This window comes from Sander lucioperca, chromosome 3 (genome assembly GCF_008315115.2).
Source record: "Sander lucioperca isolate FBNREF2018 chromosome 3, SLUC_FBN_1.2, whole genome shotgun sequence".
Lineage (NCBI taxonomy): Eukaryota > Metazoa > Chordata > Actinopteri > Perciformes > Percidae > Sander > Sander lucioperca.
This window is the reverse complement of record NC_050175.1, coordinates 19,297,222-19,419,117: the sequence shown is the minus strand read 5'-3', so window position 1 is coordinate 19,419,117 and position 121,896 is coordinate 19,297,222. Positions and strand designations below refer to the sequence as shown.

General features: G+C 40.6%; 4 protein-coding genes and 1 long non-coding RNA gene across 9 annotated transcripts; 3 read left to right on the top strand and 2 right to left on the bottom strand.

Moving 5' to 3' along the window:
* The first annotated feature begins 406 nt into the window (after positions 1 to 406).
* LOC116060450 (AFG3-like protein 1) lies at positions 407 to 13,183 on the top strand. The gene is made up of 19 exons (XM_031314003.2): positions 407 to 672; positions 1,981 to 2,071; positions 2,186 to 2,245; positions 2,335 to 2,453; positions 3,009 to 3,158; positions 3,258 to 3,332; positions 3,746 to 3,867; positions 3,977 to 4,238; positions 4,437 to 4,574; positions 4,790 to 4,943; positions 5,045 to 5,152; positions 8,451 to 8,576; positions 8,725 to 8,835; positions 9,268 to 9,383; positions 9,547 to 9,747; positions 10,261 to 10,455; positions 10,706 to 11,439; positions 11,473 to 11,997; positions 12,549 to 13,183. The coding sequence occupies exons 1-17, from the start codon at positions 553 to 555 to the stop codon at positions 10,919 to 10,921; spliced, it is 2,364 nt and encodes a 787-aa protein (XP_031169863.1). The 5' UTR covers positions 407 to 552; the 3' UTR covers positions 10,922 to 11,439; positions 11,473 to 11,997; positions 12,549 to 13,183.
* A 541-nt stretch (positions 13,184 to 13,724) lies between these two features.
* dbndd1 (dysbindin domain containing 1) lies at positions 13,725 to 29,498 on the bottom strand. Of its 2 annotated transcripts, none has more exons than XM_031314013.2 (4): positions 29,038 to 29,498; positions 25,323 to 25,466; positions 20,910 to 21,040; positions 13,725 to 14,621 (listed from the first exon to the last, which is right to left on the bottom strand). In XM_031314013.2, exons 1-4 carry the CDS (start codon positions 29,066 to 29,068, stop codon positions 14,496 to 14,498), a joined length of 432 nt encoding a protein of 143 aa, XP_031169873.1. In that variant the 5' UTR covers positions 29,069 to 29,498; the 3' UTR covers positions 13,725 to 14,495. The 2 variants fall into 2 exon arrangements, with proteins under 2 accessions (XP_031169873.1, XP_031169872.1); XM_031314012.2 differs by having other exon boundaries at positions 20,906 to 21,040; positions 29,038 to 29,492.
* A 7,795-nt stretch (positions 29,499 to 37,293) lies between these two features.
* mthfsd (methenyltetrahydrofolate synthetase domain containing) lies at positions 37,294 to 50,046 on the top strand. 3 transcript variants are annotated; one of them, XR_004896863.1, is made up of 9 exons: positions 37,294 to 37,556; positions 37,907 to 38,010; positions 40,957 to 41,070; positions 41,412 to 41,525; positions 41,645 to 41,735; positions 45,068 to 45,180; positions 46,610 to 46,735; positions 48,317 to 49,130; positions 49,175 to 50,046. XR_004896863.1 is itself a non-coding variant. In XM_031314197.2 (8 exons), exons 1-8 carry the CDS (start codon positions 37,529 to 37,531, stop codon positions 49,040 to 49,042), a joined length of 1,416 nt encoding a protein of 471 aa, XP_031170057.1. In that variant the 5' UTR covers positions 37,294 to 37,528; the 3' UTR covers positions 49,043 to 50,046. The 3 variants fall into 3 exon arrangements, 1 of the variants encoding a protein (XP_031170057.1); XR_004896864.1 differs by having other exon boundaries at positions 48,317 to 49,137; XM_031314197.2 differs by having other exon boundaries at positions 48,317 to 50,046.
* Positions 50,047 to 52,464: 2,418 nt separating this feature from the next.
* foxf1 (forkhead box F1) lies at positions 52,465 to 56,380 on the bottom strand. The gene is made up of 2 exons (XM_031314198.2): positions 55,053 to 56,380; positions 52,465 to 53,846 (listed from the first exon to the last, which is right to left on the bottom strand). The coding sequence occupies exons 1-2, from the start codon at positions 56,029 to 56,031 to the stop codon at positions 53,683 to 53,685; spliced, it is 1,143 nt and encodes a 380-aa protein (XP_031170058.1). The 5' UTR covers positions 56,032 to 56,380; the 3' UTR covers positions 52,465 to 53,682.
* Positions 56,381 to 56,885: 505 nt separating this feature from the next.
* On the top strand, positions 56,886 to 67,566 carry LOC116060702. Of its 2 annotated transcripts, none has more exons than XR_004107559.2 (3): positions 56,886 to 57,234; positions 63,091 to 63,286; positions 66,029 to 67,566. It is a non-coding gene; the product is annotated as an uncharacterized LOC116060702 (long non-coding RNA). The 2 variants fall into 2 exon arrangements; XR_004107558.2 differs by lacking the exon at positions 66,029 to 67,566 and adding an exon at positions 63,436 to 63,616.
* Positions 67,567 to 121,896: the final 54,330 nt, after the last annotated feature.

The window sequence follows — 121,896 nt, the reverse complement described above, 5'->3', positions numbered from 1 at the left end:
TTACTGCTGAACCGAAATTAAAATCCAATCATTGTGTAATGTTACAATTCAAGATAAAAAAAACTATAGGCTAGGTAATATATAGACCTAGGTAAATTTACTATAGCACTATCATAAACAGGAACTCTGGTCTCAAACAGATTGATGCATTGCACGAGTAGGCATTGAGTTTGCTGTATGAGTAGAACCCATGAACCCACCCATTGGTTGCCTCTTAAAAAGTTGGCTCTTAAAAAAATATGAGCTTTAAACATACTTAACTTACAGGCTTTGTACTACACCGACATAGTTTTTTTTTAATTTTTTTTTTTTTAATGTACGTTACGTGATTTAAGCCCAAAATTGATCAAGAAAAATCGGGCCTTCGGACTATGATCAGTAATCGAAACCTCGCGAGATGACGAGTGTGTACGGTACTACTTGTTGACTCGGAGAACACACGTCCAGTATAACCCATATGTAGCCATCTACATCCATGGTAACCACAGCCGAAATTACAACGCTGTGGAGATAGATCTGGGAATGCGACCGAATGAAAGTAGCTGACACACGATGGGGCTGCTCTCTGTGAGTGTCGGACCCTTTCGGAACCGAGTGTGGGCCGTTCGGACGTGGATTCGAGACTTATCCACTATTTCAGCTACTTTTCACAACGGGAGCGCACTCCCGTCGGTACGGTGACATTGTTTTTGTACTTCTTATAATGTAAAGTCGCTACGGTCCTCTCAAAATAGAATTAGAAAAAAATAGATATACAAACTTGTTTTGCAACAGCTAACGTTACTTGCATATGCGGTGTCGCAGGAGTTGGAGCCCTGTGTGACCGTATGAGGTTTGTCATGGGAAAGAACACAGTGTTCCTCGGTGCAGGAGGCTACAGAGCCCCCCAAACCTGTAAACAAACAAACTGCACCACTGTTTATGTATCATTCCTCAGTTGTTTGTAATCTCACGATGTGTCCATTTGATAATGTTTAGTTTAGAAGTCAGTTTCCTCAGTTTCATAATGTTTTGTTTGAAGGGGGCGTTTCTCTGTTGGCCCATGCATTTTCATTCTTTTTCATTCATTCAGTTGCTTTTGAATGTTATCAGACATGCAAGTTATTTAATATAAATAAAACTTGGTTAAATAGAGGTTCACTGGCTGGGATGAGTTATCTTACACTTTCTGCTTTTCTATTGAAGTAGAACAATCAATCAATCAATCAATCATTGATTATTTGACTTAAAGATTTCCCAATTCAAGTTTCATTTAGGTTTGTTATGTTTTTAGTCATAGTTAATATTTAAAGATATCTCCAAAATCTTTATTTGGCTGTTTCTGGTATCTTTCATTAAAAAGAGATTATTGTTCAACAATAACATATTGTTACTCAGATATATCTTGATATGTAAACAAAATGTCAGATACATTCACATAATATTGTCATTTTTTATGATTCTCAAGTATCAATATTATATTTGCCGCAAAAACGATAAACCACAATCAAAGATTTTGCAGTTGTGTGGAAGAAACTGATATTTTAGCTACTTTCAAAGGTGTTCATAACCTAAAATAACCCCTTAAATATAATTTAATGTGTTTGATATGCACACATAGTGACAGATATGTGAATAAATACCATGTGATCTTAAAAGCAACTGTTCACTGTATAAGTGGGTTATCTGCAACAGTCTTGTAATGAAATTAGACTTACACAGTCCAGTATGCTCATGTCAAAATGAGATTTCAGTAATCCTGTGAATAATATAGCAGGACAGATTTCTCATATTAACACGGAAGCTAGTCTGCAAGACTGATTCAGAACAGCTGTAGATTACTGTGGATTACATGTTTAGTTTTGTATCGCCTATCAACAACATCTACTACATATAGCATGTTTAATTGATGCCTTTCTGCTGTATATTTCTTTTCCACCTGTCTTTTTATGGCCATGCCCTCACTGCTAACATATTCATGATATAGTATCTTAATTTCAGAAGGCGTCACTGATCCAAAGGAGACGTGGAGGATTATATCAACACAGTCTCCCCCTTGCTCGGTTACTTAGCTCAAACAAACCACCAAAAGGTAATGTACCTCCTTGCACTATGTAATGTAGCTAAATGAGTGCACACAGTGGCCTAAATCGATGTGAGCCAGTTGCACTTAATTATTTTGTTGTTTGCTGTTGAATTGGTTCAGGTTTTGAAAAGTTTTTCCCAAAGAGTGAAGAAAGCACTGGCGTCAACAAATCAGCTGAAGGTGAGGGACAAGCAGCATTTAGACATCCTCTGTTCTCATTTCCTCTGCACTGTATGACTGATTTTGTTGTTGATTCTGTTACTATTTAGATGAAAATAGCAAAGAGCAAGAATCTCTTGTAAGGGAAGAGCGGGACACAAATGATGATGGGGACCAAAGACGAAGAGGAGGGAAAAAGGAAGAATCACAGTGGTGGACACGCTTCCAGGTGTGAATCATAGCCAGTCTTTACTGCTCATTAAAATGCACTACACACAAACACATGGAATATATTTACTAAAATGCTGGCATATGAAAGCTTTAAAAGTCAAATTTAAACCTAATTGTACTTATTAGTGCAAGTTTAAGTTGCATTCTCCATAATTTGGCATCCTTTTGTCATGTAATGACTATTCAGGTGTATAATACTCTTATAGTTAGTTCTCTCTCTCTCTTTCTCTGTAAAATGTTCCACTCACAACATATCTTGGTCACCTTTTATTTAGTAGTGAACTTTAATTGATTCTTATCCAAAATGTCTGTTTATGTTGTGTATTTATGTTAAATTAGCATAAGCTGATATATTGTCAGACTTTCCAAACGGTCAAATGTTGAAATTGATATTTTCCTTAAAACATATACTGGTCATGCTCTACTTTTAAAAGGGTGCTAAGTTGAGAGGCCTGCCTGGATTTTTTTTCAGTGGCCTGCTGACAGCCTCTCCTTTAATCAATTCATCTCTCTCTTACACCTTTTTATTTATTTATCTTTTTACATCTAACAGGATGATTTCCCCCTGGATGAAAAAGCAGTGCGGTACTTTGCAATCGGTGCTGCCGGCATGACCTCAGCTTTTTTGTACTTTTACTTCCGAGAGACGGGGATGCAGATCTCCTGGAAGGACTTTGTACAGCACTACTTAAATAAAGACTTGGTAAGAGGCAGAGAGTGTTTTAGTTTTGGTATCTTCCATCTTTTATCTGTTTGTTTTTGAAACCATGTAAAGAAATTGGTTTTTGTGCTCTCTACACAGGTTGATCACCTAGAGGTTGTCAATAAACAATACGTCAAAGTAATTCCTGCCCATGGAGTGAACACATCAGAAGTGGTTAGTGCATAAATATGCTTTTATGTCCTTTTGCTTTTCATATAGGTCACTCAGTCGGTTAGGGGTATTTCAAAGTGTAGCTTAATATTAACACGAGCAGAGAAGAGTCATACATTTGACAAATAATCTTAATTTAAGGCCCTCTTACTGTTTTTCTCCTGAACTGTCAATCACGACTGACAACTGAGCAAAATCCATCCAAATCCATTTCACTAGTTAGGTTCATGGGATGCGAATCCTACCAGACCAAGTCTGACTGTAGCAGCAAAACCCCCGACAGCATTGAAATGAGCAATGGTGCAATTTATTGCTCATTTCTATTTGTAAAAGGAAGAATGTATGTCCTCCTTGTTATTTCTTCTTTAAAAAGTTACACAGTCTTGCTTATGTTTTATGTTGTGTGTATGTTTCAGAGCTATTTGTGGTTCAACATTGGCAGTGTGGACTCATTTGAGCATAACCTGGAGATGGCCCAGCAAGAAATGGGTTTGGACTCACAGAAAGTTCCTGTATTCTACAGCAGTGAAAGCGATGGGTGAGAGTTGAATCTGATGAGTTCCTGAAACTTACAAAGCAAAGTAACTCTTATGCAAATTGGATTGGTTGATGATGCCTTAATTGAGCTTCTTTCTCTCTCCCCAAAGGGCACTCCTTTTCAGCTTACTCCCAACCTTACTGCTGGTCGGCTTTTTACTTTTTGCCATGAGGCAGGGACCAATGGCAGGAGGTCAGCGAGGAAACCCCTTCATTATGAGTGAATCCAAAGCCAAGGTAATAAAAGGCAACGTCGGCATTCAGTTCAAGGATGTCGCAGGCTGTGAGGAGGCCAAACTGGAGATTTTGGAGCTTGTCAACTTCTTGAAGAACCCGCGGCAGTACCAGGACCTAGGCGCCAAGATCCCAAAGGTGTGACACACTGTATATCAATCAAGTATTGTGGCATAGGGTCGGGGGGTGAAGGTGACAGGAACATTTCAATTAATGGATTTTTTTCTCCCTCCGAAGCATAGTATGGGCTAAGAATTAAGTTTTGAAGTTTCTCCACCTAGTGAAGTATTCATTGAGATACTGGTATTGATCATTAAGCAACACCTTTCTTTTCAGGGTGCTATGTTATCAGGCCCACCTGGTACTGGCAAGACCTTGCTAGCTAAGGCCACTGCAGGAGAGGCCAACGTGCCCTTCATCACCGTCAACGGCTCGGAGTTCCAGGAGATGTTTGTTGGCGTGGGTGCAGCGAGGGTCAGTACCGGGCTAAATGCAAGACTCTGCCAACAAGTTGTGAAGCTATATGATGGGTCTCATGCAGTTCATGCTGCTGTTTGGCAACATCATCTGTAACACAATGATTCTTGATTCTCAGACTACATGGGGCACACTCTCTACTGGGTGAGCTAGAGGTTGACTCAATTTATAAGATTATGTAAGTGATTTCTCTTGACTCTGTCCTGTATTAGATAAGGGATACGTTTGCCACGGCTCGAAAAAATGCCCCCTGCATCCTTTTCATTGACGAGATTGACGCAGTTGGCAGGAAGAGAGGCAGGGGGAACTTTGGAAACCAAAGTGAGCAGGAAAACACCCTCAACCAGTTGCTTGTGGAAATGGATGGTAGGTAGTTATGTCACCTCTTTTAGTGTTCAAGCCTTTCTCCCATTCTGGGTGCAATATTTCACAAGATCTTTGTATGCTATTTGTTTTTGTCATTACAGGGTTCAACAGTAGCACTAACGTGGTCGTTTTAGCCGGCACCAATCGAGCTGATATCCTGGATCCAGCTTTGATGAGGCCAGGGCGCTTTGATCGACATATATACATAGGTAAAGAGTAGCACTTGTCTGAGGTCGGCTTCCTTTCTAGCTCTCCCCTGAATAACTCTTTCTCTCTACATTATCATGTATCACTGGGTCAATTTGTTAGGAACATTTCAGTTTATCATTTGCAAGTGAAGAGTTATCTGCAGGTTTTGATGTACATCTTGCCCCTAAAATCATACCAAATAACCAAGCTGACTTTTGTTTCTTTGGACGTCTCCATTTCCTCTACACTTAGAAGCAACCCTGGAGTTTTAGGCTACATTTACATTGCTACGTTTTGGTTTAAAAATGAATATCTTTTGCTAGGTTTACACCTCGCATTCACACTGCTCTGGGGCTTGTAAACGTGGCGTTTGCACAAAAGAAGACGTACGCCGCTCTCTACGCAAGAATTGGGATTTATAAAAAGCAAACTTGACGGGAAAATGTGCGGTCCGCCACAGACACTCTGACCCAGGCATATGAACAGAAATGGGTGAAATGAGAAAAGACGACACCAACGGCAGATGGATTAAACACGTGAAACTGAGACCATTGTGTAAAACAAATCAAAATATTGCCTCATTGATTTCACTCATGAGAATTCACAAAGCCATTCTTACAATTAATATCCTACACAAACACCTGTTTGATCCATCTGCGGTGAAAAACAGACAAAATAAAACAAGATACTATCATAAATTCAAATGAAGATATATTTGTGAAAAAAACTCAAATGTTCTGTAATTATATTGGCATGTTATGGAATTTATTCTCATGAATAATACGACAAACCGGACAAATAATGTTTACACTGATGCTGTTTTCGATGCGGAGCACATCCTTTTAATATGGTCATCATATACAGTATCAGTGTTTTATAAAGTGTTTAGTTTTATGGCTTTAGATCATTTTATTTTTGATTTAAATGTTTGTTTTATTGTAGGTCTAAAGCATGTTTTAACCATTGTGAAAGGTGCAATAGAACGTTTTACTAATTACATGCTCCTTGCGCAGAACTATTTGTCATTTACAATTAGATTAATTCCGACACCTTTAGCTTTTTAGATGTAATCAAATTGATGGGTATTAAAAGGCATGCCATGCGTAATGACCCACAATGGCTGGTTTTGCAGTGTTGGAAAATGTGGCAAATGGAGACAGACAGCAAGAAGACTTGCTGGCAAACGAGGACGAGTGGCCTCAGAGCCAGTTCTGACTTCCTCGGATCTCTGTGCTGTTTTGGGCCCAGCGTTACAGAGGAGCACTCGGAGAAACCATGCTGTGCCTGTCCCACTTCAAGAGGGGTCAGCTCCGGCGTCCCGTGGCATAAACACTTTCTCTGTGTAGCGCCAGGCGTTTTTTTTGTATCAACTTTAATATCAAACCATTTCTTTTTAATTTGGGTCACAGTCCGACCTCTGAGGCTGTGGCATTAACTGCGTCTGCAACATGTTGCCACGCTATAGCTTTTTGGCATTAGTACTGCCCACACTGTGCCCTCTAAACATATTATCCTCTTTTGCACCTCTCTAACAAGAACTACAACTTCACATTGAGTGAAAGTCCTTTGCTTTGTTTTCCTCTCTGATCATGATGTCTGTATGAATGAATATTATTTGGGGCGTTTCACTGACTATTTAAGGGAAACTATGGGCATGGCATGAAGCCGCCAAAGCTGCGCCACATTTAGAGTTGAATGTGATTTATAAAGGGAATCCGGCGTAGGACGTGCATGCGCATGGTTTTATAAATCTGAATATTTCTGTGCGTACTCATCATATGTTTCATCCGTACGTCACTTCTGATGCAAATTCGCCGCACAGTTTTATAAATGAGGCCCCTGGTGTTTCAGAGCCCCTAAAACGAAGAAATTTGAAAACACGTGTGACCCTGTTTTGGTTTGGAGTCTCGGGGGTTGTGTTTCTGTCTCAACGGCCGCAAACGGAGAACTTTGGCAACACAAACACTGACGCCAACGTTTTGCTGCCTGATTGGGTCATGATGTCTCGTTCTCTGAGACTAAGCTACTAACGTTACCATGGCAACTACCAGCAACGGGCGGAGTATACATGCTGCCTCCTGTTTATCCCGGCACGCGAATGCCCGGTATACGTGAATGTTCATGAGCTATGCGGTTTGGGCGTGTTAGTTTAAACGCAGATTAGTTCTTCTACTGTAGCTGAAAACACGTGCGCATAGAGATCGCTTTAGGCTCAAAACATGTTTCATGCATGTGATCTAATACTGCATAGCAGACACTATGGAACAAATTCAATTCAGTGGCACTAATTCATGCAGTTTTAACTTTGTTAGTGTTGTTGCCTGCTTCAAATTAGGTGCTAAGCTTGACCTTACTGACACTTACTGTATAGTTTCCTTAGAAATTAGCTTCAAACCTATAAGATTTTCTTCTGTTCTTTTTTTGCACCTGTTCACTTGTGATTTCATTAAAAGCGTGTGTTGCATACTGTGCGCTTTTATCTTTGTGGTTAAAATGGTTGATCTTTTTCTGCCTGCTAAAATCTAATTTGCTTTACGCCAGACAACGCCGGACAATGGTGGGCAGGGAGCGGTTTTCTATCTGACAAAGAAAACTGGGTCAAAATGAGAGAGCTGGCTTTCTATAAAAGAAGGATTAGATGACTGGAGGCCAACATAAGGGATGGGATACACTGCTCCTGTCTGTGTTGTTGAGTCTATGTTCCCTTTCCTTCAGTCTTTTGTTGTTACATGTAAACAGTAAGCGTTTATATAATACAGCCACACTACTAAATATTTTTTGTTAAGTAATAAGTTAATCATTATGTCAATCATTTTGAAACAAAAATAAGTTTTGGGTTTAGCCTGAATAATAATGCATTTTGTTTAGGTCTTCAAGGCCGCAAGTTCAACCGCTGCTTAAGGACTCAGATCTAATGGGTTCTTTAAATGTTCCTCAAAGTGCATAGACAACCTTGGTGTCTATAGCTATGTATTGCCAGTTAAACATTTGTCAGTGCCATTTTGAAAATGAGCTGTATAACATGAACGCAGAAAAAGTGCAAAGTAGTTGTCAGGACCAGTTGAATGAGCTTCTGTAATATTTGTAAATGTGACGTCATAAGGTACAGAATCTGAGACACACACGTGTTTCCTTAGCTTAGCAGTTTATAAGAGTAGTGTTGTCTCTATTTCAGTAACATTATCATGTGATGGTGTTACTTTAGCAGTATCTGTTTTAATTTAATGTTGCTCACTGTTTATCATTATTTTGGATTATAAAAGAAAATGTCCTGAAAATTTATGATAGGTTTCTTTTTCTTCCTTTTTCTTTCTACAGGCCCACCAGATATTAAAGGCAGGGCATCCATCTTTAAGGTGCATTTAAGACCTCTGAAGTTGGACACTAGTATAGAAGTAGAGGCTTTGGCCAGGAAGCTAGCTGCACTAACCCCAGGTTTTACTGGTAAGAACAAGAGCTGTGTGTTGATGTTCACATGTGAACACACTCTTTGGATTATCTACAGGGATCATACAGTTTGTCTTCTGCATCTCTCTCTGTATTTATCATACCACAGTCTAACTTGGTTGTTGTGGCTCCTTTTGTGTCTCAGGGGCTGATATTGCTAATGTGTGTAATGAGGCTGCGCTAATAGCTGCCCGACGCCTCAACCAACATGTCAATACTAAGCACTTTGAGCAGGCAGTCGAGAGAGTCATTGGAGGTAAGTTGGCATGCACTTGATGTTATGACAACATTCATAGAATGACTACTGGATATGGGTTTTACACCTTAATTAAGTTAGTAGTTAAAGCAATTGCTATACATTTATGTATTTCTTGTATACTGTTTATATTGATTTATATTTTAAATACATCCATAAACGTGAACTTAGTGCTTTAATGTGAGATATACATACTTTTAATGCAGTAACCATAACTTACAGCCTGTCCTTATATTTATCATTGAGACTTCCCTTAAGGATTTGATTATACTGTACTTACTGTGTGATTTCATGCTGTACTCAAAGCTCATGCACCAACCCACCCCTCAACTGTATCTACTGTATGCTTAAAGGGCACATCAACCCAGATAACTTATTGCTTGTTAAAAAACACACACACATGCATATTAATGACATCCTCCGTGCTCTCAGGTCTGGAGAAAAAGACTCAGGTACTGCAGCTTCCAGAGAAGACTACTGTGGCGTATCATGAGGCCGGACATGCTGTTGCAGGCTGGTTCCTAGAACATGCAGACCCCCTACTTAAGGTAGTCACACCTTTTCCTTCCTCTCTTTCCTCACACTGCTGCTTGACTATGTGAAATCTGTAGCCCTTGCATAATCTTGTTTTTACCCTCTACAATCAAACTAGAATTTGACCAAGTATTTTACCATATTGATAATTTGATTAATTATAATGTACTCCCTCAGGTGTCCATTGTTCCCAGAGGGAAAGGTTTGGGTTATGCGCAGTATCTGCCTAAGGAACAGTACCTGTTCACCCAGGAGCAGCTGTTTGACAGAATGTGCATGATGCTGGGGGGTCGAGTGGCTGAGCAGGTTTTCTTTCGGCAAATCACCACCGGGGCACAGGATGACCTCAGGAAGGTCACGCAGTCTGCATATGCACAGGTAATCCCCACAGTTTACAACAGGCATGTTAACAGATACACAAGGCAGGAAACTTCTGTATGTGATACAAAAATATATTGTAATGTACATTTTATATGAGGGAGCCAGTGTTGAGTCATAAACTCTCACATTCTGAAATAGAAGTTGTTTACTTTGTGGTGATGTGGTGAAATTATCACTTATCCTTTAGTATACTAAATGGGTTTCCAGATTGATTTTCTCAAAAGTGTAGAGACAAGATAAACACGTGAAATAGCAGCTCCTTTGTCACTGTACACTAAGTAACTACTAGCTATTATTTTAGTTGAATTCCACTAACAAGTAGCTTCCTGCAGGCAAACTGCTAGAGTACCAACTTGAAGATTAGACTATATTCTTTTTTTACTGCCCAGACTATTTCAATTAGAAGTCACTTTGCACTTTTTGTTAGTCAGAGAATGATGTTGTAACCAAAGGCACATAAGAAGCAGTTTGTCTTTAGACTAACAGGACTCATTTCTCTTCATATTTTAGGTTGTACAGTTTGGAATGAATGAGGCGGTGGGTCAGATGTCCTTTGACCTCCCTCAGCAGGGTGACATAGTAACTGAGAAGCCCTTCAGTGAACCTAAAGCCCAGCTTATAGACCAGGAGGTCCGCTTGCTTATAGATGCTGCCTTCCAGCGAACACTTCAGCTCGTCACCGACAAGAAAGAAATGGTGGAGAAGGTGAGAAGTATTATCACTGATGAACAAAACGATGGAGAGAAGTTAACATGAAGAGTACTCTTTTATGGTCTGTTTAAATTTGTATTTTTAAAAACTGGTTGGAAAAATTGTTACTTTTACTATTAGTTGTAACTACTGCTAATCTGTTCTTGAACTCAGCGATCAGTAATGCCACTTGCATTTTCATTGATGGAGTTAGCCATCGTCATTAGAATGCTTCTTGTTTATTATTATTGGTCATGTGTTGCAGGTGGCAAAACGTCTGCTAGAAAAGGAGATTCTAGACAAAGCCGACATGGTGGAGCTGCTAGGAACTCGTCCCTTTCAAGAGAAGTCATTGTATGAGGAGTTTGTTGAAGGGCTGGGGGAATTTGCAGAAGACACCTCTCTACCTGAAGGGCTAAAGAACTGGAACAAGAACAAAGGAAAGGAAAAACACCCGCAGAATCAACAAAACTATTACTAGGTGGGAGTTGACAGTACCCTGGGAAGAACATATGGGGGAAGCTCGCCAAATACCAAGAGCTGGTGGAGCAGTGTAGGAGCCGAGGCTAGTGGGCCCTCTGCGAACCAATCAAACCGGGGGTTTGTTGGGCGCTTGATTTGCAAAGCTCTGACTGGGCTCAGAGTAACTGGAGCTGCGAAGAGGTGGGCCATCCGCACCATAACTGAAGCTGCAGAGAAAGCCACAAGGTGGCTTTGGATAAAGAGGGCAAACCTGTGGATTGGTGCTACTGGGATGCAAGCAGGGACCTAATCAACCCCGGCTGTGTCACCTGGGGGAGGGGGTATGATGTTGAAAGACCCGAAACCCCCAATGACCCCAAGAGCATCACTGATGATACATCCCAGCGCATCCTAGAGATGTTTCTTGTAACCTGAAGAGTGCAGTTTGTGGCTCATTTCACTGGAGGTGCCTTAATTCAATGCTCTGATGCAGTCCTACAGGACAATGACACTGACAATCATACCACAGAATAATCTGTACTGATGGTCAGGAAAGTTACTGAGCTCAAGTTACAAAACTGATATCACATGAGATATGCTTTTTAATATTCAGCATTAGTTGACATCATGTGGAAATCATTTGTTGTGGTGGTATCATATGAGTTGCATTTTATTCTGAGGCTCATTGCCCTTATCCAACCTTAAAACTATAAATCTATTAAGAATGATTTCTTCCCTAAGTGGGGGATACCAGATTTCTTCTCGTTTCTCAGATGTTTAAGATTTCAAAGGCACGTTGACTGTTTTAAATCTTTCTTCACACTGTCGTACAATGTGACATTGTGTCTCAACTTAAATATATTTTAATCACCATTATAGTCTTTCAGCAAACATCAACCTTCCCCAACTTGGTTCTTCTTTATTTAGCAGTAAAGACAGCTGTTAGAACTCAGTGTTTGTAAATTTGCTTGCACATATTACAAATGTCATTGGATCACATATATGTAGGTTGTTGTCTCTTCCTCATTGTCCCATACTAATAGGAGTCAATATTGATGTAGACATTCATTACTTTAGTTTGATGGTTACTTAAAGGTCCTATGACATGCTGCTTTTTGGATGCTTTTATATAGGCCTTAGTGGTCCCCTAACTCTGTATCTGAAGTCTCTTTCCCGAAATTCAGCCTTGGTGCAGAATTACAGCCACTAGAGCCAGTCCCACAATGAGCTTTCCTTAGGATGTGCCATTTCTGTGTCTGTAGCTTTAAATGTTATTGAGGAGGAGAGAGGGGGGGGGCAAGGTGGAGGGTGGGGGTGTGGCCTTGACCAACTGCCATGCTTCGCTTGTTTTCAAGCCATGATGTCTCTCTCTTTCTCATGGGTGGGCCAAATTCTCTGGGTGGCCAAAGCAAAGAAAGGGGAGGTAACCTTCCTCCTTATGACCTCATAAGGAGGATATTCCAGATCCGCCCATCTGAGCTTTCATTTTCTCAAAGGCAGAGCAGGATACCCAGAGCTTGGTTTACATCTATCGCCATTTTTAGCCACTGGGGGACCATAGGCAGGCTAGGGGAACTCATCTTAATGTTAAAAAACCTCATGAAGTGAAATGTTCATGTCATGGGACCTTTAAGAACTGGGAACAGACTGGGAACAGACTAACAAAATGGCATACCATACACTTCATTCTCACACTACCTCACAGTCTGTGTTCTTAACTGCCTCTTAAAATGGCATCATCATTTGTCACAATACTCACACTATAGTCTGGTTATGCATTGGTTTTCATCCTGTTTATTTTGTTAATCATATGAAATGACATCCAGGATGATGCTTTCTGTGCTTCACTGTAGTTCATGTGGATATCAAAAATGAGTAAGGACTCAAAGTAAGGAGAGGATTAATTTGCTTTTCCATGGATGGATTGGGTGACCATCTTCATCTCAATACCTTGAGCCCTCCAACATTTATTAACATGACAACAAATTGCTGTTATTCAGGAAATCATTTGTTTTGGTGAATTGTGGCTTATGTTTAAATGTTTTCTCTTATTGTGAGCCAAGCGATCTGAACTTGATAACTACTCATGTTGCATTCTCATCTCATGTATTTGCCAATTACAGCCAAGTTAAACTGCACCAATGAATTTTATATAAGACCACAGATTTGTATACAGTAGTGTAAATGAACTGTATATCACAATTAAAAACTGTGCTCGGCATAGAATGGGGCTGCATTTCCAAAGTGTAGCTATTAAATGACACAATAAAATGCACTTTTTCAAGACTTCTATTTATTCTTCTATCATCCCAGAGTCACTTTTGATCCGTTGCGTTATAGCATTCAGAATTATTGGCACTCCTGGTAAAGACAAGCTAAATGTGAGATAAATAAATCAAGTAAGCAGCTATAACCTTTGCTTACAAAGATGTGACTTATTGCATCATGAGTTTGATTCTTCTTTTAAAAGATGATTACAAAATCGTTGGCACTTTGTTGTGTTTTTGGCATTCATGCAAAGCTCATGGAAGTCCACCTGACCATGATACAATTCTCCCTTAATTATCACCCATCAAGTCAATGCATCTACCAACTCTAATTACCTAAGCAGCAGCAATTCTGTCAGCAATCTTTTTTTAATGATAAAAAAATTTGAAAACATTTCTCTAAACAAATTTTGAAAAAAAAAGTACTTGAACTATGGAAGAGTATATTGCATATAGTTTGCTACTTGGTCTGTTTATCTTTTGTGTCATCTGCACCAAATGCCAATAATTCTGGAGGGCACTGTCACTACAATTTAGTGAGAGAAGTACAAAACATTTCAGTTAGGCAATTTTAATAACAACACACATATTTCATTAAGATGGAGAAAGTGTGGTGGATATAAAGAGCGTGGCCTCACTGACATCCACTTCCACTGATCAAGTTACCTTTATTGCAGGCAACAAAAAAAACCCTGTCACATTTTCAAGTCAACACATTAAGTAATAGCCTCACAAGATATTTTATTTTGAACAGCTCTATTGATTTATGTTTCCAATCAAATCCTGGCAATTCAATGTGAATCCCAGTGTCTAGACTTTACATGGAAGGTCTGGCCGACACAATTTCGGAACCAATCTCACCGTTCAGGCCATTACCCATCCTGAGAGGCTGTAAGGATGGAGGTGCTGTTATTCTGCTGACCTCATACCCTGTCTGTCATTCAAAAACAAAGCTTAAAATCATCTGGCAGCCCAGAGTGCATTAAGAACCCCTTTCATGTACACGTGTGTGTGTGTGTGTGTGTGTGTGTGTGTGTGTGTGTGTGTGTGAGAGAAAGAGAGGAGAGGGAGAGAGGAGGAGAGAGTGTGTGTATTGCACATCTCAACATCTTTAGTAAGAGTATATAGCACGTTGTCCAGAGCTCAACCTGAACTCGTCTACTCAGCACCATGAAACATTATGTGAGTGCGCAATGGCAGATGGGGGGCCTTTTGGTCCGCTTTGTGTTCCCACTCTGGCTGTGTCTGTCTGGCTCTGGGTTTTCTCTCTCTGCGTTCTGGCTCTTTCACATCAGAATCACGGCTGCTTCGGCCTCTCCAGCTTCATTAAGGGCTCTGCGGTGTCCGAGTCGCTGTGGTGCTTTCTTTCACGTGGGGGCTCAACTTTTCTGCAGCGTGTCCACGAGGGGGAGCGTGTGTACCCACCTCTGGGCAGCACAGGCTGATGGGAACCTGGGATCCAAACACACAATCCAAACTTGTTATCAACAGGAATCCAGAGTCTTGGCAGATAGAAACATGTAAACAGACACAAGGAAATCACTCTGCACACCCGTTATGTTTCACACAACTTTAAAATAGCTTTAAAATACAGTTCCTTATTTGTTAGTATACACAGCTCAACACCTGCTAAAAGAATATTTATAACTAGGGGTCTTGTAAGATACAGCTCCTGCTTGCTTTTCTTCTAGCCATTAAAAGCCTTTAGTCTATATAGCATGCCTGCACACAAACACACACACACACACACACACACACACACACACACACACACACACACACATATGCATAACAACCATTTCTAGACAGGCCACAGAATGTTGTTTATTCAAGACTACTGGGATCACCCTTGTTACATTTTTGAAATGATCCACAAAAGTATTCATCCACCAAAAAGCTGCTTTCTCTTTGTGTAAGCCATCTTATACCAACTGTTTGTATATTAGACATATTTTATATTAGCCTTGTGGTCATGCAGCTTTACACCACTTTGTGCCGATGTCCAACCTACCAGGAGGACAAAAAGGCAACAGAGGGAAAGACTGATAGAGAGCTAGAAAAATCACTTCCCAGTCTAATGTTGGGTCTGTTAAGTGAAGGTCATACTCAGTACCTGGCATATATTTCTTACCAACGCCACATCCATATCCTCACACACATCAGAGACGAAGAGAAAGGGGGAGGTAGAAAAGACATTGATCTCAGAAGATTGATGGCGTCTCGACTGGATTTTAATGAGGGACAACAACCTCCTCAGCAGCGTGAAGGAGTCTGCTGCAGCAAGCACCAAGAACACCTGCTCATTGACTGCTTGTTGTGTTTATGTGGTTTTATAAATGTGTGTCTGCAATGTGTGTGTTAGGCATGACTTTTTTTTCCCATTCATTGTGTGCATTCAGATTTCTGTTGGCCCCTTATTGCCCTGTCATCTAATTAAACGACTGATAAACATGAATTCAGAACACACAGCACACGTACAGAGGTGTGTTTGCACACATTAGAGGAAAAGTACACATAGCTTTTCCCTTTTTCTCTGTCTCGCTCTCTTACAGTCACATACACAGAGTACCCTGAGCAATGAGGTACTGCACTGTATTCCTTATGTGCTGCTGGCTAGAAGCCATTTGATTCTTCAGTCAGCATGTTGCTGCATGACTTAATGCTTCTGTTCTGAGACACTAGACTCTCCTACGGAAAACCTGTCAAGGCACAGGAAAAACATCATGCACATATATAAATGTCACAATGCCCTTCTCATTAAACCCATTTAAAGGGAAACACTTGTTTTATTTCATTCTATCTCTAGCACATCCCAATCAGTGTTTGTGAACTGAGGCAGTATAGAAGTATTTTTCAAAGATAATAATCTGTAATGTCTTTAAAAAACCTAAAGCGGCCCCAAAGGCAGTGAGTTGAGCTGGAATCTGACCTTTTACATTGAAAGGAGCTTATATAGAGGGTCTAAAGGATAAAGGTCCTAAAGGATAAATGGATAAAAAAACACTAAATGACCCAAGACAGAAAGCTGCTGCTGGACTGCTCCTCGACATCACTGCAGAGTTTTGACAGCAACCTGGAAACACCTGCTTCAGCATCACTGATTAGGGGGTGCCCCGTTGCGTTTTTGCTTGTGTCTGTTCTAGAGTTGTGTTTCCAGTGAGATGTTTCTGTCCTTCCACCGCAAACCCCAAACATAAACTGTCAGAGATGGGACCCTCTTGTGAGACACTGTCTACTATGAATGGACAATGAATTTCTGTTTCTTTTCCTATTTTCTGCATCATTTCATCTCTCTGCATGTCTACTTGTCTACAAATCTTTGGCCAAATTCTTAAAACAAATACCCGTTCTAAAACACAACTCCCATTATTTGGACATGAAAAAAATCAACCAGACAGAACGTAACACAATAGGTTATAGTCTGCAATGTCATCAGTTAAAACCCTGTTACTGCTCCAACGACAAAGCATAGGAGGCCAAAGCTATGCCTGTGGTAGTTTTTCAGGGACGTGGGTGAACGCTATTGTTCGTCAGGCTCATTTGAGTATAAAACAAAGAGCAAACCTACTGGACAAAGTCAACCTTTTGTATGTGCCTTTGGAGCTGCTTGAGAGACGCTTGATGAAGCACTAAGTGCTGTATGTTTTCAGCTACTTGGATATTAAGTACAACTGATCAAGTTCACTAATTGTGGTTGAATTGCCCATGAAACATGCAATCTGAATCAGGCTTTAAGCTGCCAAATAGCTAAAAGTAAAAGAAATTAACATGGGAATGGATAATGGGAAAATGGAAGACAGACAGCAGAGTAAACAAAACAAACAAGATACAAGCATCTATAAATAATGTGGTTGTGTGGTGACTCAGATTATGATTACGGTTTAAATGGCTTTAAACATCGACGAGGCCTTGTTTCCAGCAGGGAAAATTGAATTATTCAAGAAGAACCTACATTTAGCATTAACTCCCTTTAACCTCTCCCTCAACTACATGCCCTCAACGCAATGGCACACACTCAGCAGTTTCCCATACAGAATAATGCTCACACAGCACAGCTCAATACTACCACATTTGCAATGCAACCTTTGACACAAACTAATTAAATCAAACACCTTCTCTTTCTCTCCCACCCTGAACTCACTGATGACTTTGTGGGCAAATAAACTGACGTACTAAAACTCAAAAATTGCCTTGCATGAAGGGCTGAATAATGAGGGAGGTTTAAGGGAATCCAGATAAAACAGAACAGCTGTTTGCATAAATCCTTTCTCTCAAACACGCACACCGTCATTGTCTGCACAGCACAACATCTGAATATGACAATAGAATATCTTTGTTCATGTGTGAAATATATGGTTTAGCAGTTTTTTAATAATCAATAATTTTTTATGACAATGCATTAAGTTTCAAATGACAAAATGTGACAGTGTAATGACTCTGTATGACAAGCATTAGCATCTTATTGTATCTCCTGCACAATATATCAGATGTTGTTTGATGGACACTTTCATCCAAAATTACTCACAACACCAAAACTGTCATGCAATTGCAAGTGCTTAATACCAGAGACCATTATAGAACAGCTGTGTGTTTCATGTCTTTCGTGATCATATGATTCTTTGTACATATTGTGTAGCCCTATATGCAAAACACCTGTTACTCTACAGTATTTGTCCGCAGACTCTCTACAGCACGTGTCAAACTCAAGGCCCAGGCTCACAGCAAATTTTGGCCCGACTTATTGTGCACCACACCAAAAAAATCAGGAAACTGTTTTTCATACTGTAATTATGCGACACTGCCGTGCAGAATTTGACGGATTTGCCGACTTTGAGACTCAGAATTCCCCACAGAAGCAGAGCGTTTTTTAATATTCAGGCTGTGAAACAGGTTGTTGTGAGTCGGCTGGGTGGCAGCTGCTTTTAAAAATGTAATGTTTGTTTTTCATGACTTGCTAAATTCTACGATGGCTAAGAAACTTTTTTGCTGACTTTTTTAGGGTTTTATGTCGACCAAACTGTATGTGAGAAAGCTATATAAGACATGCAATAATACAAAGTTAATTGATTTTTTTTTGCTAAATAAAAGCATGTCAATAAACTCAACATGTCTGGGCCTTATTGTGATCGTCATGTCCAGTGTGGCCCTTAGTGAAATTGAGTTTGACACCCCTGCTCTACAGCAATGTTGGTGGCTGCATCTACATCTGGGACGGTATCCTTCCTCTGTACAAGCTGTATCTGAGGCAGACATAGAGACAGAGATTAGGAATGAAGAATAAAGACAATCTAAGGGACAGAGGATGAAGGAGAGGAGGATTGTGTCTGTGGTGAGTGTGAGACAAAACAGCTCACAGGTAGAAATGAGAGATTTCTGGAAGCAAGTCAAAGAAAGGCGCTGCACAAAATGATCCATCTCAGGTCGAAAGGACTTTTTTTACGAGGAAGAAATGTTTGCCACATTCTCAGTTGGCTGATCTATTTTTATTCACGGTTTATGCAAGTAAAAATACAAGAGTGAATGACACACACTGCATTTATTAACAATACAAACAGACCACCTCAATCCGTCATCTGAATATGTCATTTTGAGAGTGCAAATATTTAATCATTGTTAGGATTTTGTTTTTCTCACAGGTCTGATGCTGTGTAAATAAAACCATTTAACATCATAACAGTGAAATACAACTGTATGTGTCAGCTGACAGCAGGACTTCATCTTGATGAACAGAAAGCAGAGCAGCGGATGTGAGGCCTCGGATTGAAAGCCTCTTGGCTGTTGCATTGCCTGCAGCTGGCTACTGAAAAGCAGCTGTGGCCTGTGACTAACAATAGGCTGAGGGAACTTGGTGTGGTGGTGTTGGAGAGGACAGCTGAGAAGAGTGGACAAGCTAAAATTTGTTTAGTCTGCTTGGCTGTGGGAACATGGGTTCAAAGTGCAAGGAGGTAAATATGTATGTCACATACTGGAATAATTTACAGACTTGTTGTTTGAGGCATAAATTGTGCCAGTCAAATTCAAGATTTGGCAGTGGTGTACATGAATTTGCATTTAAGAAGCTGTAAAACATTTTGGAGCCATCATCATTAATCAAACTGAACTGAAGTGAATCAAATCATGACATAATGTGATATCTAATGATACATCAAATCTAAAAGAATCTAATTACTGTTGGAATAATTGGTTCCCCCCATTTTATATAAAGTCATCAATTCATAAGTAAAACATTAATATAAATCCCCTGATTTCACTTTTTAAAGTAGCATAGTTATTTTGTGTTTAACAACAAGATGATAAAACTGATAAGAAGTGATTATATGTTATTATTCTTTGACCGTGCAACCCAGACTGGCAACTTGCCTGCAAGTGTTTAAGACATTCAAATCTTAAAGTTAACAGACTACAGTGCTACCAAGCCACACTATACACTATGTGCTCAGCAACAAACAGCAGACACAGTTAGCGACTAGCTGGTGAACATAGTGGAGCATTTAGCAGCTAAAGAGCCAGATATTTCAATCAGACATTCATCAGGTGGCCAGAAACACAACTCCAAATGAATTATAATGTTGCTCTGCTGGATGTGTTACTAGGAAACTGTTTGCTAACAAGTTCATATCAACTTAAGGTGTTAATATGTCAATGTTGTGTCCACAACTTGCTTCTGCTGCCCCTGAGTGTGCAAACAAATATTTTATTGCAAGTTTAAGTAAACCTGTTGCTATGATCTAGTGTAGCTCGTTTGGTATAGTAACTCCATGATGGTGATGATCTGGACAGCACTAAAGCTGTCTTACACTACATCTTAGCACTAGCAGCAGTGAGAAATAAACTGTGTGTGCCTTGATTAAGAATCCTCTCAGAGTATATAATAAACTGGAATACTGTTTTAAGTTTTGGTAAAAACTTAAAACAGTTTTTATTTTACTTGAACACAATGTTCTCTACACTCGACAATCCACAAGGTTTGACTAAAAAACAAAGAACATGGGTCTTTCTTGCACATGAGACGAGCCTCTGCACTTTAATTTAAATAACTGGCTGTGGAGCTGCAGACAGCAGCATATAGCCAGATGGCTCACTGGGACCATAACTCACACTTAACAAGCTGTGCCATGATATGGAACATTAGTAATAAACAGAAAAAAGTCGGAAGGGAGATAATGCTGTTTTTGTTAAAGGAGGAGATGCTATAATAAGAACTACAAGAGAAAAATAAAAGCAATAGAAGCATGTAGAAAGAGTATGAGGAAGTTTTAGATAATGGTTTGTCTGACAATCCAAAATATGTTCACTGTGTTTCACTGGATCAAACAGTGAAGTCCACCATAAGGTTCTTTTAAGTCACTGTCACCAGAATGATAAATATCTGTTTTGAACCTATTACGTATTCTCAGTCAAAGAACGAGAATTGGTTACACCCCTAGTCTATGACAGTATTACAATTGGAAGTCTGACATTTTTATCAAGAAAAATGTGATGTTTTAAAGTGGGACAGTCCATGCACAGAATACATAATATTTGTAAGACATTGTCTAAACTTTGTCGATGGACCTTTAAATCTTGAGGTGGCATGAAATCCTGTGTGAATGCCGAGAGGCAGGAGAGTCGGAGGAGGAGAGAGTTCACCGTCCGCGTGCAGGATGAGGCTCACAGGTCATAAATAAAACATTGGAAAGATTTTGTGCTTCCTTGTGCGGATCGGGAGAAAGATGTTTATTTTTAGCAGGCCTTACCTGATGGTGACTCGTGGTTCTCCTCATCAGAATCAGCAAAGACTTCAGCCAGTTCCTGGTCAGACATGTCAGTCAGCTCAGTCAGATCCAGGAGGTCAAAGTGCACCTCCAAAGACGACACACTACTCAGTGGTTCTGAGGCAGACAGAGAAAACAGCATACTTTTAGTCTGAAAGGAGATTGAGAGATTAAAATGATCCACTTGTTTCTTGCTGACAGTGCAGAAGAAAAGCAGCTCTTTAAAAAGAAGTTGGTGATAAACTGCATTTATTCTCAACACAGAGCTCCTCAGCTCATCATGTAGTGCTCTTGACTCTTCATTGTACGCATAATCAGATCAATAGCTGGCTCTTGCAGCACTATTGTAAAATCAATTTCAACAAAGACTTTTTTACGATTTAACTTTTATTTGTAGCCTACATCTCTTGCTCTCTATTTCAGAAAAATATTTCACACAGTAAATTTGAATCTTTAATCTGCCTCAGAGTTCATCACTGTAGTCTCTGTTTCAGCAGCATGACACCTGCGTGTTAATACAGGCAGTCACTGAAGAATTGAAACAAGAGATAAAGTAAGACGAGATGAAAATAGCCAGTTCTTTAACGCATTGTGGTCTCCTCCATCTTTCCCCTGGGTGTGTTGCACCTGTTCATTTCTGCACAGGATTCCTCGGCAGGAAGGAGTCACTCCACAGCGCTGTGGAGATAGGTCTGGCAATGCGAGACCTTAATGCTGCACACAACAGGGTCAAATTCACACATGGTGTGCGTCAATGTGGCATGCTCAGCATTCCAATCAGTCTGCCTCCAAAGCTAAAATTTTAATGTAATATATGTAAAGTGAAATTTATTCGAAGACTGTAATACATGCATAATTCCTAGCAAAGGTCCAAGAACATCTGCTCAAGCCAAGGAACAGATTCTATGTAATAGAGCTGAACTAATCCACCATGATAGTAAGAAAGATGCTTAGGGACTGCACTGAGGCAAACGGAGGTGTGTTTGTATTTCCTTATGAATCAGTGGATGCTTGTCTGCCATGCAACGTCAAGTCTGAATGAAACAGTTCACTGGTTGTTTGTGGGCATGACTTTGTGGAGAAAAACGATGGGTTACATGACAGGTTGAAAGCTGTTATTATCCCATGTCGTTGGGCTGCTGTTTTGCAGGCTGTTTAGGTCAGTGCTTCAGCTTGAAGAGGCAAAGCCCACTCTCCTGCTGCTCTTTGTCTGCTGTTATATCTAATTTCCTGTATCGTCCTCCTGATAGAGCACATATTGATTTAAAGAAGACTGATCATCATGCTGAAGCAGTGGCTGGTGATTGTGTCCATGTTTCAACAGATTTTTAACTCCAAATAAAACACATTCCCTTAAAACAAGTGATTTCTCATCCTTCTTTGCAGTAATCACCTGTGGGATCCCCCAGGGCTCCATTCTAGTCCCCATTTATTTGTTTCTCTATATGTTATAAATTGGATAAATCATTGCAAACATATTCACATATATTCACACACATTAACTCTCACATTAAAACCCAACCCCAGGGCACCGGGTAGCTCACCTGGTAGAGCGCGCGCCCATATACAGAGGTTTACTCCTCAACGCAGCGGCCACGGGTTCGACTCAACTTGTGGCCCTTTGCTGCATGTCATTCCCCCTCTCTCTGTCCCCCCTCTCATGTCTTCAGCTGTCCTATAAATAAAGGCCTAAAATGCCCAAAAAATAATCTTAAAAAAAAAAAAGAAAAAACACACTCTAATGTTGGATATCTGAGGACAAATTAAAAGCAAATTAGTAAGAATGCTATTTGGTTTAATGTGATCATTCATGCTATATAACCCATTCCTGTTTAAATCATAGAAGGTTTTAACCACTGACTAAATACCACATACATGTGTCGTTTTTAGCACCATGGTTTCTTGTACGCTTACAGGTTACCACTTAAATATAAAATGATTTGAAGCTTCTTAGCCTGTTGTGCCATCCTGACAATGCAAATTTCTAACTTCTATATCAGCAGCATATCTATTTTCACCCCCTTTTCAGGAAGAGTGAAGAAACTAGAAAGCAGTGAATCAGGCAGGTTGGAATTTTTGGAGGAGATAAAGAGAAACGAGGGAGAGACAGGATGATGGGAGAAGAGGGAGAGATGAAGCTAGGTAAGAAGGAAATAAAACAACAAATAAGAGGGGAAGGGAAAAAAGATAAAGTAGATGGAGAGGAAGGAAGGCATTATGTAAAACAAAACACTAACTGCATTATTTTCAATTGGCTACAAGGTTATTCCCTTTCTGCTGCACTTGTTTTTAACCACCTCTTCCCAACGTCTTTTTTCCTCTCCCACACCCTTTCTCCTTGAATAATTGATCAGTATGATTTCTCTCCCAGGCAGACACACTGAAAACAACTGCCTCCATCTCAAAAGCCATTCAGAGGAGCTTTGAGACGCCAGTGTGGAGGACTGACAATAGAGAATTCACACTGAGACAAAAAAAATATATGTTGTGCCTGAAGTAGATGGGAAATGTAAAAGACCACTGCCTCTTCTTCTTACAGCAAGCATACAGCCTGGTGGCCTATAAAGTCAAATGTGTCTCTTCTGATCTGTTTCAACTTCTCCTTGGCATATTTCTTTATTTTTTCCACATGCCCTTAATCTCACAGTTAATATCCATGTCTTTGTAGTTAATGTGTGTGTGAAAAGTAAAATGATGTTTCCTTTAATTCAGAATCTCAGTGAGACAAATAATTGTTTGCATGCTGTCAATTTGATGTTCTATAAAATATTTTACTTTCATTTTGATTTTCCTGCATGTAGAAAGGCACAGACAGATTCAACTGATGGAACAAAGAATAGGAAGGATGGGTTAGAGGGAGGAGTTTACATTTGAGAACAGGATAAGGGAGCAGAGGGGATGTGCCTTGCTTGCTGGATCTGTGTAATCCCCTTCCCCTCTCTAATGGCTCATCAGGGTGCTGAGGTCATCAGTCAAGCCTGAGCAGCTTGTAATGATGACCGGGAGAGAAGATGATTGATTAAAGGCTAAGGTACTGAGATAGTATATTAAACAAGCAATGCCAAAGAATGTGTTCTCTAAACAACATATTCTGTTGCAAGTATTGTTTTATTCTCACAGTGACTGAGCATTCAGACACTTGTCCATACTTTTCCAACAACTGACAGCTTACTATTCATGCTGTGATTTCTAAGTCCATCAAAATTAAAACATGTTGCAAAACTCCAGTATGTAATTCTTTATTCATCACCCTGATGGAAAAAAAGTAAAAATGTTTGATGAATAAAGCATGGTTTACTCTTATTTAAGCTGTAAAATAAGCGTTTCGAATCCCACATTTCTCTGTTCTTCCCTTTAACTTCTGGTTTCTGCTATTAAAGATCAATTCAAACAGATGAACACTTTTTTGCTCTAAAGCTACTGAACAGCAGTCCCCATGAATTTTTAATAATCAATTCCATCCACCCAATCACAATAACAAAAGGAAAATGTATGTACTGTACCTGCATGTTTTTTTTTTGTGATTTAGTTGTCAGTTGGTTTGTGGCATATATAAATATATGTAAAACTGTGGTCTCCCTTTTTGGAGATACAAGTGCAACACTAGGAAGTGATGAATGAAACTGCAATGTGGCTCTGTGGACAAAAGCCTTAATGAATAATCTCTATAAAATTTAAACAGCAGGTAATTTTTTTTATTTGATTCCTGATTTCTCATTTTCCTTTCATTCTCTTTGCTTAATAGCCAAATACTATTAACTGTCCTGCCAGGTGGCACGGCTAGTTAGTGTGTCACGTTAAATCATTGAGACACAGACATTGGCCTCTGAATGAGTTGTCTCTCTGAAAAACTGTTTGGTTAGTGAAGCTGATAAAGGTTGCCTTGTCACTCGTGTAGCTCCAGTATCTGTGTCTGTGCCTTGGGCTCTGAGTCTGGCACGTACAGGGCAGCCTCTGTATGGGACTGATGCACAATGAGTCCTTTCAACCAAGCTGCAGTGGTTTTTGAGAATGTGGGACCAGAAAACCTAAAATAGGCAGCGATCAATCAGTGTGTTTAAAGCTCAGAGAAGATCAACCTGGACTCTACTGTATGAGCATGTAGATAGTCCAGAATTATATGCAGGAAATGGTATATGTGAGATTCATTATGTGTTACTACATTTTACTGTAGATCGATCCACGGATAAGAAGCAGAAGCAGGATATCCTCTACCCTCCTTATTCAACATTCCTCTTCTCTTTCTGTGTTGGAGGCATTTGCTATTGATCAGGTATCTTGCTCAAAGCCTTTTCCACCCATAATTAGCCTGTAATGCCTCTTTACCACCAATGAATATTCATCAATGTTTCACATTCTTATTATCGCCTTCTCTTTACCCTCTTCGCCTGGTACTTACGTCTCTTCTCTGTGATGTGCAGCAGGCTAGCAGTGTGCCCTGACAGGCCGCCCTCCTCCTCCCCTGCTGGGTGGTGGAAAAACTCCCTGGATAGGTCACCTGAGCTGGAGGACTTCAGCAGCTTCTGGATGTCTTTATTGGGCTCTATCAGCACACATAGACACAGTAACAGATAGTGAGAGGGAGCAAAGAGAACTAAAAGGTGGAGATATTGATCATAGGTTTTTAGATTGTTAATAAAGGATTACAGAGATGCTGGATTATTTGCTCTCCATACTTGAACTGTAGTTCTCAGGTCTAGATCTAAACCAGAACAATTTAAATCAGCAAGAAATTGCAATACAATCTACAAAGACACATCTCGGGGTAATGAAGGGGAAGAAATCACTTAAGGGATCCTGAAGTACTGAAAGAGGTCAATGTTGGTTCCAGTGTCTGTCAGTCGCGTTTGGTGATTATCCTCCGTATGTAACCAATGTTATGTTTTCCCACTCAATTACCAAATCCAAACCTAACACTAATCACCTGCTTGAGTATCCAAATGTTTGTTTTCCTCTAATATATTCTTTACAACATTCAAACAGTAAGTCTACACACTGCCTTTTGTCAGTCCTGTATCAATTTCTGTTTGCATCTATGTGCATATGTGTATACACAGTGTTAAATGTTTCATAGATGTGTGATTACTTAGAAGGAGATTGGTTTACTTGGCTGTGGGCAGACATCTAATTCAACAGTTGTTACATTATGTCATTTTATGTCTATAAAGAAAATGCATTCTGAGAGCCTGGCCACGCTCTACAATACATTCAAAATAGAAGAAAACAGTTCACACAGGCTATTACCAAAGTCTGAAAATAGAGGCTTCTTAAAATAGCATCCCTTCAAGTATGCACAGACTCTGTTTGACACAGCTGAAACATAGTGAGGTATGTGATGAGGCTGAGTGAGGTAAACTATGTCAATTTCCAAATTACAGGAGGCTGAAGTGATGTGATGACAAATAGAGCATGTTGGATAAAATCATACGTTTATTAACAAAGTGAATGAGTACTACATGTTTGAAAAAATATATTTAAAATCATAACAGAAAAAAGACCCATCGGTGTGTATGTAGCGACATTTAGCAAAAATGACGGCAGAGCTGATGGAAAGAGGTGTGGGAGTATAGCAGATTCCTGATGGACATCACCAGATGGCTGTGAGGTTATTTCTACTTGCAGTATGCTCCAAGACAGTTGAATTTCTCATATCAGATTAAAAGCGTTGTTACAGTTAAGGCCAAGCCAGAACATGAGGGATTCTGCTTTCACCCTGAGAAGCACAGTGTTCATTGCTGGCTATTGATTGATTTCCCCAGCGAGGAGCCACAGAAACGGAACTAACTATAAAGTTACCTCTGCGGTTATAATGAAATGTTTGTTCAATATTTAGACTATCAACCAGCAGCTTTGGTTTCCATTTTCATCACCTTCTTCAGCAAACACTCATTGCAGAAATAATGCAGGACTTTTTTACCATTGTTTTGAGGCAGTTTATTATCCATCCCTCCATCCAAGCTCTAATCTTATCCATTAATCCTAAAATCCGTTTTTTTCCCTGGGGAAATGTCATCACAAGAGTAGTGGGCTGTTGGAGTGAATTTAGTGAATTCACAAATGAAAACACATTTCCCATGTTTTAATGAGCTATCTGTGTTGTAGAATAGACATGACCTTTCTGTAAGTTACATAAAGAAATGACTCCTGTTTTAGACTACAGATACACTTACCATCCAAGACATAAACCTGTGTAGCTATACTGCTTCCTGCTGTTCTATTCTCACGTTTGTGTGCTCATATATTCTCAAGTGTTTTGTATTTTGATAGAAGACCAGTCTGGCTTTCAGTCAAGATTTTTATCGGTGACAGAAGAAAAGAGCTTTCAAGAAAGTCAGAGGATTATCTGTGTGTGAAGGTTTACACAGATTGCCTGATCTAGCCACCACCTGCCGAACCGGCTGTGAAGAAGCTAGAGCAAATAACAAGAATATAAGTTGCTGCTGGTAAAAGACAGTCAGTTATCAGAAATGTGGTCTTTTCAGGCAAATCAGGCACCTATCTTGAGGTTCAGCAGTGACTGGCTGTGAATCATCTAACCCTAGACACAGATGCATGGAGATTAAAGGAGAGAGAGAGAGAGAGAGAGAGAGAGAGAGACAGAGAGAGAGAGAGACAGAGAGACAGAGAGAGAGAGAGAGAGAGAGAGAGAGAGAGAGAGAGAGAGAAAGAGAGAGAGAGAGAGAGAGAGGATAAGAATGATGTAGTGTACGTTTGCCAAAAGTTGAATCAAATTTAGTTGCTCAGTTCAATAAATCAATCATTTGTAGGAGGAGGAATTATCATCCTCTCTCAACACCCTTTTCGCTAGGTCATTGTGCTTGCTGATGGCTGTCCATCGTGATAGTAATTTGTTTTTTAATTGTACAATATACTCAGCAATGAGCATTTCTATACACAATTCTCTAAAAATAGATGTGCACAGGGAATGAGTTAAGAACATGTTGACTCCAGAATTTATTTTCCAAACAGTTTAGGCATTTTCCATCAATATTTCATTCTAATCCTCCCAAGTAGGGCTGCAAATGTTAATTTGGTACAAATATTGCTCTCCAGAAGTCACACTTTGTGACCCTAACCTGTGATACATCATTATAATGGCGTTAACTCTAATTCAATCTCATCCTAATGAACAAATAATATCCCAATTTGTCATGGGTGGGCCGTCAGCATGAACATATAGTGCTCTGTAAACAATGATAAGTGGAACAAAGCCATGCCAGGAAAAAAGCATCTCCCATTATATCTGCTGAAATGGCAACTTATAGTTGCAGTGCAGAGACATTGTTTGACCCCAAGGTACAATAGAGTAATAAAGCAACATTGTAATAGTGGTTGAATGCACATTGTAGGTTCAGAGGCAGCTAATGTAATATACTGACAAATAAACTACCCTTCTACTGCTCTGCCTCACATTATGAGATAGCTTTTAATGTAGCAAAGCAAATGTTAATAATCTGTGATATCTTAAGACATTTGATACCATAGAATACTTAGCATAAACTTTATATAAACAAAGATTACATACATTATCAGCACTTTGAATGATTAGATGTTACAGAGCAATAATGGCACAGAGGCATTGTGCAGTGCTACCACACAGCACAGGCTTCTCTGGATGGCCTTTACACAAAGGCCATATGCGTCCACTATTGTACTGCAATTTGTATTTCATCAGTCCAGCTTTTGCATGGTTGACCTACAATGTGTGGATATAAAATGACCTGTACTGATAGGCAATAGGTTAAAAATGAAGATGAATGTAGAAATTAACCCTCCATAATTGGATCCTAGGAGATGAAATGATCAAAGACAGAGTACTGGTGGACTGCTATATTTAAACCTAACATATATCAGTGACTAAATCTTGCCTAGACAATCAGAAAAATTTAGTTACATGATTTAAAACCAGCTCCTCTGACAAATAGTATTAAGTCCCACCATCGAGAAAGTGTCTATATATTAAAACATGCTGTTTTAAGAAAGACATTAACTTAACAGCAGGCAGGGTATCAAAAGCACAAGTTATTCTAAAGACAAAGACACTCTGCAACAACCATGCTAATGTGACAAAAGCAGTAGCACAGAGAAAAGAAAGAATAGAAAATGTCTCTTACCTGGGCTCCCGGCCCCTCCCTGTGCCTCCATGCAGCTCAGCCGAGAGTGTCCTGCTGTTCACTACACCAGCATCGGAGAGTGGAGGAGACAAACAGGGAGGGAAGAAGGGAGAGGCAAGGGGAGAGTGTGTCTGTGCATATGAGAGAGACTAGGGTGGGGTGGGTGAGTGGGTGGGTAGACACAGCGAGACCTCAGCTCTCCAAAGACTCTGCTCCTCCTTCTTTTTTCGTCCTCCGTTGTTCTAGATTTCCCAAACAGGTGATGTTTGTTTCTCCTCTCACTGAGTCCACCTGCCCCGCTCTGCCATCAGAGCCGTCTGAGTGCTGCACTGCCTCACTGAGCGACTCCACCACCGAGAGGGAGGTCTGGGAACAGCGACATCACTGCAAATGGCTAAGCCACTTGTTTTAGTAAATGCAGCATTGTGAGGCTTGGCTTGGTATGTACAGAATACACAGAGAGAGAGAGAGAGAGAGAGAGAGAGAGAGAGAGAGAGAGAGAGAGAGAGAGATTCAGGGCAAAAGAGAGAGAGAGAGAGAGAGAGAGAGAGAGAGAGAGAGAGAGAGAGAGGGCTGAGCTGGCAGCCTGCCCAGACTGAGTGAAAGAGGGGAGGTCTATGGACCACTGGAAGGAGGACATTGTGTGTGTGCCTGTGTGTGAATGAGTACCCCTGTGTGTATGTGCTGGACTGTAGCATTACAATTTGAACACTTGAAGGTAAGTTATTAAACCTTATGGGTCATTCAAATAGGCACAGCTCAGGCAGGCATGGTGCCTGGATGACAGCAAGGCAGATGATTAAAAGAGATATGTGGCAATCAAACACAGTTTAAGAACATGACAAATAATAGATATAACCATCAAGGGATTACTTGTCTGTGATACAGGATGGAAATCTGAATTCCATGCCTTCAGGAAAGCAGGAAATGGTGCTTCTTTCTGCTGAAGGGAATCTGTTGGTAGAGGTCACCCTCTAGTGGCAGGAGCTGACTCCTTCAGATATATGTGATTTGTCTTGTTCATATGTGATACTGGTGTCATGCCTGAAAACCACCAGAAACCATCATCATGGTCACACCTGTCGTCTACTTCTGTGACTAGAGTCTGCCACAAGAAGCAACTAAAGAACAATCAAAACTTCTTTCTGCTTTGGTTTAAATCCGGAGTGTGGAGAGGTGCCAGTTTTCCTCTTGGGCCTCTTGCCCTTAAGCTAGGCACTGAACCCCCATTTGCTCAGGGCACCTGTCCATGGGCAGCCCCCTCGCTCTGACACATCTCCATTAATGCTTGTGGATAGGCAGGCTGTTTATGACAATGTGTTGGTATAGGTGTTTGTGCATGTGTGTGTATTTAGGGCCTGTGTGTGTAATGTGTAAAATAACAAAAGGGTGAAAAAGTTAATTTTCCTTCGATAGAATATTGGTATGCTTTCTTTCGTTAGCATTGTCGTTGTGAGCATGTTAGCATGCTGGCGTTAGCATTTTAGCTCAAAGCACAAAGCCTCACACTCACAGAGCTGCTAGCATGGCTATAGACTCTTGTTGCTGTGCTGTGTGTTCAGTGTTTTCTTCATAAATGTTCCAGAACATTTACTGTCATAAACATTACACTGTAACTTGCAGGCTGTAACCTAAAGTGTTACAAAAAATACAAACAAATGTTGATCCATATGTCACAGAATGATATCATGCAGGATGGAGGAATACTGTATTTTCATTTAATAAAATCACAGAACAAAATCAGTCTCCTTCAAACGCTGTCCTTTACATTTGAGGATTTAATTGTGGACCTCTACTATAGGCCCTTTTCCACAGATGACTTTTCTTGTTATGTACCTACTGTTTATATTATTAAGTTACTGGAATTTTTAAAATATTTCGCCTTTTTAATACTGCAAACCACAGTTTGTTTTTTTTTCAAATACAAGTACTATTCTCATATGTTTACTAAGTGCTGGATTGTATGGTGTAACTTTGTTTAATTCACTTTACTTTAATTCAATGTGTATCCAGTTAAATAAAGTTGTGACAGTTATGTATTTAAGTGACAAAGATCCTTATAAGTTCACAAGTATAATGTTTTTCCCCCCTCATGTCTGATAGCTCCTTGTATAGAAGAGTGCTCACCAGCAGAGGAGGACTCTTCTCATTTTCTGAATACCAGTAGAAGAATGTCAAACAGTTCTTGTTCTCCAAGACCTCTGGCTTTACTGGGATACTTCAGACCATCTGCAACTACTTCAAAACCACCACAACTATATCCACTGGAATTTCACTGCAAAGTCCTTACCAGTATGACTGCGGGAAACATGACTCAAGCACCACAAGGGCTCACATTCAGACTGCAGAGCTTTAATGTTGTCATTTCAGGGAGTTAAAGTACACCGTGAAGAGATGGGGTTCTTTTATGGGAATGCAGTATCCAGATTATACACACATACTGATGTAAATATTGATAACTACCTGCAGAAGATGAAGGTCAAAGTGGGTGGACATTATATTTTTTATAATAATTCTCTGCAGTTCAATTACTGCTGAACAGCAGCACACAACACATAAAGGCCTGAAGGTGGTGCTCCAGTTTAACTCACAGTAAGATTTACTGTAGGAAGAGAAAGACGACAGAAGCTACAGAAATAGGAACAGAAAATATATTAAATCTAGTAAAAACTCAGCAAACAAAACCAGTACTGGGATATCAGTGTTTCAACAGAGGCACCATGCTGCTGTTCAACCACTGTGTTCCTCCTTTCTCCTTCAGTTTTTTTGTCTAACTGACACCTAAACAATGGAAGTGTACTGAACACATCTGGTAAATTAATTTTGTTTTTGTTTTTGTTTTTAAATGCAATAAATTAAAATGCATATACTGGTAGCGGAGGTCCACCTGAAGATGGACATCACATCTTCATCTGAAACCCAAATCCAAATGTTCAGATCTTTCAGAATTTTTAAGGTTGCTTATGAAAAGCCTGTAGAACCGGGACATGCACAGGTACAGGCTAATGTTACCCGGGCAACAGCCCGATTTCCCTTATTGGCTCAGTTAACCATCTGGAAAATAAATGTTGTCTTTATTTTTGAATTAGCTTTTTTTCCTGTTGTGGCAGTCCATCATTAGTAAAGTTGAGTACATTTTCTGACAGAAACAATATGTGGTGCAGGCATGAAATATAGGCTTCTTGTAATTAAAATACATTAGTTTGAAATTTGTGCTGAGCGTCACGAAAAAAAAAGATTAAAATAATGTTGATTTTATAATAAATAATGTCAAATAAAACGTGGACAGAGGTACATATATCCCATGAGACCAGGTTGAAAACATCACTGTGGCCTCCATCAGCAAGTTCAAAATCCTCTGAGACATTTTAGTTGAGTTATGAGTCACTTCCTGTTTGGTGAGTTGATAAAATGTTTTTACTTCTCGTCCTAAAAGAAGACAGAAACATGTTGGGACTGATTTCCTCTGATGCATTTAAATGAGTTCAGGCAAAGGCTTTTCACAATTAGAGAATCCTTTGTGAAACAGAAAAACAAATGGCTAAGATGGGATTTGACCTCAAAACCTAAAGACTGTGGAACAGTTTCTCTTCCAACTGAGCTATCAAGCACTAACAATTTATCACAATATTTTAATTAAGGTTAACTTCACAGAGTTGGTTGACATCTGTGACGCAGGTTTCAGGTTATTCAATGGCTAGATACATGTATTACACTATATTAAAGGGTTTTGATTGGTTATCAGTTAAGTCTTGGAAAGTGTTAACTTTTTTTTAAGGATTAGCAGCACATTTAAAATGTTTTTAATGGATTATTGTTTTTAATGGATTATCTGCATGTTTAAGAGGTTTAAGGGGCAACAGAAGGAAAAGACAAACTTTGTTTCTTTGCAAGTTGATGAAGATGATGTTTCTTCTTTCTTAGCCCCAGAGATGGTCCAGCAGGGAATGACATTGACTGACACTCAGTAGATGTGAGTTCAAAACGCGCCTAAGGTAAGCCCCACAGGAGTGTTTGTGATGGATGTGGTTTCATTGTGGTTTCGTACATGATTTCAACTTGCAAACTTTCAACATCGATTTCAACTTTCGAAATTTTCCATCAATTTCAACTTGCGAATTTCCAACATCAATTTCAACTTGTGAATTTTCAACATCGATTTGAACTTGCGAATTTTCAACATCGATTTCAACGAGTTTCAGAATTTCTATTTTTAAAAAGTAATTAACTGTTATCAACACACTTTGTGTCATGTAACCTTTAACACAGAAAGAGAGATAATAAATATTAAAGAGACTGTCATTCCCCAATAAAATTTCCAAAATCGTTTGTGCAATTACGACCTATATTTACATTTATAGTGGCGCTGGCCTCTAGTGGCCATAGTAGTTATGATGGGAGAAAACCAGGAAGTAAGGTCACAAACTGGTTGCACTAGTGTTCTGTTGTGTTTTTAGTAGCGTAAAATACAGCATACTGTTTAAGTTACAAAATTCTGATTCTAATCATTCTATTTAAAGGACAATTCCGGCGCAAAATGAACCTAGGGGTTAATAACAGATGTGTACCCACTCAATCGTTCTCTGGGACATTTTTTCATGCTAATCGAATGTGTTTGTAGCTTGAAAGAAGCTAGCGCGGATCGCTGATTAGCTTACAATGCTAGTATTCGGGGCACAGGGAAAGTAAAAACAAATCACTATTTTGTACAACTAAAAAGGCTCAAAATATCACCAAACTTCAACGGTAGCCTAATGAGGGTCACTAAATGTTAACCGAAGCATTGAGAACTTTGTAAGTGTACAGACAGTTTATTGAAAAGATAGATTATAAAGACACTCACGTTCATGTTTACATGTGGCCGCTGTCATGAAAACCAGTCATGACTTACAGCTGGCGATGCAAACTAAAATCAAAAGCAATTTGCTCAATATATCTGAAATAATAGTACAGATGTAAAACATAACTTGTCTAGTGTACTTACTCGGTGGATAACTGTCCATCTGGTCCCTCTGGTCTGGGTCGCCGTCTCCATTTTATTTTCGGGACATGGAAAAAAGTTTCAAGTACGGCCCTGTTTATCAGAGAGGGGAAATCTTCAGACTGTACAAAACACTGCGTCTCTTGGGTGTCGCGACGCAACAGGTCCCACTCCATGCAACACAGACACTCTTGTTCGGTGGCCAGAGCTTCACAATGTCCACAGGTACACCACCAGTTTCCCGAAGTAGGGGAGACCGGGTACAGTTGTAACACGGGGTGAGTTGTAACACTACCAATTCCATGAATCAGGGATAAGATAGGAGTCATGTGACAGTTTCAGTTTCCTCAGGCTTCCTTTATGATCCCACATGGAGGTTTTCTAGTCTGTGTTGCTATCTCTCCTGAAGCTACAGCAGAAAATCTAATTCTGAGGTAAGAAAGTAAAAAAAAAATAACAAGATAATATTTTGTTTAGTACTTCTTCCGTTGAAGATAATGTTGTATGAGTTATATCAGGTGAAACTGTAGTTTCTCTAGTAAAGAATGGTGTATCAACCTTCTGCTAATTTCAAAGCACCATGCTAATACAGCTAGCTAAACAATGGGTAACAGTGGCGGGGTAGGATGTAACACGTGTTATGAAAGTGTTACAACCATCAAGTGTGGGTCAAGTATGTTTTATGTAGCTTTTGGGTGCACCAGGCATGCACTCCAGGCCTGACCAATTTCATTTGTCACCATTTTGACTCTGATTAACAATGCATTTAATTTGTTTTTTCTTGTCACCATTGTGACTTAAGAATGCATTTCATTTGTTTGTTCTTGTCACCATTGTAACTGATAAAGAATGCATTTCATTTGTTCGTTCTGTGGAATGGGGTAAATATTTTTATGTTAATTTGCTCTCACTCACACACGCACACATACACACACTTACATACACAAACACCACACATATGAATGTGCACGTACAGACATGCACACACAAACGCACACGTGTGCATGCACATACACTCCCCATATTCACACATATTTTATTGTTGCAGCCATTCATTTAAAATAAAACTGTTGTTGTGGCATATCACTTGAGTACCCTTGGTAGAGGTAGGTTGTAACAAAGGACCACCTTGTATTTGTCATCATCTCACAAAGTTTGTGATATAGTTGAAGAAATTTAAATTGTTGCCATTTGTAGTAGACAAATGTGGGTACTTTGCCTAAAAGTTCAGATGTGTAGCTAAAAAAAAAGGTAGTTTTAGGTGCTGAAGAAAAAAGTGTTACAACCCTACCCGGTCTCCCCTACGAGGCTGTGTTGCGGCATTGACTACCGGTAGCTCACTCTCTCTCGTAGCCCTTTCACGGAGCTCCCGCAGCTCTTCGTTCAATAAACTGTCTGTACACTTAAAATGTTCTCAATGCTTCAGTTAACATTTAGGGACCCTCATTATGCTACCGTTGAAGTTTGGTGATATTTTGAGCCTTTTTAGTGGTACAAAATAGCGATTTGTTTTTACTTTCCCTGTGCCCCAAATACTAGCGTTGTAAGCTAATCAGCGGTCCGCGCTAGCTTCTTTCAAGCTACGAACACATTCGATTAGCATGAAAAAATGTCCCAGAGAGCGATCAAGTGGGTACACATCTGTTATTAACCCCTAGGTTTGTTTTGTGCCGGAATTGTCCTTTAACATGAAGCCCTACCACAAGGCTCCAGGTTAGAGCAATAGCCCCTCCAAATATCTGTACCCATCCCTGCTGTAGAACAATAATTTTATACAATGAGTAAATGACAAAACACTTGCAATAGCTGGGGATCCAGATCTAAAAAGCCTTTGACCAGAACACCTATGGCAACCACTACTTTATTACATTTTCAGACCACACAGGAATAGCAACATGTATGGATACTGTATTCTTTCCACTGGTGCTCCTCAGAGCCCAGTCCTGTTTGCCCTCATCTGTCATTACAATCCATAAATTCTCTGTTCATCAGCAGTCTAAGCATCCATCTTCACTTTACTACATGATGTCAGCTTCTGGCCAGTTACCTCACCTTCTAGGATGAGCTGGTTTTTCTGCACATTTATAAATAAAACCTTTTTTTCTTTTAATTCCTCCTACAAGGCCACACTGTCCTCACTGACAACAGGCTACCAACAATTAGAGTGTCAATCAAAACTACCAGCTGCCACGCAAGACCCACATTGAACCACAACCCCATCCTGCTGGTTTATACTCTATGAACTGGTCCCTTCCTCACCAGGGACACTGCCCATCCTCTTCTTTCAGCTATATCATCTCTGTTCTAGACTCCTAAATCCATTTGACACACACACACACACACACACACACACACACACACACACACACACACACCTGCGAGATCTAGAAGAATAGAGTAGGAAAGTAGAGTAACACATGCTACAAGTAAAGATCACAATGCAACTACTCATTCTGACAGCTGCATGTATTTCATTTGAGAAATATGCTAGTGTTGGGTAGGTTTAGCAATAGGCCTACATCATATTTTTATGAGCAAATGTTTGAATATTGTTAGCCTACAATCACTGAGAAGCCCTCAATTTTATGTTTTTCTTCTTTTTAGCTTCTATATTATTTTACTCCTTAAAATCCCATTTTGTGTGACTTTTTTTCATACGCACGAAACAAATTGCAGCTCGTACAGCTCATTCGCACAAGAGTCATGCAGAAGGCCAAATACACCACAAAATAATGCAGTCATATCTTTGACTTTCAACAAAACTAATAGGCCTATCTAACTTGTTTTGAACGCAGTTCTCTCTGGGCTAAAAATAAATCAATGTCCAGTGTCCAATGTCCATTTATTCACAGTAGTCCATACGCGTACACAATGTTCCACTTAGTCGGAGACGAGTAAAGTTCTCACATTACAGATTTATTAAAGCACTAAGAAAAGTGCCTAGAAAACTTACACGTGTCGTAATGTCTTACAGAAAACAGGGCTCTTACTCTTACTCGACAGCCCTGGTAACAACAACAGAAATTACGTTAGTGGGCCAGACCTCCCCCTCCTCTGCTCCACCAAACTCACGCACACACTGACCATGCATGTACCATGCATTCCCGTGATTGGCAGAGAGCTGGGAGATTCTCGATGAGTCCTGTCTCGTATTACCAGACCTATCCCCACAGGATATGAAAGACTGGCTACGCTAACTACTGTACAAAATCATTAAAAATGTGGAGTGCATTTACAGGATAACGGCTGCTGGTGTGAGAACAGGTATTTCAAAACTGTGCTGTAATATAGTGCTTTGTTAAACGTATTGCTTTTACTACAGTTAAGCCTTGACGCGTTCGGCTTCGCGATTAGTTAAAACTGACTTTTCTGAGCCGCCGTAGCACCAATAAGCACTGACAAGCAGCTGTTCCATCAGTGTTATGTTACCGAGCTCACGTGTAAGACTTTGCTCCGTGTAGTGTAACTGAGTGTCGTAGCAGAGACTAAGTTGTATCACCAAAACCCACAATGGCGCCTGTTATAGAAATAAATCCGGGTAGGTTGAATGTTTGTGGCGTTTCTTATGTCGTTAAAAATGAATGTCGATTCATGCTAATGTATAGCATTTGTAAATGTTTGGCTAATGCTGCGTCGTCTTGTTTAGCTAGCTATGTGGTGAGGTTGTTATAAAGCCTGATCCGTTGTAGGAGATACTAATTTATATCCCGAGATAACACAATAGAACATGTTATAGAAGTTAATTCGGTTAAATCTTAGTGGCTTTTGTTTTATGGCTATAAATAAACGCCAACTCATGCTAATGTAGCCATTGTAAATGTTTGGCTAATGCTAGCGTTTACTTCAATTTGAGTCGGTCATAAAAGCCTGTCTCATTTTCTCTTCTAGAAGCGACGAAATGGGACATTCGTGAGAAAGTTTGGGACTACATCGAAGAAAATAATCTGGCCAATTTCCCCAGGCCTGTTCACAACAGAATCCCAAATTTCAAGGTAGGTTAACGCAATTTAACTGACAAACACAGTGTTGCTACGAAACTAGCTAGTTATGACAAACATTAATACACTGACAACTAAACAGTTAACTCAAATATACAGTGGCATTACTGTCGACATTGTTGCGAAGGCTGGTATCTGCTTATTTCATACTTAACTGTATTTTGCATGGGGGGCACGTGTACACAGGACAGTACATTCCGTGGTAGTATGTATTACAAATATGAGTACACACACACACACACACACACACACATACAGAGCTAATATATAATAGGACAAAAACAATAAGTTATGCAATTACATAGTAAACGCTATTGTGATCAGTCACTCCTAGACCATTAAGCTAAATATGAATGTATAAATATAAAGCTCAGTTTCATAATTAAAGCAAATATATTTATTGAACAAAGTAATCTTTTACTGAACAGGTATGTAAATGAACACAAGGCTCTGTTATGTTCCATATGTTGCGAAAGTAAATGTGTAGATAACGTCTTTTTATTATTATAAAGCAGGTCAGGGTGATATATAAATACTGTGAAAGTATAAAAATGCTCAATCCACAGAGAAATGTACACAGCCCGTATTCAGAAACGGTGGCTTTAAAAGAACCGTCACGTCTTTTGTACGATTGTGATGTCACAACTATACAGTGCCTGACAAAAGTCTTGTTTCTTATCTAAGTTGTAGGAACAACAAATAATAACTTGACTTGTAGTTGATCAATTGGAATCAGAAATGGCTTACATGAAAGGCAAAGGCTTCTGGATTATGCTTATTATACCAAAATAAAGTTTTGTATCATTCATTGAGTTTTATCATTGAATTAGGACAGAAAGGTCAAATTTGGCTTGGACAAAAGTCTTGTCGCATACAAAAATACAGTAATGTACGGTAGAAATTATACTTTATTGTGAATACACAAACATGCTACAATAACATCAGAGCATACGTAAAGTCATGGTGCCTTGGGAAAAAGAAAATGAGCTTGGAGGACTACATCCATACGTCTCGGCAATGACTCAAATAACGTATTGATGAAGTCATCTGGAATAGCAAAGAAAGCAGTCTTGCAGGACTCCCAGAGTTCATCAAGATTCGTTGGTTTCATCTTCCAAGCCTCCTCCTTTATCTTACCCCAGACATGCTCAATAATGTTCATGTCTGGTGACTGGGCTGGCCAATCCTGGAGCACCTTGACCTTCTTCGCTTTCAGGAACTTTGATGTGGAGGCTGAAGTATGACAAGGAGCGCCATCCTGCTGAAGAATTTGCCCTCTCTTGTGGTTTGGAATGTAATGGGCAGCAATAATTTGTTGATACTTCAGGCTGTTGATGTTGCCATCCACTCTGCAGATCTCTCGCACACCCCCATACTGCATGTAACCCCAAACCATGATTTTTCCTCCACCAAACTTGACTGTTTTCTGGGTGAATCTTGGGTCCATGCAGGTTCCAACAGGTCTTCTGCAGTATTTGCAGCAATTGGGATGCAGTTCAATGGATGATTCAAAAGAAAAATCAACCTTCTGCCACTTTTCCACTGTCCATCCTTTCACCAAGCTGTGGGCCTTTGCAAATGCAACACACTTTTTTTAGTTGTCTTCTGTTTAATGCTGGTTTGTGAGCACTAATTCAGCCATGGAGACCACTGCGTGAGAGAATTCGACAAACTGTTGTTATAGATACAGGGGTTTCTGGTGGCCAGCCCAGAAAAAGGGCTGGCCCTGGACTGTCGAAGCAACAAACGGTCCTCTCGAACAGTTGTCTTATGGGGTCTGCCTGACCTGGACTTGTCATGAACTTCACCAGTTTCTTCAAATCTTTTTCTTATCCTTTCCACTTGACGTTTGGATACATTGAAGATGTCTGCCACCTCAGCAGCAGACTTGGTCTTCAGGCTGTTGATGATCAGCACTTTGGTCTGTGGTTGAATCTTTGGCATGTTGTGAGAGGTCAGGTTGCACTTCACATGAAGGTCTGGTGTGCTGGAGTTCTTTTTATACACACCCAGGAATGTGTTAATTACAGTATTTGTCACAGGTGAAACTCTAATCTGTGATTGGTTGAATCATATAAAGACACGACAAGACTTTTGTCCAAGCCAAATCTGACCTTTCTGTCCTAATTCAATGATAAAACTCAATGAATGATACAAAACTTTATTTTGGTATAATAAGCATAATCCAGAAGCCTTTGCCTTTCATATAAACCATTTCTGATTCCAATTGATCAACTACAAGTCAAGTTATTATTTGTTGTTCCTACAACTTGGATAAGTGACAAGACTTTTGTCAGGCACTGTACATATCCACATCTGCACTCTGTGAGTCTCTGTGCTCTCATTGCAGTGAGAGGCCGATGGAAGACATGGAAACACTGACCAATTGGAGCAGACTGAGCTTTCTTTTTTTGGGGGGGGGGGGGGCTTAAAGAGACTGGTGTTTCACACAGAGTGGGAATACAGGTATATTCAGACTGACAGAGTGAGGAAAATGTTTGTTTTTTTTATACACTAAAGTATCTAAACATGTTATAGTAGAAACCCAAAATAGAAGTATGAATCTGAAAATGAGATCATACAGACTTTTGTTTTTTTTTAGGAAGTAAATGCCTGTATGGGTAAAATCAATGCTACAGTAATGACACCAGGGTATGCGGTTTTCACAGCAGCTCTTGACTGACATTCTTGAATTTTGAATGATTATTGGTGTCCTGCATGCTTCAATGGTCTTTTGTGTACTTACTAGTACTGTGTACTTACTGACCAGGGTGCAATTCAAGCATGCGACAGGATTTCAGACCTGCGGGAGTTTAAGTCCAGCCAGACAGTCAAAGTAAACCCAGACAGGCCCCAGTTGCAGACGCGTTTTGTCACTCTGGAAGTAAGTTGACTCTGAAAAAAACAACTGCTGTCAGCTTGTACTCTCCTCTCCACCAGGGTGCTTTCACAGCCTGTGCCAAGGTGTCTGAACTGCAGGTGTTCACCCAGGCCACAGAGGTGAAGGTGGATCCTGATAAACCTCTGGAAGGTGCCCGGCTGGCAGTGCTAGAGGTAGCACTTCATTATGGAAACACACACATGGAACCAGAGTTCCTCATTTTGTATAACAGACATTTGTTTACAAATTGTGTTAGAAGCTCAGAAGAATTATTTAAGAGGAATGATTACAAATCCTTTTTTAGACTCCATAACTTGCTAAAGAAGTATGTAAGTTTCTGTATTACATCCTCTGGTTCACTTCTTGAAGTGACATTTCATACACATCATTGCTTTGCATCTACTGTACATATTTATTTTCACCATCACCCCCCCCCCCCCCTCCAGTATCAATGTACTTATCATTAAATAACTGTAAATGTCTGTTTGCTAATTTTTGGGATAATCTTTCACAGGCGCAGAAAAAATTATTGGTCCCAACTCCTCGTCTTCGTACCGGCCTTTTCAATAATATCACTCCTCCCCAGGGGGCCAGCAAAGAGCAGCTACGCATATGCTCTTCCTCTCAGGTTTCAACTTTCTGATTTTACATATTTGTCATGAACATTTTAACACGGAATCTTATTATGATTCATTAACCTATTCCTATTTTATCTTCTCTGCCTGTCTTCTGAACCTCTTCCTTCAGGGTGTGAAAGACTTCAGTGTGCCCGTTGACCTGGATACGAAGGTGAAGGTAGACCTGGTGGTGGTTGGCTCTGTGGCGGTGTCAGAGAAAGGTGACCCAACAATTTACCTCCTCGCCATACCAGTTCAATTAAATATCGGGAGCCTAAAGAAATTGCAAATGTGCCTCACTAACAGATGCCCAATTAGTATAAACTCATGCCTAATAATGTATCTATCTATTTATGGATATAGTATGGTAGATCAAAAGTGTTGTGAGCCAAAGACCAATTTCCCCATACGGACAGTAAAGTCAAATTTATCAGGCCCCTGTACTACGAAGCAAGATTTGGCGTTAATGAGGTAACTTCAGGTTCAACCCAGGGTTTTGTGTATCACAACGGTGGATCACTTGTTACCGTGTTAAATCGCCGTGGTAACTTAATGCTGAACACCTAACCTGAGGCCTGTACTACGAAGCAAGATTTGGCGTTAACGAGCTAACTTCAGGTTCAACCCAGGGTTTTCTGTATCACGAAGGTGGATCACTTGTTACCGGGTTCAATCATCGTGGTAACTTATGCTGAACGCCTAACCTGCTCGGGAGCAGGTTATGTTGGAGATTAGAGATCAACCGGTGTAAAAGCACCGCCTACTGACCAATCAATACTCGATTGATAACGGCGTCACCGTTCTTAGACGATCAGGCGGAGCTCGGTGCGCAGAGAGCGAGAGAGAGGGAGAGGGGGAGAAAGGGGTGTGCACATAAAAGTTAAAACATTTAGAGACCAACAACCCTGTTAGCAATCCCTGATGTGTAGGGCTGTGCTCGATTGAAGAAATTCTTAGTCGACTAACACTCATTCAATTGTATCGACTAATCGATTAGTTGATTTAATCGACAGATCTGTAAATCTGAGTTTCTCCGCAAAGAGTCATGCAAAAGCACCACTTTAATTCTTGTGTTTACCAGAGATGTGCTTGTACGTTTCTTGGAAATAAGTCATTCAGCATGAAAAAAGCATAAAACATGACTAATCGACTAAAGAAATCTTAGTTGACTAAGACCAAAACGACCGATTAGTCGACTAATCGACTAAGAGGGAGCAGCCCTACTGATGTGTATATTTATGAAATACATAGATTGTAATGGGAGGGAATTACATATCGGCTCAGCTTCTTGAGCCGTGTGTTGCCAGTGCTCACATCAGTTTGAATTATGTTTTTATATATTTTATTTGCTCTCACGATGGCTTCCCACTGCCAGGGTTGCAACTGAAATAATAGGCTAAAGCAATGGCAGTTTATGGAAAGTGCACAAGTGTAATTATGGTCAGATCTTGGTCCTGACTGATGGGGAAGTGATGTTGATAAGCGTTGTGATTTACGCATTTACAGCGTTGGCTATTTTATTGCCAGCTTTCCTTCCTGTTTTAGGAAGCAGCGACTGTATTGCGCTTTGCCTGCAAACCGTGTCTGTGTTATTCATATTTATGTAGAATTATAATTTCCTCTTATGTAAAATTGTGATTGGTCATGCAAACACCGCCTCTTTTATGTGAACGCGCGCGCCGCTGGATTGGGAAACCCTGGGTTGATTGAACTAGTTGTTAACCATCGTCGTGACACAGGTTACTCGGGATTGCGGTTGTTGGGGTTAGTGAAGCCGGGTAACTGGAATAAATCCAGGAAATGTTGATCTTGATTCGTAGTACAGGCCTCTGCTCGGGAGCAGGTTATGTTGGAGATTAGAGATCAACCGGTGTAAAAGCACCGCCTACTGACGAGAGAGAGAGAGAGAGAGAGAGAGAGAACCCGTTAACATTCCCTGATGGGTATTTTTATGAAAGATATATTTTCAGCGGAGCGAATTACGTATAGGCTATTTGTCGGCTTCTTGAGCCGTGTATTGCCAGTGCGCGCATCGGTTTGAATTATGTTTTTATATTTTATTTTCTCTCACGATCGCTTCCCACTGCCAGGGTTGCAACTGAAATAATAGGCTAAAGCAACGACAGTTTATTGAAAGCAAAAGTGTAATTGTGGTCAGATCTTGTGCCGGACTGATTGGGAAGTGACATTGATAAGTGTTGTGATTTACGCATTTACAGTGTTGGCTATTTTTTGCCAGCTTTCCTTCCTGTATTGGAAGCAGCGACTGTATTGCGTTTTGCCTGTAAAACCGTGTCTTCTGGGCAGAATTATAGTTTGCTCTTCTTATGTAAAATATGCGGCTCTGGTAGATGTTTGCGATTGGCCATGCTGCGCAAACACCGCCTCTTTTATGTAAACGCGCGTGTTGCTGGATTGGGAAACCCTGGGTTGTTTGAACTAGTTGTTAACCACCGTCGTGACACAGTTTATGCGGGACCACGTAAACCACATAACTTATGTTAGGTGAAGCCGGGTAACTGAAATCAATCCAGGGCATGTTAATCTTGATTCATAGTACAGGCCTCAGAACAAGACCAGATTAAAACACACGCCTCACCCATAAATTAACAGTAGTTAAAGCCACGTGTGGCCGGTGCTGATTGAGATAACTTACAAATTATTAATTTTAGTTTAAGTACTAATGACTGGTTAGACTCTATGAGCAGCAAAATCATTAGTATTTTATTCCATCCAATACTTATGTATTGTGCAAAGTAGGCGCAGCACAATTTGACTGTGACTAAAGACTCGGTCTGTTATTAGATACTGACTCTGCTAACCCAGTACTTGGAAGATGAAAAATGATATCCTATAATGGTTGTTTACTACACTGTTGAAAATGACAGGAGACTGAAAGGACCTTAAGACATTAAATATTGCGATGTGATCAGTTCATGTGTTTCTAGCCCATTTGAGGCACCAGGACACCCTGTCAGGGAGATGTGAAGAAGAACAGAAATGAGAATGGGGGCAGATGAGCATAATCGGATCCATTTTGCTCCTTGTGGGTTCTGCTGTGCTCTGCCCTCCATGTAAATTGTCCCATCACTCACAATACGTTTCGATCCTCATTTTCAAAATGCCTGAGATAAGTGATGCAGTGCTGCGGTGAAACAGACATGTTTATCATAATGCATGTACAGTACTTCCAAATGGCTCTCAGTACCACTCCACATGGTTCTCATTAAGCGTTTGTTGCACAGGGGTCATCCATGCTCCCAACAGTCTAGTTATTTTTATGAATTGAAAACATTACTACAGCCACCCTCAATGTGTCATTGTGTTCTAATTCAGTGCAGTTTTTAGATTAAGATCCGGTTTTTCCAGTATTCTCTATTAAAAAATTGAATGTGATGCAGGTGCTGTTTTTTTTGACCTTATACACAAAGTGGATCTGTGATATAGTCCAACCAAGAAATTGCTACACCGCAGATTAATGTAGACTGTTATTCTTTGTATCACATTTGGCAGAGCTTGCCTTTTAAAAAGGTTCTCCTGTTTTCCCCTGCAGGCTTGCGAATTGGAAAAGGAGAGGGCTTTGCTGACTTGGAGTATGGCATGATGGCCTTAATGGGAGCTGTCGATGAGTCTACTGTGGTGGTTACTGTTGTCCATGACTGTCAGGTTAGTTTCCTTTTTCATCAGAGTTCTGAACATGATGTTGTGTCATGGAACTTTTATTATTTTCTTTATCTTGTCCAGTACAGGTGAAATCAAGGCCGGCGGTAGCTAGGGGCAGGGGTGGGCTCAGCCCACCCAAATGTGTGTCTTGCCCACCCAATCAAAAGTTAAGAAAATGTGTTCAGCCAATGGAAGAAATAGCACAGAAAATACCAGTACTGTTTCTAACTTCTGATTGGGTGGGCAGCCTACAGCCCGCCTCCAAAGTCGCCCACTGCCCACCCGTCTTCTCGTCGTGTTCAGGCACAAACACACACAGCTCTGAAGCAGACCCATCCGTCCACTGTCTCTGTAAAAATAGAGGTGAGCAGCGCGGCTTCCGTGGTCAGTGTAGCAGCTTCAGTTGATTATAATGAACGCACTCTGCTGCGGGCATGCTGCGGCAGACGTGTCGCTCCATGTATTTCTACCATAGCTTCAGTTTTCCACCTCCTTTTAAGAAGAGCAGCATACAGCCGCTTTGTTAAACTTTGTCTCATCCAAAGTCCGAAACAGGGCTCTGTGTCTGTCAGACCAGCGGTCTGAATGAGAAATCAGCAGAGCAATAACATTGTGACTTCATTCTCATTTAATTATAGCTATCCTCATAATATTTCTTTTTTATTAAAATATGACTATTCTCCAAATTTCTGAGAACACGGATGGGATAGGTTTGTTTTGAATGTGCACATTTTGCAGAAATATTTCTGAAATGCATATGAGCTATAAATGTAGGTGGTTATAAATGAATTCAAATAAATGAATGTATAATTGACATGAACAGGTGCAACATGCACATTTAAAGAAATTACTTCCTCAAACAAAAGATACAAAAAGAAGGGAATAGTATATCGTGCCTACATGTGTGTTTACTCAGCAGGGATAACATTAAATAAGAAAAGTTGATCTACAGGAGAATACATATTTGAAAGCAATACAGAATGCCTGAGAGCCTTACTGCATCATATTCCATTATATTTTTATATTTTGAATTGTCACCCGTGTTTCCTTTACATAAATAAAGACAATCCGCTTTAAATTGATGGAGAAAAAAACCACCAGAATGCAGGAAATGAAGTGTTTAATGCTCAAGATTTCCTCGGGGAGGACCCCCAGATCATTGTATATAGTTTTTCGATTAATGAGTTTGCGTTGTAGTGTGTAAAATGTCAAGAATGGCAAATGCCTGACCCAAATTGCGAATGTCTTTTAAGTTACACCACTGTGAGTACATGCATATTTCAGAAGTTGTATCTAGCAACAAACTTGAAAATATGATTTAAACCAATAATTTCCTTCTCTCGATTCATAAAATTGTGACTAAAAATGTCTGTTCAAACACATGATTACTGACCTGTTGTTTTGGTGCTAATTGAGATATTTGTGCTTTCAGGTGATGGACATTCCAGAGGAGTTAAAAGAAAGTCATGACCTGACTGTGGACTACATCCTCACACCCACCAGAGTCATTAAAACAGATTGCCAGATCCCCAAACCACAGGGAATCATCTGGACTAAGGTAAATCAAAGGAACATCTCTGAACTGTGTCTAGTGCTACCATAAGTCCACAATACATGCATATTGTAAGTCAGACTTTCAGGTTTAATTGCTTTTAATGTTGTTTTAAAAAATATATCACGAAAAATGGGAAAAGGATTTAAAAAAACAAAACAAAAACACTACAACCATTCCAATAAAAGCAACCCATCAGTGATTCAGTCCTTCGTGAATGGATCAGTCTTACAAATAATTGAATGAGAAACGGTATGGAGGCATTGCGGCCTACGTCGGTGATTATATTATTGACTTCAATAATGTGTGTTTGGCATACCTGATGTGATGGTTTAACCAGTTGAGATGTAAAATATTATAATCTTTACAGAATCAGAACCTGTTGTACTGCATTTTAAGCACTCAGGTTTAAATTACACAAAAATATCACTCTTCTATCGGACAATATGCATCTGGGTTACATTTTAACAGTTTTAACATTTTTAATGATAAAATGTATCGTAGTTAACATTTTTGTGTTGAACATTTAAAATGAAAGGTGTTACAGACAACAGCTCATTTTGTTTATAAAGTAGGTGTTATTGGACAGCTGTTGTCCAATTGTGCTGTCAAGTTTTGTCTGTAACCTTCTTGCACACCTATAAATCTTTGACTCTTTAACTGGAACAGAAAAAAGCTTATTGAACAGAGATGCTCTGTCCTTAGCCCCTAACAAAATATTTAGCCTCTCTGCTTAGCGACACTGCCCTCTAATGGACGTGTAATGACACGACACCTCATCAGAGGACTCCCATATTCATTGTGCTTCTGTATGCATTTCATTTCTCTCATTAATCACATTATTATTCTTTTTGTCTTTCTGTTCAGTCTATTAATCAATAATATGAGTTAGCATTTTAGTTTTTATATGCAGTGCATATGCAGTATATACTCCTAGACATATAGCAACCTATAAACATAAAAGACTGAACAATTTGTGAGTATAATTTTCAAATTGCACTTTATTTTCTGTCTATATTTAAATTTCACTGGCAGAGAGATGTTAAGTGTTTTTCCACCTGATAATTTCTTTAATTAGACATGATGGGGGCATTCTTCCTAACGTGTGGAGAGTTTGTGTGTAACCTCTGGGCTCCTTAAGACATGCATGTAAGTAAACAGGACCCAGTGACCTCACTGGCAGGAAGGCCATGTCTGATCATCAAAGGCTCCTCTGCCCAGCCAGCTTGGCTCTGCAAGGGCAGGGGAACGACGGGTCAAACAGGCCAGTGTAAAAACAATGGCCCCGTATATCCTTTACAGGACTGGTCTGTATCAAAGGCTGCCAAGACACTTACAGGCCCAACAAATCAAGAGAGCTGTCTTTATTTTTAACTGCTTGGGAAGTGAAGAGTCCTGCTGCTAGAAAGATAGTTGTATTTCTATAGCATAATTTGTCAACTTTTGCTTGGTTATTAATTTAACTCATCCGTAGGTATATAGTGCAATAGCTCAGAGGGCCACTTGTTTGGTGTGTGTGTGTGTGTGTGTGTGTGTGGGACACCCTTCCCTTTTTCAGCCTTACTGAGCCAGTTTTTGTGTCTTCAGCTGGACACAGAAAAGCTGGAGAAGATCCCCATCCTGAAGAAGCTGCGTGCTCTGGAGGAAGAGGCTGGAAAGGATGTAACACTGGGGGCGGAGCCCGTTGCACCAGAGCCTGGTCTGCAGACCGGTCAACCCAAAAGGCAAACCAGACGGAGGCCAAGGCAGAAGATACAGCAGGATGGTGAGGGAGAATCCAAACCGGAGAAAATAGAGTCAGAACAGAAAGCTAGACAGTGGCGCCCAACTAGAGTGAGGAAAGAAAGCCGAGGAGATGGTGAGGGAGGTAATGACAGAGGAAAGGGGAAAAGAGGAGAGAACATAAAGGAGAAGGGCCCAGAGGAGGGTGGAGGTGAAGTCATGTCTCAACGTAAGCTCCCTCTGAGTGTGACCACAGTTTACCTTGGGGGAATCCCTGCTGGGCTGCGTGTTAGTGAGCTGAAAACTGCCCTCAGAGAGAGGGAGGCCACCCCACTGAGGCTCACCTGGCAGGGAGCTCAACACAGGGCCTTCCTGGACTACAGCGACCCCCAGGCTGCAGAGCGGGCCCTGGAGGCTCTGCAGGATCTCAGTCTGAATGGTCAGAGTCTGCAGGCTGAGATGGCCAAGAGCCAGCGCGGAGGCAAGAGGTCCGGACAGTCCAATCGGAGACCGAGACCACCAACGGCTCCGATATCTAAAACTGCACCACCAGATACTGAGAGTGACACCAATGAAAAGACTGAGCAGTAATAGCAATAAGCAATACTCAGCCAAGTCAAGTATTCAGTGTGGAGCAACCTTAAATGCCTTAAGAAGAATTTAGTTTTTTTTTTTTTTAGTTTTTTTTTTTTATGTTTTGGATTTATTACAAGAGGACACAAGTTATTTGAACCGTAGACATCTAACTTGACTGCTAAAGCTAATGAGTTTAAGAAAACAGAACAGAATATGCAATTCTTGAATCAAAAAGCATTTCACTATAAACGTATTTTGTACATAACCATTTCACAATACTTAACCATACACCTATGTGCCTTGTTTTTCACACGCACCTCCTGGTCTGTGTGTCCCTTCAGTCCTTGAAGGTGCTTTTTTGAGTAGTTCTAGAGATGAACTACGGTTATTTTATTTTCCTTTTTTTTTAAACTATAGACTCTATCCACATTCTTATTTGTTAAAATGCAAATGTAGGATAAATTGTTGTGAAGTATTCAGTACATTGTATTTCCACAACCAGTCATCAGTACTACCTTCTCCAAGAGGGTCATGTTTTCAGACCAGTTTTGTCTGCCTCTTCTCAAAAACATTTAACTAAGGCCGTAGGCCAAAGATGGCGCCTCAGTGTGGTAATTTATACAATCCTGATTATTCCTGAGCCCGTAAGCCAACTAGTAAAATTAAAAATTCCTTGGTCTACCATTTATATATTCATATAGACCACATCAGTGTTTGACTACACAGATTTTCACATTTTTTACCACCTCTCCAAATGTCATTCAATATTCACAAAATATGTAATATTTGAATGACATAATGGCATTATTCTTTTCCTATTCAATTGCCAAATTGCATAGTGTGCAATTGCAACCAAATTTAGAAGACGTTAACATATTAGTATATTGTTATGCCATTTTGATTACATATTACAGCAACAATATGCATTTAATATAGCCATAATTTAGTCTTGGTGATTCAAACTTCGTTGAAAATGTACATAGTTCATTCTTGCACATAATCCAGGATTTAGGTATTCTTTTAAAAAAAAGTGTATTTTGACTAGATGTAGAGGAAATTTAAAAACATCTAAACCTATTTCATTTAAAAACAAATGTAGATGTTTATTTAGCCTTGTTGGAGCTATGCTCTTTTTTTTTTTTTTTTTTTCTTTTTTTTTATTAAAGATTATTTTTTTTTTGGGGGGGGGGGGTTCCTTTATTTGATAGTGACAATGGATAAACAGGAAAGGTGGGAGAGAGATTAGGGATCACACGCAGCAAAGGGCCACAGGTCAGACTCTAATCCGGGCCGCTGCAAAGGATTCAGTCTACGTGGGGTGCACGCTCCTACTGGGTGAGCTAGATATCCCCCGGAGCTATGCTTTTTGATTTCTAATTGCTTTAATTTTTTTCCCCAGAATATTTTGGAAATCGTGATATTTGTACCTTTTTTTGTTAATAGAAATGACATACTAATGGCATTGTGTTTGGTTAGGCCAGTTTGAGTACTGAGTAAGAGATACTGTAATGCCTGGCAGAACTGTTCTAGTGTTAATGTTTCTGTTTGTAACACGTTATAACAATATCTACTAAAGCATTTGACTGTACTGTTTCCAGCTTAGTCTCTTTTTGCTTTAATAAACTGCAATATCTTACTTTGATTTTTGACGTATTTGAACGGTGATCTTAAATTCTTAAATTACAATTCATACTGTTTATGCCGCATTTAGGAAATTGCACTTATTGCACATTTTGGAGATCAAACTGCAAACTTTGAAAACCCCAACTCCTACACTGTTGTATTCCAGTTTTAACAAAGCCCGATACCCCTCAAACTATCCTTACAGATAACACAGATTGTTCTACTGAAGAGGCAGTAATTACAGTAAACTTAAGATATCTCAGACCAATGAGCTCACCCAAATACGAAACACATAATTAAAATTGTTTTATCTATTTCGAGCAAACTTTGGATTATGCATCCAGTTAGTGTTTTCTTGATTGGTAACACATCATATAGGGTGACAATTCATTGTTGCCTTGTTTTGGTAATGGCTCTATCTGCAGTAGAGAGCAAGAGATTAACTCAAACTGAAATACTAAGAGTATTAAACACACACAAGACACTCATCAGCACCCAATAACCCGTATCTTGTGCCCTGTAATGTTTAAATGTCGTTCTGTCTGCACAGACATTACCTGGTAACTGATCACTCGGGTCAGTCAGCAGTGCCAGACAAGTGCCCCGTTTTCACTGAAGGCTTGATTGTATTGAAACACAAGCACACATCATGTCTGTCTGCACAGAGCAGGCCTTAGGCTTTTTATGGAGCTGTCACCCACAGGCCTAGTGAAGGAACAGCTGTGGAGCCCCATCTCACTCCCTCAGCACCGCCAGAGCACTGAACCTCGGCAAATGTCATCAGTTAGTTAATGCGCTGTTGCCCTGCTGTTGAGCCTACTATCCCTGTGCTCGATGGCATGCTCATTTTACTGGGGTTCAGTCAGTGGTCATGCTGTGAGATTTCAATGCTGCACAAGTATTTAAAGGCCGCGTGTTTACGGCCTGAAGTACAGATGCATGTGTACACACGCGCCTCAACAGCATTACTTGTGAAGTAAAATTACCATGAAGACCTCTTAAATTAGTTACTTGATCTAACTTACAAGAGTAATCTGACTGAGTGAACTATGTGGATGATCACAAAATGGATTGCTGCCCCCCATGTTTTTCTACATTAGGAACACCTGTTATTATTTTCAACACCACACAGTTCTCTGAAACTAAAATCATTTCAAATCCTTAGATATCTACATTTTCTTATCTGGGCCAAATCCAAATTAATATTACTTTCATTGCATTGCCAGTTCTACTAGCCAGTAAAACTAAGTTAAATTTTGCAACTTCTATAATCAACAAATTGATTTAGAACATTTTGGTAAATTGGCTCAGTAATAGTAAAGAGTGTTTTAAGAGGAGAAACAAAGCTTAAACCTACACAGCATCCCTTCATATTGTATGTAAAACCCCTAAACTATTCAGCATAACAATACTTTGGGGAAAACAATGCTTTTGAGGGAAATAACTAAACCTACCAGAGCTTTTCACCCTGTAAGCAAACGCGGGTGAAATTTCTGCCTCTGATTTGTTACGCCTTAATTGCTTTCTGCAGACACTCGTTACATAGAGGGCATAAAACAACTGTCCTTTAAAACCATTTATTTAAAATCTATAATCAATTAATCATTGTTTTGTGGAAAATCAGATTTGTTCATTTAATGTCAGCTTACAATAACAGGCATGACCTGCTCCTGCCAGATGAAAACAGACTGTTAGTTAAACTGTTCGACTTTGGCCTCAATCATGAACTGCATTATAACAAGACACCACTGTGATATTCCTGGAACATTTTTCTGTTGCGGTACTGTAGTACTAGTGTGGACCTTTTTATATGCATATTATGCTTTCTTTTTTTTTTCTTCAGTATATGCATATTATGCTTTCTTTTTTTTTTCTTCACTATCACCAAAGATTTAGTAGATTAAAGCCATGTGAACTCAGTTTACCCACATTTTTAGTTTGATTAATTAATGTGTGTTAGAAACCTATTATAAATATTGTGATGTTTAAAGAAAAAAGCAGACATTGCTCAACTCTTTAAATACTACTAATTTAGGGTTGATTGTGTAATAGTGAACACCAACATGAGATTTACCGTTTTGGTGGGATATTTGTAGTGTCCCCCAAAAATTGACGAATTATTTTTTTTTTTTTTGTGGATTTAGGCTTAAACAACCCAACCGATATATTTTATTTCTTACAAATGATTTGTTGTAATATAACCTAAAGATTAGCCCTCATTGATGGAACCTTGCTAATTTTCCTAACATTATATAAGTATACAGTGCTGAAAGTAATGATCTACATATATCTAACACAGACGACAGTGCTTACAATATATCCTCAATTTCATTTTAAAACAAATAACAAGCGTTCTGACAAATATTGCCAATACAGAATATACCTCCTTGGCCAATTCGCCTGAAATTAAAATATGTAGGCCTACTGAATAAATAAAAAGATGCGCTAGGCTATTCAAAAAGTGCCTTCATCGTTTTTACATAGTATATATGGACATGTTTATGTGATGTCCATAATTGTTCATTTAAAAATTCAACGCTGGTATGAAAGTCCAAAAAAGAAAAAAGAGCCTCAGTCTAATTTGTCAAAGGAAATAAAAGTATGTATAAACTTCAGACGGGGAAAATGGACGTGTGCATTTTTACATTGGCCTACTTAAACAAGAAGAATAAACATTAAAGTGTGAAGTGGTAGTCATCCGCTCTGCAGAACTAAGTACCAGACAGCAGCAGGGTTTCATATACCCAGTCTTTACCCCGCTGGTCGATGTTGATGGCATGAAAAAGTTTATTTTATTATTATTATTATGTTGCTGCTTTGCGATTGGCCTGTCTCCGTGTCTTTGTCGCAGTGTGAAACCGTACAGAAAAGTAGTCCAGTCTACTTGAAGCAGTGAGCGCTCTCCATGGGCCGGGGCATGCCTTTATGTCTCTCAGTGGTTATTTACTCGTTTGTTCTCTTTTCAGTTCACCCTGCTGCATGGCTCAAGTCTGTGACACCGTCCTCTGGTCTGCAGGTTGTCCGTGGGGGCATCACATAACGCAGGGCTTGATGTCCTGGTAGGAGACCTGTTGGTGGTGGTAGTACGAGCTGCTGCTCGGTGAGTGCATCGCTGAGGACGTCATGGCGTTGAACGAGAAGACGAACTCCTTCCGGTCACACATGCTTGGAGACTGGGAATGGTACCGAGGAATACCTGCGAGAAGCATTTAAAAATATAGATTTAAAAACAATGAAAATATGTAACTTCGCAAGGACGTTTAATGAATGTTGTTTGAGGCTCTGAAAAAAACATCTAGCGCAAAAGAATGATTACAACTGTTATATAAATACTTTCTGTCGGCTTTAATTGTTAATTGTCAATTATCAATGATAGACATATCTTCTTAGAGCAGCTGTAGCCTTGACTTTATTTGATGGATCCATTAGTAATAAAAGTAGGCTGTAAAAGAAAGTATATCATTATCATATATTAAAAAAATAAATATGTTAATTTAAATGGAGTATCTATCCTAACACTGGTGTTTTTCCACATATGTCCTACCACATTTTGTTTTGTGAAAGGAAGACCATCGAACCTTTAAAGATAAATGATATATATATATATATATATGTTTTTTAAATAAAGATACATTCTATAGGCTACTTAATTTGTAGAGGGCATATATAGAGCTATAGTTTCTAATTTTGCTAACTCTATTCCTCACAGAGAGAGTCAATTTAGCAAGCGCGATTAGGATTGTCAAAAGTGGAGGCGGGCTTGCAGGGCTAATTGACAGTGGCCCTTTGCACGCCAGTCCCGGAGGACTCAGAGCCTCGGGGCAAGGCAGGCTGGTCCCGACCGCGCTTGTTTTTCTTACCCAGAGATTGGCACGACTCTAAACCGTCCCGGCAGACTCTCTTTTTTTTTTATCACTTCCAGAAAACCGTGCGAGTTTGAAACCCCTGATATCTGGGTTTTATTTGAGTGGTCTGTTTCAGTTGGAGCAGGACAGTAATGAAGCTTTCATTTTCGTGGGAGGAAATACGTGGTTTCTTTTAGTTGCATCATTTTCCTTAATGGGCTGTCTTGATTTTAATTATTCTTCCGTTCTGTACAATAGAGATAAAAGCTGGGTGTATTGATAGCAAAATAAACTCATTCAAATAAAGTAACGCGAGGCTATTCAATATTTCCATTACGCCCACGTTTGGCATACGACCATAAAAATCCGTGACCCATGCTTAGGCTATTGTTTAGACCGTCTGGTAATTAAAATTAAAAGTTTGGTATTTCTAAATATTCCTGCATCATATTTCTTCCTAAGATCTATCTCCTCTCTTTTTTCTTTATAAAAGGATACAGTTTCAAACATGTTAGTTTTTTTTTTGTTTTTTTTTAAGTAGATATTATTGAGCTTACCTTGTAAATCTGTAGTACTGTGCCCGTTCTGGTGCAGGTAAGATTGGTCTAGTGAATGTGTGGGCAAGCTTGGCTGCAGCGAGTTTGCCCCTGGATTACAAGGAGACAGAGGCTGCTGCTTTATGTAGGAGGCCCCGTTATTCAGCGACGCCGATGGGGCCGGAGCCCACGCCGAGGCTGAGCTCGAGTAGACGGGGTGAGGCTCCATGACTCCAGCGCTGGTGAGCAGAGGGGAGGCGGAATTGTCGTGGTGGGGGTAATCACTGCCAGTGGATCCTGTACAACTTCCCATGTAGGAATGTCCACCGTTGGTCGACAAGTGTGACATGGTGTGCCCGGACAGACCCATCCCGTCCATGTTACCTGACAAGTGTCCATTCATCATCCCAATCCCACTGTCCAGAGACAAGCTGTTGGGCGGACAGGATAGGCCCCCGCCGCTCCCCTGGAAGTTGTAGGACTCGGGGATATGGTTGAATCCCAGGCCGTTCATCATGCTGTACATGGGCTTCAGCGCCTGGCACTTGCGCCTAAAACCCCTGGGTCTCCTTCTAAAGGAGCCTTCCTCAAACATAAACTCACTTGCCGGGTCGATAGTCCAGTAGTGGCCCTTCCCTGGCCGGCCGAGGCCCTTGGGCAGCTTAATGAAGCACTCGTTCAGAGACAAGTTGTGACGCACGGAGTTCTTCCATCCCTGGTATGAGCCCCTGAAAAACGGGAAGCGGCTCTGCAGGAATTGGTATATTTCACTGAGCGTCAGGCGCTTGGTTGGAGAGCTCTGGATAGCCATGACTATTAAAGCAATGTATGAATAGGGGGGCTTCTCTGGTCTCCGGATTCCTGCGTTTGTCTTTTTGGTTTTCGTAGTGGAGGAGGCGGTTTCCATCACCGCCGTCTGTCCGTGCGGCTTCTCCGGGGCAGACATCGGGCTGCTCTGGGCAGGAGTCTGCGCTGGGGGCTGCTGGACCTCTGCCGTCATTAGTTAAATTTAGTCTTCGAGATGGCAAACGAAAAAGGTTGCTTTCCACCTTTCCAGCTATAAACACTACAAAGTTGAATACTAATTCGCTGACATAAAGAGCAAAAAAAGTAACCGTATAAGGCAAATTGTAGGCAAACTTAACGCACGAGCCAAATACGAGACTGTCTTCTTAACTCTGACTTCTTCCTTTTGATTCAGTTCAGCAGCAGTCTGAAGCCGTACCGCCTTGTACGCAGCGTCCGAAATGGGATAAGGAGTAGAACAGGAGCCGCTTTCCACTTCAGTTGGTGTGTTGTCTTGCGTCCGAGGAGCTCACTTTTTACTTATCTGTTGCCATCAGCGCATTGGAAGCTGGATGTCTTGGCCATCCTAATGTTAAGACCCGCCCAGTTCCCTCCTACTCCAGTGGTGGGCTTAAGCATGCACATCTGTGTGCGTTCACTTTTCAGGGAAATGTTTTTTTCCCTTCTTTACATTGAAATAGGGAATATAGCTCTCGTATAGCCTGGACGTTACACAATAGAGCGACATTTAAATGGCTTATTGGTATTATATGATCACACACTGATAGTAACTACACTGGCTGGGGCCTTAAGATAGCCTACAAATGTTGCCTGTTTTTTTAATATTATTTTATTTAAATTTTTATTTTAACACTAAATATTGATGATAGTGATATAAATTGTCTAGATTCATAAGCCTGCAGTGCAAACAGTATCTCTCCATTTCAGGCCACATGTTTGATGCACCAGCACGGTACATAGGTCATGTCTCTATTATTATTAAACTAAATATTTTTAAAAAACATTTTTAGTGTATGAAAATTATTTACCAGAGAACATACCATTCTTATTCAAAACCACCCTTGTGATTTCTGTAAAAGATAGACAGGAACATGGGCAGGATGTTTATACAGCAAAACGTAAACATGTTCCCTGGCCTTCTTTAAATAAAAAATCAAGCAAAAGACCCGTTAGATCAGCTAATACTCAATCTGATGCGATATGCCCGTCTGTTCGCGGCGTCCTGTGTAGATGTTGGACGTTTTTGCACATGAATATTGTTTGTGTAATGCAGTCATAATATTTACGCAGGGACGCAGGAGGAGTGAGGTGGAAGCTCTGCCGAGCTGTGAGCACAGAAACTCGGACGGGGACTTGAGATTGACTCCTGCAGGCATTTTATGATCCAGGGATAAAGGTAAAGTGGATTTTACACTTTTCAGTCAGAATATCACCAGCAAGAACTGTGGCCGGTTTAATTTAGTGCCGCAATGGATCTTTGGTTTGTTTTATGTGACATGATAGTGTATAGGATAATTAGAAAAACGAAGCCTAAATTATGCCTCAAGCCTTTTGCTTTAACTGAGTTGTAATTCACTCAGAAGAAGATGCGCACTAGTTTGTTTTAGCCTATTTGTTGTGTTTCCAAAGTCGGAATGCTTAATTTTAGTTCTTGACACTGCCTTTTCCACAGCTGTGAGCGAGAGCTACTGAAAGACGATCAGTCCATAACCTAAAACTGTTGACAGTAGATTGCTTATTGTTCCCTGGAGATCTCGATAGCTGCAGCCTGCAACCTTGTGCCTCTCCATGGGTTCAGTTAGTTGAGCTTGTTGTGCTTCTGTTCTCTGCCGGCATTACTGTTTCTAGTGGAGGCTTGTGACTGTTAGTTTTGACGCAGTGGAAAATAACACCGGAGAGAAAATAGTGGATAAACATGTTTGCCTTGTGCGTAAAACCTGAGAATGTTTGGAGACTATGTTCCCTGTGCGTAAAGGTCACCAGTAGCTCTAATACGATTTCTTTCTGTAAAATAATGAGGCAGCATGTTCACAAGTTCAATTTGAGAAAACATATTTAAATCAAATTTCGATGTTTAACTCACATATCCAATGGTTAATTGATGTCCGGTCCTTTTTTTGTTTCAGGCGAGAAAACAATTAATTGTCAAATTCTCATTGTCAACCCAAAGGTGACAGACGTGCCACTGTTAGTTTTTGCTGTTGCAGGGGACATTTAATGGATAAATGAATGTAAGTATTGTTTTAACCGGTGCCTGCTCGGCCACTCGCCTGGGGTGAGGGCCACACATTTATCAGGGTAGCGGACCACCCAGCGCGCACCAGGGGCAGGCGCGCTCCCGTCCTCTCTCTGCCCACTGCATTTAATTACCGCTGATGACTTCATTCCATTAGGGCGCTCTTTTTTCCCCCCTCACAAGCTCATTCGCCCCATGTCATGTTATTCTTTCTTTGTTAAATATCGGCCTATATATATAATATATATTTTATTTCTTTATTTTTTTTTTTTCTTGCATGTTAATCCAAAGCCAGTGATGTTTACGCAAACCATCAGTGTTGGATGGTGATGCGCTACTCCCCCACTGCATTCTTCTTTCACCAGTAAAAAGCTCCAAAATCAGTTATTTTGTATTACCTGTAAGATACTATTGAAGTTTAATGTTCAATAATGGTAATACAATAATTGACCGGTAGGCCTAATACATATCATCATAACAGCATGTATGTACCCTACTGCTGTATATATGTGTTTTATGGGATTTGAGAATATTTTACAGGTAATTTTAACGTATTTTATATTTTTTATATATATTTTATATATAAGGATACTTGCTGTAACAGCGTCAGTGGCCGATTGTGTTCGTCATTACTGAGGCTTGCGTCCCGAGGTCAGAGCTTCCCTGTTGCTCCATCGCAGACGAAGTAATGCTCTTTTCCATGACGTCCCATCTTGAAATATTTGACAGTGCTGCATCCTCAGGAATGCTTGGCCACTTAGGGGTAGGTACACCGCAGAGTGCACAGTCCTGACAGGCCTTCCGGACTGTCTTACCGTTATTTAGTGCACTGAAACCAAATTTGGACCCCTCAAAATCACGCTGTTGCAAAGTTGTGCAGAAATGAACACACGGCCTATATGGTTTCTTATGGGTTACATTCTTCCGTCAGTCAACTCTTGGACAATGGCGTACTACATCAACAAGCCAACAAATATCATTTAGGCCTTGTTCTCGTACAAACTAAAGATTATTGTCAGAATACTTTCATATTTACAGTACATTCAGTTTTGTCTTCTAGCACTTCTTTGAGAATTAGTTTAATCATTGCACATTAAAATCTTGATATTAGAGACGGTGTTCTCCCAGACACTACAAGGCTACATTGTGCTACACCATGTGAGCAAGTCACGACACGGTTAACTTACAAAAATATTGCTTATTCATACCAATTAGGCAAATACACCCGGCGGATTATAGATCCAGCAGCTGCAGCGGTCAGCAGTGTAATTTGATTTGGCCTCACAGAAACAGATTAGGCTGTTGGGGAGACGAGGCCAGATTCGAAGTGACGCAGATCATTTTAAGTGTCAAAAGTTTATAGATTACATTTTCTTTACAAACAATCATTGTTGAGAAATAAGGCAGTTCTCTCCTCGGAGGGCCGCAGAAGGTCACCGAGAGGCTGCAGATACTTTAAGGACAGTGCGTCAAAGTGATCGATCAACTGGCCGTAAACTCATCCGACTTGAACTTGAATCAGGTTCAAAGCAACACTTAGCCTATATATGAAAATATGGTTATAGGAGGGCAAACAACTTTCCTAAATGAAATGTTTAACTTCTTCATAGTGCATGTATTTGATGTCGTGTGTCAAAAACTGTTGTCTTGAACTTATATAGAGAGAAAAAATATTTTTTTAAATAGGCCTATTATTCCTAACTGGTGAATATATATATATATATATATATATATATTATAAAGGTAAAACAGTTGAAATTCAATAACAGCGGATTTTACAAATTACAAATATTAGTCAGAGGGCCTGATAATGGTTTTTCAGTTTAATACCAGAATTAGATTTTTTTGTTAATGACATATAGCCTAGATTTCTTAAATTTGAGTTATTCCATGCTCTCATGTTATAGAAGTAGTGTGAAGAACAAACATGTAAATAATATAGGCCTTGGTAAGCTGTAACAGTGCGTTGTTTTTTTTTTTTTTTTTAAATAAACCTGTTTATCTCGTCTTTATATTACAGGGACTCTGAAATGAACAAATGTTATATATATATATATATATATATAATAGATTATTTTTATAATGAAACTATTATGCTTATGAAATGATTTTATTGCACATTTTGAGTGTATACAAGACCTTTTACTGTCTCCGACTTTTTGTCAAACAAATAATTGATATTTCCTAATTGGTTGGCTCTGTCTCAGTGTCGCCTGCAGTTCACTTAGCATTGTCGCTTTAATTGAAAACAGTGTAATGTCGAGGTGGGTACCCCCTCATCACTTTCCCTACGCTGTAGGTGGCCGTGTATATTTTCATTTAAGTGGTGTTTATGTGAACGAGAAAGGACGGGATTGCTAGCAGACCGCTGATTGCGCGCATTGCGTCTCTACATGGATTTGAAGTGTATTTGATGGGCACCACCCTCTACGGTAATCAGCTGCAGCAGAAGTGCGCGCGATGACTTTTTAATTTTCTTGGGAGATATCTGCTCCTTGCCCTGTTGTGTGTGTGAATGGGCAAAGGAAAGTAGTCCATTGGCACATCATCCTTTACAGAATAGATCGATTAATTAAATGTTTGTGTTACTTTTCACAACAATTGCACAGCGATGTCAATGCTCGCTATGGAGACAGGCCTATGGGCGCAAACATCCTGAAGCACTGCTGAAGTGTCCTTGGGCATGCCACTGAGCCCAAACCTATATGGCATTGCGGACACTGCAGTCTGACTTTATAGTTTAAACGAAATATCAATTCATATTTCAAATCCGTGCGTCGCGTTGCAGTTGTTACAGTCTGATGGGAATTGTAAGGCGTGTATTAATCTGATGACACATTTAGTTCACTGCTGTTATCCTTCGTCGCATTTCATATTAAAAACAGAGGTTATGTCTTAATAATTTAACACATAGCCTAGAATAACGGACTTTATAATGTAGGGTGGCCGATAACAACTATATCCACATTTTAGACTAATTTTTCCTAAACCTATTTGGACTGCGGGGTTACACATCTAATAATCCTTTTATACATTATAGTACATTTATTTTGTATCATTGTTATTGTAATAACTAAATAGTTCTGTTCTGTTATTTATCATTGGCTGGTAGCATGCACGTCACAGCTGTCTGCTGCACCTGCAGCAACAGATACGCAGCTATCAATTGCACACTTCAGCTATGATTCATAATTGAAAGTCGTTGATGGTGTTTGGATATTGCGAACCTTAATGAAATTGTTGCATCGTTGCACGTTGAACTTGAATATTAGTATATTTTATTAATATTAATATTTAATTATAGCCTAGAGCGTGAAATTCGTCATTTAAACCTATTTCAAACCTCATTAGGATGTTCCATAGCAGAGGCAATAAACCAATCAGTGTGCTAAGCTTTAGGTCATCTATTTCGACGTTTGAATCCTGGCTCATGCAGCATTCGACACAAAGTATTTACTTTTTGTTCAAAACGGCTAACGCTCTGCAGATAGGGAGCTCATTATGCCGAAATACGTGAGTCACTGGTAGAAACGTTATTGTGAGAACCCCGGCCTACTCAGTAAAACTTCACATCGCCTTCCCGCAACAGTCCCTGGTGTGCTATATCGTCAAATAAAAGATAGCCCACTCACATCATCAGACTGCATGTTAAAGCAGATTTAGTTCTGTTTTCTGACAGCTGCAGAAAACGTCCCTTTCAGACAATGATGAAAGAATAAAGGCATAGGCTATGTCAAATTATTTCTGGTTTATGTTGTGATCATAGGCAGCACCACATAATTTGACACGAAGGACAGCAGTGGGGAGGATTTGGCAGGTCCAGAGGTTTTACACATTCCAAACTGTCCAAATGTGGTTAGCGCTTGCAGAAGAAATTTTCTGTAATTTCCAATACCTGTTCGTAGCAAGTTGGCATTCCAGCAAGTTGACAAGCTGTTTTCTGTGTGAAACTGGACAAAACACACAAAGCATAAAGAAACATTTTTTAAAACAACAAAAATATGAGTATATTTTACCTACTTCGAGGTTAGACTTCAAGGTTTAAAGCATGAAAAAAAAAGGATTGTGTGTTCATGTAGCTGTAATGTCTGGTTGATAGACAGTTTGTCTTATGCATTCATTCTCAATTTATACAGCAAAAGTATATGAATGATATAGATTAATAGATTAGAAATTGTTTACCAATATTCCTGAGTATTTTAAAGTTGTAAAAGGAAATTGGTGCTTGGGGATTTTTAGGATGTTTGGTTTATTGATAACATCTAAGATATTTATAATATATATATATATATATATATATATATATATATATATATATATATATATATATATATATATATATATATATATATATATATATTAGACACCAGGGGCACAATGTTAAAATCCAACTTATTTCCATTGTCCCCAGTGTTTGGTCATCAAAGTTAGTTAATTATATAGACACCAAGTCATTTTGACTAAATACTATATTCCCTACAGTTTTAGTTTTCACTCACTGTTGTGTTTGTGTGTGGTCTTCAAATCTGTTTTGATCTGAATGTGTATAAGTAAAATATTGGATGTTTTAATTTAAAAGCAAACGTTTAATTTTTAATTTAATATTGAAATATCAAAGACACTCTCAGACTGCTGAATAATTGCGTTACTGATGTTTTAAGGGATGACTTTTCATTATTTCTAATCTCTTTTATTTTAGAATTCCCTGATAACATATTAATCAATACTGCTTTTTAAATCTAATACAGGTTTCAGTTATTATAAACTCATAAACATAATTATAATTTAAAATGTTTGTTGGATGTTGAGTTAAAGCAGCCAGGATCTCTGCTCACTTCCAGTGTAATTACAGCTGGAGTACTGATAATTAATATGGATTAAAAAACAATATTGTGCATTCCTATGCAGTTTTTTTTTATTTTCAGAAAAAGTCCAGTGAAAACACATTCAAATGTTCCACTAAATGCTTCATACACCGCTTCACTGCTCCTCTCTGCTCTACTGTGGCCTTTCTAGGAAGATTCAGTCCCACACAGTGAGTGGGAGCCTGTTTGGTGCCCCACCCTGCAGCCTACACCTCCCAGGGCCGCTCCACCATGGTCTGTCTGATGCAGGGAGAGACATCAATAATAAGAGCTGAAGCAGAAACCACAATGGAGAACACAAAAGAGAGAGGGAGGGCAGACACAGGCCACAACCGGCTCTGCTGCAGGTTAGCTCCTTTGCTACAGCCTTAATGGCAGTTTGATGGGTGCACATGGGGAGACATGGGTTTATACGTATGTGTTTACATGCGCGTTTACATAATATCTATGGTGTTTACGTACAGCCCACTTATTCTTTTTTTTCTTTACTCTGAAGGGGGATTTTCCTGTGGCAAGCTGCTTCGGAAAAAGCAATTAAGAATTCCCAAACAGTACACCACAATGGGAGATATCATTTGTGCAATGTGTGTTCCATGTCCCTCACAGTTTTTTGTCTGGAGTGGCTTGGCTATTTTTAATCTGTGCACAACCAAACCCACCTACAGACAAACCACAAATTGAATGAAGGGGAGGGGAATGAGTGGACATAGTAATTGCCTATTGTGAAGCTCAAACTCCTCTGTTCTGCCATAAACAGCTTTGGTACTTCACAACTTGATACCCAGTGCTCCAGTCGGTTTGAAATTAGGGCATATCCTCATTGTCTGTGGGAACCCAAAGCCAGGCAGTGGTTGGAATCAGTCAGGAATGCTTTGGGATGGTAACTGGATTCAGTTGTAATGCCCGACTATCCACAGTGGAACCCTGGGGTGGGAAAAAGGCAGAGAGCATTTCCTGAGTGGAGGGGGGTCCCAGCGAAGCATCACACGCATGGGCATCATGTGACAGTGATCCTGCCAGGTTTTAGCCTATGATCCCAAGTGAAGAAAGGAGTGGAGAAGGAGTACAGCTGTGTGGGAGGTGTGGTGGGTGCTTTAGGCAGTGCCAGGGAAAGGAGAGGACAGGGAGAGGCACAAATACTGTAGCTGTTACAAAGCAACCTGTTGAAGAAAAGGGGGAAGTCAAAAGTATTGTAGTGCAAAGCTACTGTCTGTATCTGTCTCACAACATTTGAATGTATTCCTGAAGTAGCTGGGGATACACTGAAAGTTGTTTGAAATCGACTATGCTGTTTGTTTGTTTTTCACATTTTTTTCTTCTTCTGACATTTATACTCTGCATATAATCAAATTAGAACCTTACCTTCAAAACAATAATAAATAATAAAAAAAAAGGTGTAAACTGTGTCTCAATAAACTCTGTATCTGATAATGCTCTGGGGGGAAATAGAGGAAAAACAACAGGAGATTTTAACATCTGGAAAATAGTTACATTGGGTCATTTTGTGCATTTTTTTCTTTAAAGTGTCTGTGATTTTTTTTTTAAATGTAGAAAGCTCTCTCAGCCAATTTGCATGGACCTTTAACTTCAGTTCATCAGTTTTCATCCAACTTCAATATCATTAATAGCATCAGGTCATGAGGTAAAAATAACACCTGTGCAACATCAGCCGAGCTTTACCTGGCACAGCATACCTTATCTGATTAAAACCGATGAAAAGTTATTGAGGATGATCCTCGTTGAATGTCTGAATATAGAACTTAAAGCCATCTACAATTCCGTGTTATTGGCATGTAGCTTATTTGTTGGATTTTTGGAAAACCTGCATCATTAAAAGTCATGCTGCTTGGGCCACTAGCAGTTTTTGTTCACACTGTGCACACACGAATCACCTGGATTACTTACTGAAGAGAAAATCTTCAGCAGTGTGTTTGATGTCTGTGTGTTTTGATTTGACAGTTATGACTCTGAAAATCGAGTGACAGGAAAAATAAATATTACTGCATGCTGTTTGTATCTTTTCAGAGTACATTATCTGCTCCTATTCGTATTGATTAACATCCTTTGTAAATATGTATCTTATAAACTTTGTCTGAAAAAGGGATGCTCATTGCACTTGATTGCAATTAACTAGTAATTTCAACAGAGCAATTTAGCAAAAAGTATTGTGAAGAAGACTGTTTTGTTTGTTTGTAATAATACTGTTTACTACTACTACTACCTACTAACTGTAGGAGGACTCATGTTGGTAAGAGTGTGTTTTTATGTCCCTCCACCTGTTATTCTGTACATATGTGCATATGTATGTCCATGGCTGACTCATGTGTACATGCTGAATATTAAAATATTGGAAACTGTGTCTTTACCTTTTGGTTTTGTGTGCCTGCAATGGCTGTCTATGGCTGCATATGTTCATGTATCAGTGCATATGAGGATGTTGCTGACTAGATATTTGTGTCCAGAGTGACTGGTGCTGGCAGCCAGACATTGCTCCCTTTGGCTTGTGTAAATGTTGTGACGATCTTGGGAGGAATCTTACCCTATAGTTGTCAAAGGGCTTTTTATTTCCACCTGCTACTGGCCTCTTTCCGTTGGTCTGCTCTATAACAATGGTAGTGGGAAAACTGTGGAGTGCAAAGTGATTGATGTTGGACTGTATTTGGCCCTTCTTCAGATTGGGGCCTGAAAGGAAGTGGCTATCCCTCCCTTCCCCCCCGACTACCCCGCAATAATGCGGGGCGCGAGAGGGCAAAGTGCTGATCAGAACTTTCTTAGACATCCCATTTTAACTAACTAACCCTAACTAAGTGCCAATCGTAAACAAGGTTTCAACAGTTAAAAATCAATTTGCCACTAGAAGAAACAGAATGAAGTTAATTGATGCCACACAATTGATCCCCTCCATCTTGTCTTCAACCATCACTCTTTTTCTTGTCCTGTCTGGGGTGAAAAGAGATACAGGCTCATCACGACTGCATTCTTTCCATTTAGCTGAAGAGCAGCATGGCAGAAAAGGTAATCTATCATCCAAACGGTCTGTCCTTCTCTCTCCCTATTTCAAACTGTGTTTCTCTTTCTCCTTCCTCCAGGCTGGAGTGGGCAGGCGTGTGGCTTTGGCCACAGGAAGCTCTGAATTCTTTGGAGAATGGAAGATGTCTTATGGGGAGACATGCTGGCCTCCACCCACCCACTCACCACCCCAAAATGACACCTGACCCCTTCATGTGTTTATATCAGACCATGGAAGTGAGAAATAGTGATGAGTCACTCTGGCTGTGTGTTTACACTCTGGAGTCACGCAAGGAAGGAAATCAGCCACGGTCTGCTAAAAGTGGCGAGGTGAGAGAGAATAGCTGCAGTCCCCCAGCGCTGCAGTGATTTACCTCTCAGAGCCACAATATATTTCACGTCATCTCTGCTGCGAAGACTTTAGGCCAACAGAAGACAGCAACATTAGCAGCGCTTTGGACTGTACTCTGATTGCCACAAGGGCCAAAAGAAGAGGGCGTTACTGAGGATAGGTGTTTGTGCATACATATACTATGTATTCAGTCTTATTAGACGCACAGTGTCAATCACATCCAGTTGCTTTCTAATCAAGGCAGGTAAAATGTCATAGAATGAAAACCTGTATCTCCACACATCCTAGAAAAACAGGGTTTTCATCTTGATGACCATACATTTCACTATATAATTCATCTTGAAATGTTTTCAGAAACCTTTTTTTTCTCAGCTACAAGGAGAGGATCCAATTGCTCAATTGAATGTAAAAATGAAAATCTCTAAAACTGGAATAACTTTTTCACCCAACAGAAATGATATGTATCCTACCTATTCAGATTTTCTTTATTATAATTGATATATTTCATTGATAACAAGATTTAAAAAAAAAAACAAACCTTGTGGTTATGATTTCCTGCAAAAAAACAAGTAATCCAACAACTGAAGCCCCTAACTAAACAACATGATTATGCAGCACTTGATATTTTGTCTGACATTGTGCTTGTCACATATATCCCAAGTTATTTTATATAATTATCCTAATAGTGTATGTTGTGATGTAAAAAAGTGGATTTTATGAAAGCAAGCCAGCCACCCCTAATGATTTCAGTGAAATCTGTGTTTGTGTAAAAGATTTCATAAAAATACCAAATACATCAAAGTTGATAGAAATCCCAAATCATAAGTAATTTGAATGGCTTAGACTGAAACAAAACAGACTTGTTAGATTTTGAACGGAAATCATATTAAGAGATAGATGTGACATTTTATATTGACAATAACTGATGTGCCTTACAGGTTAATGTATACTTTATGGTTTCAAAAATACAATATTATAATGAGAATGTTCTCATTGTATTATAAAATGTGTTTATGATATACCGGTATGTGTGATCTTAGAGTGCTGTATGAACAACATTGGGCACGTATTGCTTTGTGCTCTAAAGGACTTTATGTGCAATGTACTGTAAGGTGTGTTTACTGTGGCCAGTGTTTCAACCATAGTGTCATTGTTGTCCTCCACAATGAGCGATTTTAGATTGCACAACTGTTGTTTTCAAGAGACGGCTGTAGTTACTGCAGTTGTGCTCTGTAAATAAAAGTGACACTTCATTTCTTTTCATCATTTTATTGGTGCAAGTAACTTCATTGCCGACTGTAGCGAGTATCCTGTTGCACACCCCCATACACACCGCCACAATGAGAGAGTTAGCAGCTCTTATTTTGGCTGATCTCTCCTGAATTGTAAGTCCTGTCAGGGCCTTTGATTGATTGTTGTGTTTATCACCATATTATTAAGTAATCAGGCTTCACCACAGCTGGGCCTGAAGCTCCTTAATTCCAGCTAAAGCACACGGCTTCATGCTAATTAAAGGTTTGACCAAAGTGTTTATTTTTGTGAATTTCTACCAACAAAAAAAAATAGTTGTCTGTGTGTTGTTATGCGAGTGTGCTGATTGTAGCATTTGTATCCTCTCTGGAACATTTAGTACCAAACTTGTGTTTTTATCTTCATCATGCTTATTCTCAAGGACAGTAGAGAGAAAACCATGCTGCATAAACTGCATGTAGAGTGTAATCTGTCCTTTCAATACATAATATACTGTTTTGCATTACTGTGTAACCTGCAAAATGACAAATAAGGTATGTACAGTACACTACAGTATATCTGTATGAGAGGGTCAATCAGTCTATGTTCGGTGTATCAGCAGAGGTTCCTTCTCGCTTCATTAATAGAGCCTGCAGCAGGCTGCGTTTGTGTATTCCTGAGGTAAACACAGTCATGGCAAAGTGGACATGCTGCTGAGTGTGTCCTGACTGGAGACAGAGACTGTGGCACTGTACTGACTGAGACACTGGCAGCTCTCTAGAGGCAGGGTTAATGTGATGAATGGCCATTTGGTAATGGGCCATGTATTAGGGTGAAATAGCTCTTTTAAAAGCCCAGGCTTGAGCCGTTGCTATGGGCAATTTGATTCAGGAATCAATCAGGTGGCAGATGTTTCATGTTGTATCAGTCAACTCTGTCTCGCTCTTTCTTTCAACCAAATGAAGGAAGAATTGCTTGAATGACTACACGTAGCAATCAAATTAAAGTGTAAATCCACGCGGTATAAAACTTCAGTGATGTCATATTGTTTAAAAAAAATCTTAGGCAAAAACAACAGGCCAATTTTAGGAACTTTATTAAACTGATAAACAAGTTGAAAATGTAATAATGTTTTTTTTTGTGTTTCTTAAGTGCTCCAGACTGTACAGGTACTGTATGTGCTTCTTGGTCAAACGTCAACCTGCGAGGATGGTACTGCATCTGTACTGTAGTGCTAAGTTCTATCCATTTTAGTAATTAATATACACAAGCTAGATTTCCAGTAACACAAATACCTAAGATTCAAATTTGAGAGTTTCAATCCACAAAGTGAAAATACATAATGTTCAAAGTGTACAGTTTTTTACGCTGAAAAGGTTTTGATGTATTAATGTTGTTATGAGGGTGTTTTTACTATTCTACTGAATCCCCTTTCATCGTTATATGTTGCATGTGTGATGGTTTCTTTTAACATGCTTTGAAATTACATTTTTCCTTTATTCATAATGTATTTCACATTGTTGTGCCAATACAAGCTGCTGCTGCTACAGTGTTTTGGACATCATGTTCAAATTGGGATTTGTTTTTCATTGTCATTTCAATAATAAAATGCAAGTTGGAATTGATGGTGGTGCCTGTTTATATGTATTCTGCCCTCATTTGAGCAGGATTCTCTCTGATCTCCTGTGTACTTGCTTTGCTTTTCCAGGTTTGTTAATACTAGTGCAGTGCCCGTTGAAAATGTGCCTGTTTGGAACGGGCCAATTGCTTGGCCTGTGGTATTGCTGCTTGTAGAATTCATCAAAACCAAATTGTAGGCTATCCCAAAATTACTTACAGAAGGACCCCAAACCACTTCATATGCAACTCCCCCTGTATGCCTACTAACCTATGTACTACTAACTTACTAATTTACCTGACAGAGAACGTTGCAGATTCAGAATGTAATCACAAAATATCACAATGAAAATGTGGAGTAATCAGACATTAGCCTCATGGCAGTGTGCTACCCACCCGGCCCGTTATGAGAGCTGATCAGCACATATCTGCGTTAATCAACCACCAGAACTGGACTGTGTGTGTGTGTGTGTGTGTGTGTGTGTATATATGTGTGTGTGTGTGTGTGTGTGTGTGTGTGTGTGCGCAGAGAGAGAAAGAGAGAGAGAGAGAGAGAGAGAGAGAGACGGTGTTGTCCTGTGTCGTATGATCATTAACGAATTTAACATTTCAGCAGAAGTGTTAATTTCAATACAGGTGTAGTGGCTTGACAGTTAACGGTGAAGTAGGGTATTTGATTTGCGGGGGTATTTTGGCGACGGTAATGTTATTAGTTAGCAGTATACTTAATTAACCCAGGGTGAGTCTGATGAAAAGTGCTGTGTCTGCCCGGTTCAGCTCTGAGATTTTCTTGCATTGCACAGCGCTGTGAAGGAATAATCTCCGAGATTACTTTATATTCTGCCTCTGGTTAGAAGTGGTGAATGTAGGCTACAGCTCACAGCAATTTAATACAATATAGTGTCTGGCTTTTGTTTGATATTTAGTGTTGGCAAATGGCTTTTTGTTGAGTTTCCTCTTAGCGAAAAAATAGACACAGAAAAGCATAGCGCATTTTTTTCGCCAACCTTATTCCACACAACAGTCGCGATGTTCCTTTCAGCTATCCGCTCGTGCACCAGGAAAGTGAAGAGAAGTTAGTTTGGTATATTTAGCAATCATGTAGCTAACGTTGGTAGCAGGAAAATAGTCAGAGGCGGTAACACTCCCCCTGTTGTGCATGTGGCATTTGCGTGTGGCGTGGTTACCTTCCCACCAAACACGCCCCCAAACACGGACAACGATGTAACTCAAAAAAAGTGTCTGGTAGCCTGCCTATAAGTGGCATCACGCTCTATTTGCCACTTGTTGTCTGGTTGTGCTTTGCATGTGTGGGATTCTGAAACGTCCTTAAATTCGTGAATTGTCGTTTGTTTATTCAAAGTCAAAGACAGTCCAAAGTAGTGCTACTTTGCACATTTTTGTGGGTCTGAGGTGTATGTCACATTTTAGTTGCCAAAGCTCTGCTGCTTTCTTCACTCAGTGTGCAATGTGAGAGGGGGAGTGGTCAGCGGCCAGTGGTCATTGGCAAAAGCCAATGTGTGCTTCTTTTAGCGATATATATTTAACGATATTTTTTGCATTTCTAATCCAAACAACGTTTTGGCACTGCACTTACTCATGCCCGTAGCAAGACACCTGTCAAGTTTGAAATCCATCGGACTAACGGTTCTAGAGATATGCGCATAACACACAGACAGGCAGACAGACAGACGTTCCTGCAATTTATAGATAGATGTGGACACACACACATACACACACACACACACACACACACACACACACACACACACACAAATGACAGGACTTTTACATTGGACTTTCATTGTGAATGGGTAAAAGTGAAGATGATGCTAAACAAGCTGACTAAAGCTACGTGGTAAATGGGCACACATGCAAAGTACTGAATAAGTTTTTAAAAAATATATATTTACAATTTTTCATGCAAATTCTTTTACGCTTGAATCCACTTTGTTAGAGTTAAATTCAACCTCAAAGTCTGCCAAATTCAAGTCAAGAACCACTTAAGGACCTTATGATGAATTCCCTGTTTTTCTGTGGTGGTGTTGAGGCTCGTATGATAAACATAGCGAGGATACATTCAGCAATATTGAAGCTGTTGGTGGTCCTGTTGTTTACTTCAGTGTCATAAGTTTTCTCCAACAACCAAAGGGTTATGGATCACTTGTCATACTGTCTACGTATCTAAATAAGTAGCCACTACTACTCGAAGATGATAATCAATAATGACCTGTGTTTGATATATGATGGTCTTAATGGCTGGAGCCCAGTTATCTCAGTTTGACCTGGGATTTCTGCTTGGCTAAAAGTGGATTCACATTGATTTATCAGTTTTTCTGAAGAGGTCATGTGAACCAGAGGAGCTCAAGTATGCTTTAAAAATCCATCTGAATTACCCCATATAGGAAAAGTAGAGCTGCTCAGTGTGTTTATACTTCTGTCTCTTAAGGCAGGATTTGGAAATGTCATTGGTTTTGTACCACAGAGACGGAAATGCAATTAAAACTGAATTAAGGCAATGCAGCAGCTATCTCAAACGTGTCTTTTTGGTAAGTGGACAAGCTTTATTAGAGAATGTTTTAGCAAGGGGGGAAATAGTTAATCTTGCGTTAACACAGGAGCCTCTGAAGCATTTATGTCAGGTTTGGATAGAAGTGGATTTTACTTCTTGCTTGTTATCACTTCTGCCCTTAATATTTAACAGATAATGACAGATATGTAAGAGGTAAACTTTCAGTGAATCCCTGGAGGCCATAATTAACCTGTGGATAACCAAAGGCAGTGATAATGCCATTTCTCCATGTCCAAACAGCCTTATCACAGGTGTTGGTAAGGACAGACAGATGGACAGTCAGACAGACAGCCACATGGTTCCACTTTGACGTCTGCTAATTCCAGGGAATCAATCCTAAATGACACCTATGGCATACACAGAGTGGATTTCCCTCTGATGCAGATTGGTAGTGGTTTGCAGATGAAAGACAGTAAAATAAATAAAGCTGTGGCGAGCAGGCAGAGCCCTTCTGTCCGCACAGTACAACCATAATGGGATACATACTTACATGATGGAAGAAGTGGAGGCATGCTCCTGTTTTCACCACTGTTGCCATGGAAATCTTGAACTACTGCTGCTAGTCCTGAATATCTGTGTTGACGTTTGTTGTGAAAAATATTCAGATTTTTCCCTTTTATTTGAAAGGGTAATAGAAAGATACCTAAATAGTGGAATAACAGTGATTAGCAGAAAGCAGCTCTGTTCCTTGTCACCCACTCTGCTTGCTCGCCCACTGCTGCTGATACTGTTTTAATCCTAAAACATGTAATTAAATCTACTCAGCAGTATCAAATGGCTTTTTAACCTCCTCCAATCAATCTTTTCATCAGCTGCTGTGTCTGCGGTCTGCCTAGAGTAAGAATAGTAATGGTAAGACAATACTGGCTTGTCTCATCCTGGCTGAGAACTTGCATGATACTCCTACAAGTTACACTGACCTCCTATTCCTCGCTGTGCCAGGGCAAATTCAACTTTGTATTGTGCAACATTGCAAGTGTGCTGGGAAGCTCTTCCAATTGTTTTTGCAGCTTCTTTCATTTCATTTTTATTATTATACAGGAAAAGATTAAAAGTAGTTTACAGCAGGTTCCTGTTCTGCAGCATGCAGAATAACATTACCATGCAAAACAAACAAACAGAAACAACAAAACATGAACAGCTACACAGACATTGTTGAGTAGGCTTGCTTAAAGTCCCACTCCACTTCAAAATATGTTGTGCTTATTGTTACATCACTTGGATGTTTGAGCTTCACTGTGCAGAAAGATGTGTTCAAAGTTTGACACCTGAAAGCCAAAGTTTGTAAATCCATCAACTGTGTCAAGTGTCTCTGACTCACTTTAAATCTCAATTTAAGATGTGTACATAGAGCATGATTTGGTGACATCACAACTAGTTTAAAAACCAGTCATGAACCAATATCCAATTTACACAAGTATGATGTGAAAACTTCATACTTCACACCTCCAGTGCACGTATAGTACTAAAAATGGACTTTTCAGTGAAGCAGGAAACATCTTGCGTTTAGCAGTTCAACTTTGGAAAGAACAATATTTGCATATTCATAGATTAAATGAGGAAGACGGAGTAGATGCAATTTTCACTAGTTAATTGACAGAATATTTTCAGAATATAATTAGTCCATGTCTTAAAAAGTGTGTAGAGGAGATCTTTACAATGAACAGTGACTCTTCACTCTTAAAAAGGTAGAAACCTTTAGAGGCACACGGATGCACTTAAAATAGGGGCATTATCAAGGTTTTGTCACTGGTGCCACTGAGGTGATTTATTCAGATTCTGGTCGACTCCCGTCTGATGCACTTCAACAAATCACAGCCTGAGGTCTCTGTCTAACCCCACACACCACACTCATCTCTGTCTCCCTCTCTGACCCCCACACAGCTCACTCTGACTGGACAACACAGATATCACCCAGGGGCCGGTTTTTAAAGCTCAACTGACCAGGAGTCAAGCCGCCCTGTCCTCAAGGCCCCCTGCAACTGCATTAGGAGGCAAAGTCAATTTGACAGCAATATTTTGGGCAAATAATGTAAAATAAACAAGTAAAATAAAATCGCTAAAACTGTAGCTTATATGTGTTCAATCCTCACATACAGAGCATTTCCAGTTACTCATTGCACTTCTCAAGGAGCCCAAACTGTTTTCCAGCACAAAACTATTTTCCAGCACACTCATCTCTTTATGTACAACTAATACCTGTTTGCTGAGTAGAGCTGTGAGTTTTTGTAATGATTAAGGGGTCTTTGACCACCAGCAGTGCCGTGTGACCCGAGGGCTCAGGGTGATAAGACCTCTATAACTCTACTTTATCCCCCTGCTCATTATCAACCTCAATCCCAGATCTGCCCTGAGCCCTCTGGCTGCAGCAAGGCACCTTCCATCGCCCTCTGCAGCCTGAAGATTACTGGGGAGACACACAGGCTCAGTTTGTCTAACCCCAAACACTTGACAGCTTCTTTCTGTGGGAGGCAGGGTTAAACATTTTGTAGTACTCAATCACAAAAGAAGAAGAGTTTTTTGATGTAATTGGCAAAAAGGATAATTTGTGAAGATAATTAAAAATGACACATTTATATAATTGATTGGTATTTTATTTAAATTGTGGCTTTAAACTTAAACTTCATGTCCACTTTTATGACATGGAGTGTAGAGTAAGTTTATTTGTTTCTTTGTACTTCACATCTGTTTGTTGTCCTGATGTGGTAAACCCTGCCCATCTATTCTCATCATGATGCCAAACATTATGTATTAGTATTTCACTCAGAGGGACACGTGAACAAATCCTTAAAATCAGTTCAGCCATCATTTATTTCGTGAAAGGTTGAATCATTTTCAGAGCCACAGATCTGGACTGACGCCTGACCAACAACGGGGCTGTCAGGTTATTGGCTAGGCAGCTGCTCTCCCCAAATTTGCCTTTTTGAAGGGAAACGTTTAGCAGTCAGCGGCTGAGGCCAATGAGATGTTTTAATAAATGAATATGAGAACCTTTTCTTTTAACCTCATGCTGTTATTCCTGGCCCTCTGTAACTGCCGCACGGCCACGTATTTTTCATCAGATTCTTTGAGTGGCAAAACACTGGACTGTTTTCATTTGTTTAACTTTCATGTTGCTGTGAGAGGGTTTTTATGAAGTGAACCGCCATCCCATCAGTGGCACATGATTGATGTCTTTAACATTAACCAAAGAAGCATTATATAGCACTTTTCCAAATGAAATACTATGTGAAATAAGTGTGTTTCTTTGAATTGTATAGTATAGTAATTTGCATCCTTAATGAAATGGTGTTTTGTGCTGGAGTTTCATTCTGTTTTTCAAAGTCACTGATATTCAAGGCTCATGTCATTTTGTTCTCTCCAAGAACTGTGTGGCTTTTGGTCTGCCTGAGCATTTCCCTCAGCTATTCAGCTGCTTGTTTATGCATCTGTGTTTATGCATATGTGAAGTGAGCGTTCATGTCAGCATGCATTTGTGTGTGTATGCTTGTGTCTGGGTTTTATGTGTGGTGTGAGGGGTATGACGATGGACACGACAAAAGCTAATGAAGTTGAGTTCAACAGTCACTTGCATACTCTCAACCTGATAACCAGACCAACATTTATGACAACATGCGACAACAGGGAGATTATAATCTGATTATAATAGATCTCACCAAAACAGTAAGACAATTTTATAAAAACTCAGTATTTGTTATGCTATGAAACATGTTATCTTATGATATTTGTTTGGTGAAAAAATCTCAATATGAATTAATTCATGTAGATATATATTGAATACATTTTAAAAACATTTAGAGGAACAAAGAAACAAAATATTTGGACAGCCTTACTGTCAAATCACAAGACTAAATGTAGGTTGTAGTTAATTTGAGAACCTGAAATGTCAGAGCATGCCACAACAATATAAAAAAACTTTGATTATTTGAATCGTGAAAGTGGAATAAATAGACTCACTGTTGTTAATAACATCGTTGCTCAGTCTCATGCTGCGATTATATTACAGTTTGCAGTTATATTTATGAGGAGACAGTGTCAGTCTATCTGTCAAGATATACATGTAATTGGAGGAGGCTTACTAGAAAGAACTTGGCAGGCTCTGCAGAGCAAAGTAAAACCATGGACAATATTCCCGCTTCATGACTGAAAATCAATAACCTAGACCCTGGTGGTGAACGCACGCGAGACAGACCCCACACAGCGGTGAGCTTTTAGCCCATCCACTCCCCCTCACACCCCTCGATGTTCCCTTCCTCCACATTACGCCAGAAACTCCAAACTCAGCTCTGTTTGTCCAATGTTGGGTAAAACACCCTCCATATTCCTCTCTTCTTTCCTGATTTTCCTGATGTTGATGATGTCTTTCTCTTCTCATTTACCTCTCTCTTCAGCAAACTGGGTTGCAGAACACCAGTGAAGGATATTGGGAAATAGCTGTAAAATGATTCATCATCTGGCTGACCTTTTCCACATGCATGCATTTTTGTGCCTGCGAGTGCATATGTAAGAGAGAGGAGCGAAGAGCAGGGAGGGGGGGGTGGAGGCGTGCAAATTTCTTGTTTTAATTTCTCAATTGGCTCTCAACCAGGGGTCAAAGGTTGGCTTAGCACAACAGCTTTGACAAGATAAGCACCTGTTTCTCTGCTGGTATAGGCCAGAGTTATCCTATTACCCTCAATATGTAAACCTCTCAAAGGACTTGTACACACATGCATAAATACTGACGTAAATATGGGAAAACACCAGTGCTGCTCTCTCAGGGAAAACACTAACACTGTCATCACCTTCCACCCCCGTAACTTCAGAGATATTCACATCCAGTATTACCTGACTACAAACTCCTCATCAAGATCTTTGTTTTGAGCTGCGTTTGATGCTTTGTTTACCTCGTTAGTAGAAAATCTGTAATTGAACGTTTCAGGATGCTCATTACACTTCACAAGTTAAGAGAAGATGCTTTATATAAAAGGTGCTGGCATGGATACCTCTGTGGGTTGGCATTGCTGTATTTTTAGACAGTAAATAGGCACAAAGAAACCACCTTTCTCTGCCACATTTTGGCACCCATAATTTGACCCACCCCTTGTTTATACTCCCTAGGGCATGCCTGATCTCTTTGTTTTCCTGCTGGTGAAAGATGAGGGGGTCACTCGTAACTGGACGGAATCACAGAGGCTTAAAAACAGAGATATCCTCCTACATCAACAGTATATTTCATTCCCTCTATGTTAATTCATCATAGTGAGGCAGGAATAGCTTCATTAAGTTAACGATGGAGCTAATCAGACAGTACCAGCTGCTGCATGTGGAACAGTATGCCCTTGGCTCTGAGCAGTACAGCTAGTTGGTGTGAATGATTTAAGTTTCTGACAGTGTCTTTCGAAACAGCAGCGCATATACTGGAGCGAATGATGCCAAGTCTGTCTATTTTCTGGGGTGCTCTGAAGCCTCATTAGACCAGGGTTGGCTTGTGATGGCATGTTATATTTTCACACTTATGAGGTGAGGTTGGCCAAAACCCCAAAGCCCCAAAGCCCCAAAGCCCAAAGACAGAGTGAGGTACAGTCTGCTGAGGTGAAACTTGTCGACATGCTGCAGTGAAGACAGGCAGTCATTAAAATGTCAGGAAGATGTCAGAGCTCTCCCTCTCTCTTTCTCACGCCGTGGATTTTCCTCTTCTCCAAGTCACATTGCTGTTTTGATAGAAACCAATCATTAGGCGCAACAAGTTTCCTGAGATGAAATCGTAGCTTGAAGTAGTCGTTATCTGTGTTGTAAACATCTTCCTCCATTTCTCTATCAGTACTCCCATGCAGTGAATAAAGGAGTTTCCTTATGTGATGTGTCTGCTTTCTTTTTCATTTCCACTCCTAAGTTGCTTTCTCTAATAATTTTGAATGTGCTGTGCTCTCTTGCAGAGACTGTGTGTAAGTTGCTACTGAGCCAATGGTCACTGTGTGTGGTACGCAGCCAAAGAGCAACTGTGTGTATCTGACAGGCAGCACTGTTAATCCATACATGAGTAAGGGGTCACATTGCTCCAGACTGTGTGTGTTTTGTGCGAGGGGGGTGTGCACTGTACTTGCCATTGTGTGTTTGCATGTGTGTGTCTCCCCTCACCATTCGTTGTTAATTAGGCTTGCATGATCAAACGCAGTGAATGTGAAACCGTACAGGGACCAGAGGAAGCAGTCACGAAAGCCGTCTTGGCAGACAGTGTGTGTGTGTGTGTGTGTGTGTGTGTGTGTGTGTGTGTGTGTGTGTGTGTGTGTGTGTGTGTGTGTGTGTGTGTGTGTGTGTGTTGCTCCTAACCTGGCTGGAATGCTTTCTGGATGCTGTGGCCTTTCACTAAGCCTGGACTTTCTGCTGTATTAATCACCCTCCGCAAGGTCTGATTTCTTGGCCTCGCGCGCTGAATGTGAGGCACCCGACACTGCTCTTTGCGCTGCCCATGAACATCGAGTCAGCATGGTTTCCCACAGCATGTGGTTTTAGATGTGTGTGAATGCACAAGAAGGAAACTAGAGAGATTTGACATGTGTATGGTTAAGGGAGAGAGTGGAGGAGGTGGAGAGGGGTGTGTGTGTGTGTGTGTGTGTGTTGGTTTCATGCATCAGTGTGCTACAGCCCAAAACTGGGAGACCTGATAAGAAGGGTCGGTCCAAATGAATGGGGGTCAACACTGGAGTGGTGTAGTAGGGATCCAGTGTGGGTTGGAGAGGCAGTCAGGGGCATGGGGGTCCCAGAGATCACAGAGTCACACAGACAGGGTGTGTAGCCTTACATTGTTCTGAGGCGGCCCAGCCGTATGAATGACGATGTGTCAAACACTTTCTCACAATTGTCTGTAAGAATGTGTGTGCTCATGAATTTTATGTTACAGTGTTACCCCTCAAAGCCTTGGACTGACGAAAGATACTGTTTATATGTTGATGAAGTACAGAACTATGGAAATAGGGGACTTATTAAAATGATAATGTAAACTTAAAAATAAATATGTTATTCCAGAGAACTGCCAGGAAATGTCATTAAACTAAACCATTTACATTAAAAGACAAGGAAGAAAGATAGTACTTCACTCTTCATATGTTTGCAATCTATTTACTTAACATGTGTGCCACATGTCACATTGTGTCATCCTGTTTCTTCGTATTGTTTGCTGAACAGATTCTAAACTGTTCTAATTTGTGATTTTGGGCTTGATTAATTGTAAAGTTATAGTTTAGACTGATCAGGCCTCAAACTGTTTTTACTGCCTCTTCTGTATGGCTCATGAGGCTGCAGGGAGCAGGGATGCAAGCAAGGTGTGTGAGTGAACTGTCACACAACTGTTTCTTCTACGGAGAGTGGATGACCAACCGTGTGCATAATGTCACTTATCACCCTGACGTGATTTTTGCTCATTCCTTCTCACATTGTGCAACATCAAGTAAGAAACAAGCTGTTTCTTAAGTTCTGCAATTTCTTTATGTCGTTCACTGACAGTACCTACATTCAACTACTGTAAATAAAAACATTTGACCACAATCTAGACAGGATTCAGCACTTATTAGCTTGACTTTAGAGAACCAAATGTTTCCTCAGCATCATACGATCATTAAGAATGGCAGCTGGTTTTTCACAAGATAAGTGAACCCTGACTGTGTTAGCTTGACCTTTGATTTTTTTAGTGTTCCTGCTAAAAACAATGAAGTGTTATCCATTCAACTAGCTAACAATATTTCAGGGAATTATAAAACGTTGGGAGTCCTTTTCTTTTGTATTCATCAGGCAAGATGGACAGAGTGGAAATACTGTGAAACCAGGTGTAATTCTGTAATTCTCCAACTCTGTGTGATGCTAGCTCTGGGTTGGCAGTGCCAGTTTAATGACCTAAAGCTCCCCAGTCTTAAGCCCAAAATATTTTGCCTTTAAACCCGTCTCTCTCACATAGAGCCTTTTGCTTGAGTGCTCTTGTTACTGCAGGGAATATGTCAGTGTGACGCAGCACTGGTTTGTCTTGGCGGCCACTAAGCTGCTATGGGATACAGATGTTAACGGTCTGTGTGTGTTTCCCAATTAAAGCATTAATCCAAATCAACCCAAATGATCGCACACATTGTAACAACGACCAGGGAGGCCCCTTTTACTCTCTTTCTACTTCTCTTTCCTGCTCTCCCTCTCTGTCCTCCCTTTCTTTCTTCTTAAATGTCCATCTTTTCTCACCCTGTGGCCTCTTTAATTGTCTCCATCACCTCTTCAGTTCATCAGTGAAATCCACCTCTCTCCTCCCTCCTTCCTTTCCCCCCTGTGATTACTCACTCTGCATTCCTTCAGCATGCATCAAAGCAGCCAATGCTAAATGTGGAAAAAGTGAATGTGGAGAAAAGGAAGACAATAGCACAATGAGGCTCCGCTCTGTCGACGATTTCATTTTTCCACTATTTTCTAAGTTTCATATGTGTTTCTTCTCTGCAACAGCTACAGTATACTGTATATCACACGACTATAGGAGGCATGTAATTTAACACAATGACAGATTTCAAGCATCTCAGTGAAAGCCTTTAATTCAGAGGGATAACACGACTTTTAAGGGCATTGCAAACTCTCATGGTAATGTCTGGGTGCAAACGCATACGCACACCGACCGTCCACCCACCCACCCACCAACTGATGTGCACTCTCGCACATGTTCAGGTCCCAAACATCCTGCTGCAGCTTACACTAACTCATCATGTGTACAAACAAATGTCTTGAGGAGGCAGGACGCACTTCGGAGAATAACACCCACCTGCGCAGGTCAAACAGTTCACAAGTTAGTGGCCTCACAGAAATGTTTGCACCCCGAACACTTGCACATTCATGACCTATCGCTTATTTAAATCCCTTTCGCTTTCACACACACACACACACACACACACACACACACACACACACACACACACACACACACACACACACACACACACACACACACACACAAACACACACAGCAAAGATTCTCCACTGGCACATGAAACACATACTACACACCCACTTCAAACATGTTTCTGAATGTATTCACAGAGCCAAGCAGGCTTAACAATGATCAGATATAGAGAAATACTGAGTAAACAATATTTCTGAGTCAAAATATGGCTTCAAGCAGGCAGGGGATGAGCTCCATCTGGAGAAGCTAATGCCAGATATGCGTGTGTGTGTGTGTGTGTGTGTGTGTGTGTGTGTGTGTGTGTGTGTGTGTGTGGGTGGGTGTGTGTGAGCATGCTCATGTACAATGGCAGTACTGAAGATGAAGATGTCAATGTCTTTGTGTATGTGTGTGTATTGCAAGGCGTCTGCATGTGTGTGTTCCCCTGTCCTCCCAAACCAAACACAGTTAACAGTAGCCTGCTGTCATAACACCCTGCCATTCTACAATGAAGGCCGCTGTTCATTCTAAACAGGCAGAGAGAAGAAGAGAGAGAGAGAGAGAGAGAGAGAGAGAGAAATGCTGGAGAAACAAGGAGAGACAAGGAGGCTGAGGGCGCAGCGGCTGTGTGGTGAGAGACACAATAAGAGAGTGAATGGGAAAATGGTATTAAATAAGTAAGCAGTGAGATACTGAGCTTATGTAAAAAACAGCCTGATTATTCTATTGTGAGCAGGAGGCAGATTACTGAATGGTGCCAACAGGAAGTTCAACACATGGTAGAGGCTGACAAAAATGTCAATACACTCTCTAAGGTCATAAAGCATCTGTGTGCATCTCATGCATGTACCATTTTTTGGGTTTGCTTGCGAGTGAGTTTCTCTATACATCAATGTCTGTGTTTACAGTATGTGTTTGTGTGTGTGTGTTTGTGTGTGTGTGTGTGTGTGTGTGTGTGTGTGTGTGTGTGTGTGTGTGTGGTGTTTGTTTGTGTGTTTGCCTGGCACATCATCAAATGTTCATCAGCGTACACACATTGTTTTTAGAGAAATGTCTAACTAATATATTCACAAATGACCTTGAAACAAAAGTTTTAACAGAATAAATGCACATATTTTAAATGTTTAATGTTTATTATACAAAAATAAAACTACTAGGAAGGCACTTCAATTTGATAGTTTATAGCCACACAACAGACGTTTTGGGCAGTGCCCTTCCTCAGCGTGTCCACACGCAATTACAAACAATACTCTTTCTAAGTATAGCTTTCTAAGTATCTACCCGAGTTGAGAGCAGCTTGTCCTATTTTTTATAATACAAAAAATAATTTGCGTGTAAAAACAGGACACAAAAGTAATCCACAGTAAAGTAACTATAAATTGGTCTCTGAAGGTGGAGAATTTTAAAAATTTCCTTTGATGCTGACTCACAATTACACGCAGCCTAAATAGTGAAAATTGGTGGAACACAGACTCGCACACAGGCCTTCAGTTGGGGGGGGTCTAGTGTAAACAACAATGACTTTTTGCTTTATATTTTCCTCTCTTCCAGTGCTCAGTAAAACAGCTTTTACGCTTGCACTTTCTTCCATTTCTCCTCTTTTCAACAAGTACGAGGAAGAGAATATAAAAAGGCTTGTTATCCACATTTCACTGTGAAATGTCCTTGTATAAATCCGTGGCTCATGCTCTAATAAGACATAACAGATACTAATTGTTTTTTTAGAGGAATATAAACAGCTTTTCTTTTCAACTTTAAGTTCAATCTTTTTCCATCTGTACTCCCATCCTTTAATTGACTTAATTGACCACATTTTTAGAAAACATCTAAGCTGTACTATACTGTACAGAATGGAGATGAAATCTCAAAAATGATATCTCTCTGATATTTGTTTTCTGAGCCCACACAAAATAATGTGCAAATGAACACAGAATGATTTATCACATTAAAACAGCTTCAGCCAAAGAACAGAGTAGAACAATATAAATAACTACAAAAAATTACAATATTTAAATTAAATAAAATCGTCATCTGTCTTGGTTCATTTCTTCAAGGTTTTTGAACTAGCCTTTTATTAATTTTAGATTAGAGAAAGGGAGTTTTGCCCAAAATGAACACTACTAAGCTCTCTCCCCACACAGCCTTTAATTCTCTGTATTCCCGTAAACCTTAAATTAAATCTGTCAAAATTACAGAACAACTGTAAAAAAGGGGGATTTTTTTACTAGATTACTACACCAACTAAATCCACTGAAATTACAGAACAACTATGGAAAACATTTCAGGTTCCCCTACATTACTTTTGAAAATTCAGGAAATAACCTTTGATATTTCTAATATGTTTTATGTGAATTTCATATTTAAACATCTTTTTAAATTTACCAAATATGCTTTGTGCCCATTTTACTTGGCAACCTCTAACTGCATATATAAACTTCATATGTGCCTCTCAGAAACTGTGTGAGGTAGTTTGAGTCTATTGTTGCTCGTCCTCTCTTACCCCATCACTGTGGTGCTCTGCTGGATTACAGGGTTGAGATTGCCACCTAATAACAGGGTACACTATGAGATCTACTCCAGACCCATTTTGTGGACAGATACCTGATACCTTAAATCATCCTATCATTCTCATCTAAGATGCATGGCTCTAATTAGTTGTAAATATAGGAGATTTTTTCTCTCCCCTGCACATGGCACTCTCTCATTTGAATTGAGCTAGAGAATCAAAACACATTGTGAAAGGTACATACTTTATAAAGAGAAATCAATTAAAATGATCAGTGTTTAATATTGAGTAAAGTGCAACCTGCTCAGTAAACAGGGTTATGGATCCCAGAAGTATGATTTTTTTTCTCTTTCTCTGGTCAGGCTGAACTTGGCAGCAGTATCGGTGGACATTTTTCTCTGTCAGGCCACAGGAGTCAGTACAGCAGAGCCAGCTGCCGAGGCTCACAGCCTGGCCTCTAATTAAAACAGTGGAAAATGAGATAACTCCACAGATCCATCATGGCCGCCGTTGGCTGTCAGAGAGCTCGGGGGCTGCCACCCACCGTATGTTTACACCAGGGCCACTCGGCCTCTCTGCTCTCGGGGTGTTTTTAGAGTCCCGGCCTGATTTCTCTAATGGGCCGAGAGGTTTTTTTAGCCTCCATCCTCCCTTGCTTTGCTACAAACCTCTCTCCACACCCACCCCTCCTTCAAGTGTTCCTGATGGGGTTGACAGAGGCTTGGAGTGGCTGGACACCCCCCTCCGTCTCCACCTCCCATATTTCCCACCCACTCTGCCTCGTTAGCCCTTCATTTATTAGGCCTTAATGGAAGCTGGGAGTGCTGTGATGTCATGCACTGGTGCATAGAGAGGACAGCTTTTCTCTGTTTTTTTATTCTTCCCTCATCCTTTAGCTGCGCCTCAGATTCTGTATATCTAACAATTTTCCATTTCGCCTGCTTTGAGCATCCTTTTTGCTCGTGTTATTTTTTCTTTTTGTCTTGAACTCCTTTATTCTTAACTCAGGTGTTCACCAAGACTTTGCATAGAAGAGAGCAAGGCCAGTCTGGCAGATCTGTTGCAAGGTCATGCACAGAGTGTGAGGGCACAGATGTCTGCAGCACGCTGGTCAGCAATTTATTTATGGGCAAAGACTTGGAACATGCCTTACTATTTTGTGCTAAAATACCTATTTTGACAGCTGCCATTTAAAAGAGAATAAAGCTGCCGCTGTGATTAGAGTTAGGTAAAAGCTGTCTTCATTCTTTCTGAATAATGGCAGAGTGTTAGCAGATCTCCTTCAACCTCTCATGCCAGCCTCACTAATGATCCTGAGGCCTCTTCCACAGCTTTTGCCAACACACTGCGGAGGAATCCAACTACCAGCTCTGTTTCTCTTCCAAAGGCAGAGAACAGCAGCCTTTTGCACTGGAAGGAATGTGGAGGTAGAGTTGAAGAACTAGTCACAGCTGGAGAAATGTTAGCACCCTGTTAGCACCTTGAAATGTCGATTGTTTAAAAAATAATCCACAAATTGGCTTTTCTAATGCAGTCTTGACAGCAGAAATGTTTTCTCTGTTACTGAGATTTTAATGATTTAACAGTTTAATAAAATGCCCCATATATCCGATGACAGGTATCTCCAAAATATATGAATTACATGACTGATGTGTTGCCTTTTATGGCATACAGCTGTTGATAGTTGTAAAATAACATCTCTTACTGATTTTGAACAATACATTTTTTATCCATGGATTAGGATTGTAGATCATGGTTAATATCCAACAATACTTTACAGATCATTTTTACTGATCATGACACAAATGACACAAATGGATGCTGGGAAGATGAGCAACATGTATGTTTGTGAGTGTGTATGTGTGTGTGTGTGTGTGTGTGGTGTTTAATAGGCCACCCAGCGGCAAAGCTCATTAGTTTCAGCAAAACATCACTTCTTGTTTCAGGCTTAATATCATTACACAAACCCCATTGATCAAGCCACTGTGAATGCAGCTAAGCTGATGACAAAGACCACAAGTGTGATACTTTGTCCTGTAACTAGATCTGTGTTTTTGTTCTCATTTCAGAGGCGTGTGCAGCCAGCTTGGTCAGCGGCATGTGCCTCATTTAGAAATCAAACAGGGACCATTACAACACCACCTTCTCTCTCTCTCGGTAGTAGCTAACACGTTTTCAGACGTCAACAGATGTCAAATTACTCCACAATTAGCCCAATGGGCCTCCTTGCACGACTGCATTGTCTGCTTTTGCTAAAAGAGGGCTTTGGTAGATTGGGCTTTTGATTTTTATAAGATGACAAGTCATCCATCACGCTGAGCACTCTCTCCCTGCTCCCCTGCTTCCCTGCTCGCTTGTGTGTGTGTGTGTGTGTGTGTGTGTGTGTCTCTCTCTCTCTCTCTCTCTCTCTCTCTCTCTCTCTCTCTCTCTCTCCACCAAAGGCTTTCTCCTCACTCCCTTTCTCTTCCCCTGACCTCACTCTGTACTTACTTGCTCTTTTTCTGCCCCCCTGACTCTTTGTCCCCTCCCTCCTGTCACTCTCAGTCATGATGAAAAAAGGTCAGTGTGAGAGTCGGCCGAGAGAAAGAACAGGAGAGTAAACAGGGGAGAGAGATCAAGAGCGTTTTACACCCGGTATAAATATTTGCAGAAATGTGGCTGGAACACGTGGAACACACATGAAGAAAAAGAGAGAGGGGAGAACATTGCTGCAGTCAGATTTCTGCACACATGCACAGCATGCACATATACACAAACCTACAAAGTCTTTCTTAAATCTTGCTCTATTGATTGCATTTGGGCTGGCAGAGTGGTGCAGTGAGTGGAGAGACCACCCTTCAGCCAAAGGGCTTCTTGTGCAAACCCTCATGTCAGTAATAATCTGCTCTGCTGTAGTGTCCTTGAGTACAGTATCAGAGCCCTCCAGCTCCAGTTGACCATGTGCTCTATATAAAAACTTCTCATGTGCATTTCACTTCCGCTCCAATGATTATTACTAAGAGTCAGAATATAATCTTAGCAGGGCTCATGTGAAATTACACATGGATAGTGTGACCTGCAGACGTGTTGAAGAGGTTCAACTCCCTCGCTGTCGTCGACTCCCTGTTAGACTCATGTCAGCTGACTGAATGCTAAGCATGAGTCGCACACAGCTGGTTTCAGTCTTAACACCTCCCCTGTAATTAGTGATAAACAAACAAACACCCAGTGATGCCACTGAGCGTCCTGGCTGTGATGGATGGACAGGTGAGGAGACGCTGTCACCGAGAGTGTGATAGCAAATATGGAGCAGCCGGGTGCTGACAGAGAGATAAGTCTCTGTCTGTGAATGACACAATCAGACCTGATGTTACAAAGAGTGAGATGAAAAGGTGAAGAAATGAGCCGGTTTTGTTTGTGTACGAGGATGGAAATTTTAGTAAAATTGCATCGAGGGATTCACAGAAGTTGGAGGAAAAGGAAATGATAAAGAGGTTAAACTGGTATTTCCTCTGTGTTTGTGATACAGAGAAATGGAAAATATTTTCTGCTTTTGGATCTTAATAACAAAAAAATCTGAAAGAATTGCAATTAAAAGCAGGAAAGATCATCATGGCAAGGGTTTGTGTATGTTTGTAGAAAGACATTTAAGTGATGGATAATTGAGATGTGACTCCTTGGACATCTCCTGCTACATTGCACTCTGTAACTGCAATGCTGAAGAAAGCAGAACACTACCGCTGCCTTAAAAGGAGGGAAACATCCTGCAGAAACCGAGACATGGACGTGACAAGAGATGGTAGCTTTACGTGCTGTACTCCCCTCTGCAGTCACCACAGTCAGATTCTCTCGATCCAACCTCATCTGTATTTCTCTGACTCTCTCCATGTGTGTTTGGAAGGCAGACTCATGCAGACCTCTTGATTGGCCTCGAAACATGTCTTGTGTCTGAGGTATGAAAAGTAGATCAATGTTCTCTGTTCCCAATTCATACTATGGAGGGTGGCTTGTGCAGTGGCGCAACGAGCCAACACCGGGCCCCTATGCAGGATTATCAAGGTGGGCCCCCCTAGTACAGCACGTGTGGCGGCGCAATGTCCACGAGTAGGCTACCATGAATAGGACAGGATAGAATCATAGAGACACAGCATATAAGACATGAGATGAAATCAGGAGTAGCCTACGCGCACCACAACAACAACAAAAAAACACTGGTCAATGCGCACCATAACACATGAAAAAACACACAAGGGCAGTCCCTCCAGGATTTTGTGGCCTTTTTTTGAGATTGTTGCGGCCCAAAATGCCTGATTTCACGGGAGCTTTTGTAAAAAATTGCGATAAAAGTTGCTATGTCTTTTGTATGTTTGTATAATTTTTTTGTATAGTTCTTTAAAAATAAAAAGGAAACTTGTTTTGGGGAGAATAATAATTATTACTATTAATTAATGAATTACTCTGGGCTGAGATTTCCTAGTAATCTTACCAAAAAGGCTCAGGATGCTGCAAATGTTGGTATAATATGAAAATGGCTGGTGGATTTAAGACAAAAAATAATAATTTATTGAATTAATCAAATATGAACATATCTGTCACTGTCAGTGGCTTGTTGATCTTTACATTGTTAGTTAATTTCCTATCCTGGCCATACACACACACACACACACACACACATTCATACGGTTTGATAAAGTACTTATTGGACTTTAACTTATCATTGCACTTACAATAACGAGCGTAGCTGTCCTCAATTTAGGTCATCGTGTCGTCTCATCTGCGTTTTTTCCTGCATCCACCAGAGATGGGGACTCGAGTCCGAGTCTCGGACTCGAGTCCCCATCTCTGGTGGATGCACTTAAGTCGCACTGACTTCAAACTTGACTCAGACTCGAGCTTCGAGACTCGTCAATAACCTGTTTTCATGCAATTATTGCTTTTTAAATCTAAATGTATTCATGTATTTCTATTTTCTTTTATTGGCGCATATACGGGGAAACATATGACGAGCTGCATGTCCCCTGCCCTTTGCCCATAATGTGCAACGTAACGCATGCATTATGCCTTATGTGCGCGCACTCACATATTAAAAAAAATGCATTGACGATGGCGACACCAAGTCCTCCTGGAGTTGTGCCTGTTGTCATTAGTTTTGCTTTCAATAACTTGGTAAACAGTGGCAGTAAGCTAACAGCTACATGCAAGGTGTGTGGCATCAAGATAAATGATGTCGGATCAACAACGTCGGACTTCATCAGGCATCTCAAAAAGCACCCAAATAGGTCAGTCACTCACACACTAATGTGAAAGAGACATTACATTTAGCATATATCGTCATAGGTAACAAGCTGACCATCGCTAAGTATTGTGCTAATGCTGGGAACAGGCAAATTGTATCTTTATAGTTAGTAATCGCTGAGGCTCAGACATCATGGCGCACAGGAGGCGGGACGCACGGATCCATCTCCCCAGGAACAAACGCTGTGTCGGGTGGGCAAACTCATGTGATGTGTAATTGATCCCGTGGCTGATTTGTAGACTATTAAATGAACAAGGTGTATCCGGTCCACCAAACACTGAGCCGTCTTGACTGTCTTAATTCTGCACATATTTCTGTTACTGTAGTCCTATTTACTATTTCATTATTTCATCCATGCGTGGCGCAGCGGATCCGTGGGCACTGTCACCTGCCGTGGAGACGCTGGCCTCACTAACCTCTCCTCCTCTGAGTCGGGTCTCCCTCGCTTCGGACTCAGTTTCACTGAGCGTACTAACACTTAAAAAATAAATGGCATTACATCAGTGAGTTCAAACTGCTTATTGTGCGTAATTTGGACTGACACTGAGATGCATGTTGTTCTGTAACTGGTGTGGCGCTGCCACTATTCTCTTGATTTCCACTTTGACATTAGACATTTTTTTGAGTGAAAGAGACGTTACATTTAGCATATATCACCACAGGTAACAAGCTAACCACTGCAGTGTTGTGCTAATGCTGGGAACAGGCACATTGTATCTTTATAGTTGTATCCATATGATGTGACAGCCTTAGGTTAATATTTCACCAGGTCCGAGGGCTAGAGGCATGTGTTAAGTAGACCCCATAAAGTTATCCTACAACTGATTTTGATACTGTCCTGTATGGATGGTAGCTACAGGACATGTTTTGAATTCATAAAATTTAACAATACAGTGTTAGGGACAGATCAGATGGACAGAGACTTGAGACTTGACTTGGACTCGTGGCAAAAGACTTGAGACTTGACTTGAACTGGCCCTCAAAGACTTGAGACTTGACTTGGACTCGAGCTCAAAGACTTGAGACTCGACTTGGACTTGCAAAAAATGACTTGTGAACATCTCTGGCATCCACCGTGTGTGATTGTGTGTATGTACGTGCGCGCGTCAGTCGCGGGGAAATGGAGCAGCAGCCCCTACTGCTGTACTAGGGGGGCACGCCTTGATAATCCTGCATAGGGGCCCAGTGTTGGCTTGTTACGCCACTGCTATGAAACCTTTAATTCACTATTCAAATTTCCAGTATTTTTCAGATACAAAATCAAAAAGTTTAAGAGACTCCCTTCAAGGTTAAATGTGCACTACCACCTAGGATACAAAGATTCTTTGAACTGATTTGTCACCTGAAACTTGTCAAACATTATTTGTCAGCCTTCACGGGAGACTGCAGACTTCAGCTTGTCATTGGCTGAGGGAGGAGTCAATAAAATATTTAAGACATCCCTCAAACTTTAACCAAACCACAAATATGTGCTATCAAATGTCTTGTGACAAAGCATGGGAACTATGGCATTTACCAAAAAATGGATTAAAAAATATGTCAGCATTTCAGCAACAAAAAATAAAATAAAAAAGAGAAACTTTACAATCTAGATTATGTGTATTAAACAAACAAACATTTTTACATAATTACCAGTGGAGTTAACTTACTGAACCTTTGAGCCACCACATCCCATCATTTATTATCTCTGTAAAAGGAGGGTTAAAAGGCCATCAGCAGCCTGTGCCTCCTCCCAGTGCAGCACACTGTAACCTCCAGGCCACTCGTAAGAGGCTTCAAATGCCCTCTGCTGCACAGGGTAATTGAGTGGTGAACAGATAAGGAAACTAGCTGGGCTGATCTGCTGGTATGAGCAGGGAGGGGAACAGGGGGGTCCCAAGAGCATCAGGGTCATTTGGCTGCTCTCTCTGGATTGGCAGAGGAATGTCAGATGCAACACGGACATTTTTTTAGACCTAAAGAAGAAGAGGGGTCATTCTGGTAAACTGAAATAAAAATACTGTAGGCCTACTGTGTCTAAATGGTATCGTAATTGTTCAATATTTTGAGAAATACGCTTATTCTCTTTCTTGCTGAGAGTTAAATGAGACGTTTGATACCACTGTCATGTTTGGATGCTAAATATGAAGCTTCAGCCAGTTAGCTTAGCTGAGCACAAATACTGGAAACAGGGGGAAACAGCTAGCCTGACTCTGTCCAGAATTAAGAAAATGTGCCTACGCATGTACAGAGTAAACAAACAAGAAATTATGTGTTGACTGGTGAGCTTTACAGGTGCTGGTAGGTGAATTTGGTTGCCTTTGGACAGAGCTAGGTTAGGTATTTTCACTTGGTTCCAGCTAAGCTAAGCTAACCAGCAGCTTGCAGTAGCTTATTTACCATATTTATTTTTGACCGTATAGATATGAGAGTGGTATTGAAATACTCATCTAACTCTCAGCAAAGAGTGAATAAGCAAATTTGCCTACTACTCATTTAAAAAATCTTTAAACAAATAAATAATAATAAAAAGATGAAAACACTAACATGACAGACAAATGACATGAAATAAAAAAAATACAAATAGCTGCAGTTCATTTCATTTTTGTGATGGTCATACTATGAAATAATCAGTAAGATGCATCTCTCTCTGTCTCTCCCTCTAAGTGCCACACAGTGCTGAGCTCTTGCTGTCATTTCCAGCTGCTCTCTCTATCAGCTGTCATCACTTCTACAAGACCAACGCTGCCAATTAAATCTCTGCATCCCCACGCTACTACTATTCAAGAGCTGCAGCTCTATGTTTTTGTGTACTATTCTTGGGAGCTACAGCAGCGGTGTTCAAGGCTGTGACGTCACCTCAGAGGCAGCTGTTTTTGTTCTATGTCCTCCTTGCACCCACTCTCATGGCCAGGCAGAGTGCTGAGTAATAGCTCAATGCTGAGGGACTTTTAATATTCTTCTTAACTGTTAAATAGTACATTGTCTGACTACATTTTCTACTTCCTACTGTCCTGTTCTAAAAATATTTGAGTTTGAGAATCTCACGTTGGATGCTTTTCATCTCTCTCATATATTGGTGCAAAAATACCTTCTTTTTTATTGAGCCTGGTTCCAGACATCTAAATCTCCCCACATCACAGATATTTTTTTTGTGAATTAAGTGAAACTAAATGGCATTTCAGTCAGACTATCAGGCTATTTCTTTCTCCAGTATCACAAACACAATTTCAGCATGATCCAAGCCCAAACTGGCATGTAAACGATAAGCCATCACAGATGGATTATTTAATGAGTTTGAGGTGTGTTCAGGATTATGTTGTGCTGCAGTCACCAAGTGAGCTTAGGAGGAGGAGGGGGTAATGAACCCTGGGGTCCTGTGCTGGCCCAGTAATGGCCCAGTTTTATCATCCTACGACTTCCTGTAGCCTCCTCTCCTGGGAAGGCCTGCTGGAGCTCTGCTGGAAGCCCTCTGATAAAAACCCTGGCTAATGTTCACATGCTGCTGGGAACAAGAGCGAGAGACAAAGAGAAAGAGAGACAGGGAGGGAGAGAGAGAGTAGAAACAGTGATAGGGAGAAAGAAAAAGCAAGAGAAGACAAATGTCATAGAAACAGAAAGAAAGAATCTACCATGCTGTTGGTTATACCTCTTCACATGTAGGTAGCTGGAAGACAGTGGAAAAGAGACCAGAATGTAAGAGTGAGCAGATGACGGGAGGGAAGATTGTTATTTTGGTGTTTTTGGCCCCACATGAGAGTAAGTCCAGTCAGAGGATAGGCATGCTGGACACCAGGCATGAAAAACCATGGGAGCAAGGCGCAGGAAGAAGAGCAATACTGATCACACAGCCCCAGATGATCCCAGGGTACCACACTGGCTTCCTGTGTTGGGAAACAAACTGACAAAGAGAAATAGAAATGAGTAAGAAGTGAAATAAAAGGTACAGTAAAGGGTAATTAGGTGAGAAATGTATCAGTGGTAATCAAGCTGAAAGAACAGAGAACACACTGGAGATCTCAGTAAGAAAGCGGAAAGACACTTAAGATAAACTGATAAGCACTCTGTAGGACATGCAGAGCTTTGTATGAGCATTGTGGATGTCAATGTGACATTTTCTCACGTCTCAGGAGTGTCTGCTTTTCTTTAAGATGTACTTCTTTTATAATAATCCATCATATTCCTTTACAGCTGCACAGTAATTCACAGTTATCACATTCACATAACTCTGTATCTAGCTTTTAATAAATCAGGCTTCAGTGGCCTGTTTCTGCCCACTCACATTACTCTGGAGCAGATTCCAGACGCTGCCATTAGACAACATCATCAAAACTACAAGCTCATCTGCCAGCTGAGTTCTTCATGCACAGGCTAACTGTCTTCTCAGCTGTTTATTATGTGCTTGTGCCTGTAATTTACACTTCTCTAGCCAAAACCCTTTTGTAAGAAACCCACTGGATATGGCCAAAATATATGTTACTGGCTCTTATTTACCCACATATGATAGTAACTCATGTATTTCTGGCTTTCTAAACAGATATTTCCTGGGACTGTTCACACTCCCAGGCCCACTGAGCTACCCAAATTGTGCTCTGCCTTTGGTGTTCTCTTCAAACTTAACTGATATACATTGTTATGCTTGCCGTTTATACAGGAGTGAAATACATCGAGGAAACTTTTAATGTGACGCATGTTCATTTTAGCTTTAACACAACACCCTCAACTGACTCAGGTTGCAGTCCCTGGAGACAAGGCACTTACCTATGTAAAGATCGGTAACATTGGGTAGATGCAGTGAACATTGCTATGGCATGCAGACTTATATCTTATCTCTGAAGTACTGTCAGTACCAGTCACTCCGCCCAGTAAGTTTGGAATTTGTCAAACCTAATTTGTTAGAAAAAAGAAAAAATGTCCATACAGGATGATTGAGTCCGCTTGTGTTACATTAGTTTTAGTTTTTCAATATATTCTCCCATGTACAGTTTCATAACTCCCTTTGAAAAGCTAAGATAGTGAGGTTGTCTGTCTATATTTGAACCTAAATACATATTGTGCTTGAGAATAAAATTTGAGCAACATTTTGACTAGTCATTTTGACTAAAATAATGATTTTTGTTGTATGCATTTAATAACTACAGCTCCCATAACTCCCATAGCCATGAGTGCTAGTAAATCTTACCTGAACTGATGAATGCTAACAAAACAAACCTTTTCTTTAAAAGGGCAATCTGTTTTTTTTTTTCTTTTAGAGTAGTAGAGAAGATATCTGAGAATATGAAAAGAAAACCAGTGTTAGACTGATGATGAAAGAAACCAACCGTGGGAAAATACATTGTCTTACAGAGGCTAAAATGAAAAAGGGCATGGTATGTGGCCCTCTGTAGCATGTTTCATCATCTAGAATAATATTTTATTTCAGGAGAGATAAAAGGGATTCTTGATGTCCGACACAGGAAGAGTGGTCTCTCCACAGTGCCGTCTGGGTGGGGCCGGCGCACAATGTTGAATGAATTCCATTGGGACCTAAATTACCTTTAATAATAAAACAACAGGCAATTACTGGGGCTCCATTAGCATGGTATTGAGGTGTTTGCTCGTGCGTGTGGCGCGGGCCGCACATATGGTTCGGCTCATGGCAAGCCTGCTGCTATAAAGCTAACATTGTCATGACTGATGTATGGTGGCGTGGTAGTGGGCTCTGAAAGATCCATTTGTCTTCTCAATTAAAGCTGAGAGGGGGAAGAGAGGAATGGGATATGGGGGCAGGGAGGTTAGGGGGCTACCCCCTGTGCGGTCTGCACTTAGGAACATTTGGTGGGGGCGAAGCTGTGTGTATTTGTGTGTTTGTAGGAGAGAGAGAGAGAGAGAGAGAGAGAGAGAGAGAGAGAGAGAGAGAGAGAGAGAGAGAGAGAGAGAGAGAGAGAGAGAGAGAGAGAGAGAGAGAGAGAGAGAGAGGTAGAGAGAGAGAGATTGAACAAGTGTGTTGGACAGTTGGATGCAGGCCAGATGAAGCTGGGAGTTGTTTTGGCAGCTTCTTTTCACCTAAATGCCCCTACCCTCCCACTTCACTCCCTTCTCCCATATCTTTTTCTTGCCATATTCCCCACCCCTCTCCATTTTGCCATGCAGCCAGGAATCTCTTCCCTGAGGCAAAGGCCACTTTAATGTGGGAAGCCTAGCAAAGGCAATCAGAGACCCAGACTCTTCTACGCCATGTACACTCACACACACACACACACACACACACACACACACACACACACACACACACACACTTGCACTTAAACGTAGACACACACTCTGAGTAGTCTCTTATCTGACTTGACGACATGGCATGCATGTTCTATTTCCCTCTATGATCTAACAGTGTCTCCCCATCAAGCACTACAACCTAGATAAGACAAAATGAGGGAAAAAGGGGGTGGGGGGGCTATTATTTGGAGGCTTAAAACTCCACCAATCACTTTTTTATCCATTAGGGTATAGTTTTCAACAACTAGTTAAATAGTTGTACTATCTACAAAGACATTCTCTGATCCTTGTCAGCTCATCCGGTTCATACATGATGTTTTTCATCTTGTTTTATCTAACAAATTAACTTAAGTACAGCACCACTTAAGATGGACAATTTTTTTCCTTTTCAGGGTGTATTAATTGGGGTAGCTGATGAATCACTTGTTGTGGCTTTCTGTCTGAGCTGGGAAACTCAATCCCCCCCTTCGCTGATTCTTTCACCTTCCCACAAATGTTAATATGTCACGATGACAGCGACAGAATCAAAACACTTAAATCAAGACTTGTACAGTATCTGCATGTAAAGCCTGAAGTTTACTGACTTGCAGAACCTTGTGAGCTGCTCTGGGTCACAATGTCACCTCATAATTGTCACTTTGTGATAGGCACTAATATTAATGCTTCGCTTTGGCTGTCAGACTGCAATGTGTTGAGCAAATACTGTTAATTGTTCTTGCTGTAAGACACATATGAGATTAATATTACTGTAAATACTGCAACAAACCATCAGCGGGCTCTATATGACAAGGTTGATTGCTGCCACAAGGGACCATACAGGCACACGAAAACACTCACCCAAACCAAATCGCTCTCTGTCTGTCATTCAGGGCCTGAGGTGGTCTGCACTAAACAACCACTGAGACTAAACAACTCTTTGTAATGTCTCATTTGTTATGTGAAGTACCCTTTCATTTGCATCACAGCTCAGAAAAGCATAAATGGTCTTGTACTTCTGTCTTGGTCATTTTATACATAAAAGGTTTGTTTTATGTAGAATTAAATGCACAAACTCGGGTGTTTTCTGTGAACTTCAGCTTTAAAACACACTTACAAATAGGCTTAACATAGACTGTGTGTGTGTGTGTGTGTGTGTGTGTGTGTGTGTGTGTGTGTGTGTGAGAGAGAGAGAGAGAGAGAGAGAGAGAGAGAGAGAGAGAGAGAGAGGATACCTTACGTAAGAATAAGTAGGAACACCACATAGTAAAACTTTATTAAAAAGTCCTGCCTTTAAAATATAACTTGATAGAAATTTACTATAGATATATAAAAAGTAAAGGTTTTCTTTACATAAAATGTCCCCTTACAAAGTGTTGATTTTCTTTATTAGCAGTATTTAAATGTTCTATCTGAGGGGAACTCAGTGGTGGATGTTTCATATATAGCAATGGGTCATAGCTTATAAGCTAATTGTATGTTTTGCATGTAACATTTTTATCTGCAAAGTAAGTCACTGTCAAATATATGTAGTGAAATAAAACGTATAGTATTTTCTTCTGAAATGCAGTGGAGTAGAATAATGCACTGGAAATAGTACAAGTACATCAAAACTGTACTTTACAGTACTTGAGTTACTTTCCACCAGTGCAGAAATAAAAAATCCTGCAGATAAATTAGACGTACGTACATAAAAACTGGACTGCCTCTGATCTAAAATCAGATTCCCCCCCCCTCTTTTTATACTAAAACAGAAGGATTTCATTGGTGACTACATTCCAAAGGCAGCTTCAACTATGAACACACACTCTGGCTGTGCTAATGCAACTGAGAAATCATAATAAAGGCAGTATTGTTCTGAAACTTCAGCTCCTAATTGGCCCTTCTCATTATCCTGCCTCAGTGGTTCACTGTTGGTGGTATGCAGTGAAATGGAATAGCACTTCTAAGAGGAACAGGGGAAGTGCACTACATGCTCAGTGTGTGATGCTTTTTAATTCAAGGTCTCATCCAATTCCCTGTTGCTGCTTGTGCTGGAACATCTGGAGCAGGCGTTAGCCCTCCGTCTGTGTGTCTAATAACTGCTGGCACCTTTGAGAGTGTAGGTCTGTGAGGCCATACTCTTCCTGGTGATCTTTTATAGAGTTGAAGACATACCTGTTACAGTACGCAGCACCTCCATTCACCTTATTTCAACTCAAGTAGCTGCCAAAGACCAAACACTCCACAGCTGGCTGCCAGTGTTGTGGATACAAATCAAAAGACAATAAATAGTGGAACATATACTAAAGAAGGACAGTATGGGTGCTTTTCTATCACAAAGTCGACACATGACACTGTACCAACATGAACGCCAAGTGGGTTGACATGGCCTTACAGCTAACCTCCTCTAACTAGACACTGGCAGCATTTCCCTTCGTATTTATTGTGAAAATGTATAATAACTTAAGCAAGCGGTTTACGTGTGAAACTGAATCCGCTGCTGCATTATGGAAATGTGAGGCTCGGAGGGAGTGCAAAGCAAACTGAGGCGGCTCTAATAGTGTGGTGCGCTCTAATGAAATCAGCAACCCCAGGCCTCAGGAATGAGATCCGTGCACTGCTTTTCATTCCCGACATCCTCACCCAAGCCGTCTTTTCAATTGGGCGTTCCAGCGCTGGTTTTAAGGAGAAGAGGCCTCCTGTCTCATCTGGCTAAAGGATGGCAGACTATCTCGGAATCAGCAGCACTTTAGTATTTCAGAGGCATTGTGTTTCCTGCCTGGTTCAGATTGAGAACAGAGAGGGAAGAGATGTATAATGCACTGAATCATAGGCTACTGTAGTTGTGTACTAAACACACAGACTGGGCTGGGGTAAAAAACAATGCCAAGAGTTGTAATTTTAACTTCATATGGATCGTCTGATGAGAAACAGGACAGGATGACAGAAAAAGGGTTGTCCCTGGTCATATGGTTATCTCTGTCTTTCTTTTCTGTCTTACCACAGTGGCAACACTCTTTAAATACAGGCTATTATCTTTCAGGCAGTTGTGTCAAAATGCAACATGTTGCTTTCTCTCCACTATGTATGAATAATTTCATGTTTATATTAACAATCTGTGTTAGTCCAAGCAAATTCCTGAATTGGAGTGTAAGCCCATGCTTTTCAAGCCAATTTCCAAATGTTTTATTGAATGTATAAAAACAAACTCAAAAGCTGCAATGTGTAAAGAAGAACTCAGCATTTCTTCCTCTCAATAATTCTTCCTCAACTCCTTTACCAAAATCAGGGCTTTAATTTAAGTGACTGATTGATGTATCGAGGTTTGAGTGTCTTAAATGAGGAGTCAGACCCTTTTAGGGAGGTGAATTGGCGATGTAAGAGACACCCACGCAGCCCTGCAGACGGAGGAACCCTTAGGAAGTTCTGGGTTAATTAGATTTGTCCTACAACGCAGCGCAGCCCTTTCCACTTCAAATATTTATGGATCACACGTCAGGAAAACAGACATTTGAGACCTCTCTGAGAGCTGACTGGCATGAATTCTCATAGTGTGCTGCTCCCCCAACCGCTTACACACGCACACACGCATGCACACACACACACACACACACACACACACACACACACACACACACACACACACACACACACACACACAATATAGACAGAGGCACACACAACACAAACAGAAGACTAGAATTAAAGTACTTGAACACTCACCCACATACACATTAATCCACTTCTGCCCGTTATGAGTGCACAGGAATGCGACTAAATTTAGATTTAATAGCTTTGATTCATAATTTATCTTTCTTTTGACAGCTTTTCCATGTGAAGAAAAACTCTGATTTGGAAAGTCTGAAATTGTATCTGTTTACCTTGATATTGAAGTGACGTGCGGCACACATTTTGGCCTTGGATCTACTTTTAACTTTATTTAAATAACATTTTAACACCCCATCATTTCTGATCATGATGTCAATCTGTGTATTTGTTTGTATGCATACTTATGCGTGTTTGTGTCAACTCATGCAAATAAAGGTTGGATAGTAAAGTTTTAGCACATGATGCATGTGCTGCTTATAAAAAAAATTCTGTCATTGCTTTGCATCTGTTTGTGTGTGTGTGTGTGTGTGTGTGTGTGTGTGTGTGTGTGTGTGTGTGTGTGTGTGTGGAGAAGTTGATTTGTGAATGACAGTGCAGCGTGATAAGAACTCCCTGTCGACCGCTCTGCTCCGTGATGGGTCATAGAAGACCCCCGATTCTCTGTGACCCCATCTGACACATCAGGGACACTCTCTGGTTACTGTTTCCCCAGACTTCTGCCTTAACCCCCCCCCCCCCAATACACACATGCATGCACACGCACGCACGCATCCACACACACACACACACACACACACACAGACCAATGCTGGATGCTTTCTACAAGGGGAGACACAGACAAAAGACGCATGGAGAAGCAGCTTAGAGAGTTAAGGGTAAAAGAGAGTAAAAAACAAAGAGAAAAGAGAGAAGAAAGAGAAACAAAGAGAAAGTGAAAAAAGAAAGAGGACAACTCAGAGAGGAAGAGAGGGAGAGAGAGACAGAGCTGTCTTGAAGGCAGCCAGATGCCTGTTTGCAGCCTGAGAACAGGCCTGTCCGACTATCTCTCTTTGTCCTTTACAGCTCTACAAGGCCTGGGAGACGTTTTATAGTAGCAATCACTCAGATCCCCTTGGCTTTTATTCCATCTCTGGATGCCTCAGGATTGTATTCCATGTTTCTATATATAGATGGAGGAAAACTTGGACACATGAGAAAAAAAAGCAATTAACATATGCCTTTATACAGAATTAAGCATTAAAAAAATAAATATATATGTGTATATATATATACATGTTTCTGGTGACACCAACCTTCTAAGTTGTCTAAATGCTTGTCTCTGTTTGATATTGAGTGACACAGCAGTAATTTTGTGCCGTAATGAGATCTGATGTTGACTAGAGGGTTATGCTGCTATTTGATCCAGAGAATGAATGTTGTTTCTGTCCCAGAGGAGGGGCTGCCTTTCACTGAGCCTGTGTCTGCTCAGGACCACACAGCCATGGACCCTGGGACCCTGGGACCCCAAATCATTAGATATAAGGGGTCTGTGAGACTCTACTTCATGCACCCCCTCTTCTCTCTTCGCAGGACTGTTTCAGCCCAATCATGTGCTGCCAGCTGACCGACAGATGCATCAATTATGACCATTTAGTGCAGCAGATATGTGAAAAAATGTGAAAGGGCAACAGGCACACCAAAGTGTCTCTGAGCAATGACACGGTCAATGTGTGTGTGTGCGTGTGTGTGTGTGTATTCTCTTATTTGTGCAGAATTTTCTATCTCAGCCGTCACAGATTTTAATATATTTTAATTCTGTTATGTAATTTCTATGTAACTTACATTTTTTGTTCTGAGTTCTGAGTATTGTTTTCCTATTAATCATAATTTTTTATGCTATGCTGCACTTGTGCGCTCAAAATAACTTTTGTCAACAAGCAACTTATCAGCTGCTGCCTGTGCCAAACACAAACACATGCACATTACTGACAGTTTTTTTTATGAAGAATACAAAATAACAGGGCAGTGATTATGATTTTCTTTTTCAGTGAATTGTCTGTATTCACTTCATAATCCATAGACACTAAAAGCATGTTAACGCCATCTAGAGGGATCTATTAGTAAACCGTACACTCACTCACACTGGTCCGTCAGTTGCACACTCACTGTCTGACTGATTAGTGAACGATAATATAGGTCATCAGTGTTCTGAAAGCCTTTCTTATTTGTCCAACATTGTCTGTCATAGTTTACAACTGAAACTTTGGACTTTGCTTTGGACAATAAAATCTGACAGATTATTTTTGATGTAATGTAATGGAACAGATATTAAACACGGCTCTATGTGACTATTTCCTGTGTTATTGAGGATACAAATTTAAGTAATGATGTAATCATGTAAGGTGAGACAATAAGTGTAAAAATGTGGTCAGTTTCCAAAAACCGAAAACATGGTTTTATTTATTTTTAAAGACAATTTTAAACATCCATCTTCTGCTAAGTTTAAAATAGAAATGTCTTATTTTCTTATATTTTCTGTTGTAATAATGTGTTTATTGTTTAATTACCAAGCTGGATCATGGGCTAGCCATCTGTGTGCAAAATGAACTGTAGCCTTACTGTAGGTCTAAGCCTGGCTTTGACCTGAAGAGTAAATACACAAACTATAATCCCAGGTGGTTGTGTTTTCGTCTGATATTGGGAAGTTCTAGATATGGACATAGACACATTTTCAATTATTGGCTGGTCTTAATGTCTTAGAAAAACTACACCTGATGTTAAAATGTACACACTGCTGAAGGAATTACTGATGACTGATTATTCTGCGGTCACATTACTGTGATAAACAATTTGATTTAGGGCAGCATCCTCATTTTACTAAGGCCAGTCCTGAATGCTCCCTGATATCATTGATTTTTGGTTACACTAATGGCTTTTTTAATGGTAAATGTTATTGTTATTATTAAATAATAATAATAATAATAAACAATTTAGGTTCAGAACATGCAAGGGGCTGCAATTCATTTATTCGACAGAACCGTGTAACAGACAGCCGCTGTTTTCAGCTCCAGCGCAGGCGCTATTTTAAGAGCAGACTTTAAATGTTTCATGCGTAATGTGTTGGTTATAACCCGTGCAAAGCGTCATCGGTACTGGACATGTTAGACAGCAACAATAACAGAAAAAAGAAGACATCATCTGGAAAGCAGTGAAAGTTGGACGTGTTTCACATCTCAAAGCCAGACACAGAGTGCACTTTGAGTCCATCCGTCCATTAAACCATAACTCCGAATATGGATTTTACCACTGAGAGTAATACCACGTTTTAAAGAGGATTGCTGCTTTTCGCATATAAATAGGCTAAACAAGATATTACAACAGCAACTGCTATTAAAAAAAAGTATATGATGTTTTTGCATTTATAGGCTATTGATATCAATAATATCGGTGAATAAGATTTCAATACTGACAATAAGCTAATAACAATTATTATATTATTATTATTGTTATTATGATTATTATTGCAATCTATTTTTCATGCTGTTAAGGCTCATGCCACTTTTGTATTAACTAATCCAAACTGTTTATTGAAAAAAAGAACATTTAGTTAATGTTCTTGCAGTGATATTCATATATAATTACATAATCATTTAGGACTGTAGGATTTTTCAGAGGTCACCATCTGCACACACGAGATTTGTCACTGAGACGCGCGGCTTGCGCAATTGACTGCATTTGGCTGCATCCAAGACGGGAAGTGTGTTGTTGCATTTTAGCACCAAATACCCACGTTTGAAAAATTAGATGAGTCACCTCTCTCTCGAGCCTTCCTGTGCTGTTGCTGTAGCTCTACTCCCTCGGCAAGGTTTCCTCGCCAGTCGGTCCTCCTTTTCCGAAGAGGAACCGCGGGACAAGCGTGAGGATGTCGGGGGTCAAAGGGAAGTGGCCTACGTGCGAGTCTGATTAAGGACCAATTCAGAGGGCTGAGGACTTCTCCTGTCTTATCGAACAATAGGGGAATCAGAGCCAATGTCTTTCAACTTTCAATCAGACTCAGTTTCACCACAGCCACATGTCTGAAAACTAGTCTAAAATATTAATAATTGTGTCATCCGAAGCGTTTGGGCTAAGCGATTCTGCAAGTCTCAATTACATTTAAGGGTCTATTTAACGTTTTAAAATGTAGACATATAGCCTAGCTTAAAGAAAAATAGTATTATTAGTTTTAAAAAAACGTTTTTCACTGACAAGGTATAACTATTGAGTTAGAATGTTAGTTATTCAAACGTTATCTGTTTTATCATCATTATCATTATTATTAAATATAATTTCTAAAAATACAATTAAATGATGATCTTGATTACTGTGTCTCTCTAATTGCAAAGCTTTTGTATTCTTTACCTTATTTTACTGTTTGCAGAGACACTTCAGAAAATCTTTTTGTCTAATCATTTTTATAGGATGAGAGTCTTGTCAGTGAATGTCCATTTTACCATAGCCTACTTGTGTGAGTGAGAACCTCGTCTCAGCCTGCACACAGGGCATGACCCCGCGGTGTCACCCGGCGGGGACCCAGACACTCTTGTGGCAAGACAGGAAGGACTGAGTCTGTGTTATTCTTCCCCTCTACCTGACAGCAATATTTCACTGCTCCGTGACCTTCACCTGCTCCCTATCCAGCAGACAAGTGTCCAGCTCCCGCTGAAACTCTCTGCCTCTACTCCTCCGTACCACTGACCCCCCCCCCCCGACTCCCCACAACACTGATCTAATCTCACCATCACAACGTTTAATCATCTGTCTGCCTCACAACAGCATTTTCTACCTTTACAGATCACAACCAATCCTTTTCCTCAAGGATTTTCCTCAGCCAATCCATGACTTCAAATCAAGGCCATTTCTTAGTGCCGTGACCCCAGCCTCCTGTCCAGACACTGACCCATACCCACATCCTTGTCAGGCTTGACCCCCAGACACAAACAGTCAACTTCTGCTTAGCTCAAAAACACCAAACAGCTAACATCAGCATCAACTTCAGAGTTCAATCAGACTTTGTTAAGGGTTTCTTCCTTTTACTCGAAAAGACCTTGAATCTTGAGGTCAGCTCAACAACGCATCCCAAGATAATACAGCAATGCTACTGCTTGTGCCTCCTCTCATGCTCATGCACAATGCACTCACATGTACTGACAAACACAGCCTCCATATTTCATTAACAGAAAATATCATACTTATTTCTCAACTGCCCTATTTTACAGCCAGAAAAACTTTTAGCAAGTGGTTTGCCCACCCTGTGATCAGGATTGATCAAGGCTCGCAGGGCACTGTGCTAGAAGGAAGAATGCAGCTCATACCATTATGACTTAAATGCCAGATGAGGAGGGCCCACAGCCCAAGCTACCTGTCATTCGTTATCATAAATGTGGTAGTAAATGTGGAGATAAGCGATGAAAGAAGAGGGAGGCAGGGTGCTGAGGATTACTGATACACAGGAGGGTGTGTGTTGTAAGCAGGCAGATGGTGCAGCCTGGCCCTGCTCTGCCAGATCTCTCTGACAGCTGCACTAGATCCTCTGTGGAGGTGAGCTTGCTGAACTCAGAGTACATCATATCTTTCCAGTGGAAATGCTGACATTGTGTTACAGTGTGTGTGTGTGTGTGTGTGTGTGTGTGTGTGTGTGTGTGTGTGTGTGTGTGTGTGTGTGTGTGTGTGTGTGTGTGTGTGTGTGTGTGTGCACGAAAGGTAAGGTGATGCGAGGCAGGCGGCATGACTGGTGGCAGTGGGGAGTAATTGTGATTGAGAGGATTACTCTTCACTCCACCCTATGCCCTACACACACACACACACACACACACACACACACACACACACAAATTCACAGGCTCTCCCATGGGTCATTCTGACACTGTCCAGATAAAGAAAGAGACAAAAAATGGGCGAGAAAGAGAGAGAGTGTGTGTGTGTGTGTGTGTGTGTGTGTGTGTGTGTGTGTGTGTGTGTGTGTGTGTGTGTGTGTGTGTGTGTGTGTGTGTGTGTGTGTTTGTGTAGTATACATTTATTTTTGTTTAGCCTTTGCGTGTTAATGTGTTTGCCCAAGTTCCAACTGTGTGTGAGTGAGACAGTTTTCTGGTGGGTGATAAGCTTTTTCTTCTGTGTTTTTAATTTTAATAGACATTTGAGGGAAAGTAAAATAAAAACAGCATCATATGTTATGTTACAGTTAGGTTAATAATTTCTTCATGTCAGTGCATGTGTGTGGCAGAGACAATTGCTTAGTTTTTATCCCCTCACACAGACCATTCCAGTGAACAAAACATAAAGCTGGATATAGAGAGAATTCAATTACACCAAATACTAAACACTTGCTTATCAGATGTTACCACACACCCATTCATCATCAGAAAAATGTATTTGCAAATGCACTTCTTTGTCCAAAATTAGTTTACAAAATCACTGTGAATGAACTTTGCTGTGATATGCAACACAATAACTTCTGAATGTAAGGATCAATAATCGATGGAACAATAAGCGTTGTGTGTCCCTCAATGGAGATGTTTTCCCTTTTGGGACATTTTTTTAAAGCAAATAACTCAAACAAAAAATAAATCTAGTTGACAATTGCTTATTTGACTTTTGGTTTATCAACATGATGTGATTTCCCAGCTAATGTATGTGTGGTTTTTCCCAAGAAGAGAGTGCGTGCCTCCAACATGGAGGCGGCACACTCTCCAAACTGCACTTTAAGATTTGGCAGTGGAACAGCTGCGTACTTATGAATCTCTTCCTGTTTGTGTTTACTCTCTCTTACAGCTATGCTCTAAAGGAGGATTATGCCTCCAGTCACTGGATCAGACCTGCCAGTTTCTTCCACACACTCAGAGGGTCCCAAGCCAGCTCTGTGCCAGTCTGTTGTTCCTCTGTCCATATTCCATGTTGCTCCGCCCTGACCTGCAGCATGCTTTTGTCCACAGGGGAACCCTGCTGATGGGGCGTGTGCTTGCGTGCGTAGGCCCCTGAGCTCCGGCCCCTGTGTGGTCTGGCTGTATGTGTATGTGTGTGGTCTTCCCGGCCCCCTGCTCATCTGTCCGAGGCCTGCTAACGGCCTGCCCAGTGACCACGGCTGTTTACTTTACTTCTGTCTGCACCAACTGAACTCTGATCGCCCGCTTCCTCCAGCTGGGCCAAATCAGGCCCCAGCTCCGACTCTCAGTAGCCCATGGAGAGGCCCCAGAGTCTGGGACAAGACAGGACATTGGGTCCTGGTGGATTAAGACACCTTCAGACCCACCCCCATGTCCCGACTCTGCCTTGCTCTTGTCTCCTGTTCCCAACTGCTGGGTGACTGGTAGCCATACCCAGGCATATGGTTGCTGCAAGGCAAGGCTGCCTGTAATTATGCTGTCAGAGGCCTGTCCTCATTGGCCAGGATAATTGGTCTCTCTGTAACAGTCAGTATCAGAAACAGCTCAGTCTTTCTCATCAGTGGAAACAGACGGACTGGCAACTCACTCAGAAGTAGACAGTCAGACATTGGAGGTTACCTTTGCTTTTTCCAAAGCACGAGCTGCAGAAGTTGGCATCATTGAGGGCAGCTGGTCTGACAGTTTTTATACTTTAGTATGAATGACATTTTCTATTCACTGACATATCAAGATGCTTACAAATGTACTTGGAGCTTAGAGCTCTTCATTATGTATGCTTTATTGCCTTTCTAAGTTGCTCTGATCCACCTCTATCCCCAGACAGCCTTCCTTTGTATTTATAAAATTAATTAATTTATTTACAGTGCAGGTCAAGGAGTTAAGCGCCCAAGTGCGCCACTACACACAGGGCATATGATCCTACATAAATCCACTGAGTAATGATGCGGAGATGGCAGCATACCTGCTTCCCCCCTCCCCTTCTCTTCTGCCCCTGCCTGGGGTAATTCCTCTTATTAAGGATGGATCGGTGTTGAGTGTGTGTGTGTGTGTGTGTGTGTGTGTGTGTGTGTGTGTGTGTGTGTGTGTGCATGTGTGTTAGACTATATGTCCTGGTTTTGGGACGGGGGAGTCAAGGGTAGACAAGGGAATCAGGGGGAGGCTGGTAGTGTTTAAGACCTGTGTTTGGCCAGGGAAGCCAGGAGAGGCCCTCTGGGGTCACCCTCGACCGCTTTACAAATTGAGGGCTGTGCCGGCAGGCGCCAGGGTAGAGCCGAATGAGCAAGCCTACTGACCTGTGACCCTGGCCCAGCCCTTCTGCAGGAGCCCCTGTAACCCAGGAGAGGGGACCGCTGACCTCTGGGGGTCACATTCCTCTTCTTCCTCCTCCAAGGCTGCAGGGGATTCCTGGGTCTCCCAGCACCCATCCTGCACAAATTAGATTTAACACAGACCATTCCAAAAATAAACAGCTGGTTTATGCTTGAATTTGTCCTGAAGACCATGATGTTGTATAAAATGATCTGCTGATTGGGTGGAGGAGGTGGCTTTAGTGACAGGAGAGAGGAGAAGGAATAAAGGAATTTTGTTTTAAAAAAGCTTCAGACTTGTTATAGAACTCCTATACGTTTTTCATTAATTTACCAGCGTTTACAGCAAAAGAAAATCCGGTAACACTTTACTTGACGGTATCTACATTAGAGTGACATGACACTGTCATGACACAGTCATGACACATCTTATGTCATGTCCCTCTTATGTAGATACCTTCAAGTAAAGTGTAACCGAAAATCCTCTGAGCTGCAAAAGGCTCATATCTTATTCCTGGACTGTGGGCCTTTGACACATCGAAGGGTGCTGCTGTCAAAATTTAGTAATAAACATCAAGCATCTGATGTTTTTCAAATTCAGTCATTTTTAAAACATGCTTGCATTGTCATATGATGAAAAAATAGAACATCTCCATTTTATAAGCAACTTCCAAATTGCTATGAATGTGAGTAACCATTTCTTAATCCATTCTCTCTTCATCTTGCCTTCGTTCCTTGTCTTTCTGTATACAGTGTGTAACCGGATCTCTGATTTTCCATGTGAAGCTGAGGTACATCTGTCTGTAATGTAACATTTCCTAACATTGCATACCATGTGGGTAAATCCTGACAGCTTGGATCTTGTAAAAACAGATCAGTACCCCCTAAGCCCCCACACCCTGACTGACCCCACCTTCTTTTTGCCAACCTACTGAAAGCACCTCGGGCTGCTTTTGGTGTGGGTGTCACCAGGCTCCTCCTGGGCTCCATGTAAACAGCCTCCCACCTCTGTAGCGCACTCCATGCTACGCTCTCTGGCCACTGCTGCTTAATAGTAATTGCTTCAGGAAGTGTGATCACCATGGTTCAAGGACTCCCCAATTCTATCACAGGGCAAGAAAGAGGGTTTCAGGGGCAGGGAAGAGAGCAGGGATAGGTTAGAGAGAGAAAAAAACACTGGGTGAGAGGCAGAGAGAAAAAAGCGATGGAAGGGGGCAGATTGTGATTGAAAATGTGTGGCTGTGTTGTAAGACTCTGAAGGATTGTCATAGTCCATTAAGCACAGAAACCATTCATGTTCTTGTCAGAGGAAATCAACGTGTGGCGCAATGGGAACAATTAAAATTCCAAATTGCTTTTGAATGTAAATGACTGATGCTTTTATCACAGGCTTGGATTTATAGAGAGCATCAGGGAGCAGTCATAACTTTCACTGTAGAGATGGATAAATCACCCCAGCTAGTGTTATTAAGCCACCATATGGTCACCAAGGGGCCTTTCACTGCTGGTATATTAGCAGTAAGTACAATACATGCCAAATAGTGAGGAAGATACCTCACTAAGACGACAGTTGAGGGGTGAAACTGAAGACGGAATACCAGGTATACTGTTTCATGGTGAAGGAGCTGATATTTGGGTAAAATGCATGTATGTGTGTGTGTGTGTGTGTGTGTGTGTGTGTGTGTGTGTGTGTGTGTGTGTGTGTGTGTGTGTGTGTGTGGCCAACTGGGGCACACCGCTCCTGACACCCACAAGACAAAGAGGCCAAGGGGTGCTGAGAATTTCCTCAACAGGTCTCTGAGCATGTCCACATGCATGATTAAACCTCACCACTGGAAACACATCCTGCCCCATCACGTCACCCTCTGGCCGGAGCTCTCCTGGTCCACAGTGTTTCCCATGGCTGACAGCGACACAGACAGCGAGAGGTGTCAGACCACAGCCCTCGGCTGGCATTCCTCACAGTCATACCCAGACCCTGCAACTGATCCCTCACATTTATCCCTCTTTGAATGTGTATGTCTGTGTCAGGCATCTGTGCGACTTGTGTATATGCATGTACTGTATATCTGCATGCCAAGTGTGCGTGAGTGTGTGAGGACAAATCTCTCGCCAGCAAGGCTCCCATAAGAGCCCCCTCCAAAAGGCCTGGTGACATATATAGAATAGCAGGAAGAGGGGACATCCGAGTGAGGCTGCTGGAATTTTACCATTACATGCGACTCTGGATGCTCCTGCTCTCCCACGTGTGTCACAAAATGACAGAGAGAATGAAAAAGAAAAGAAAGATAGTGGAAAACAATCTGTTCTTTGTGATCAAGTGACTTTTGTGTGTGTATGTGTATGTGTGGAAACAGCAGCTGACATGAAAGGTTGTGTGCACATTCTGGTGAACTTGAACAAACTTGCATCTTACCTGTGATATCCTGCTCTGAAGTTGAGAAGACAGACAGAGGAGGTAAAGACGGACTGTGTGAGAGACAGACAGAAAGACAGAAAGTCATAAAGAGAAAAAGCACTCCAGTGTGCCATGTGTAGTGAACTGTGAGTGGCCTGCTGGTTGGTGGACCGTAAGAGTCCGCTCTGCTTCATATCTGTTTACTACCCCCTAACACCTTAGTGAGGCTCCTCACATCATAGCTGCAACCATTTACACACAGATAAACACACACACATACTGTAGTATATGCACACATACACATTTCCACTCATTTCTGAACTGTGAAAGATGAAGCCATACACAGTGAGTAAGCCACGCAGAGCTAGAAAACTCATGTACTCTTTTTTCTGTATGAGGTTCTCAGAACTAAGGGGAAAACACCTGCATGTGATGCTCTACATGCATGCATGAGTACAGCACACTCTTTAGAAACATATTACATTATCTAAATATTAGGTGTTTGTTGTGTATCCTAGTTCTGTATCAGTGAAGAATATTATTTCCATGCTTCAACTTGGGCCTGTAACAACTTGTGTTGTCCTCTAATACCCCGTGGTGGGTACAGGGGTGCACATGCCTCAGCACTGTGTTAGTGCTGATGGCGTTGATGGTGGTCATGTCCAGATGTGGGGCCTAGCCCTCTAGTCATGTAGACTAAACCTGTGGAGAGAAGAGCTCCAGACCTCCATGGGCTTAGCCTTCTGCTGTGGGGCTGTGGCCCACATGTGCACCTTCCAGCCTGGGCGGCCACACCGCGTTTCCATGCTCCATTTGCAATAAAAACTTGTCAATAAGGCTGGTATGTTGCATCACATACGACAGGGAGGAGTGAGGACCCACAGGCTGGTAAACTCTGGTGGAATGAGCCCCTTATGTATGGATATATATATATATATATATATATATATATATATATATGTTATTAACGGCGTTAACGCAAACCCATTTTAACGGCGTCAATTTTTTTATTTTTATTTCTTTTTGGCATAGCAAACTTTGTAGTTTTTTTCACATGCTGTTGCAACAACTAGTAACGTTAGAAAAACTACAACACCACACCGGATCTAGCTAGACCGGAAACAAAACAACAGGCATGCCGCACACACTTGTTTGGGCTTGCGAGCCGGCCAAAGAGTAGTAGGCTAACGTTACGTTTTGAGTGGATGGCGACCGCGAGACGCCGAAATGGATGCCAATAAGATTCTGAATGGAAAGTTTACTTTTAAAAAGTTGCCAAATGGTTCCATTGATAAGACCAAAGTGATCTGTGTGTTTTGTCATTGTGAACTGAGCTATCATCGCAGCACGTCCAGTCTGAAATACCACTTGATGGCCAAGCAGACAGCTAGATTGCGCTGATGCGAATTCTCCGCCCCCTCGTCAAAGCCAGGCGACAAAAGCACAAAGCAAGCCGATCCACTTTTCCATATTGATAAGAGCATTAAAATGAGAAAAAAATAATGGGACAAAAAGAAATTTAGGGACATTTAGAATAGATAAAAATGTGCGATTAATTGCGGTTAATTGTGAGTTAACTATGACATTAATGCGATTAATCGCGATTAAATATTTTAATCATTATACAGCACTAATATATATATATATATATATATATATATACATTTATATAAATTATATGAGTGTACTTTACTTCCGTGTTGTATTGATTTGACTAATGTAATTTGAGTAATGTACTGTGTTTTGGATGAAAGACTTATAAAACTAAGTTCACTTGTAAAGTAAAGTAAAGTGGACTTGTAACTTCATGTGCACATAAGAAATGTGCTGGACACACAAACATGTGGGAGCAGGAGTTTTTCTGAACTTCAAATTGAATATATATTTTGATTTGTCAGTTACAATTACATTATTCACAACTGCCTTTTGACAGGTCATACAACATACGGAATATATTTAAAGTGGCTATATGTAACTTTCATTTTGTGTTGATTCTAGCAGCCTCTTTGGACAAAAGTGGTAGTGTTTTTACCACACTTGCTGTCTTAAAGATCTTTTCTTTACGGTGCTGTATTGCCCACTGTAGATTACTAAGTTAGCGTTACCGGGAGGTCATATAGCTGTGATAAATGTTTTGCTCAGACAGAATATTATTCATTTACAATAAGAGAATATGTTACATATGCATTGTTGCATTTCAAATGTTGCATACGGTAACTTACTACTTTGGATGTATCGTGAGCTAAACCGGGTAACGTTATCACTGTCACTGTGTCACGCCAAAGCATTAAGAGTTTGTTGTACTAACCAACGTAATAATAACTATATATCTATATAGCGCATTTCATGAAACCCAAGGACGCTTTACCCAAGTACAGGGGGACAAAGGAAAAGAAAACAGTAGGCCAACACAAACACGGACTGTGTTGACTACTGACGTACAACCACATTGCGCAATCTAAAGTTACTTTATGAATGAAATAGACATATTGCCTACCTGAGGGCCATTTCGTAGTCGGTTTTGAATCATTTACCATCCCGTAATTGTCTCCATCTGTTGAAAGACCGACCGAGTGTGACTTAGGTTACGCCAGTTGTCTTTCATTTGAGCTTTTATTGTTGTTCGTTTATATCCTTTTTTTTCTGTGATGGCCCTGCCCCAGTATCAGCCATAACCACAGCAGATAACGTCTAAAATACAATTAAAATACAATTAGGCCTATATAAAGAAATCTCCTGCTACCTTTTACTTGCATACTCACTAACACAGGCTTTTCCGGTGTATTAACAACATACAAAATATACAACTCACAACATGAACACATCCACCCCCCCTTCACCATCACCCCCCAACCAGACAAAAATCAAGAAAAGATGACACAGCAACTACAATATTCAAGACCACCCAACAAAACAGTAACTAAATAGACAACAAACCATAAACCAAATAAACATGTATAATTGACAACCCCATAAGCCCATCATACACATCTCTCCCCAGCAAAAAGCTTCTTAGGAGCCCTCCAGAAAGCTCAGGTACTTTCCCCATTTTCTAGTATAAACATCCAATTCGGCAAACCATTTTAGTCTCCCTTTTTCTTTAAGTGATTGAAGTTGATGTTTCAACAATATGATGCACTTACAGTAGGCTACATGCAGCAAGAACACTGCTTTACTTCAGAAAATGCTTCTCCTTAATTTGACTGACTTACCTGACTTTTAGACCCACAACATTGTGTTTTAAGCAAGGACCTGGGTCAGATAGTCATCAAACAAGTAATCTGTGTGCATGTCAGATTTGTTCAAATGATTTTGGAGTAGAAGAAGAGAAGCTGTAGGTGGAGATTTAACAGAATAATTCAAGTGAGTGCTTGGGATGGAAGATGGAATGCATAATTTAGATGGTTTCATCCATCTGTTAAATGAATGTCTTTTTTGTCATTCAGACATAGGCATCTGTTATGTAAATGTTAAAGCTGTCAGATAGTGTCAGATAAGTCAGCCCTGCATCTGTTTACTGCAACTTTCTAGTATTTATTGCAGTGTTCCATAATGGCAAATCCCATCATTCCATCAATATTCTAAACCACTTCTTATTCAGGGTCATGGGGATATATCAACCTGACAACAAAAAACAAATGAATGAATGGATCACTGATCAAAATCTCTAGTTGCTAAAGTGACATTACTTAAACGTGGTGCACAGTGCTTAATGTAGAGGATTTAGTCAAGCTAAAGTAGCTGGATTAGTCAGTCAATAGTTTTCCTACCGAGATAAAAACAAAACAGAATTCCGAGTTGTAGCACAATTTGCACGATGTCGAATGTCGATAGTATCCTAAATGGTCCTAAGAGGTGTGTTATAGCAGAATCAGCAGCTATCATCCCTCTGGACTTAAACATTTCCTTCCTCTTAACAATTTGTTCCTATCGCTAACTTCCTGCTCAGCCTCTGCCTTCATGCCAGTCAGCCCTAAGAGAGATACATGATATCATATCTCAATTATGACTCTGCAATTTAGATTATTATGCTACACAAGAAAGTCCTGTCTCCAGGGGGGAGCCGCTCTATGTCAAAAATTCAACTTGAGGTCAGAGACTCTTCTAAATTGACGTGTATGAGACAGTTAAAAGAAATGTCTGGTCAAGATGAAATGGAAAGTGACCTTCTTGCAGTTTCCAGTCAGCACATTGCCACTGAGTCAGAGATGGGGCTGGGGCAGAGAAATCACCCCTAGTGTAAATATACATCTCCACTACGCCATTGTACCGCCTCTGTGTCCTCATCACCCACGCAGTGTGGTAAAAGTCCTTCCTGTTACCTCGCCGTCCTTCCATCACCCTTGCCATTGTACTGTAACCTTACTGTCTCCCCTTCTTTCCTGTCCTTGGCTTTTGGGTTTTTTGGACACTGTAAACTATACAGGAGGCATTCATGTATTTGGCTGATGTTCAGAGTTGGGGGCTCTGTCTGCACTGGGAGAAAGCCTCTATTGTATTTCTGCCCTTTGCCCAGTGGGGTTACTGGATTGTATCCGTGCGGTGCGCCTGCCTTTACAGGTGAAAGGCAGTCGGTGGATTTCAGGGAGGTCTGTCAGTAAAGCAGGTAGAGTGCAGACTTTTCCTCTGATCTGCCTCCCATTGGGGAAAATTGTGTTGCCTCAGTAGCCCCTGGACATTTGACGTTGGAGAAATATTTTTATAACTGATTGTGTATGTATCTGTGAGAGAGAGAGTGAGAGAGAGAGAGAGAGAGAGAGAAGGTGGGAGAGAGGGAGCACTAGAATGACATGTTCTCCGAATTGACATGGAAAAAATGTAGCTGCTCGATAACCCCCACCCTGCATCTCTCCTGTGCTTCTCTCCCTCATCGTAGAGTATTTGTATTTCATACCAGAGATATGGGGAGCAGGACTGGAATGCACCGAGCTCTGGTTTCTGAGTGAAAGGCGTTGTAACACTTTTGACACTAATCACAGAGTTCACATATTGGTTTGATTTCTGCAGATCGGGCTCTAATGGCCAAACACTCTCAGGGTTAATCAATGTGTGAGTAGACGGGTACGTGGGCCTCACAACCACTCAGGTCACTATATGTGCGTTTGTGTTTTCTAGGGTAAAAAAAAACACACCGAAACAAACTTGTTGATAATTTTTACTACCTCTCTTCCTGTGTGGTTGATCTTCATGTGAGAAGCAAAGCAGGAGGAGCTGGTAATGTGTTGTGGATCAGGTCTGTTGTCTGACAGAGATACAGCTGGATGTACAGAGCGCTAATGGGCTGGGAGTGAAGAGACTCCAGCTGGCTCCACAAGAGAAGTGAGACCACTACAGTGCCTTCCATAAAGTAAAGGTCACAGGTTCAGTCTGAGTCCCTACAATAAAAGCAAAACCACAACGCACGTAAATGACAAAATCAAACAATACTGTACTTAGTGGAACAGTGTTGAGAGACTATGTGAATCACTGGTAAATTTAATAGGAGAAAGATTTGGGCACAAACTTGTGAAGGATTTGAATGTTTCTACTGTCAAAACAGATATAAAATGATCTCCCTTTGTAAAATGTGAAAGACAGGCAAAAGATCACCAGTTAAAGTCTTACTTTTTCTTTACTTACATTTTTCCATTTTAAATTACTGTATACTTCTGTTCCAATACATTTATGGGACAGATAGCAGTTACTTAAAGCTTACTATTTTACATACAAAACAATGATTACCATAGAAAATATGGTAATGTGGCATATAGTGTTTTAGATTAAACAATCCAGCATTATATAGTTCAAATTAGCTCCATCTCAACGTGCTGCAACATTAAATTGTTGCTTACATGTAAATGCATCTGTAATAATCATCCACTTGTGTACTATTTGCAATAACTTTCTAAACAGGGCCATTCGGCACAACAAGTATTTTTACTTTTGATACTTTTGTATATTTTGATGATAATATTGTACTTTTACTTTGAAGGCAAGACTCCTGCTTGTGATTGAGTATTTTTACATTGTGGTATTGCTACTTTTACTTAAATAAAGGATTGGAATTCTTCTTCCACCACAGCCAGTAATGTATATCTTCAAAACTGGTCTTACTTCACTCACCATCATCCTGTCCTTTTCCCAGTAAAACCAGGCTCTGTCCTGAAAACCAAGACCTGGTCTGTTGTGGTCGAGGCTTGGACACTGTGGTTTCCAGATTGTGGGCTTATTACACAGAAGGGTAAGCAAACATTTCAGAGAATGTCATATGGTAAGTCTGATGGGAAAAATATGGCACAGCAGTGCAGATAAACTTGACAGCACAAATGAAGACTTTTGTTCCAAATGTAGATCCTCACTAAACTCACATTTACCAATACTATCAACATCAGTATGTCTAAAATAAAGCAGTCCGACTCTAGAAAACTGATTTATCCTTTTGGCCAATTTAAGTTAGGAAATTGTATTTGTCTACACCAATCACACTCTAATATTACTACAGTTTGGACACTTGATATAGGAATGGAAATTTAAAGTCAGAGGTCTGTTAAAAATTGTAGTATTGCAGATATGAGAGGAAGGCCAGATTGTGCAAGCTGAAATGAAATAAGCAGCAGGCCTGCTGTGTGGCCTGGTTGCACTGAGGGAGTTTAAACAGATAGTACATCTTTCTCTTTTGACTGATGAGCACACACACACAACCTTCTCATGACATGCTAAATGTGTTTATTTCAGCCCAGACACTGGGCAATAAAGCATGGCCATTTTCAGCGCCCAAGCCAGCCGTGTACTCCTGTTTGCCTCGACCAAGTGCCCCCTCCGCTGGAGAGCCTGGAGAGCCTGGAGAGCCTGGAGAGCTTTGGCTGATGGGCTGATGTGTGACAGCATGTGTTTACTTATTACAGGGCTGACTGTATCTTATGTGACAGTGAGGATGATCCATTATGGCTGAGTCCAGGTCCCAGAGAGATAAATACTGGAATGGCCAAGTTCCACGAGAACGATTTAAAATGCTTTGGTGAGCAAATCAGTTTGAAGTTAAAAGAGCCTATTGTGGTTAAATGTGTCAACCTTTTTGCCTGTGTGAGTACTGTAGAATAGAAAACAATATCTGATTGCAAATAGTGTTAATCTATGATCTGTAGTGAGATAACTAAGCATTGATGTGTTTCATTTTTTATTTATCTGTGTGTCATTTTGTACTTCTAAATCTGTAAAAGTAGCACATTGTTGCATAATTGTGGGCACTGTATACAATCAGTTATTTTTAACAGCATATGCCCTCGGAAATGCTCAAGGTACCACAGCACTGTTATTATCTATGTTGTAAGAGTGATAATGCACTCTAAAGCATTGTGACACGGGGGAAATTAAGTTGGTGGATGGAACTATTTTGCATTGAAAGAATCGTCAGTTCAGCCTTGTTTGTTATCATCCTATATCAGAACACCTTGTGTTTTTGCAAAAGCACATTGTCTTTATGAATTATATTTAATTGACCACCTGTCATTAATTGTAAACTTGCTTAACGTAGGCTTAATGAGTTGAGGTAAGGCAGGCTTGCTGTCATCATAAAATTATTTCAGAGTGTCTGCACACATCATACACTAGTGACTGGTGAGGGTAAAATCAAATCCTCGCCTCACAGAAAATGGCCAACTAGAAGGCAAAGTCAGACTGAATCATAACAAAATGGCATCAGTGGGATGTGTTGTCCTGCATTCATTTTGGCTCTCTTAAGAAAAATGCAATAATGGATTCTTTTGCGTGGGAGCAATGTGTATTACATCAGCCAGTGTCTGTGTGGCACTCAGTTAACATGTACGTGTCCCCGCACATAAAGAAGACAGTTTGTGTGCTTGTGCACTTGGTCGTATGTGCGCAGCCGTTTTGAAGCAGTGTTTATGTTAAGCTGTGATTAACACCATCCAGGTGCTCTTGTTGGCGGAGCCGTCCAGCCGCTGTTTAAGACACTTACACATTTTCCCTCTGGCTGGGTTCAGTCATCCATATTTACAGAGCTGGACGAGCCAACATGCTGAACTGCTGACCACCATTTATTCTAGGACTGTCTCATAAACGGTTGTTCTTCATGAAAAGACACAGCGCATGCGTGAGAGGAAAAAAAACGTGGGTGGGGGGGAGGAAGAATTCCACAGTGACAGTGAGTGTAAGTTAGTGGTCGAGGATGGAAGGTGGAGGGAAAGAGGCAGGCAGTGGAGAGGAAAGGAAACGGGGGGCTGTACGTAAGAAACAAAGGTGTATGCTGAGGTGTGATGGTCTCCTTCAGCAGGAACAAGTTGAAGATGGAGCCAATGTTCAGACAGCTTTCAGACAGCGTTGAGCATTTCATTAACCCCATCTCCACTGGTCTAGACAGGAAGGAGAGGCTCAGGCCGCACACAACCTCTGCCCTGTGAGGGGAGCTGTCGGAGGGCTGGATCTGCGTTTACCAGTTCCCCAGAGGAACAGGAACTTGTTTATTTAGTGCTGCTATAGTGTACAGAGATGTGTGTATACACAGACTGTTCTTTAAAATGGTCAGTGTGGTTTCAGATGCATATGGACATCTCTCTGTGTCCACATTGTGCCTTACACTGACTGAATTCATGACCAAGAAAATGTCAGGAAGTGAAAAGAAACAGGGAGACAGGAGGAGGTCAGTGGAAGGCCAGCGTGCAAAACACAGCAAAAAGGTGAAGCTGAGAAAAGAAAGTTAATGTTGATGTTAATTTGTGAACTGGAGGGTGCTGGATGGAGATACGAAGGGTGGGCTAGGGCTCAGTGACTGTGTTTTTAAGTGAAAAAGGATGAAGGAGATGGCAGTAAAGCCCCAACAGAAAAAAAATCAGTCTTATTCGCTGATATGTGAAAAACATTGTGTAACTGTTGGCAGTGCTAAGAACAGTGGTGTAATCCCTGACATTTAACACTGAAGTCTCACTCCCGCTCTGTATCAGCAAAATCATGCACCTGTGTATTAGACATTTTACTGGAAAATCAAACAGCTTTCGGTAATTATTCAGGTTTCAGTGATATCATTTTAATTATTTCAGAAATTCAGAAATTACATTTATTTGTAACATGAAACTAAATGAATAAACTGTGAGTGATAAGTGTTAGTGAGTACTAAATACATAACATGGTATATCTTAAGCTTTTAATACTTAAAAATCAATGGTAACACTTTATTTTTACAAGAAAAATTACATCTTTTCAGGAAAAGTAGCAAAATAAGAGCACTTTCTGTCCCTTTGATTCAGCTTTTTGTTATATAAATATGTACATTATATGTATATAAAAAATAACTAGTATACAGGTTTAATTAGCTCAATATGTTGATCATTAACCTGGAAGTCTGTAGAAACTTTAACCCACATATTAGCTCTAAAAGCACTGGAACATGAACTGATTTGACATATCTCATCTTAAACTTTTAATTCAATCTTGAAACAGACTTCAGCCACACAAAGCAGATGAATTTAAGCATTTTTTTCTTCCTTTTGTCTATATTAGGGCCCTCACATTTTTAAGAAATCATAAAGGCCCCTGTCCTGACATCCCCACATTCCCATCCTCTAAAAAAGCCAAAAGTACAACCTGTGCACAGCACTCCCATAACCCTGTTGTTCTGACAATGACAGAAGAGCATGCACTTTTGATTAAACTACCAGAGTTGTGTGTTTACTTGTAGTTGAGTGGAGGTCACAAGCATTTTTTTCTTTCATTCCCCCCTCCCCAATAAATCTCTTTCCGGCCGAGGGAGAAGAGGCTTAGGGCAGAGGGAGAGAGAGACCCCGCGCTCGGTGGTCCTCTGTAGCCGGCGCTGGGGAGGGCAGGAGCTAAAAAAATAAACTCTCCCTTCTGGCACTGAGGGTGGGCGATGCCACTCTGCGACATGGGACGGCGGGCTCTGGTGAGTGTTACTGAACTGTCACTACCCCCACCCCACCGCCATCCCCTACGAGCACCCCCATCACTCCCCATCAATGTCCCTCTGGAGTGGGCTGGGCAAGCAGGACAAGGGGTGGGGTCAGAGTCAGAAGCATTCCCTGCATTCCCAGCCAGCAGTGATGTGGCTAGTACATGCACAAACACAAGTTCATGCACAAGCACACACGCAAACGCACAAACCCACACGCAGCCATATATGCGCAAACTCACACTGCTGCAATAATGCAGGCCACCGGGGCACACGTCACTGTTGTCAGATTGAACAAGACACAGAGCTAATCCAAACCAGCTCCAGGCTTCACTTGAAACACACACACACGTGCACAGACAAACACATGCATGTACACACAGGTATACTCATAGTTTGCTGCATATATTTGTATGCGTGTGTGTATGTGTGTGTGTGTGTGTGTGTGTGTGTGTGTGTGTGTGTGTGTGTGTGTGTGTGTGTGTGTGTGTGTATGAGAGAGAGCGAGAGCGAGAGAGAGAGAGCGAGAGAGAGAGAGCGAGAGAGAGAGAGAGAGAGAGAGAGAGAGAGAGACCAGCTGCTTAATGTTTAACTGGAGCAGCTCTTAGTGGACTTGGCGTGCCCTGACAAAATCCATTTTGTGATGGAGCTGTGATTACAATGATAGGCCTGGAATTATGATGTTAGCTCTTCCAGGCCCTGGTTTGTTCACAGCTGTAGAGTGCACCATCCTTTGTGTACTTCTCCTCTCTTGCTCTGTCTCTTCCTTTCTTACCTCATTACAGCAAGGAGTAATTTAGCTATAATAGTTTGCTAATTCCACATTAAACACGTACCAGACCTTGTTGCCAAATGAGTGGTGTCCATGTGTGTCAAGTGATTGCCCAGAGATGAAAGGGCATATAGTTGTCACAAAGTTTGTTTGTATGAGAATTACATCAAGATTTAGTTTCTCTAAGGCTTTGTTAAGGATTTTAAAGATAGATGTAGCCACTCCCTGCCTGATGAATGGTAAAATAACAATCTGGAGTCGCTTTCTAATATTCTCCTCATTGTTTGATGAAACTTCATCTTATTAGCAGTGATCAGTGAGATGAAGCTGACCTTCTGAACCCCACTCAAACAGAACACAAACCAAATGTGCATTTAGTACAAAGCTCCTCCAGCAGAAATTGGACTCATTTGAGATACTCGGAGAAATCAAACCCCAACGTGAAGAGATGCTGAGATACATTTTTCCATTCCCCTTTATTCATCCAATTTAGATCTAATCTACTCAGTCTTCTCTCACAGTTGGTTCAGAATGGTAAATGCATGATGGCAGCACATACTAACACTTAGTCTCTCTTTCTCCCTCTTTCACACACACACACACACACACACACACACACACACACACACACACAGAACTGAGAGACATATTGGATTGAAGCTGCAGAGGTCCTGAAGAATGCTGCAGTTTATATGGCTGTGGTTCACTTAACCATGCTGCTACTCTAAACACTCCTGTGTGTGTGGCACTCCCATTGTGACTGTATCTGTCCCTTTGGTACTATTCACTTAGGATTTACTTTCTTCTTTCTTTCCTCTGGAGAATTTGTGCCTGTGTGTGTGCCAGCAAGGAAGGGAACACAGTTGCTGGATTACCATGTCTTCAGGACTGGAGAGTCGGTTATCAGGACTTAGTCTACACGAGTACACATACACCTAATACAACACAAACACACGCACTTCTCTCCCCTCTCAGGATCTGGGTGTTCCACAGCACAAGCCTCTCTCCTCTTGCTTGGGCCTTCCCCGGCACACTAAATGTTATCCTTTGGGCTCCTAATTGCCTGTAATTTGCTCGATGAAAGAATCCCCAGCTTGTCTGGATCAGTGACGCGTGGTAACCTGAGAACCCCTGAGGGGGAGGCAGAGGAGGAAGAGGGGAGGAAGGAGGGAGGACAGAAGAAGCCAGGGGAAGTAGGTGGATTAGGAGGGCAGGACGTGAAAGTGAGGAGGAAGAGCTGAGGACTGGACAAACATCAGTAGGTTTTGAGAATCGAAAGTGTTCCAGCGCTGCAGAACAAGGATTCACATTAGCAGACTGTCATTTTATTCTCTCTGTTTGCATAATTCAAAAATAAATTATGCCTTCTTTGCACCATGCAGTTTTGGTTTTACTGTATGTGCCCAGGTTGTGAGATAACCGTCTCTGAAAGTTCTGCTTCCACCTCAATAAAATGAAAGTAAATGAGATTTCATGTTTGGTGCTCAAAATACATTCTGAAAAATTAGCAGCAGCACCTTTTTCCAGACCCAATGGATCCAATACCCTGGATAATCCACCGAACATACTGTCAACAAAATTTTAGATTGACAATTTTTTTGGTAGAAAGTAGTTCCATGTGAGATCTGTGGATAATTCTGAGTAATAAGAACACTGTTTATGGAGAGACACATTGTTTTTTTAATGTACTTTTTCAATGCTGTCCATTTACCTCCATTACATCAAAGTGGTAGTCCAAATCTCCAAGACAGATCTTAAAACCAACCCTTTAAATCACATACACAACCAGTGGGAAATGGTTTTAGAACAAATTGTCCAAAACCCCCAAAAATGATAATCCTTCAAAAATATTGTCCTTCTATATCACACCATAGTCACTCCCAACTTGGATGTGTGAAATTTAAGAATGTAGTCCATCCTGTCAAATTATTGCTACATTGCAATGTGATTCAAAATATCTGCAAATGAAAAATAATTCCAAATAAGTCCTGGAACGTCAGGTTATTATTTGCAAAGGAGGAGTGAGTGGGAGTAAAAAAATGCAGTATAGATACAGTAATATAATTTAGTAGAATACTTAACATTAAATGAATACTATTACAAAGGCATTTGGAAATGTGTGGCTGTGCACAATCATTATCTACAATGATGTATCTTAAGTCAACAAACCCACTGAGAACATTAAAATAGGCATGAAGAAGACAACGTGCTAAAGCACACAGACAGAGCACATTGACACATTAAAACTGGTTCACTCCAGTCTTCTCATAGGTGCACATGCACACATATACTCACTCACTCACTCACACACACACACACACACACACACACACACACACACACACACACACACACAATTTTCTGATCAGAGCATAGTGTGGTCTCATGGAGAGGATGTGAGGTCTTGATTGTTTACTTTAATTTCCTG

Excerpts from the sequence above, each read along its gene's own strand:
- LOC116060450 (XM_031314003.2), top strand. The coding sequence starts at position 553 with ATGGGGCTGCTCTCTGTGAGTGTCGGACCCTTTCGGAACCGAGTGTGG. Across the intron at positions 2,246-2,334 it reads CGTCAACAAATCAGCTGAAG|ATGAAAATAGCAAAGAGCAA; the intron begins GTGAGGGACAAG and ends GTTACTATTTAG. Across the intron at positions 4,944-5,044 it reads GTTGCTTGTGGAAATGGATG|GGTTCAACAGTAGCACTAAC; the intron begins GTAGGTAGTTAT and ends TTGTCATTACAG.
- dbndd1 (XM_031314012.2), bottom strand. The coding sequence starts at position 29,068 with ATGGAGGCACAGGGAGGGGCCGGGAGCCCAG. Across the intron at positions 25,467-29,037 it reads GGGAGGGGCCGGGAGCCCAG|AGCCCAATAAAGACATCCAG; the intron begins GTAAGAGACATT and ends GTGTGCTGATAG. Across the intron at positions 21,041-25,322 it reads GCACATCACAGAGAAGAGAC|AACCACTGAGTAGTGTGTCG; the intron begins GTAAGTACCAGG and ends TGTCTGCCTCAG.
- mthfsd (XM_031314197.2), top strand. The coding sequence starts at position 37,529 with ATGGCGCCTGTTATAGAAATAAATCCGG. Across the intron at positions 38,011-40,956 it reads ACAGAATCCCAAATTTCAAG|GGTGCTTTCACAGCCTGTGC; the intron begins GTAGGTTAACGC and ends CCTCTCCACCAG. Across the intron at positions 41,736-45,067 it reads TGTGGCGGTGTCAGAGAAAG|GCTTGCGAATTGGAAAAGGA; the intron begins GTGACCCAACAA and ends TTTCCCCTGCAG.
- foxf1 (XM_031314198.2), bottom strand. The coding sequence starts at position 56,031 with ATGACGGCAGAGGTCCAGCAGCCCCCAGCGCAGACTCCTGCCCAGAGC. Across the intron at positions 53,847-55,052 it reads CAGTACTACAGATTTACAAG|GTATTCCTCGGTACCATTCC; the intron begins GTAAGCTCAATA and ends TGCTTCTCGCAG.